The sequence below is a fragment of the Argiope bruennichi genome, chromosome 6, assembly GCF_947563725.1.
Source record: "Argiope bruennichi chromosome 6, qqArgBrue1.1, whole genome shotgun sequence".
NCBI classification, from domain to species: Eukaryota; Metazoa; Arthropoda; class Arachnida; order Araneae; family Araneidae; genus Argiope; species Argiope bruennichi.
Window position 1 is genome coordinate 18,710,206 of NC_079156.1, and position 144,179 is coordinate 18,854,384.

Here is a 144,179-nt window from a genome sequence, read left to right on the forward strand (position 1 = left end):
AAATATTTCTATATTTTATCGGAATTTTAAGAGTCAAGTTCGCGCACATGCGCAGAATCTATTAATATTCTTAGCATTATGCTTTTAAAACCAGATTTACACAATAATTAAAACTTATTGCCGAGTCGTAATGAGAATCTTTGACCCTTCAGAAGCTCTCGAGGCGCGAGTCTTGGTGGCTAGATCGGCAGGGCGTGTCATTGTATTTTGCTGGTCTTCTGTTCGAATCTCAAAATCGACAAATAATTTATAATTTTTCTTTTTTTTTAAATAAATTTTATCTTTATTTCTCCATTATTCATAGCGTTACTATGAATCATTCCAAATCATATATTTCAAAACAATATTATAAATTTAAAATATTTCTATATTTTATCGGAATTTTAAGAGTCAAGTTCCCGCACATGCGCAGAATCTATTAATATACTTAGCATTGTGCTTTTAAAACCAGATTTACACAATACTTAAAACTTATTGCCGAGTCGTAATGAGAATCTTTGACCCTTCAGAAGCTCTCGAGGTGCGAGTCTTGGTGGCTAGATCGGCAGGGTGTGTCATTATATTTTGCTGGTGTTCTGTTCGAATCTCGAGATCGACAAATAATTTATATATTTTCTTTTTTTAAAATAAATTTTATCTTTATTTCTCCATTATTCATAGAGTTACTATGAATCATTCCAAATCATATATTTCAAAACAATATTATAAATTTAAAATATTTCTATATTTTATGGGAATTTTAAGAGTCAAGTTCGCGCACATGCGCAGAATCTATTAATATTCTTAGCATTATGCTTTTAAAACCAGATTTACACAATACTTAAAACTTATTGCCGAGTCGTAATAAGAGTCTTTGACCATTCAGAAGCTCTCGAGGTACGAGTCTTGGTGGCTAGATCGGCAGGGTGTGTCTTTGTATTTTGCTGGTCTTCTGTTCGAATCTCAAAATCGACAAATAATTTATAATTTTTCTTTTTTTTTAAATAAATTTTATCTTTATTTCTCCATTATTCATAGCGTTACTATGAATCATTCCAAATCATATATTTCAAAACAATATTATAAATTTAAAATATTTCTATATTTTATCGGAATTTTAAGAGTCAAGTTCCCGCACATGCGCAGAATCTATTAATATTCTTAGCATTATGCTTTTAAAACCAGATTTACACAATACTTAAAACTTATTGCCGAGTCGTAATAAGAGTCTTTGACCATTCAGAAGCTCTCGAGGTACGAGTCTTGGTGGCTAGATCGGCAGGGTGTGTCTTTGTATTTTGCTGGTCTTCTGTTCGAATCTCAAAATCGACAAATAATTTATAATTTTTTTTTTTTTTTAAATAAATTTTATCTTTATTTCTCCATTATTCATAGCGTTACTATGAATCATTCCAAATCATATATTTCAAAACAATATTATAAATTTAAAATATTTCTATATTTTATCGGAATTTTAAGAGTCAAGTTCCCGCACATGCGCAGAATCTATTAATATACTTAGCATTGTGCTTTTAAAACCAGATTTACACAATACTTAAAACTTATTGCCGAGTCGTAATGAGAATCTTTGACCCTTCAGAAGCTCTCGAGGTGCGAGTCTTGGTGGCTAGATCGGCAGGGTGTGTCATTATATTTTGCTGGTCTTCTGTTCGAATCTCGAGATCAACAAATAATTTATATATTTTCTTTTTTTAAAAAAAATTTTATCTTTATTTTTCCATTATTCATAGAGTTACTATGAATCATTCCAAATCATATATTTCAAAACAATATTATAAATTTAAAATATTTCTATATTTTATGGGAATTTTAAGAGTCAAGTTCGCGCACATGCGCAGAATCTATTAATATTCTTAGCATTATGCTTTTAAAACCAGATTTACACAATACTTAAAACTTATTGCCGAGTCGTAATAAGAGTCTTTGACCATTCAGAAGCTCTCGAGGTACGAGTCTTGGTGGCTAGATCGGCAGGGTGTGTCTTTGTATTTTGCTGGTCTTCTGTTCGAATCTCAAAATCGACAAATAATTTATAATTTTTCTTTTTTTTTAAATAAATTTTATCTTTATTTCTCCATTATTCATAGCGTTACTATGAATCATTCCAAATCATATATTTCAAAACAATATTATAAATTTAAAATATTTCTATATTTTATGGAATTTTAAGAGTCAAGTTCCCGCACATGCGCAGAATCTATTAATATACTTAGCATTGTGCTTTTAAAACCAGATTTACACAATACTTAAAACTTATTGCCGAGTCGTAATGAGAATCTTTGACCCTTCAGAAGCTCTCGAGGTGCGAGTCTTGGTGGCTAGATCGGCAGGGTGTGTCATTATATTTTGCTGGTGTTCTGTTCGAATCTCGAGATCGACAAATAATTTATATATTTTCTTTTTTTAAAATAAATTTTATCTTTATTTCTCCATTATTCATAGAGTTACTATGAATCATTCCAAATCATATATTTCAAAACAATATTATAAATTTAAAATATTTCTATATTTTATCGGAATTTTAAGAGTCAAGTTCGCGCACATGCGCAGAATCTATTAATATTCTTAGCATTATGCTTTTAAAACCAGATTTACACAATACTTAAAACTTATTGCCGAGTCGTAATGAGAATCTTTGACCCTTCAGAAGCTCTCGAGGCGCGAGTCTTGGTGGCTAGATCGGCAGGGCGTGTCATTGTATTTTGCTGGTCTTCTGTTCGAATCTCGAGATCGACAAATAATTTATATATTTTCTTTTTTTAAAATAAATTTTATCTTTATTTCTCCATTATTCATAGAGTTACTATGAATCATTCCAAATCATATATTTCAAAACAATATTATAAATTTAAAATATTTCTATATTTTATCTTAATTTTAAGAGTCAAGTTCCCGCACATGCGCAGAATCTATTAATATAATTAGCATTGTGCTTTTAAAACCAGATTTACACAATACTTAAAACTTATTGCCGAGTCGTAATGAGAATCTTTGACCCTTCAGAAGCTCTCGAGGTGCGAGTCTTGGTGGCTAGATCGGCAGGGTGTGTCATTATATTTTGCTGGTGTTCTGTTCGAATCTCGAGATCGACAAATAATTTATATATTTTCTTTTTTTAAAATAAATTTTATCTTTATTTCTCCATTATTCATAGAGTTACTATGAATCATTCCAAATCATATATTTCAAAACAATATTATAAATTTAAAATATTTCTATATTTTATCGGAATTTTAAGAGTCAAGTTCGCGCACATGCGCAGAATCTATTAATATTCTTAGCATTATGCTTTTAAAACCAGATTTACACAATACTTAAAACTTATTGCCGAGTCGTAATGAGAATCTTTGACCCTTCAGAAGCTCTCGAGGCGCGAGTCTTGGTGGCTAGATCGGCAGGGCGTGTCATTGTATTTTGCTGGTCTTCTGTTCGAATCTCGAGATCGACAAATAATTTATATATTTTCTTTTTTTAAAATAAATTTTATCTTTATTTCTCCATTATTCATAGAGTTACTATGAATCATTCCAAATCATATATTTCAAAACAATATTATAAATTTAAAATATTTCTATATTTTATCGGAATTTTAAGAGTCAAGTTCGCGCACATGCGCAGAATCTATTAATATACTTGGCATTGTGCTTTTAAAACCAGATTTACACAATACTTAAAACTTATTGCCGAGTCGTAATAAGAGTCTTTGACCATTCAGAAGCTCTCGAGGTACGAGTCTTGGTGGCTAGATCGGCAGGGTGTGTCTTTGTATTTTGCTGGTCTTCTGTTCGAATCTCAAAATCGACAAATAATTTATAATTTTTCTTTTTTTTTTAAATAAATTTTATCTTTATTTTTCCATTATTCATAGCGTTACTATGAATCATTCCAAATCATATATTTCAAAACAATATTATAAATTTAAAATATTTCTATATTTTATCGGAATTTTAAGAGTCAAGTTCCCGCACATGCGCAGAATCTATTAATATTCTTAGCATTATGCTTTTAAAACCAGATTTACACAATACTTAAAACTTATTGCCGAGTCGTAATAAGAGTCTTTGACCATTCAGAAGCTCTCGAGGTACGAGTCTTGGTGGCTAGATCGGCAGGGTGTGTCTTTGTATTTTGCTGGTCTTCTGTTCGAATCTCAAAATCGACAAATAATTTATAATTTTTCTTTTTTTTTTTAAATTAAATTTTATCTTTATTTCTCCATTATTCATAGCGTTACTATGAATCATTCCAAATCATATATTTCAAAACAATATTATAAATTTAAAATATTTCTATATTTTATCGGAATTTTAAGAGTCAAGTTCCCGCACATGCGCAGAATCTATTAATATACTTAGCATTGTGCTTTTAAAACCAGATTTACACAATACTTAAAACTTATTGCCGAGTCGTAATAAGAGTCTTTGACCATTCAGAAGCTCTCGAGGCGCGAGTCTTGGTGGCTAGATCGGCAGGGCGTGTCATTGTATTTTGCTGGTCTTCTGTTCGAATCTCGAGATCGACAAATAATTTATATATTTTCTTTTTTTAAAATAAATTTTATCTTTATTTCTCCATTATTCATAGAGTTACTATGAATCATTCCAAATCATATATTTCAAAACAATATTATAAATTTAAAATATTTCTATATTTTATCGGAATTTTAAGAGTCAAGTTCGCGCACATGCGCAGAATCTATTAATATACTTAGCATTGTGCTTTTAAAACCAGATTTACACAATACTTAAAACTTATTGCCGAGTCGTAATAAGAGTCTTTGACCATTCAGAAGCTCTCGAGGTACGAGTCTTGGTGGCTAGATCGGCAGGGTGTGTCTTTGTATTTTGCTGGTCTTCTGTTCGAATCTCAAAATCGACAAATAATTTATAATTTTTGTTTTTTTTTTAAATAAATTTTATCTTTATTTCTCCATTATTCATAGCGTTACTATGAATCATTCCAAATCATATATTTCAAAACAATATTATAAATTTAAAATATTTCTATATTTTATCTTAATTTTAAGAGTCAAGTTCCCGCACATGCGCAGAATCTATTAATATAATTAGCATTGTGCTTTTAAAACCAGATTTACACAATACTTAAAACTTATTGCCGAGTCGTAATGAGAATCTTTGACCCTTCAGAAGCTCTCGAGGTGCGAGTCTTGGTGGCTAGATCGGCAGGGTGTGTCATTATATTTTGCTGGTCTTCTGTTCGAATCTCGAGATCGACAAATAATTTATATATTTTCTTTTTTTAAAATAAATTTTATCTTTATTTCTCCATTATTCATAGAGTTACTATGAATCATTCCAAATCATATATTTCAAAACAATATTATAAATTTAAAATATTTCTATATTTTATGGGAATTTTAAGAGTCAAGTTCGCGCACATGCGCAGAATCTATTAATATTCTTAGCATTATGCTTTTAAAACCAGATTTACACAATACTTAAAACTTATTGCCGAGTCGTAATAAGAGTCTTTGACCATTCAGAAGCTCTCGAGGTACGAGTCTTGGTGGCTAGATCGGCAAGGTGTGTCTTTGTATTTTGCTGGTCTTCTGTTCGAATCTCAAAATCGACAAATAATTTATAATTTTTCTTTTTTTTTTAAATAAATTTTATCTTTATTTCTCCATTATTCATAGCGTTACTATGAATCTTTCCAAATCATATATTTCAAAACAATATTATAAATTTAAAATATTTCTATATTTTATCGGAATTTTAAGAGTCAAGTTCCTGCACATGCGCAGAATCTATTAATATACTTAGCATTGTGCTTTTAAAACCAGATTTACACAATACTTAAAACTTATTGCCGAGTCGTAATGAGAATCTTTGACCCTTCAGAAGCTCTCGAGGTGCGAGTCTTGGTGGCTAGATCGGCAGGGTGTGTCATTATATTTTGCTGGTGTTCTGTTCGAATCTCGAGATCGACAAATAATTTATATATTTTCTTTTTTTAAAATAAATTTTATCTTTATTTCTCCATTATTCATAGAGTTACTATGAATCATTCCAAATCATATATTTCAAAACAATATTATAAATTTAAAATATTTCTATATTTTATCGGAATTTTAAGAGTCAAGTTCGCGCACATGCGCAGAATCTATTAATATTCTTAGCATTATGCTTTTAAAACCAGATTTACACAATACTTAAAACTTATTGCCGAGTCGTAATGAGAATCTTTGACCCTTCAGAAGCTCTCGAGGCGCGAGTCTTGGTGGCTAGATCGGCAGGGCGTGTCATTGTATTTTGCTGGTCTTCTGTTCGAATCTCGAGATCGACAAATAATTTATATATTTTCTTTTTTTAATATAAATTTTATCTTTATTTCTCCATTATTCATAGAGTTACTATGAATCATTCCAAATCATATATTTCAAAACAATATTATAAATTTAAAATATTTCTATATTTTATCGGAATTTTAAGAGTCAAGTTCGCGCACATGCGCAGAATCTATTAATATACTTAGCATTGTGCTTTTAAAACCAGATTTACACAATACTTAAAACTTATTGCCGAGTCGTAATAAGAGTCTTTGACCATTCAGAAGCTCTCGATGTGCGAGTCTTGGTGGCTACATCTACAGGGTGTGACATTGTATTTTGCTGGTCTTCTGTTCGAATCTCGAGATCGAGACAAATAATTTATAATTTTTCTTTTTTTTAAATAAATTTTATCTATATTTCTCCATTATTCATAGCATTACTATGAATCATTCCAATTCCTATATTTCAAAACAATATTATAAATTTAAAATATTTCTATATTTTATCGGAATTTTAAGCGTCAAGTTCCCGCACATGCGCAGAATCTATTAATATTCTTAGCATTATGCTTTTAAAACCAGATTTACACAATACTTAAAACGTATTGCCGAGTCGTAATAAGAGTCTTTGACCATTCAGAAGCTCTCGAGGTACGAGTCTTGGTGGCTAGATCGGCAGGGTGTGTCTTTGTATTTTGCTGGTCTTCTGTTCGAATCTCAAAATCGACAAATAATTTATAATTTTTCTTTTTTTTTTTAAATAAATTTTATCTTTATTTCTCCATTATTCATAGCGTTACTATGAATCATTCCAAATCATATATTTCAAAACAATATTATAAATTTAAAATATTTCTATATTTAATCGGAATTTTAAGAGTCAAGTTCGCGCACATGCGCAGAATCTATTAATATTCTTAGCATTGTGCTTTTAAAACCAGATTTACACAATACTTAAAACTTATTGCCGAGTCGTAATGAGAATCTTTGACCCTTCAGAAGCTCTCGAGGTGCGAGTCTTGGTTGCTAGATCGGCAGGGCGTGTCATTGTATTTTGCTGGTCTTCTGTTCGAATCTCGAGATCGACAAATAATTTATATATTTTCTTTTTTTAAAATAAATTTTATCTTTATTTCTCCATTATTCATAGAGTTACTATGAATCATTCCAAATCATATATTTCAAAACAATATTATAAATTTAAAATATTTCTATATTTTATCGGAATTTTAAGAGTCAAGTTCGCGCACATGCGCAGAATCTATTAATATTCTTAGCATTATGCTTTTAAAACCAGATTTACACAATACTTAAAACTTATTGCCGAGTCGTAATGAGAATCTTTGACCCTTCAGAAGCTCTCGAGGCGCGAGTCTTGGTGGCTAGATCGGCAGGGCGTGTCATTGTATTTTGCTGGTCTTCTGTTCGAATCTCGAGATCGACAAATAATTTATATATTTTCTTTTTTTAAAATAAATTTTATCTTTATTTCTCCATTATTCATAGAGTTACTATGAATCATTCCAAATCATATATTTCAAAACAATATTATAAATTTAAAATATTTCTATATTTTATCGGAATTTTAAGAGTCAAGTTCGCGCACATGCGCAGAATCTATTAATATTCTTAGCATTGTGCTTTTAAAACCAGATTTACACAATACTTAAAACTTATTGCCGGGTCGTGATGAGAATCTTTGACCCTTCAGAAGCTCTCGATGTGCGAGTCTTGGTGGCTACATCTACAGGGTGTGACATTGTATTTTGCTGGTCTTCTGTTCGAATCTCGAGATCGAGACAAATAATTTATAATTTTTCTTTTTTTTAAATAAATTTTATCTATATTTCTCCATTATTCATAGCATTACTATGAATCATTCCAATTCATATATTTCAAAACAATATTATAAATTTAAAATATTTCTATATTTTATCGGAATTTAAAGAGTTAAGTTCCCGCACATGCGCAGAATCTATTAATATACTTAGCATTGTGCTTTTAAAACCAGATTTACACAATACTTAAAACTTATTGCCGAGTCGTAATGAGAATCTTTGACCCTTCAGAAGCTCTCGAGGTGCGAGTCTTGGTGGCTAGATCGGCAGGGTGTGTCATTATATTTTGCTGGTGTTCTGTTCGAATCTCGAGATCGACAAATAATTTATATATTTTCTTTTTTTAAAATAAATTTTATCTTTATTTCTCCATTATTCATAGAGTTACTATGAATCATTCCAAATCATATATTTCAAAACAATATTATAAATTTAAAATATTTCTATATTTTATCGGAATTTTAAGAGTCAAGTTCGCGCACATGCGCAGAATCTATTAATATTCTTAGCATTATGCTTTTAAAACCAGATTTACACAATACTTAAAACTTATTGCCGAGTCGTAATGAGAATCTTTGACCCTTCAGAAGCTCTCGAGGTACGAGTCTTGGTGGCTAGATCGGCAGGGTGTGTCTTAGTATTTTGCTGGTCTTCTGTTCGAATCTCAAAATCGACAAATAATTTATAATTTTTCTTTTTTTTTAAATAAATTTTATCTTTATTTCTCAATTATTCATAGCGTTACTATGAATCATTCCAAATCATATATTTCAAAACAATATTATAAATTTAAAATATTTCTATATTTTATCGGAATTTTAAGAGTCAAGTTCGCGCACATGCGCAGAATCTATTAATATACTTAGCATTGTGCTTTTAAAACCAGATTTACACAATACTTAAAACTTATTGCCGAGTCGTAATAAGAGTCTTTGACCATTCAGAAGCTCTCGATGTGCGAGTCTTGGTGGCTAGATCGGCAGGGCGTGTCATTGTATTTTGCTGGTCTTCTGTTCGAATCTCGAGATCGAAAAATAATTTATATATTTTCTTTTTTTAAAATAAATTTTATCTTTATTTCTCCATTATTCATAGAGTTACTATGAATCATTCCAAATCATATATTTCAAAACAATATTATAAATTTAAAATATTTCTATATTTTATCGGAATTTTAAGAGTCAAGTTCGCGCACATGCGCAGAATCTATTAATATACTTAGCATTGTGCTTTTAAAACCAGATTTACACAATACTTAAAACTTATTGCCGAGTCGTAATAAGAGTCTTTGACCCTTCAGAAGCTCTCGATGTGCGAGTCTTGGTGGCTACATCTACAGGGTGTGACATTGTATTTTGCTGGTCTTCTGTTCGAATCTCGAGATCGAGACAAATAATTTATAATTTTTCTTTTTTTTAAATAAATTTTATCTATATTTCTCCATTATTCATAGCATTACTATGAATCATTCCAATTCCTATATTTCAAAACAATATTATAAATTTAAAATATTTCTATATTTTATCGGAATTTTAAGCGTCAAGTTCCCGCACATGCGCAGAATCTATTAATATTCTTAGCATTATGCTTTTAAAACCAGATTTACACAATACTTAAAACGTATTGCCGAGTCGTAATAAGAGTCTTTGACCATTCAGAAGCTCTCGAGGTACGAGTCTTGGTGGCTAGATCGGCAGGGTGTGTCTTTGTATTTTGCTGGTCTTCTGTTCGAATCTCAAAATCGACAAATAATTTATAATTTTTCTTTTTTTTTTAAATAAATTTTATCTTTATTTCTCCATTATTCATAGCGTTACTATGAATCATTCCAAATCATATATTTCAAAACAATATTATAAATTTAAAATATTTCTATATTTTATCGGAATTTTAAGAGTCAAGTTCGCGCACATGCGCAGAATCTATTAATATTCTTACCATTGTGCTTTTAAAACCAGATTTACACAATACTTAAAACTTATTGCCGAGTCGTAATGAGAATCTTTGACCCTTCAGAAGCTCTCGAGGCGCGAGTCTTGGTGGCTAGATCGGCAGGGCGTGTCATTGTATTTTGCTGGTCTTCTGTTCGAATCTCGAGATCGACAAATAATTTATATATTTTCTTTTTTTTAAATAAATTTTATCTTTATTTCTCCATTATTCATAGAGTTACTATGAATCATTCCAAATCATATATTTCAAAACAATATTATAAATTTAAAATATTTCTATATTTTATCGGAATTTTAAGAGTCAAGTTCGCGCACATGCGCAGAATCTATTAATATTCTTAGCATTGTGCTTTTAAAACCAGATTTACACAATACTTAAAACTTATTGCCGTGTCGTGATGAGAATCTTTGACCCTTCAGAAGCTCTCGAGGTGCGAGTCTTGGTGGCTAGATCGGCAGGGTGTGTCATTATATTTTGCTGGTGTTCTGTTCGAATCTCGAGATCGACAAATAATTTATATATTTTCTTTTTTTAAAATAAATTTTATCTTTATTTCTCCATTATTCATAGAGTTACTATGAATCATTCCAAATCATATATTTCAAAACAATATTATAAATTTAAAATATTTCTATATTTTATCGGAATTTTAAGAGTCAAGTTCGCGCACATGCGCAGAATCTATTAATATTCTTAGCATTATGCTTTTAAAACCAGATTTACACAATACTTAAAACTTATTGCCGAGTCGTAATGAGAATCTTTGACCCTTCAGAAGCTCTCGAGGTACGAGTCTTGGTGGCTAGATCGGCAGGGTGTGTCTTAGTATTTTGCTGGTCTTCTGTTCGAATCTCAAAATCGACAAATAATTTATAATTTTTCTTTTTTTTTAAATAAATTTTATCTTTATTTCTCAATTATTCATAGCGTTACTATGAATCATTCCAAATCATATATTTCAAAACAATATTATAAATTTAAAATATTTCTATATTTTATCGGAATTTTAAGAGTCAAGTTCGCGCACATGCGCAGAATCTATTAATATTCTTAGCATTGTGCTTTTAAAACCAGATTTACACAATACTTAAAACTTATTGCCGTGTCGTGATGAGAATCTTTGACCCTTCAGAAGCTCTCGAGGTGCGAGTCTTGGTGGCTAGATCGGCAGGGTGTGTCATTATATTTTGCTGGTGTTCTGTTCGAATCTCGAGATCGACAAATAATTTATATATTTTCTTTTTTTAAAATAAATTTTATCTTTATTTCTCCATTATTCATAGAGTTACTATGAATCATTCCAAATCATATATTTCAAAACAATATTATAAATTTAAAATATTTCTATATTTTATCGGAATTTTAAGAGTCAAGTTCGCGCACATGCGCAGAATCTATTAATATTCTTAGCATTATGCTTTTAAAACCAGATTTACACAATACTTAAAACTTATTGCCGAGTCGTAATGAGAATCTTTGACCCTTCAGAAGCTCTCGAGGTACGAGTCTTGGTGGCTAGATCGGCAGGGTGTGTCTTAGTATTTTGCTGGTCTTCTGTTCGAATCTCAAAATCGACAAATAATTTATAATTTTTCTTTTTTTTTAAATAAATTTTATCTTTATTTCTCAATTATTCATAGCGTTACTATGAATCATTCCAAATCATATATTTCAAAACAATATTATAAATTTAAAATATTTCTATATTTTATCGGAATTTTAAGAGTCAAGTTCGCGCACATGCGCAGAATCTATTAATATACTTAGCATTGTGCTTTTAAAACCAGATTTACACAATACTTAAAACTTATTGCCGAGTCGTAATAAGAGTCTTTGACCATTCAGAAGCTCTCGATGTGCGAGTCTTGGTGGCTAGATCGGCAGGGCGTGTCATTGTATTTTGCTGGTCTTCTGTTCGAATCTCGAGATCGACAAATAATTTATATATTTTCTTTTTTTAAAATAAATTTTATCTTTATTTCTCCATTATTCATAGAGTTACTATGAATCATTCCAAATCATATATTTCAAAACAATATTATAAATTTAAAATATTTCTATATTTTATCGGAATTTTAAGAGTCAAGTTCGCGCACATGCGCAGAATCTATTAATATACTTAGCATTGTGCTTTTAAAACCAGATTTACACAATACTTAAAACTTATTGCCGAGTCGTAATAAGAGTCTTTGACCCTTCAGAAGCTCTCGATGTGCGAGTCTTGGTGGCTACATCTACAGGGTGTGACATTGTATTTTGCTGGTCTTCTGTTCGAATCTCGAGATCGAGACAAATAATTTATAATTTTTCTTTTTTTTAAATAAATTTTATCTATATTTCTCCATTATTCATAGCATTACTATGAATCATTCCAATTCCTATATTTCAAAACAATATTATAAATTTAAAATATTTCTATATTTTATCGGAATTTTAAGCGTCAAGTTCCCGCACATGCGCAGAATCTATTAATATTCTTAGCATTATGCTTTTAAAACCAGATTTACACAATACTTAAAACGTATTGCCGAGTCGTAATAAGAGTCTTTGACCATTCAGAAGCTCTCGAGGTACGAGTCTTGGTGGCTAGATCGGCAGGGTGTGTCTTTGTATTTTGCTGGTCTTCTGTTCGAATCTCAAAATCGACAAATAATTTATAATTTTTCTTTTTTTTTTAAATAAATTTTATCTTTATTTCTCCATTATTCATAGCGTTACTATGAATCATTCCAAATCATATATTTCAAAACAATATTATAAATTTAAAATATTTCTATATTTTATCGGAATTTTAAGAGTCAAGTTCGCGCACATGCGCAGAATCTATTAATATTCTTACCATTGTGCTTTTAAAACCAGATTTACACAATACTTAAAACTTATTGCCGAGTCGTAATGAGAATCTTTGACCCTTCAGAAGCTCTCGAGGTGCGAGTCTTGGTGGCTAGATCGGCAGGGCGTGTCATTGTATTTTGCTGGTCTTCTGTTCGAATCTCGAGATCGACAAATAATTTATATATTTTCTTTTTTTAAAATAAATTTTATCTTTATTTCTCCATTATTCATAGAGTTACTATGAATCATTCCAAATCATATATTTCAAAACAATATTATAAATTTAAAATATTTCTATATTTTATCGGAATTTTAAGAGTCAAGTTCGCGCACATGCGCAGAATCTATTAATATTCTTAGCATTATGCTTTTAAAACCAGATTTACACAATACTTAAAACTTATTGCCGAGTCGTAATGAGAATCTTTGACCCTTCAGAAGCTCTCGAGGCGCGAGTCTTGGTGGCTAGATCGGCAGGGCGTGTCATTGTATTTTGCTGGTCTTCTGTTCGAATCTCGAGATCGACAAATAATTTATATATTTTCTTTTTTTTAAATAAATTTTATCTTTATTTCTCCATTATTCATAGAGTTACTATGAATCATTCCAAATCATATATTTCAAAACAATATTATAAATTTAAAATATTTCTATATTTTATCGGAATTTTAAGAGTCAAGTTCGCGCACATGCGCAGAATCTATTAATATTCTTAGCATTGTGCTTTTAAAACCAGATTTACACAATACTTAAAACTTATTGCCGTGTCGTGATGAGAATCTTTGACCCTTCAGAAGCTCTCGATGAGCGAGTCTTGGTGGCTACATCTACAGGGTGTGACATTGTATTTTGCTGGTCTTCTGTTCGAATCTCGAGATCGAGACAAATAATTTATAATTTTTCTTTTTTTTAAATAAATTTTATCTATATTTCTCCATTATTCATAGCATTACTATGAATCATTCCAATTCATATATTTCAAAACAATATTATAAATTTAAAATATTTCTATATTTTATCGGAATTTAAAGAGTCAAGTTCCCGCACATGCGCAGAATCTATTAATATACTTAGCATTGTGCTTTTAAAACCAGATTTACACAATACTTAAAACTTATTGCCGAGTCGTAATGAGAATCTTTGACCCTTCAGAAGCTCTCGAGGTGCGAGTCTTGGTGGCTAGATCGGCAGGGTGTGTCATTATATTTTGCTGGTGTTCTGTTCGAATCTCGAGATCGACAAATAATTTATATATTTTCTTTTTTTAAAATAAATTTTATCTTTATTTCTCCATTATTCATAGAGTTACTATGAATCATTCCAAATCATATATTTCAAAACAATATTATAAATTTAAAATATTTCTATATTTTATGGGAATTTTAAGAGTCAAGTTCGCGCACATGCGCAGAATCTATTAATATTCTTAGCATTATGCTTTTAAAACCAGATTTACACAATACTTAAAACTTATTGCCGAGTCGTAATGAGAATCTTTGACCCTTCAGAAGCTCTCGAGGCGCGAGTCTTGGTGGCTAGATCGGCAGGGCGTGTCATTGTATTTTGCTGGTCTTCTGTTCGAATCTCGAGATCGACAAATAATTTATATATTTTCTTTTTTTAAAATAAATTTTATCTTTATTTCTCCATTATTCATAGAGTTACTATGAATCATTCCAAATCATATATTTCAAAACAATATTATAAATTTAAAATATTTCTATATTTTATCGGAATTTTAAGAGTCAAGTTCGCGCACATGCGCAGAATCTATTAATATTCTTAGCATTGTGCTTTTAAAACCAGATTTACACAATACTTAAAACTTATTGCCGGGTCGTGATGAGAATCTTTGACCCTTCAGAAGCTCTCGATGAGCGAGTCTTGGTGGCTACATCTACAGGGTGTGACATTGTATTTTGCTGGTCTTCTGTTCGAATCTCGAGATCGAGACAAATAATTTATAATTTTTCTTTTTTTTAAATAAATTTTATCTATATTTCTCCATTATTCATAGCATTACTATGAATCATTCCAATTCATATATTTCAAAACAATATTATAAATTTAAAATATTTCTATATTTTATCGGAATTTAAAGAGTCAAGTTCCCGCACATGCGCAGAATCTATTAATATACTTAGCATTGTGCTTTTAAAACCAGATTTACACAATACTTAAAACTTATTGCCGAGTCGTAATGAGAATCTTTGACCCTTCAGAAGCTCTCGAGGTGCGAGTCTTGGTGGCTAGATCGGCAGGGTGTGTCATTATATTTTGCTGGTGTTCTGTTCGAATCTCGAGATCGACAAATAATTTATATATTTTCTTTTTTTAAAATAAATTTTATCTTTATTTCTCCATTATTCATAGAGTTACTATGAATCATTCCAAATCATATATTTCAAAACAATATTATAAATTTAAAATATTTCTATATTTTATGGGAATTTTAAGAGTCAAGTTCGCGCACATGCGCAGAATCTATTAATATTCTTAGCATTATGCTTTTAAAACCAGATTTACACAATACTTAAAACTTATTGCCGAGTCGTAATGAGAATCTTTGACCCTTCAGAAGCTCTCGAGGCGCGAGTCTTGGTGGCTAGATCGGCAGGGCGTGTCATTGTATTTTGCTGGTCTTCTGTTCGAATCTCGAGATCGACAAATAATTTATATATTTTCTTTTTTTAAAATAAATTTTATCTTTATTTCTCCATTATTCATAGAGTTACTATGAATCATTCCAAATCATATATTTCAAAACAATATTATAAATTTAAAATATTTCTATATTTTATCGGAATTTTAAGAGTCAAGTTCGCGCACATGCGCAGAATCTATTAATATTCTTAGCATTGTGCTTTTAAAACCAGATTTACACAATACTTAAAACTTATTGCCGGGTCGTGATGAGAATCTTTGACCCTTCAGAAGCTCTCGATGTGCGAGTCTTGGTGGCTACATCTACAGGGTGTGACATTGTATTTTGCTGGTCTTCTGTTCGAATCTCGAGATCGAGACAAATAATTTATAATTTTTCTTTTTTTTAAATAAATTTTATCTATATTTCTCCATTATTCATAGCATTACTATGAATCATTCCAATTCATATATTTCAAAACAATATTATAAATTTAAAATATTTCTATATTTTATCGGAATTTAAAGAGTCAAGTTCCCGCACATGCGCAGAATCTATTAATATACTTAGCATTGTGCTTTTAAAACCAGATTTACACAATACTTAAAACTTATTGCCGAGTCGTAATGAGAATCTTTGACCCTTCAGAAGCTCTCGAGGTGCGAGTCTTGGTGGCTAGATCGGCAGGGTGTGTCATTATATTTTGCTGGTGTTCTGTTCGAATCTCGAGATCGACAAATAATTTATATATTTTCTTTTTTTAAAATAAATTTTATCTTTATTTCTCCATTATTCATAGAGTTACTATGAATCATTCCAAATCATATATTTCAAAACAATATTATAAATTTAAAATATTTCTATATTTTATGGGAATTTTAAGAGTCAAGTTCGCGCACATGCGCAGAATCTATTAATATTCTTAGCATTATGCTTTTAAAACCAGATTTACACAATACTTAAAACTTATTGCTGAGTCGTAATGAGAATCTTTGACCTTTCAGAAGCTCTCGAGGCGCGAGTCTTGGTGGCTAGATCGGCAGGGCGTGTCATTGTATTTTGCTGGTCTTCTGTTCGAATCTCGAGATCGACAAATAATTTATATATTTTCTTTTTTTAAAATAAATTTTATCTTTATTTCTCCATTATTCATAGCGTTACTATGAATCATTCCAAATCATATATTTCAAAACAATATTATAAATTTAAAATATTTCTATATTTTATCGGAATTTTAAGAGTCAAGTTCCCGCACATGCGCAGAATCTATTAATATACTTAGCATTGTGCTTTTAAAACCAGATTTACACAATACTTAAAACTTATTGCCGAGTCGTAATGAGAATCTTTGACCCTTCAGAAGCTCTCGAGGTGCGAGTCTTGGTGGCTAGATCGGCAGGGCGTGTCATTGTATTTTGCTGGTCTTCTGTTCGAATCTCGAGATCGACAAATAATTTATATATTTTCTTTTTTTAAAATAAATTTTATCTTTATTTCTCCATTATTCATAGAGTTACTATGAATCATTCCAAATCATATATTTCAAAACAATATTATAAATTTAAAATATTTCTATATTTTATCGGAATTTTAAGAGTCAAGTTCGCGCACATGCGCAGAATCTATTAATATTCTTAGCATTGTGCTTTTAAAACCAGATTTACACAATACTTAAAACTTATTGCCGGGTCGTGATGAGAATCTTTGACCCTTCAGAAGCTCTCGATGTGCGAGTCTTGGTGGCTACATCTACAGGGTGTGACATTGTATTTTGCTGGTCTTCTGTTCGAATCTCGAGATCGAGACAAATAATTTATAATTTTTCTTTTTTTTAAATAAATTTTATCTATATTTCTCCATTATTCATAGCATTACTATGAATCATTCCAATTCATATATTTCAAAACAATATTATAAATTTAAAATATTTCTATATTTTATCGGAATTTAAAGAGTCAAGTTCCCGCACATGCGCAGAATCTATTAATATACTTAGCATTATGCTTTTAAAACCAGATTTACACAATACTTAAAACTTATTGCCGAGTCGTAATGAGAATCTTTGACCCTTCAGAAGCTCTCGAGGTACGAGTCTTGGTGGCTTGGATCGGCAGGGTGTGTCTTTGTATTTTGCTGGTCTTCTGTTCGAATCTCAAAATCGACAAATAATTTATAATTTTTCTTTTTTTTTTAAATAAATTTTATCTTTATTTCTCAATTATTCATAGCGTTACTATGAATCATTCCAAATCATATATTTCAAAACAATATTATAAATTTAAAATATTTCTATATTTTATCGGAATTTTAAGAGTCAAGTTCCCGCACATGCGCAGAATCTATTAATATACTTAGCATTGTGCTTTTAAAACCAGATTTACACAATACTTAAAACTTATTGCCGAGTCGTAATGAGAATCTTTGACCCTTCAGAAGCTCTCGAGGTGCGAGTCTTGGTGGCTAGATCGGCAGGGTGTGTCATTATATTTTGCTGGTCTTCTGTTCGAATCTCGAGATCGAGACAAATAATTTATAATTTTTCTTTTTTTTAAATAAATTTTATCTATATTTCTCCATTATTCATAGCATTACTATGAATCATTCCAATTCCTATATTTCAAAACAATATTATAAATTTAAAATATTTCTATATTTTATCGGAATTTTAAGAGTCAAGTTCCCGCACATGCGCAGAATCTATTAATATTCTTAGCATTATGCTTTTAAAACCAGATTTACACAATACTTAAAACGTATTGCCGAGTCGTAATAAGAGTCTTTGACCATTCAGAAGCTCTCGAGGTACGAGTCTTGGTGGCTAGATCGGCAGGGTGTGTCTTTGTATTTTGCTGGTCTTCTGTTCGAATCTCAAAATCGACAAATAATTTATAATTTTTCTTTTTTTTTTTAAATAAATTTTATCTTTATTTCTCCATTATTCATAGCGTTACTATGAATCATTCCAAATCATATATTTCAAAACAATATTATAAATTTAAAATATTTCTATATTTTATCGGAATTTTAAGAGTCAAGTTCCCGCACATGCGCAGAATCTATTAATATACTTAGCATTGTGCTTTTAAAACCAGATTTACACAATACTTAAAACTTATTGCCGAGTCGTAATAAGAGTCTTTGACCATTCAGAAGCTCTCGAGGTACGAGTCTTGGTGGCTAGATCGGCAGGGTGTGTCTTTGTATTTTGCTGGTCTTCTGTTCGAATCTCAAAATCGACAAATAATTTATAATTTTTCTTTTTTTTTTAAATAAATTTTATCTTTATTTCTCAATTATTCATAGCGTTACTATGAATCATTCCAAATCATATATTTCAAAACAATATTATAAATTTAAAATATTTCTATATTTTATCGGAATTTTAAGAGTCAAGTTCCCGCACATGCGCAGAATCTATTAATATACTTAGCATTGTGCTTTTAAAACCAGATTTACACAATACTTAAAACTTATTGCCGAGTCGTAATGAGAATCTTTGACCCTTCAGAAGCTCTCGAGGTGCGAGTCTTGGTGGCTAGATCGGCAGGGTGTGTCATTATATTTTGCTGGTCTTCTGTTCGAATCTCGAGATCGAGACAAATAATTTATAATTTTTCTTTTTTTTAAATAAATTTTATCTATATTTCTCCATTATTCATAGCATTACTATGAATCATTCCAATTCCTATATTTCAAAACAATATTATAAATTTAAAATATTTCTATATTTTATCGGAATTTTAAGAGTCAAGTTCCCGCACATGCGCAGAATCTATTAATATTCTTAGCATTATGCTTTTAAAACCAGATTTACACAATACTTAAAACGTATTGCCGAGTCGTAATAAGAGTCTTTGACCATTCAGAAGCTCTCGAGGTACGAGTCTTGGTGGCTAGATCGGCAGGGTGTGTCTTTGTATTTTGCTGGTCTTCTGTTCGAATCTCAAAATCGACAAATAATTTATAATTTTTCTTTTTTTTTTTAAATAAATTTTATCTTTATTTCTCCATTATTCATAGCGTTACTATGAATCATTCCAAATCATATATTTCAAAACAATATTATAAATTTAAAATATTTCTATATTTTATCGGAATTTTAAGAGTCAAGTTCCCGCACATGCGCAGAATCTATTAATATACTTAGCATTGTGCTTTTAAAACCAGATTTACACAATACTTAAAACTTATTGCCGAGTCGTAATAAGAGTCTTTGACCATTCAGAAGCTCTCGAGGTACGAGTCTTGGTGGCTAGATCGGCAGGGTGTGTCTTTGTATTTTGCTGGTCTTCTGTTCGAATCTCAAAATCGACAAATAATTTATATATTTTCTTTTTTTAAAATAAATTTTATCTTTATTTCTCCATTATTCATAGAGTTACTATGAATCATTCCAAATCATATATTTCAAAACAATATTATAAATTTAAAATATTTCTATATTTTATCGGAATTTTAAGAGTCAAGTTCGCGCACATGCGCAGAATCTATTAATATTCTTAGCATTGTGCTTTTTACCCTCTCGATTCCAGCGGGGCGGTTTGGGGCGGTTTGAGAATTTACCCTATAATATCCACGTGGGGCGGTTTGGGGCAGCTGCTAGCCGTTTTAGGGGAGATGGGTATTAAAAGAGGCTGCTCTACTGAACACTCCAGGAGGTCCTCGTTATCTTCGACAATCGCGGCTTTTTCACTGTAGTTTCCCCTGTGCCTTAGGGCGGTAGGGGTTGAGGAGAGATTCAGTAAATAGGTTGTTGGCGTACATTTTGTATTTTGAAAGGGTTTTAGTTTCTATTTTCGCGTGTTGTTAGCTCAAAATTGGAAAGATTTTATGGCCATTTATAAAAGAAATTTTCCACTGAAGCTCTCTGGTAACGATGAATGATATATAAGGATACCGACACGTTGTTTATTTTTCGGACAAGCATCAGAAGCCCTTTTCAGTAGTAAGACTATTGTAATGATATAAAGACAAACCATTGCATTGACACTGCGGCCTATTCACATAGCAGTTTTCTCACAAAATGGGTAGCGACAAAATGGGTAACAGTTGTTACTATGGAAGGAAGTCGTTTTATACTCCAAGCATCTTATTCTTTCACCAAAGGACTGTCGGAAATTCTGAGGCTGTGTACAAACTACCGCTTTTAAAATAAAATTAAAAGACAAAAAAAAAAAAAAAAAAAAAAAAGATTGAGAGTATTTTTTATCGCCCTCTTCAAAGAGTTATATAAATACTGAGTTCCTTTTTAGAATGCCATTCTGAAAATTTCTCTTCAGTTGTGAATTGCTACTCTTTATTTTATGTACTGTGAATCGGGTGTTTGGATTATCAGAGTAATTTTTCTATTGAAACGCTTATTATTTCTTCATTATGAGTAAAAGAAATCGTGAACACACTGAAGAAGAAATTAAAGCAATTTTACTTGATTCTGATGAAAGTGACAGTGATCTATCAGATGATGGTTGGTCAAAAAATGATACTTTAGCTGATCTCTCGTTTATTCTAAGCAAAGAAGCAGGAGATGAAACTAACGTCGGTCAGATGAACGAGAGAGAGAGAGATGAGGAGTCAAAAAATGTTATATAATGTACATATTATCAAAAATTTGCAAATTATTCCCTAGTGTGTAAATTTGGGGAAATTTAACATGAAGCTTTCGTTTAAAAAATTTATCTTGTTTTAACAATACTATAGAAAACTTCACATAACATTTTAAAATCAGAAATTCAGCTTGAAAAATTCAACATGACAGTTCATACTAAAAAAGTAATATTTATGATTAATGTAATTTTAAATGTGTTAAATCTTCATATTTAGTTTATGAAGAATGTAATGTTTTAGTAAAATGTTCAGGCTGAAAACTGAAGGAATGTATTTTCGAAATATATTTCGCTGAGTAATTTTTCCCCCGAATTTTATTTCATAAATGTTTGTATTTCATTATTAAATGAAGTTTTAAAAATATGTTAACTCATCTATCGAAACAATTCGATAGATGAGATATATAAGGTTTGACGTAATATATTCCTTTGATTAGAAAAAAATTTTAATAGTTATATTTTAAAAGATTAGTAAAAATGAGTGGCAAAATAAAGATATTTTTGGAATTTATATTTACCCTACATTCTTTTTTGATTATTTAATGTAAAAGCAAGAATTCGTAAGGTTTTAGGGAAAAAAAATGTGAAAACTTCTTTAAAAATTTAATTAAAGTTCTAAAACTTTTCTCTTAGTATCACTATCGTAAATGCAAAATAATATTTTATATTTAAAAATTCAATAAAGATAATCGTTTATACTGAAAAAAAAAAAGGCTAAAGACAATAAAAAAAATCTTAGCTGAGTGTTGAAAGAACATATTATTCTCTAAACATCTTTCAAAAAGAGCAATAACATTTTTTTTTATCCAACGAATGTTTTTATTTTGGTATTAAATGAAGATTTAATACATTATCTTGTTAATCACTGAAAAGCATTCACATCTATACTATGTTAAAAAATGAATTAATTGCATTGATATTGCTATGTAAAAAAATTTTACATGGTAATATATGACATATTATTTAATTTTGGCAACAAAAAAAGGTAAAAGCCTATTGAGAATTAAATGAAACATAAAAATGTTTTTGAAATTGCTAGTAAAGCAAGTTTTTATTTAAATAGTTTGTAAGCCTAACATAAAACTTACAAAAAAAGAAACCTATTTTCTAAATTATAGAATAAATTTCAAATTTTTTGTAAAAAAAAAAATACCCCACAAAGATGATGAGCGAAACACTTCACACTAAAAAATATAAATACATTAGAATAAAACTCTTAAGCTGAGGGAAAATGAATCTCGATGTCGATAACCGCAAGGCAATTATTCAAGGTAGAGCGTCGACAGTTTTATTACTTCAGAGTGCGGGTGGGTAACTGCCCCTCAGCTAGGAAGAGTCCATGTCTTTCAGAGACACGCTGAAAAAGTCTGGATGTTAAAGGGAGTGCCACTTGAAAAGTGCTTGGATGTTAAAGAGTTAAAACCAGATTTACACAGTACTTAAAACTTATTGCCGAGTCGTAATGAGAATCTTTGACCCTTCAGAAGCTCTCGAGGTACGAGTCTTGGTGGCTAGATCGGCAGGGTGTGTCATTGTATTTTGCTGGTGTTCTGTTCGAATCTCGAGATCGACAAATAATTTATAATTTTTCTTTTTTTTAAATAAATTTTATCTTTATTTCTCCATTATTCATAGCGTTACTATGAATCATTCCAAATCATATATTTCAAAACAATATTATAAATTTAAAATATTTCTATATTTTATCGGAATTTTAAGAGTCAAGTTCCCGCACATGCGCAGAATCTATTAATATACTTAGCATTGTGCTTTTAAAACCAGATTTACACAATACTTAAAACTTATTGCCGAGTCGTAATGAGAATCTTTGACCCTTCAGAAGCTCTCGAGGTGCGAGTCTTGGTGGCTAGATCGGCAGGGCGTGTCATTGTATTTTGCTGGTCTTCTGTTCGAATCTCGAGATCGAGACAAATAATTTATAATTTTTCTTTTTTTTAAATAAATTTTATCTATATTTCTCCATTATTCATAGCATTACTATGAATCATTCCAATTCATATATTTCAAAACAATATTATAAATTTAAAATATTTCTATATTTTATCGGAATTTTAAGAGTCAAGTTCCCGCACATGCGCAGAATCTATTAATATACTTAGCATTGTTCTTTTAAAACCAGATTTACACAATACTTAAAACTTATTGCCGAGTCGTAATGAGAATCTTTGACCCTTCAGAAGCTCTCGAGGTGCGAGTCTTGGTGGCTAGATCGGCAGGGTGTGTCATTGTATTTTGCTGGTGTTCTGTTCGAATCTCGAGATCGAGAAATAATTTATAATTTTTCTTTCTTTTAAATAAATTTTATCTTTATTTCTCCATTATTCATAGCGTTACTATGAATCATTCCAAATCATATGTTTCAAAACAATATTATAAATTTAAAATATTTCTATATTTTATCGGAATTTTAAGAGTCAAGTTCCCGCACATGCGCAGAATCTATTAATATACTTAGCATTGTGCTTTTAAAACCAGATTTACACAATACTTAAAACTTATTGCCGAGTCGTAATGAGAATCTTTGACCCTTCAGAAGCTCTCGAGGTGCGAGTCTTGGTGGCTAGATCGGCAGGGCGTGTCATTGTATTTTGCTGGTCTTCTGTTCGAATCTCGAGATCGACAAATAATTTATATATTTTCTTTTTTTAAAATAAATTTTATCTTTATTTCTCCATTATTCATAGAGTTACTATGAATCATTCCAAATCATATATTTCAAAACAATATTATAAATTTAAAATATTTCTATATTTTATCGGAATTTTAAGAGTCAAGTTCGCGCACATGCGCAAAATCTATTAATATTCTTAGCATTGTGCTTTTAAAACCAGATTTACACAATACTTAAAACTTATTGCCGGGTCGTGATGAGAATCTTTGACCCTTCAGAAGCTCTCGATGTGCGAGTCTTGGTGGCTACATCTACAGGGTGTGACATTGTATTTTGCTGGTCTTCTGTTCGAATCTCGAGATCGAGACAAATAATTTATAATTTTTCTTTTTTTTAAATAAATTTTATCTATATTTCTCCATTATTCATAGCATTACTATGAATCATTCCAATTCCTATATTTCAAAACAATATTATAAATTTAAAATATTTCTATATTTTATCGGAATTTTAAGAGTCAAGTTCGCGCACATGCGCAGAATCTATTAATATTCTTAGCATTATGCTTTTAAAACCAGATTTACACAATACTTAAAACTTATTGCCGAGTCGTAATGAGAATCTTTGACCCTTCAGAAGCTCTCGAGGCGCGAGTCTTGGTGGCTAGATCGGCAGGGCGTGTCATTGTATTTTGCTGGTCTTCTGTTCGAATCTCAAAATCGACAAATAATTTATATATTTTCTTTTTTTAAAATAAATTTTATCTTTATTTCTCCATTATTCATAGAGTTACTATGAATCATTCCAAATCATATATTTCAAAACAATATTATAAATTTGAAATATTTCTATATTTTATCGCAATTTTAAGAGTCAAGTTCGCGCACATGCGCAGAATCTATAAATATTCTTAGCATTATGCTTTTAAAACCAGATTTACACAATACTTAAAACTTATTGCCGAGTCGTAATGAGAATCTTTGACCCTTCAGAAGCTCTCGAGGTACGAGTCTTGGTGGCTAGATCGGCAGGGTGTGTCATTGTATTTTGCTGGTGTTCTGTTCGAATCTCGAGATCGAGAAATAATTTATAATTTTTCTTTCTTTTAAATAAATTTTATCTTTATTTCTCCATTATTCATAGCGTTACTATGAATCATTCCAAATCATATGTTTCAAAACAATATTATAAATTTAAAATATTTCTATATTTTATCGGAATTTTAAGAGTCAAGTTCCCGCACATGCGCAGAATCTATTAATATACTTAGCATTGTGCTTTTAAAACCAGATTTACACAATACTTAAAACTTATTGCCGAGTCGTAATGAGAATCTTTGACCCTTCAGAAGCTCTCGAGGTGCGAGTCTTGGTGGCTAGATCGGCAGGGCGTGTCATTGTATTTTGCTGGTCTTCTGTTCGAATCTCGAGATCGACAAATAATTTATATATTTTCTTTTTTTAAAATAAATTTTATCTTTATTTCTCCATTATTCATAGCATTACTATGAATCATTCCAATTCCTATATTTCAAAACAATATTATAAATTTAAAATATTTCTATATTTTATCGGAATTTTAAGAGTCAAGTTCCCGCACATGCGCAGAATCTATTAATATACTTAGCATTGTGCTTTTAAAACCAGATTTACACAATACTTAAAACTTATTGCCGAGTCGTAATGAGAATCTTTGACCCTTCAGAAGCTCTCGAGGTGCGAGTCTTGGTGGCTAGATCGGCAGGGCGTGTCATTGTATTTTGCTGGTCTTCTGTTCGAATCTCGAGATCGACAAATAATTTATATATTTTCTTTTTTTAAAATAAATTTTATCTTTATTTCTCCATTATTCATAGAGTTACTATGAATCATTCCAAATCATATATTTCAAAACAATATTATAAATTTAAAATATTTCTATATTTTATCGGAATTTTAAGAGTCAAGTTCGCGCACATGCGCAGAATCTATTAATATTCTTAGCATTGTGCTTTTAAAACCAGATTTACACAATACTTAAAACTTATTGCCGGGTCGTGATGAGAATCTTTGACCCTTCAGAAGCTCTCGATGTGCGAGTCTTGGTGGCTACATCTACAGGGTGTGACATTGTATTTTGCTGGTCTTCTGTTCGAATCTCGAGATCGAGACAAATAATTTATAATTTTTCTTTTTTTTAAATAAATTTTATCTATATTTCTCCATTATTCATAGCATTACTATGAATCATTCCAATTCCTATATTTCAAAACAATATTATAAATTTAAAATATTTCTATATTTTATCGCAATTTTAAGAGTCAAGTTCGCGCACATGCGCAGAATCTATAAATATTCTTAGCATTATGCTTTTAAAACCAGATTTACACAATACTTAAAACTTATTGCCGAGTCGTAATGAGAATCTTTGACCCTTCAGAAGCTCTCGAGGTACGAGTCTTGGTGGCTAGATCGGCAGGGTGTGTCATTGTATTTTGCTGGTGTTCTGTTCGAATCTCGAGATCGAGAAATAATTTATAATTTTTCTTTCTTTTAAATAAATTTTATCTTTATTTCTCCATTATTCATAGCGTTACTATGAATCATTCCAAATCATATGTTTCAAAACAATATTATAAATTTAAAATATTTCTATATTTTATCGGAATTTTAAGAGTCAAGTTCCCGCACATGCGCAGAATCTATTAATATACTTAGCATTGTGCTTTTAAAACCAGATTTACACAATACTTAAAACTTATTGCCGAGTCGTAATGAGAATCTTTGACCCTTCAGAAGCTCTCGAGGTGCGAGTCTTGGTGGCTAGATCGGCAGGGCGTGTCATTGTATTTTGCTGGTCTTCTGTTCGAATCTCGAGATCGACAAATAATTTATATATTTTCTTTTTTTAAAATAAATTTTATCTTTATTTCTCCATTATTCATAGAGTTACTATGAATCATTCCAAATCATATATTTCAAAACAATATTATAAATTTAAAATATTTCTATATTTTATCGGAATTTTAAGAGTCAAGTTCGCGCACATGCGCAAAATCTATTAATATTCTTAGCATTGTGCTTTTAAAACCAGATTTACACAATACTTAAAACTTATTGCCGGGTCGTGATGAGAATCTTTGACCCTTCAGAAGCTCTCGATGTGCGAGTCTTGGTGGCTACATCTACAGGGTGTGACATTGTATTTTGCTGGTCTTCTGTTCGAATCTCGAGATCGAGACAAATAATTTATAATTTTTCTTTTTTTTAAATAAATTTTATCTATATTTCTCCATTATTCATAGCATTACTATGAATCATTCCAATTCCTATATTTCAAAACAATATTATAAATTTAAAATATTTCTATATTTTATCGGAATTTTAAGAGTCAAGTTCGCGCACATGCGCAGAATCTATTAATATTCTTAGCATTATGCTTTTAAAACCAGATTTACACAATACTTAAAACTTATTGCCGAGTCGTAATGAGAATCTTTGACCCTTCAGAAGCTCTCGAGGCGCGAGTCTTGGTGGCTAGATCGGCAGGGCGTGTCATTGTATTTTGCTGGTCTTCTGTTCGAATCTCGAGATCGACAAATAATTTATATATTTTCTTTTTTTAAAATAAATTTTATCTTTATTTCTCCATTATTCATAGAGTTACTATGAATCATTCCAAATCATATATTTCAAAACAATATTATAAATTTGAAATATTTCTATATTTTATCGCAATTTTAAGAGTCAAGTTCGCGCACATGCGCAGAATCTATAAATATTCTTAGCATTATGCTTTTAAAACCAGATTTACACAATACTTAAAACTTATTGCCGAGTCGTAATGAGAATCTTTGACCCTTCAGAAGCTCTCGAGGTACGAGTCTTGGTGGCTAGATCGGCAGGGTGTGTCATTGTATTTTGCTGGTGTTCTGTTCGAATCTCGAGATCGAGAAATAATTTATAATTTTTCTTTCTTTTAAATAAATTTTATCTTTATTTCTCCATTATTCATAGCGTTACTATGAATCATTCCAAATCATATGTTTCAAAACAATATTATAAATTTAAATTATTTCTATATTTTATCGGAATTTTAAGAGTCAAGTTCCCGCACATGCGCAGAATCTATTAATATACTTAGCATTGTGCTTTTAAAACCAGATTTACACAATACTTAAAACTTATTGCCGAGTCGTAATGAGAATCTTTGACCCTTCAGAAGCTCTCGAGGTGCGAGTCTTGGTGGCTAGATCGGCAGGGCGTGTCATTGTATTTTGCTGGTCTTCTGTTCGAATCTCGAGATCGACAAATAATTTATATATTTTCTTTTTTTAAAATAAATTTTATCTTTATTTCTCCATTATTCATAGAGTTACTATGAATCATTCCAAATCATATATTTCAAAACAATATTATAAATTTAAAATATTTCTATATTTTATCGGAATTTTAAGAGTCAAGTTCGCGCACATGCGCAAAATCTATTAATATTCTTAGCATTGTGCTTTTAAAACCAGATTTACACAATACTTAAAACTTATTGCCGGGTCGTGATGAGAATCTTTGACCCTTCAGAAGCTCTCGATGTGCGAGTCTTGGTGGCTACATCTACAGGGTGTGACATTGTATTTTGCTGGTCTTCTGTTCGAATCTCGAGATCGAGACAAATAATTTATAATTTTTCTTTTTTTTAAATAAATTTTATCTATATTTCTCCATTATTCATAGCATTACTATGAATCATTCCAATTCCTATATTTCAAAACAATATTATAAATTTAAAATATTTCTATATTTTATCGGAATTTTAAGAGTCAAGTTCCCGCACATGCGCAGAATCTATTAATATACTTAGCATTGTGCTTTTAAAACCAGATTTACACAATACTTAAAACTTATTGCCGAGTCGTAATGAGAATCTTTGACCCTTCAGAAGCTCTCGGGGTGCGAGTCTTGGTGGCTAGATCGGCAGGGCGTGTCATTGTATTTTGCTGGTCTTCTGTTCGAATCTCGAGATCGACAAATAATTTATATATTTTCTTTTTTTAAAATAAATTTTATCTTTATTTCTCCATTATTCATAGAGTTACTATGAATCATTCCAAATCATATATTTCAAAACAATATTATAAATTTAAAATATTTCTATATTTTATCGGAATTTTAAGAGTCAAGTTCGCGCACATGCGCAGAATCTATTAATATACTTAGCATTGTACTTTTAAAACCAGATTTACACAATACTTAAAACTTATTGCCGAGTCGTAATGAGAATCTTTGACCCTTCAGAAGCTCTCGAGGTGCGAGTCTTGGTGGCTAGATCGGCAGGGCGTGTTATTGTATTTTGCTGGTCTTCTGTTCGAATCTCGAGATCGACAAATAATTTATATATTTTCTTTTTTTAAAATAAATTTTATCTTTATTTCTCCTTTTATTCATAGAGTTACTATGAATCATTCCAAATCATATATTTCAAAACAATATTATAAATTTAAAATATTTCTATATTTTATCGGAATTTTAAGAGTCAAGTTCGCGCACATGCGCAGAATCTATTAATATTCTTAGCATTGTGCTTTTAAAACCAGATTTCCACAATACTTAAAACTTATTGCCGGGTCGTGATGAGAATCTTTGACCCTTCAGAAGCTCTCGATGTGCGAGTCTTGGTGGCTACATCTACAGGGTGTGACATTGTATTTTGCTGGTCTTCTGTTCGAATCTCGAGATCGAGACAAATAATTTATAATTTTTCTTTTTTTTAAATAAATTTTATCTATATTTCTCCATTATTCATAGCATTACTATGAATCATTCCAATTCATATATTTCAAAACAATATTATAAATTTAAAATATTTCTATATTTTATCGGAATTTTAAGAGTCAAGTTCCCGCACATGCGCAGAATCTATTAATATACTTAGCATTGTGCTTTTAAAACCAGATTTACACAATACTTAAAACTTATTTCCGAGTCGTAATGAGAATCTTTGACCCTTCAGAAGCTCTCGAGGTGCGAGTCTTGGTGGCTAGATCGGCAGGGCGTGTCATTGTATTTTGCTGGTCTTCTGTTCGAATCTCGAGATCGACAAATAATTTATATATTTTCTTTTTTTAAAATAAATTTTATCTTTATTTCTCCATTATTCATAGCGTTACTATGAATCATTCCAAATCATATATTTCAAAACAATATTATAAATTTAAAATATTTCTATATTTTATCGGAATTTTAAGAGTCAAGTTCGCGCACATGCGCAGAATCTATTAATATTCTTAGCATTGTGCTTTTAAAACCAGATTTACACAATACTTAAAACTTATTGCCGGGTCGTGATGAGAATCTTTGACCCTTCAGAAGCTCTCGATGTGCGAGTCTTGGTGGCTACATCTACAGGGTGTGACATTGTATTTTGCTGGTCTTCTGTTCGAATCTCGAGATCGAGACAAATAATTTATAATTTTTCTTTTTTTTAAATAAATTTTATCTATATTTCTCCATTATTCATAGCATTACTACGAATCATTCCAATTCATATATTTCAAAACAATATTATAAATTTAAAATATTTCTATATTTTATCGGAATTTTAAGAGTCAAGTTCCCGCACATGCGCAGAATCTATTAATATACTTAGCATTGTGCTTTTAAAACCAGATTTACACAATACTTAAAACTTATTGCCGAGTCGTAATGAGAATCTTTGACCCTTCAGAAGCTCTCGAGGTGCGAGTCTTGGTGGCTAGATCGGCAGGGTGTGTCATTATATTTTGCTGGTGTTCTGTTCGAATCTCGAGATCGACAAATAATTTATAATTTTTCTTTTTTTTAAATAAATTTTATCTTTATTTCTCCATTATTCATAGCGTTACTATGAATCATTCCAAATCATATATTTCAAAACAATATTATAAATTTAAAATATTTCTATATTTTATCGGAATTTTAAGAGTCAAGTTCCCGCACATGCGCAGAATCTATTAATATACTTAGCATTGTACTTTTAAAACCAGATTTACACAATACTTAAAACTTATTGCCGAGTCGTAATGAGAATCTTTGACCCTTCAGAAGCTCTCGAGGTGCGAGTCTTGGTGGCAAGATCGGCAGGGCGTGTCATTGTATTTTGCTGGTCTTCTGTTCGAATCTCGAGATCGACAAATATTTTATATAATTTCTTTTTTTAAAATAAATTTTATCTTTATTTCTCCATTATTCATAGAGTTACTATGAATCATTCCAAATCATATATTTCAAAACAATATTATAAATTTAAAATATTTCTATATTTTATCGGAATTTTAAGAGTCAAGTTCGCGCACATGCGCAGAATCTATTAATATTCTTAGCATTGTGCTTTTAAAACCAGATTTACACAATACTTAAAACTTATTGCCGGGTCGTGATGAGAATCTTTGACCCTTCAGAAGCTCTCGATGTGCGAGTCTTGGTGGCTACATCTACAGGGTGTGACATTGTATTTTGCTGGTCTTCTGTTCGAATCTCGAGATCGAGACAAATAATTTATAATTTTTCTTTTTTTTAAATAAATTTTATCTATATTTCTCCATTATTCATAGCATTACTATGAATCATTCCAATTCATATATTTCAAAACAATATTATAAATTTAAAATATTTCTATATTTTATCGGAATTTTAAGAGTCAAGTTCCCGCACATGCGCAGAATCTATTAATATACTTAGCATTGTGCTTTTAAAACCAGATTTACACAATACTTAAAACTTATTGCCGAGTCGTAATGAGAATCTTTGACCCTTCAGAAGCTCTCGAGGTGCGAGTCTTGGTGGCTAGATCGGCAGGGCGTGTCATTGTATTTTGCTGGTCTTCTGTTCGAATCTCGAGATCGACAAATAATTTATATATTTTCTTTTTTTAAAATAAATTTTATCTTTATTTCTCCATTATTCATAGAGTTACTATGAATCATTCCAAATCATATATTTCAAAACAATATTATAAATTTAAAATATTTCTATATTTTATCGGAATTTTAAGAGTCAAGTTCGCGCACATGCGCAGAATCTATTAATATTCTTAGCATTGTGCTTTTAAAACCAGATTTACACTATACTTAAAACTTATTGCCGGGTCATGATGAGAATCTTTGACCCTTCAGAAGCTCTCGAGGTGCGAGTCTTGGTGGCTAGATCGGCAGGGTGTGACATTATATTTTGCTGGTGTTCTGTTCGAATCTCGAGATCGACAAATAATTTATATATTTTCTTTTTTTAAAATAAATTTTATCTTTATTTCTCCATTATTCATAGAGTTACTATGAATCATTCCAAATCATATATTTCAAAACAATATTATAAATTTAAAATATTTCTATATTTTATCGGAATTTTAAGAGTCAAGTTCCCGCACATGCGCAGAATCTATTAATATACTTAGCATTGTGCTTTTAAAACCAGATTTACACAATACTTAAAACTTATTGCCGAGTCGTAATGAGAATCTTTGACCCTTCAGAAGCTCTCGAGGTGCGAGTCTTGGTGGCTAGATCGGCAGGGCGTGTCATTGTATTTTGCTGGTCTTCTGTTCGAATCTCGAGATCGACAAATAATTTATATATTTTCTTTTTTTAAAATAAATTTTATCTTTATTTCTCCATTATTCATAGAGTTACTATGAATCATTCCAAATCATATATTTCAAAACAATATTATAAATTTAAAATATTTCTATATTTTATCGGAATTTTAAGAGTCAAGTTCGCGCACATGCGCAGAATCTATTAATATTCTTAGCATTGTGCTTTTAAAACCAGATTTACACAATACTTAAAACTTATTGCCGGGTCGTGATGAGAATCTTTGACCCTTCAGAAGCTCTCGATGTGCGAGTCTTGGTGGCTACATCTACAGGGTGTGACATTGTATTTTGCTGGTCTTCTGTTCGAATCTCGAGATCGAGACAAATAATTTATAATTTTTCTTTTTTTTAAATAAATTTTATCTATATTTCTCCATTATTCATAGCATTACTATGAATCATTCCAATTCATATATTTCAAAACAATATTATAAATTTAAAATATTTCTATATTTTATCGGAATTTTAAGAGTCAAGTTCCCGCACATGCGCAGAATCTATTAATATACTTAGCATTGTGCTTTTAAAACCAGATTTACACAATACTTAAAACTTATTGCCGAGTCGTAATGAGAATCTTTGACCCTTCAGAAGCTCTCGAGGTGCGAGTCTTGGTGGCTAGATCGGCAGGGTGTGTCATTATATTTTGCTGGTGTTCTGTTCGAATCTCGAGATCGACAAATAATTTATATATTTTCTTTTTTTAAAATAAATTTTATCTTTATTTCTCCATTATTCATAGAGTTACTATGAATCATTCCAAATCATATATTTCAAAACAATATTATAAATTTAAAATATTTCTATATTTTATCGGAATTTTAAGAGTCAAGTTCGCGCACATGCGCAGAATCTATTAATATTCTTAGCATTGTGCTTTTAAAACCAGATTTACACAATACTTAAAACTTATTGCCGGGTCGTCATGAGAATCTTTGACCCTTCAGAAGCTCTCGATGTGCGAGTCTTGGTGGCTACATCTACAGGGTGTGACATTGTATTTTGCTGGTCTTCTGTTCGAATCTCGAGATCGACAAATAATTTATATATTTTCTTTTTTTAAAATAAATTTTATCTTTATTTCTCCATTATTCATAGAGTTACTATGAATCATTCCAAATCATATGTTTCAAAACAATATTATAAATTTAAAATATTTCTATATTTTATCGGAATTTTAAGAGTCAAGTTCGCGCACATGCGCAGAATCTATTAATATTCTTAGCATTATGCTTTTAAAACCAGATTTACACAATACTTAAAACTTATTGCCGAGTCGTAATAAGAGTCTTTGACCATTCAGAAGCTCTCGAGGTACGAGTCTTGGTGGCTAGATCGGCAGGGTGTGTCTTTGTATTTTGCTGGTCTTCTGTTCGAATCTCAAAATAGACTAATAATTTATAATTTTTCTTTTTTTTTTAAATAAATTTTATCTTTATTTCTCCATTATTCATAGCGTTACTATGAATCATTCCAAATCATATATTTCAAAACAATATTATAAATTTAAAATATTTCTATATTTTATCGGAATTTTAAGAGTCAAGTTCCCGCACATGCGCAGAATCTATTAATATACTTAGCATTGTGCTTTTAAAACCAGATTTACACAATACTTAAAACTTATTGCCGAGTCGTAATGAGAATCTTTGACCCTTCAGAAGCTCTCGAGGTGCGAGTCTTGGTGGCTAGATCGGCAGGGCGTGTCATTGTATTTTGCTGGTCTTCTGTTCGAATCTCGAGATCGACAAATAATTTATATATTTTCTTTTTTTAAAATAAATTTTATCTTTATTTCTCCATTATTCATAGAGTTATTATGAATCATTCCAAATCATATATTTCAAAACAATATTATAAATTTAAAATATTTCTATATTTTATCGGAATTTTAAGAGTCAAGTCCGCGCTCATGCGCAGAATCTATTAATATTTTTAGCATTGTGCTTTTAAAACCAGATTTACACAATACTTAAAACTTATTGCCGGGTCGTCATGAGAATCTTTGACCCTTCAGAAGCTCTCGATGTGCGAGTCTTGGTGGCTACATCTACAGGGTGTGACATTGTATTTTGCTGGTCTTCTGTTCGAATCTCGAGATCGAGACAAATAATTTATAATTTTTCTTTTTTTTAAATAAATTTTATCTATATTTCTCCATTATTCATAGCATTACTATGAATCATTCCAATTCATATATTTCAAAACAATATTATAAATTTAAAATATTTCTATATTTTATCGGAATTTTAAGAGTCAAGTTCCCGCACATGCGCAGAATCTATTAATATACTTAGCATTGTGCTTTTAAAACCAGATTTACACAATACTTAAAACTTATTGCCGAGTCGTAATGAGAATCTTTGACCCTTCAGAAGCTCTCGAGGTGCGAGTCTTGGTGGCTAGATCGGCAGGGTGTGTCATTATATTTTGCTGGTGTTCTGTTCGAATCTCGAGATCGACAAATAATTTATATATTTTCTTTTTTTAAAATAAATTTTATCTTTATTTCTCCATTATTCATAGAGTTACTATGAATCATTCCAAATCATATATTTCAAAACAATATTATAAATTTAAAATATTTCTATATTTTATCGGAATTTTAAGAGTCAAGTTCGCGCACATGCGCAGAATCTATTAATATACTTAGCATTGTGCTTTTAAAACCAGATTTACACAATACTTAAAACTTATTGCCGGGTCGTGATGAGAATCTTTGACCCTTCAGAAGCTCTCGATGTGCGAGTCTTGGTGGCTACATCTACAGGGTGTGACATTGTATTTTGCTGGTCTTCTGTTCGAATCTCGAGATCGAGACAAATAATTTATAATTTTTCTTTTTTTTAAATAAATTTTATCTATATTTCTCCATTATTCATAGCATTACTATGAATCATTCCAATTCATATATTTCAAAACAATATTATAAATTTAAAATATTTCTATATTTTATCGGAATTTTAAGAGTCAAGTTCCCGCACATGCGCAGAATCTATTAATATACTTAGCATTGTGCTTTTAAAACCAGATTTACACAATACTTAAAACTTATTGCCGAGTCGTAATGAGAATCTTTGACCCTTCAGAAGCTCTCGAGGTGCAAGTCTTGGTGGCTAGATCGGCAGGGTGTGTCATTATATTTTGCTGGTGTTCTGTTCGAATCTCGAGATCGACAAATAATTTATATATTTTCTTTTTTTAAAATAAATTTTATCTTTATTTCTCCATTATTCATAGAGTTACTATGAATCATTCCAAATCATATATTTCAAAACAATATTATAAATTTAAAATATTTCTATATTTTATCGGAATTTTAAGAGTCAAGTTCGCGCACATGCGCAGAATCTATTAATATTCTTAGCATTGTGCTTTTAAAACCAGATTTACACAATACTTAAAACTTATTGCCGGGTCGTGATGAGAATCTTTGACCCTTCAGAAGCTCTCGAGGTGCGAGTCTTGGTGGCTAGATCGGCAGGGCGTGTCATTGTATTTTGCTGGTCTTCTGTTCGAATCTCGAGATCGACAAATAATTTATATATTTTCTTTTTTTAAAATAAATTTTATCTTTATTTCTCCATTATTCATAGAGTTATTATGAATCATTCCAAATCATATATTTCAAAACAATATTATAAATTTAAAATATTTCTATATTTTATCGGAATTTTAAGAGTCAAGTCCGCGCTCATGCGCAGAATCTATTAATATTTTTAGCATTGTGCTTTTAAAACCAGATTTACACAATACTTAAAACTTATTGCCGGGTCGTCATGAGAATCTTTGACCCTTCAGAAGCTCTCGATGTGCGAGTCTTGGTGGCTACATCTACAGGGTGTGACATTGTATTTTGCTGGTCTTCTGTTCGAATCTCGAGATCGAGACAAATAATTTATAATTTTTCTTTTTTTTAAATAAATTTTATCTATATTTCTCCATTATTCATAGCATTACTATGAATCATTCCAATTCATATATTTCAAAACAATATTATAAATTTAAAATATTTCTATATTTTATCGGAATTTTAAGAGTCAAGTTCCCGCACATGCGCAGAATCTATTAATATACTTAGCATTGTGCTTTTAAAACCAGATTTACACAATACTTAAAACTTATTGCCGAGTCGTAATGAGAATCTTTGACCCTTCAGAAGCTCTCGAGGTGCGAGTCTTGGTGGCTAGATCGGCAGGGTGTGTCATTATATTTTGCTGGTGTTCTGTTCGAATCTCGAGATCGACAAATAATTTATATATTTTCTTTTTTTAAAATAAATTTTATCTTTATTTCTCCATTATTCATAGAGTTACTATGAATCATTCCAAATCATATATTTCAAAACAATATTATAAATTTAAAATATTTCTATATTTTATCGGAATTTTAAGAGTCAAGTTCGCGCACATGCGCAGAATCTATTAATATACTTAGCATTGTGCTTTTAAAACCAGATTTACACAATACTTAAAACTTATTGCCGAGTCGTAATGAGAATCTTTGACCCTTCAGAAGCTCTCGAGGTGCGAGTCTTGGTGGCTAGATCGGCAGGGCGTGTCATTGTATTTTGCTGGTCTTCTGTTCGAATCTCGAGATCGACAAATAATTTATATATTTTCTTTTTTTAAAATAAATTTTATCTTTATTTCTCCATTATTCATAGAGTTACTATGAATCATTCCAAATCATATATTTCAAAACAATATTATAAATTTAAAATATTTCTATATTTTATCGGAATTTTAAGAGTCAAGTTCGCGCACATGCGCAGAATCTATTAATATTCTTAGCATTGTGCTTTTAAAACCAGATTTACACAATACTTAAAACTTATTGCCGAGTCGTAATGAGAATCTTTGACCCTTCAGAAGCTCTCGAGGTGCAAGTCTTGGTGGCTAGATCGGCAGGGTGTGTCATTATATTTTGCTGGTGTTCTGTTCGAATCTCGAGATCGACAAATAATTTATATATTTTCTTTTTTTAAAATAAATTTTATCTTTATTTCTCCATTATTCATAGAGTTACTATGAATCATTCCAAATCATATATTTCAAAACAATATTATAAATTTAAAATATTTCTATATTTTATCGGAATTTTAAGAGTCAAGTTCGCGCACATGCGCAGAATCTATTAATATTCTTAGCATTGTGCTTTTAAAACCAGATTTACACAATACTTAAAACTTATTGCCGGGTCGTGATGAGAATCTTTGACCCTTCAGAAGCTCTCGAGGTGCGAGTCTTGGTGGCTAGATCGGCAGGGCGTGTCATTGTATTTTGCTGGTCTTCTGTTCGAATCTCGAGATCGACAAATAATTTATATATTTTCTTTTTTTAAAATAAATTTTATCTTTATTTCTCCATTATTCATAGAGTTACTATGAATCATTCCAAATCATATATTTCAAAACAATATTATAAATTTAAAATATTTCTATATTTTATCGGAATTTTAAGAGTCAAGTTCGCGCACATGCGCAGAATCTATTAATATTCTTAGCATTGTGCTTTTAAAACCAGATTTACACAATACTTAAAACTTATTGCCGAGTCGTAATGAGAATCTTTGACCCTTCAGAAGCTCTCGAGGTGCGAGTCTTGGTGGCTAGATCGGCAGGGTGTGTCATTATATTTTGCTGGTGTTCTGTTCGAATCTCGAGATCGACAAATAATTTATAATTTTTCTTTTTTTTAAATAAATTTTATCTTTATTTCTCCATTATTCATAGCGTTACTATGAATCATTCCAAATCATATATTTCAAAACAATATTATAAATTTAAAATATTTCTATATTTTATCGGAATTTTAAGAGTCAAGTTCCCGCACATGCGCAGAATCTATTAATATACTTAGCATTGTGCTTTTAAAACCAGATTTACACAATACTTAAAACTTATTGCCGAGTCGTAATGAGAATCTTTGACCCTTCAGAAGCTCTCGAGGTGCGAGTCTTGGTGGCTAGATCGGCAGGGTGTGTCATTATATTTTGCTGGTGTTCTGTTCGAATCTCGAGATCGACAAATAATTTATATATTTTCTTTTTTTAAAATAAATTTTATCTTTATTTCTCCATTATTCATAGAGTTACTATGAATCATTCCAAATCATATATTTCAAAACAATATTATAAATTTAAAATATTTCTATATTTTATCGGAATTTTAAGAGTCAAGTTCGCGCACATGCGCAGAATCTATTAATATTCTTAGCATTGTGCTTTTAAAACCAGATTTACACAATACTTAAAACTTATTGCCGGGTCGTGATGAGAATCTTTGACCCTTCAGAAGCTCTCGAGGTGCGAGTCTTGGTGGCTAGATCGGCAGGGCGTGTCATTGTATTTTGCTGGTCTTCTGTTCGAATCTCGAGATCGACAAATAATTTATATATTTTCTTTTTTTAAAATAAATTTTATCTTTATTTCTCCATTATTCATAGAGTTATTATGAATCATTCCAAATCATATATTTCAAAACAATATTATAAATTTAAAATATTTCTATATTTTATCGGAATTTTAAGAGTCAAGTCCGCGCTCATGCGCAGAATCTATTAATATTTTTAGCATTGTGCTTTTAAAACCAGATTTACACAATACTTAAAACTTATTGCCGGGTCGTCATGAGAATCTTTGACCCTTCAGAAGCTCTCGATGTGCGAGTCTTGGTGGCTACATCTACAGGGTGTGACATTGTATTTTGCTGGTCTTCTGTTCGAATCTCGAGATCGAGACAAATAATTTATAATTTTTCTTTTTTTTAAATAAATTTTATCTATATTTCTCCATTATTCATAGCATTACTATGAATCATTCCAATTCATATATTTCAAAACAATATTATAAATTTAAAATATTTCTATATTTTATCGGAATTTTAAGAGTCAAGTTCCCGCACATGCGCAGAATCTATTAATATACTTAGCATTGTGCTTTTAAAACCAGATTTACACAATACTTAAAACTTATTGCCGAGTCGTAATGAGAATCTTTGACCCTTCAGAAGCTCTCGAGGTGCGAGTCTTGGTGGCTAGATCGGCAGGGTGTGTCATTATATTTTGCTGGTGTTCTGTTCGAATCTCGAGATCGACAAATAATTTATATATTTTCTTTTTTTAAAATAAATTTTATCTTTATTTCTCCATTATTCATAGAGTTACTATGAATCATTCCAAATCATATATTTCAAAACAATATTATAAATTTAAAATATTTCTATATTTTATCGGAATTTTAAGAGTCAAGTTCGCGCACATGCGCAGAATCTATTAATATACTTAGCATTGTGCTTTTAAAACCAGATTTACACAATACTTAAAACTTATTGCCGAGTCGTAATGAGAATCTTTGACCCTTCAGAAGCTCTCGAGGTGCGAGTCTTGGTGGCTAGATCGGCAGGGCGTGTCATTGTATTTTGCTGGTCTTCTGTTCGAATCTCGAGATCGACAAATAATTTATATATTTTCTTTTTTTAAAATAAATTTTATCTTTATTTCTCCATTATTCATAGAGTTATTATGAATCATTCCAAATCATATATTTCAAAACAATATTATAAATTTAAAATATTTCTATATTTTATCGGAATTTTAAGAGTCAAGTCCGCGCTCATGCGCAGAATCTATTAATATTTTTAGCATTGTGCTTTTAAAACCAGATTTACACAATACTTAAAACTTATTGCCGGGTCGTCATGAGAATCTTTGACCCTTCAGAAGCTCTCGATGTGCGAGTCTTGGTGGCTACATCTACAGGGTGTGACATTGTATTTTGCTGGTCTTCTGTTCGAATCTCGAGATCGAGACAAATAATTTATAATTTTTCTTTTTTTTAAATAAATTTTATCTATATTTCTCCATTATTCATAGCATTACTATGAATCATTCCAATTCATATATTTCAAAACAATATTATAAATTTAAAATATTTCTATATTTTATCGGAATTTTAAGAGTCAAGTTCCCGCACATGCGCAGAATCTATTAATATACTTAGCATTGTGCTTTTAAAACCAGATTTACACAATACTTAAAACTTATTGCCGAGTCGTAATGAGAATCTTTGACCCTTCAGAAGCTCTCGAGGTGCGAGTCTTGGTGGCTAGATCGGCAGGGTGTGTCATTATATTTTGCTGGTGTTCTGTTCGAATCTCGAGATCGACAAATAATTTATATATTTTCTTTTTTTAAAATAAATTTTATCTTTATTTCTCCATTATTCATAGAGTTACTATGAATCATTCCAAATCATATATTTCAAAACAATATTATAAATTTAAAATATTTCTATATTTTATCGGAATTTTAAGAGTCAAGTTCGCGCACATGCGCAGAATCTATTAATATACTTAGCATTGTGCTTTTAAAACCAGATTTACACAATACTTAAAACTTATTGCCGAGTCGTAATGAGAATCTTTGACCCTTCAGAAGCTCTCGAGGTGCGAGTCTTGGTGGCTAGATCGGCAGGGCGTGTCATTGTATTTTGCTGGTCTTCTGTTCGAATCTCGAGATCGACAAATAATTTATATATTTTCTTTTTTTAAAATAAATTTTATCTTTATTTCTCCATTATTCATAGAGTTACTATGAATCATTCCAAATCATATATTTCAAAACAATATTATAAATTTAAAATATTTCTATATTTTATCGGAATTTTAAGAGTCAAGTTCGCGCACATGCGCAGAATCTATTAATATTCTTAGCATTGTGCTTTTAAAACCAGATTTACACAATACTTAAAACTTATTGCCGAGTCGTAATGAGAATCTTTGACCCTTCAGAAGCTCTCGAGGTGCAAGTCTTGGTGGCTAGATCGGCAGGGTGTGTCATTATATTTTGCTGGTGTTCTGTTCGAATCTCGAGATCGACAAATAATTTATATATTTTCTTTTTTTAAAATAAATTTTATCTTTATTTCTCCATTATTCATAGAGTTACTATGAATCATTCCAAATCATATATTTCAAAACAATATTATAAATTTAAAATATTTCTATATTTTATCGGAATTTTAAGAGTCAAGTTCGCGCACATGCGCAGAATCTATTAATATTCTTAGCATTGTGCTTTTAAAACCAGATTTACACAATACTTAAAACTTATTGCCGGGTCGTGATGAGAATCTTTGACCCTTCAGAAGCTCTCGAGGTGCGAGTCTTGGTGGCTAGATCGGCAGGGCGTGTCATTGTATTTTGCTGGTCTTCTGTTCGAATCTCGAGATCGACAAATAATTTATATATTTTCTTTTTTTAAAATAAATTTTATCTTTATTTCTCCATTATTCATAGAGTTACTATGAATCATTCCAAATCATATATTTCAAAACAATATTATAAATTTAAAATATTTCTATATTTTATCGGAATTTTAAGAGTCAAGTTCGCGCACATGCGCAGAATCTATTAATATTCTTAGCATTGTGCTTTTAAAACCAGATTTACACAATACTTAAAACTTATTGCCGAGTCGTAATGAGAATCTTTGACCCTTCAGAAGCTCTCGAGGTGCGAGTCTTGGTGGCTAGATCGGCAGGGTGTGTCATTATATTTTGCTGGTGTTCTGTTCGAATCTCGAGATCGACAAATAATTTATAATTTTTCTTTTTTTTAAATAAATTTTATCTTTATTTCTCCATTATTCATAGCGTTACTATGAATCATTCCAAATCATATATTTCAAAACAATATTATAAATTTAAAATATTTCTATATTTTATCGGAATTTTAAGAGTCAAGTTCCCGCACATGCGCAGAATCTATTAATATACTTAGCATTGTGCTTTTAAAACCAGATTTACACAATACTTAAAACTTATTGCCGAGTCGTAATGAGAATCTTTGACCCTTCAGAAGCTCTCGAGGTGCGAGTCTTGGTGGCTAGATCGGCAGGGTGTGTCATTATATTTTGCTGGTGTTCTGTTCGAATCTCGAGATCGACAAATAATTTATATATTTTCTTTTTTTAAAATAAATTTTATCTTTATTTCTCCATTATTCATAGAGTTACTATGAATCATTCCAAATCATATATTTCAAAACAATATTATAAATTTAAAATATTTCTATATTTTATCGGAATTTTAAGAGTCAAGTTCGCGCACATGCGCAGAATCTATTAATATACTTAGCATTGTGCTTTTAAAACCAGATTTACACAATACTTAAAACTTATTGCCGAGTCGTAATGAGAATCTTTGACCCTTCAGAAGCTCTCGAGGTGCGAGTCTTGGTGGCTAGATCGGCAGGGCGTGTCATTGTATTTTGCTGGTCTTCTGTTCGAATCTCGAGATCGACAAATAATTTATATATTTTCTTTTTTTAAAATAAATTTTATCTTTATTTCTCCATTATTCATAGAGTTACTATGAATCATTCCAAATCATATATTTCAAAACAATATTATAAATTTAAAATATTTCTATATTTTATCGGAATTTTAAGAGTCAAGTTCGCGCACATGCGCAGAATCTATTAATATTCTTAGCATTGTGCTTTTAAAACCAGATTTACACAATACTTAAAACTTATTGCCGAGTCGTAATGAGAATCTTTGACCCTTCAGAAGCTCTCGAGGTGCAAGTCTTGGTGGCTAGATCGGCAGGGTGTGTCATTATATTTTGCTGGTGTTCTGTTCGAATCTCGAGATCGACAAATAATTTATATATTTTCTTTTTTTAAAATAAATTTTATCTTTATTTCTCCATTATTCATAGAGTTACTATGAATCATTCCAAATCATATATTTCAAAACAATATTATAAATTTAAAATATTTCTATATTTTATCGGAATTTTAAGAGTCAAGTTCGCGCACATGCGCAGAATCTATTAATATTCTTAGCATTGTGCTTTTAAAACCAGATTTACACAATACTTAAAACTTATTGCCGGGTCGTGATGAGAATCTTTGACCCTTCAGAAGCTCTCGAGGTGCGAGTCTTGGTGGCTAGATCGGCAGGGCGTGTCATTGTATTTTGCTGGTCTTCTGTTCGAATCTCGAGATCGACAAATAATTTATATATTTTCTTTTTTTAAAATAAATTTTATCTTTATTTCTCCATTATTCATAGAGTTACTATGAATCATTCCAAATCATATATTTCAAAACAATATTATAAATTTAAAATATTTCTATATTTTATCGGAATTTTAAGAGTCAAGTTCGCGCACATGCGCAGAATCTATTAATATTCTTAGCATTGTGCTTTTAAAACCAGATTTACACAATACTTAAAACTTATTGCCGAGTCGTAATGAGAATCTTTGACCCTTCAGAAGCTCTCGAGGTGCGAGTCTTGGTGGCTAGATCGGCAGGGTGTGTCATTATATTTTGCTGGTGTTCTGTTCGAATCTCGAGATCGACAAATAATTTATAATTTTTCTTTTTTTTAAATAAATTTTATCTTTATTTCTCCATTATTCATAGCGTTACTATGAATCATTCCAAATCATATATTTCAAAACAATATTATAAATTTAAAATATTTCTATATTTTATCGGAATTTTAAGAGACAAGTTCCCGCACATGCGCAGAATCTATTAATATACTTAGCATTGTGCTTTTAAAACCAGATTTACACAATACTTAAAACTTATTGCCGAGTCGTAATAACAGTCTTTGACCATTCAGAAGCTCTCGAGGTACGAGTCTTGGTGGCTAGAGCGGCAGGGTGTATCTTTATATTTTGCTGGTCTTCTGTTCGAATCTCAAAATCGACAAATAATTTATAATTTTTCTTTTTTTTTAAATAAATTTTATCTTTATTTCTCCATTATTCATAGCGTTACTATGAATCATTCCAAATCATATATTTCAAAACAATATTATAAATTTAAAATATTTCTATATTTTATCGGAATTTTAAGAGTCAAGTTCCCGCACATGCGCAGAATCTATTAATATACTTAGCATTGTGCTTTTAAAACCAGATTTACACAATACTTAAAACTTATTGCCGAGTCGTAATGAGAATCTTTGACCCTTCAGAAGCTCTCGAGGTGCGAGTCTTGGTGGCTAGATCGGCAGGGTGTGTCATTATATTTTGCTGGTGTTCTGTTCGAATCTCGAGATCGACAAATAATTTATATATTTTCTTTTTTTAAAATAAATTTTATCTTTATTTCTCCATTATTCATAGAGTTACTATGAATCATTCCAAATCATATATTTCAAAACAATATTATAAATTTAAAATATTTCTATATTTTATCGGAATTTTAAGAGTCAAGTTCGCGCACATGCGCAGAATCTATTAATATACTTAGCATTGTGCTTTTAAAACCAGATTTACACAATACTTAAAACTTATTGCCGAGTCGTAATGAGAATCTTTGACCCTTCAGAAGCTCTCGAGGTGCGAGTCTTGGTGGCTAGATCGGCAGGGCGTGTCATTGTATTTTGCTGGTCTTCTGTTCGAATCTCGAGATCGACAAATAATTTATATATTTTCTTTTTTTAAAATAAATTTTATCTTTATTTCTCCATTATTCATAGAGTTACTATGAATCATTCCAAATCATATATTTCAAAACAATATTATAAATTTAAAATATTTCTATATTTTATCGGAATTTTAAGAGTCAAGTTCGCGCACATGCGCAGAATCTATTAATATTCTTAGCATTGTGCTTTTAAAACCAGATTTACACAATACTTAAAACTTATTGCCGAGTCGTAATGAGAATCTTTGACCCTTCAGAAGCTCTCGAGGTGCAAGTCTTGGTGGCTAGATCGGCAGGGTGTGTCATTATATTTTGCTGGTGTTCTGTTCGAATCTCGAGATCGACAAATAATTTATATATTTTCTTTTTTTAAAATAAATTTTATCTTTATTTCTCCATTATTCATAGAGTTACTATGAATCATTCCAAATCATATATTTCAAAACAATATTATAAATTTAAAATATTTCTATATTTTATCGGAATTTTAAGAGTCAAGTTCGCGCACATGCGCAGAATCTATTAATATTCTTAGCATTGTGCTTTTAAAACCAGATTTACACAATACTTAAAACTTATTGCCGGGTCGTGATGAGAATCTTTGACCCTTCAGAAGCTCTCGAGGTGCGAGTCTTGGTGGCTAGATCGGCAGGGCGTGTCATTGTATTTTGCTGGTCTTCTGTTCGAATCTCGAGATCGACAAATAATTTATATATTTTCTTTTTTTAAAATAAATTTTATCTTTATTTCTCCATTATTCATAGAGTTACTATGAATCATTCCAAATCATATATTTCAAAACAATATTATAAATTTAAAATATTTCTATATTTTATCGGAATTTTAAGAGTCAAGTTCGCGCACATGCGCAGAATCTATTAATATTCTTAGCATTGTGCTTTTAAAACCAGATTTACACAATACTTAAAACTTATTGCCGAGTCGTAATGAGAATCTTTGACCCTTCAGAAGCTCTCGAGGTGCGAGTCTTGGTGGCTAGATCGGCAGGGTGTGTCATTATATTTTGCTGGTGTTCTGTTCGAATCTCGAGATCGACAAATAATTTATAATTTTTCTTTTTTTTAAATAAATTTTATCTTTATTTCTCCATTATTCATAGCGTTACTATGAATCATTCCAAATCATATATTTCAAAACAATATTATAAATTTAAAATATTTCTATATTTTATCGGAATTTTAAGAGTCAAGTTCCCGCACATGCGCAGAATCTATTAATATACTTAGCATTGTGCTTTTAAAACCAGATTTACACAATACTTAAAACTTATTGCCGAGTCGTAATAACAGTCTTTGACCATTCAGAAGCTCTCGAGGTACGAGTCTTGGTGGCTAGAGCGGCAGGGTGTATCTTTATATTTTGCTGGTCTTCTGTTCGAATCTCAAAATCGACAAATAATTTATAATTTTTCTTTTTTTTTAAATAAATTTTATCTTTATTTCTCCATTATTCATAGCGTTACTATGAATCATTCCAAATCATATATTTCAAAACAATATTATAAATTTAAAATATTTCTATACTTTATCGGAATTTTAAGAGTCAAGTTCCCGCACATGCGCAGAATCTATTAATATACTTAGCATTGTGCTTTTAAAACCAGATTTACACAATACTTAAAACTTATTGCCGAGTCGTAATGAGAATCTTTGACCCTTCAGAAGCTCTCGAGGTGCGAGTCTTGGTGGCTAGATCGGCAGGGTGTGTCATTATATTCTGCTGGTGTTCTGTTCGAATCTCGAGATCGACAAATAATTTATATATTTTCTTTTTTTAAAATAAATTTTATCTTTATTTCTTCATTATTCATAGAGTTACTATGAATCATTCCAAATCATATATTTCAAAACAATATTATAAATTTAAAATATTTCTATATTTTATCGGAATTTTAAGAGTCAAGTTCGCGCACATGCGCAGAATCTATTAATATTCTTAGCATTATGCTTTTAAAACCAGATTTACACAATACTTAAAACTTATTGCCGAGTCGTAATGAGAATCTTTGACCCTTCAGAAGCTCTCGAGGCGCGAGTCTTGGTGGCTAGATCGGCAGGGCGTGTCATTGTATTTTGCTGGTCTTCTGTTCGAATCTCGAGATCGACAAATAATTTATATATTTTCTTTTTTTAAAATAAATTTTATCTTTATTTCTCCATTATTCATAGAGTTACTATGAATCATTCCAAATCATATATTTCAAAACAATATTATAAATTTAAAATATTTCTATATTTTATCGGAATTTTAAGAGTCAAGTTCGCGCACATGCGCAGAATCTATTAATATACTTAGCATTGTGCTTTTAAAACCAGATTTACACAATACTTAAAACTTATTGCCGAGTCGTAATGAGAATCTTTGACCCTTCAGAAGCTCTCGAGGTGCGAGTCTTGGTGGCTAGATCGGCAGGTTGTGTCATTATATTTTGCTGGTCTTCTGTTCGAATCTCGAGATCGACAAATAATTTATATATTTTCTTTTTTTAAAATAAATTTTATCTTTATTTCTCCATTATTCATAGAGTTACTATGAATCATTCCAAATCATATATTTCAAAACAATATTATAAATTTAAAATATTTCTATATTTTATCGGAATTTTAAGAGTCAAGTTCGCGCACATGCGCAGAATCTATTAATATTCTTAGCATTATGCTTTTAAAACCAGATTTACACAATACTTAAAACTTATTGCCGAGTCGTAATAAGAGTCTTTGACCATTCAGAAGCTCTCGAGGTACGAGTCTTGGTGGCTAGATCGGCAGGGTGTGTCTTTGTATTTTGCTGGTCTTCTGTTCGAATCTCAAAATCGACAAATAATTTATAATTTTTCTTTTTTTTTAAATAAATTTTATCTTTATTTCTTCATTATTCATAGCGTTACTATGAATCATTCCAAATCATATATTTCAAAACAATATTATAAATTTAAAATATTTCTATATTTTATCGGAATTTTAAGAGTCAAGTTCCCGCACATGCGCAGAATCTATTAATATACTTAGCATTGTGCTTTTAAAACCAGATTTACACAATACTTAAAACTTATTGCCGAGTCGTAATGAGAATCTTTGACCCTTCAGAAGCTCTCGAGGTGCGAGTCTTGGTGGCTAGATCGGCAGGGTGTGTCATTATATTTTGCTGGTGTTCTGTTCGAATCTCGAGATCGACAAATAATTTATATATTTTCTTTTTTTAAAATAAATTTTATCTTTATTTCTCCATTATTCATAGAGTTACTATGAATCATTCCAAATCATATATTTCAAAACAATATTATAAATTTAAAATATTTCTATATTTTATCGGAATTTTAAGAGTCAAGTTCGCGCACATGCGCAGAATCTATTAATATTCTTAGAATTATGCTTTTAAAACCAGATTTACACAATACTTAAAACTTATTGCCGAGTCGTAATGAGAATCTTTGACCCTTCAGAAGCTCTCGAGGCGCGAGTCTTGGTGGCTAGATCGGCAGGGCGTGTCATTGTATTTTGCTGGTCTTCTGTTCGAATCTCGAGATCGACAAATAATTTATATATTTTCTTTTTTTAAAATAAATTTTATCTTTATTTCTCCATTATTCATAGAGTTACTATGAATCATTCCAAATCATATATTTCAAAACAATATTATAAATTTAAAATATTTCTATATTTTATCGGAATTTTAAGAGTCAAGTTCGCGCACATGCGCAGAATCTATTAATATTCTTAGCATTATGCTTTTAAAACCAGATTTACACAATACTTAAAACTTATTGCCGAGTCGTAATAAGAGTCTTTGACCATTCAGAAGCTCTCGAGGTACGAGTCTTGGTGGCTAGATCGCCAGGGTGTGTCTTTGTATTTTGCTGGTCTTCTGTTCGAATCTCAAAATCGACAAATAATTTATAATTTTTCTTTTTTTTTAAAATAAATTTTATCTTTATTTCTCCATTATTCATAGCGTTACTATGAATCATTCCAAATCATATATTTCAAAACAATATTATAAATTTAAAATATTTCTATATTTTATCGGAATTTTAAGAGTCAAGTTCCCGCACATGCGCAGAATCTATTAATATACTTAGCATTGTGCTTTTAAAACCAGATTTACACAATACTTAAAACTTATTGCCGAGTCGTAATGAGAATCTTTGACCCTTCAGAAGCTCTCGAGGTGCGAGTCTTGGTGGCTAGATCGGCAGGGTGTGTCATTGTATTTTGCTGGTGTTCTGTTCGAATCTCGAGATCGACAAATAATTTATAATTTTTCTTTTTTTTAAATAAATTTTATCTTTATTTCTCCATTATTCATAGCGTTACTATGAATCATTCCAAATCATATATTTCAAAACAATATTATAAATTTAAAATATTTCTATATTTTATCGGAATTTTAAGAGTCAAGTTCGCGCACATGCGCAGAATCTATTAATATTCTTAGCATTATGCTTTTAAAACCAGATTTACACAATACTTAAAACTTATTGCCGAGTCGTAATGAGAATCTTTGACCCTTCAGAAGCTCTCGAGGCGCGAGTCTTGGTGGCTAGATCGGCAGGGCGTGTCATTGTATTTTGCTGGTCTTCTGTTCGAATCTCGAGATCGACAAATAATTTATATATTTTCTTTTTTTAAAATAAATTTTATCTTTATTTCTCCATTATTCATAGAGTTACTATGAATCATTCCAAATCATATATTTCAAAACAATATTATAAATTTAAAATATTTCTATATTTTATCGGAATTTTAAGAGTCAAGTTCGCGCACATGCGCAGAATCTATTAATATTCTTAGCATTATGCTTTTAAAACCAGATTTACACAATACTTAAAACTTATTGCCGAGTCGTAATAAGAGTCTTTGACCATTCAGAAGCTCTCGAGGTACGAGTCTTGGTGGCTAGATCGCCAGGGTGTGTCTTTGTATTTTGCTGGTCTTCTGTTCGAATCTCAAAATCGACAAATAATTTATAATTTTTCTTTTTTTTTTAAATAAATTTTATCTTTATTTCTCCATTATTCATAGCGTTACTATGAATCATTCCAAATCATATATTTCAAAACAATATTATAAATTTAAAATATTTCTATATTTTATCGGAATTTTAAGAGTCAAGTTCCCGCACATGCGCAGAATCTATTAATATACTTAGCATTGTGCTTTTAAAACCAGATTTACACAATACTTAAAACTTATTGCCGAGTCGTAATGAGAATCTTTGACCCTTCAGAAGCTCTCGAGGTGCGAGTCTTGGTGGCTAGATCGGCAGGGTGTGTCATTGTATTTTGCTGGTGTTCTGTTCGAATCTCGAGATCGACAAATAATTTATAATTTTTCTTTTTTTTAAATAAATTTTATCTTTATTTCTCCATTATTCATAGCGTTACTATGAATCATTCCAAATCATATATTTCAAAACAATATTATAAATTTAAAATATTTCTATATTTTATCGGAATTTTAAGAGTCAAGTTCGCGCACATGCGCAGAATCTATTAATATTCTTAGCATTATGCTTTTAAAACCAGATTTACACAATACTTAAAACTTATTGCCGAGTCGTAATGAGAATCTTTGACCCTTCAGAAGCTCTCGAGGCGCGAGTCTTGGTGGCTAGATCGGCAGGGCGTGTCATTGTATTTTGCTGGTCTTCTGTTCGAATCTCGAGATCGACAAATAATTTATATATTTTCTTTTTTTAAAATAAATTTTATCTTTATTTCTCCATTATTCATAGAGTTACTATGAATCATTCCAAATCATATATTTCAAAACAATATTATAAATTTAAAATATTTCTATATTTTATCGGAATTTTAAGAGTCAAGTTCGCGCACATGCGCAGAATCTATTAATATTCTTAGCATTATGCTTTTAAAACCAGATTTACACAATACTTAAAACTTATTGCCGAGTCGTAATAAGAGTCTTTGACCATTCAGAAGCTCTCGAGGTACGAGTCTTGGTGGCTAGATCGGCAGGGTGTGTCTTTGTATTTTGCTGGTCTTCTGTTCGAATCTCAAAATCGACAAATAATTTATAATTTTTCTTTTTTTTTAAATAAATTTTATCTTTATTTCTCCATTATTCATAGCGTTACTATGAATCATTCCAAATCATATATTTCAAAACAATATTATAAATTTAAAATATTTCTATATTTTATCGGAATTTTAAGAGTCAAGTTCCCGCACATGCGCAGAATCTATTAATATACTTAGCATTGTGCTTTTAAAACCAGATTTACACAATACTTAAAACTTATTGCCGAGTCGTAATGAGAATCTTTGACCCTTCAGAAGCTCTCGAGGTGCGAGTCTTGGTGGCTAGATCGGCAGGTTGTGTCATTATATTTTGCTGGTCTTCTGTTCGAATCTCGAGATCGACAAATAATTTATATATTTTCTTTTTTTAAAATAAATTTTATCTTTATTTCTCCATTATTCATAGAGTTACTATGAATCATTCCAAATCATATATTTCAAAACAATATTATAAATTTAAAATATTTCTATATTTTATCGGAATTTTAAGAGTCAAGTTCGCGCACATGCGCAGAATCTATTAATATTCTTAGCATTATGCTTTTAAAACCAGATTTACACAATACTTAAAACTTATTGCCGAGTCGTAATAAGAGTCTTTGACCATTCAGAAGCTCTCGAGGTACGAGTCTTGGTGGCTAGATCGGCAGGGTGTGTCTTTGTATTTTGCTGGTCTTCTGTTCGAATCTCAAAATCGACAAATAATTTATAATTTTTCTTTTTTTTTAAATAAATTTTATCTTTATTTCTTCATTATTCATAGCGTTACTATGAATCATTCCAAATCATATATTTCAAAACAATATTATAAATTTAAAATATTTCTATATTTTATCGGAATTTTAAGAGTCAAGTTCGCGCACATGCGCAGAATCTATTAATATTCTTAGCATTATGCTTTTAAAACCAGATTTACACAATACTTAAAACTTATTGCCGAGTCGTAATGAGAATCTTTGACCCTTCAGAAGCTCTCGAGGCGCGAGTCTTGGTGGCTAGATCGGCAGGGCGTGTCATTGTATTTTGCTGGTCTTCTGTTCGAATCTCGAGATCGACAAATAATTTATATATTTTCTTTTTTTAAAATAAATTTTATCTTTATTTCTCCATTATTCATAGAGTTACTATGAATCATTCCAAATCATATATTTCAAAACAATATTATAAATTTAAAATATTTCTATATTTTATCGGAATTTTAAGAGTCAAGTTCGCGCACATGCGCAGAATCTATTAATATTCTTAGCATTATGCTTTTAAAACCAGATTTACACAATACTTAAAACTTATTGCCGAGTCGTAATAAGAGTCTTTGACCATTCAGAAGCTCTCGAGGTACGAGTCTTGGTGGCTAGATCGCCAGGGTGTGTCTTTGTATTTTGCTGGTCTTCTGTTCGAATCTCAAAATCGACAAATAATTTATAATTTTTCTTTTTTTTTTAAATAAATTTTATCTTTATTTCTCCATTATTCATAGCGTTACTATGAATCATTCCAAATCATATATTTCAAAACAATATTATAAATTTAAAATATTTCTATATTTTATCGGAATTTTAAGAGTCAAGTTCCCGCACATGCGCAGAATCTATTAATATACTTAGCATTGTGCTTTTAAAACCAGATTTACACAATACTTAAAACTTATTGCCGAGTCGTAATGAGAATCTTTGACCCTTCAGAAGCTCTCGAGGTGCGAGTCTTGGTGGCTAGATCGGCAGGGTGTGTCATTGTATTTTGCTGGTCTTCTGTTCGAATCTCGAGATCGACAAATAATTTATATATTTTCTTTTTTTAAAATAAATTTTATCTTTATTTCTCCATTATTCATAGAGTTACTATGAATCATTCCAAATCATATATTTCAAAACAATATTATAAATTTAAAATATTTCTATATTTTATCGGAATTTTAAGAGTCAAGTTCGCGCACATGCGCAGAATCTATTAATATTCTTAGCATTATGCTTTTAAAACCAGATTTACACAATACTTAAAACTTATTGCCGAGTCGTAATAAGAGTCTTTGACCATTCAGAAGCTCTCGAGGTACGAGTCTTGGTGGCTAGATCGGCAGGGTGTGTCTTTGTATTTTGCTGGTCTTCTGTTCGAATCTCAAAATCGACAAATAATTTATAATTTTTCTTTTTTTTTAAATAAATTTTATCTTTATTTCTTCATTATTCATAGCGTTACTATGAATCATTCCAAATCATATATTTCAAAACAATATTATAAATTTAAAATATTTCTATATTTTATCGGAATTTTAAGAGTCAAGTTCGCGCACATGCGCAGAATCTATTAATATTCTTAGCATTATGCTTTTAAAACCAGATTTACACAATACTTAAAACTTATTGCCGAGTCGTAATGAGAATCTTTGACCCTTCAGAAGCTCTCGAGGCGCGAGTCTTGGTGGCTAGATCGGCAGGGCGTGTCATTGTATTTTGCTGGTCTTCTGTTCGAATCTCGAGATCGACAAATAATTTATATATTTTCTTTTTTTAAAATAAATTTTATCTTTATTTCTCCATTATTCATAGAGTTACTATGAATCATTCCAAATCATATATTTCAAAACAATATTATAAATTTAAAATATTTCTATATTTTATCGGAATTTTAAGAGTCAAGTTCGCGCACATGCGCAGAATCTATTAATATTCTTAGCATTATGCTTTTAAAACCAGATTTACACAATACTTAAAACTTATTGCCGAGTCGTAATAAGAGTCTTTGACCATTCAGAAGCTCTCGAGGTACGAGTCTTGGTGGCTAGATCGCCAGGGTGTGTCTTTGTATTTTGCTGGTCTTCTGTTCGAATCTCAAAATCGACAAATAATTTATAATTTTTCTTTTTTTTTTAAATAAATTTTATCTTTATTTCTCCATTATTCATAGCGTTACTATGAATCATTCCAAATCATATATTTCAAAACAATATTATAAATTTAAAATATTTCTATATTTTATCGGAATTTTAAGAGTCAAGTTCCCGCACATGCGCAGAATCTATTAATATACTTAGCATTGTGCTTTTAAAACCAGATTTACACAATACTTAAAACTTATTGCCGAGTCGTAATGAGAATCTTTGACCCTTCAGAAGCTCTCGAGGTGCGAGTCTTGGTGGCTAGATCGGCAGGGTGTGTCATTGTATTTTGCTGGTGTTCTGTTCGAATCTCGAGATCGACAAATAATTTATAATTTTTCTTTTTTTTAAATAAATTTTATCTTTATTTCTCCATTATTCATAGCGTTACTATGAATCATTCCAAATCATATATTTCAAAACAATATTATAAATTTAAAATATTTCTATATTTTATCGGAATTTTAAGAGTCAAGTTCGCGCACATGCGCAGAATCTATTAATATTCTTAGCATTATGCTTTTAAAACCAGATTTACACAATACTTAAAACTTATTGCCGAGTCGTAATGAGAATCTTTGACCCTTCAGAAGCTCTCGAGGCGCGAGTCTTGGTGGCTAGATCGGCAGGGCGTGTCATTGTATTTTGCTGGTCTTCTGTTCGAATCTCGAGATCGACAAATAATTTATATATTTTCTTTTTTTAAAATAAATTTTATCTTTATTTCTCCATTATTCATAGAGTTACTATGAATCATTCCAAATCATATATTTCAAAACAATATTATAAATTTAAAATATTTCTATATTTTATCGGAATTTTAAGAGTCAAGTTCGCGCACATGCGCAGAATCTATTAATATTCTTAGCATTATGCTTTTAAAACCAGATTTACACAATACTTAAAACTTATTGCCGAGTCGTAATAAGAGTCTTTGACCATTCAGAAGCTCTCGAGGTACGAGTCTTGGTGGCTAGATCGGCAGGGTGTGTCTTTGTATTTTGCTGGTCTTCTGTTCGAATCTCAAAATCGACAAATAATTTATAATTTTTCTTTTTTTTTAAATAAATTTTATCTTTATTTCTCCATTATTCATAGCGTTACTATGAATCATTCCAAATCATATATTTCAAAACAATATTATAAATTTAAAATATTTCTATATTTTATCGGAATTTTAAGAGTCAAGTTCCCGCACATGCGCAGAATCTATTAATATACTTAGCATTGTGCTTTTAAAAACCAGATTTACACAATACTTAAAACTTATTGCCGAGTCGTAATGAGAATCTTTGACCCTTCAGAAGCTCTCGAGGTGCGAGTCTTGGTGGCTAGATCGGCAGGTTGTGTCATTATATTTTGCTGGTCTTCTGTTCGAATCTCGAGATCGACAAATAATTTATATATTTTCTTTTTTTAAAATAAATTTTATCTTTATTTCTCCATTATTCATAGAGTTACTATGAATCATTCCAAAATCATATATTTCAAAACAATATTATAAATTTAAAATATTTCTATATTTTATCGGAATTTTAAGAGTCAAGTTCGCGCACATGCGCAGAATCTATTAATATTCTTAGCATTATGCTTTTAAAACCAGATTTACACAATACTTAAAACTTATTGCCGAGTCGTAATAAGAGTCTTTGACCATTCAGAAGCTCTCGAGGTACGAGTCTTGGTGGCTAGATCGGCAGGGTGTGTCTTTGTATTTTGCTGGTCTTCTGTTCGAATCTCAAAATCGACAAATAATTTATAATTTTTCTTTTTTTTTAAATAAATTTTATCTTTATTTCTTCATTATTCATAGCGTTACTATGAATCATTCCAAATCATATATTTCAAAACAATATTATAAATTTAAAATATTTCTATATTTTATCGGAATTTTAAGAGTCAAGTTCCCGCACATGCGCAGAATCTATTAATATACTTAGCATTGTGCTTTTAAAACCAGATTTACACAATACTTAAAACTTATTGCCGAGTCGTAATGAGAATCTTTGACCCTTCAGAAGCTCTCGAGGTGCGAGTCTTGGTGGCTAGATCGGCAGGGTGTGTCATTATATTTTGCTGGTGTTCTGTTCGAATCTCGAGATCGACAAATAATTTATATATTTTCTTTTTTTAAAATAAATTTTATCTTTATTTCTCCATTATTCATAGAGTTACTATGAATCATTCCAAATCATATATTTCAAAACAATATTATAAATTTAAAATATTTCTATATTTTATCGTTTTAAGAGTCAAGTTCGCGCACATGCGCAGAATCTATTAATATTCTTAGAATTATGCTTTTAAAACCAGATTTACACAATACTTAAAACTTATTGCCGAGTCGTAATGAGAATCTTTTACCCTTCAGAAGCTCTCGAGGTGCGAGTCTTGGTGGCTAGATCGGCAGGTTGTGTCATTATATTTTGCTGGTCTTCTGTTCGAATCTCGAGATCGACAAATAATTTATATATTTTCTTTTTTTAAAATAAATTTTATCTTTATTTCTCCATTATTCATAGAGTTACTATGAATCATTCCAAATCATATATTTCAAAACAATATTATAAATTTAAAATATTTCTATATTTTATCGGAATTTTAAGAGTCGAGTTCGCGCACATGCGCAGAATCTATTAATATTCTTAGCATTATGCTTTTAAAACCAGATTTACACAATACTTAAAACTTATTGCCGAGTCGTAATAAGAGTCTTTGACCATTCAGAAGCTCTCGAGGTACGAGTCTTGGTGGCTAGATCGGCAGGGTGTGTCTTTGTATTTTGCTGGTCTTCTGTTCGAATCTCAAAATCGACAAATAATTTATAATTTTTCTTTTTTTTTAAATAAATTTTATCTTTATTTCTCCATTATTCATAGCGTTACTATGAATCATTCCAATTCATATATTTCAAAACAATACTATAAATTTAAAATATTTCTATATTTTATCGGAATTTTAAGAGTCAAGTTCCCGCACATGCGCAGAATCTATTAATATACTTAGCATTGTGCTTTTAAAACCAGATTTACACAATACTTAAAACTTATTGCCGAGTCGTAATGAGAATCTTTGACCCTTCAGAAGCTCTCGAGGTGCGAGTCTTGGTGGCTAGATCGGCAGGGTGTGTCATTATATTTTGCTGGTGTTCTGTCGAATCTCGAGATCGACAAATAATTTATATATTTTCTTTTTTTAAAATAAATTTTATCTTTATTTCTCCATTATTCATAGAGTTACTATGAATCATTCCAAATCATATATTTCAAAACAATATTATAAATTTAAAATATTTCTATATTTTATCGGAATTTTAAGAGTCAAGTTCGCGCACATGCGCAGAATCTATTAATATTCTTAGCATTATGCTTTTAAAACCAGATTTACACAATACTTAAAACTTATTGCCGAGTCGTAATAAGAGTCTTTGACCATTCAGAAGCTCTCGAGGTACGAGTCTTGGTGGCTAGATCGGCAGGGTGTTTCTTTGTATTTTGCTGGTCTTCTGTTCGAATCTCAAAATCGACAAATAATTTATAATTTTTCTTTTTTTTTAAATAAATTTTATCTTTATTTCTCCATTATTCATAGCGTTACTATGAATCATTCCAAATCATATATTTCAAAACAATATTATAAATTTAAAATATTTCTATATTTTATCGGAATTTTAAGAGTCAAGTTCCCGCACATGCGCAGAATCTATTAATATACTTAGCATTGTGCTTTTAAAACCAGATTTACACAATACTTAAAACTTATTGCCGAGTCGTAATGAGAATCTTTGACCCTTCAGAAGCTCTCGAGGTGCGAGTCTTGGTGGCTAGATCGGCAGGGTGTGTCATTATATTTTGCTGGTGTTTTGTTCGAATCTCGAGATCGACAAATAATTTATATATTTTCTTTTTTTAAAATAAATTTTATCTTTATTTCTCCATTATTCATAGAGTTACTATGAATCATTCCAAATCATATATTTCAAAACAATATTATAAATTTAAAATATTTCTATATTTTATCGGAATTTTAAGAGTCAAGTTCGCGCACATGCGCAGAATCTATTAATATTCTTAGCATTATGCTTTTAAAACCAGATTTACACAATACTTAAAACTTATTGCCGAGTCGTAATGAGAATCTTTGACCCTTCAGAAGCTCTCGAGGCGCGAGTCTTGGTGGCTAGATCGGCAGGGCGTGTCATTGTATTTTGCTGGTCTTCTGTTCGAATCTCGAGATCGACAAATAATTTATATATTTTCTTTTTTTAAAATAAATTTTATCTTTATTTCTCCATTATTCATAGAGTTACTATGAATCATTCCAAATCGTATATTTCAAAACAATATTATAAATTTAAAATATTTCTATATTTTATCGGAATTTTAAGAGTCAAGTTCGCGCACATGCGCAGAATCTATTAATATTCTTAGGATTATGCTTTTAAAACCAGATTTACACAATACTTATAACTTATTGCCGAGTCGTAATAAGAGTCTTTGACCATTCAGAAGCTCTCGAGGTACGAGTCTTGGTGGCTAGATCGGCAGGGTGTGTCTTTGTATTTTGCTGGTCTTCTGTTCGAATCTCAAAATCGACAAATAATTTATAATTTTTCTTTTTTTTTAAATAAATTTTATCTTTATTTCTCCATTATTCATAGAGTTACTATGAATCATTCCAAATCATATATTTCAAAACAATATTATAAATTTAAAATATTTCTATATTTTATCGGAATTTTAAGAGTCAAGTTCGCGCACATGCGCAGAATCTATTAATATTTTTAGCATTGTGCTTTTAAAACCAGATTTACACAATACTTAAAACTTATTGCCGGGTCGTCATGAGAATCTTTGACCCTTCAGAAGCTCTCGAGGTGCGAGTCTTGGTGGCTAGATCGGCAGGGTGTGTCATTATATTTTGCTGGTCTTCTGTTCGAATCTCGAGATCGACAAATAATTTATATATTTTCTTTTTTTAAAATAAATTTTATCTTTATTTCTCAATTATTCATAGAGTTACTATGAATCATTCCAAATCATATATTTCAAAACAATATTATAAATTTAAAATATTTCTATATTTTATCGGAATTTTAAGAGTTAAGTTCGCGCACATGCGCAGAATCTATTAATATTCTTAGCATTATGCTTTTAAAACCAGATTTACACAATACTTAAAACTTATTGCCGAGTCGTAATAAGAGTCTTTGACCATTCAGAAGCTCTCGAGGTACGAGTCTTGGTGGCTAGATCGGCAGGGTGTGTCTGTGTATTTTGCTGGTCTTCTGTTCGAATTTCAAAATCGACAAATAATTTATAATTTTTCTTTTTTTTTAAATAAATTTTATCTTTATTTCTCCATTATTCATAGCGTTACTATGAATCATTCCAAATCATATATTTCAAAACAATATTATAAATTTAAAATATTTCTATATTTTATCGGAATTTTAAGAGTCAAGTTCCCGCACATGCGCAGAATCTATTAATATACTTAGCATTGTGCTTTTAAAACCATATTTACACAATACTTAAAACTTATTGCCGAGTCGTAATGAGAATCTTTGACCCTTCAGAAGCTCTCGAGGTGCGAGTCTTGGTGGCTAGATCGGCAGGGCGTGTCATTGTATTTTGCTGGTCTTCTGTTCGAATCTCGAGATCGACAAATAATTTATATATTTTCTTTTTTTAAAATAAATTTTATCTTTATTTCTCCATTATTCATAGAGTTACTATGAATCATTCCAAATCATATATTTCAAAACAATATTATAAATTTAAAATATTTCTATATTTTATCGGAATTTTAAGAGTCAAGTTCGCGCACATGCGCAGAATCTATTATTATTTTTAGCATTGTGCTTTTAAAACCAGATTTACACAATACTTAAAACTTATTGCCGGGTCGTCATGAGAATCTTTGACCCTTCAGAAGCTCTCGATGTGCGAGTCTTGGTGGCTACATCTACAGGGTGTGACATTGTATTTTGCTGGTCTTCTGTTCGAATCTCGAGATCGAGACAAATAATTTATAATTTTTCTTTTTTTTAAATAAATTTTATCTTTATTTCTCCATTATTCATAGCGTTACTATGAATCATTCCAAATCATATATTTCAAAACAATATTATAAATTTAAAATATTTCTATATTTTATCGGAATTTTAAGAGTCAAGTTCCCGCACATGCGCAGAATCTATTAATATACTTAGCATTGTGCTTTTAAAACCAGATTTACACAATACTTAAAACTTATTGCCGAGTCGTAATGAGAATCTTTGACCCTTCAGAAGCTCTCGAGGTGCGAGTCTTGGTAGCTAGATCGGCAGGGTGTGTCATTATATTTTGCTGGTCTTCTGTTCGAATCTCGAGATCGACAAATAATTTATATATTTTCTTTTTTTAAAATAAATTTTATCTTTATTTCTCAATTATTCATAGAGTTACTATGAATCATTCCAAATCATATATTTCAAAACAATATTATAAATTTAAAATATTTCTATATTTTATCGGAATTTTAAGAGTTAAGTTCGCGCACATGCGCAGAATCTATTAATATTCTTAGCATTATGCTTTTAAAACCAGATTTACACAATACTTAAAACTTATTGCCGAGTCGTAATAAGAGTCTTTGACCATTCAGAAGCTCTCGAGGTACGAGTCTTGGTGGCTAGATCGGCAGGGTGTGTCTGTGTATTTTGCTGGTCTTCTGTTCAAATTTCAAAATCGACAAATAATTTATAATTTTTCTTTTTTTTTAAATAAATTTTATCTTTATTTCTCCATTATTCATAGCGTTACTATGAATCATTCCAAATCATATATTTCAAAACAATATTATAAATTTAAAATATTTCTATATTTTATCGGAATTTTAAGAGTCAAGTTCCCGCACATGCGCACAATCTATTAATATACTTAGCATTGTGCTTTTAAAACCAGATTTACACAATACTTAAAACTTATTGCCGAGTCGTAATGAGAATCTTTGACCCTTCAGAAGCTCTCGAGGTGCGAGTCTTGGTGGCTAGATCGGCAGGGCGTGTTATTGTATTTTGCTGGTCTTCTGTTCGAATCTCGAGATCGACAAATAATTTATATATTTTCTTTTTTTAAAATAAATTTTATCTTTATTTCTCCATTATTCATAGAGTTACTATGAATCATTCCAAATCATATATTTCAAAACAATATTATAAATTTAAAATATTTCTATATTTTATCGGAATTTTAAGAGTCAAGTTCGCGCACATGCGCAGAATCTATTAATATTTTTAGCATTGTGCTTTTAAAACCAGATTTACACAATACTTAAAACTTATTGCCGGGTCGTAATGAGAATCTTTGACCCTTCAGAAGCTCTCGATGTGCGAGTCTTGGTGGCTACATCTACAGGGTGTGACATTGTATTTTGCTGGTCTTCTGTTCGAATCTCGAGATCGAGACAAATAATTTATAATTTTTCTTTTTTTTAAATAAATTTTATCTTTATTTCTCCATTATTCATAGCGTTACTATGAATCATTCCAAATCATATATTTCAAAACAATATTATAAATTTAAAATATTTCTATATTTTATCGGAATTTTAAGAGTCAAGTTCCCGCACATGCGCAGAATCTATTAATATACTTAGCATTGTGCTTTTAAAACCAGATTTACACAATACTTAAAACTTATTGCCGAGTCGTAATGAGAATCTTTGACCCTTCAGAAGCTCTCGAGGTGCGAGTCTTGGTGGCTAGATCGGCAGGGTGTGTCATTATATTTTGCTGGTCTTCTGTTCGAATCTCGAGATCGACAAATAAGTTATATATTTTCTTTTTTTAAAATAAATTTTATCTTTATTTCTCCATTATTCATAGAGTTACTATGAATCATTCCAAATCATATATTTCAAAACAATATTATAAATTTAAAATATTTCTATATTTTATCGGAATTTTAAGAGTTAAGTTCGCGCACATGCGCAGAATCTATTAATATTCTTAGCATTATGCTTTTAAAACCAGATTTACACAATACTTAAAACTTATTGCCGAGTCGTAATAAGAGTCTTTGACCCTTCAGAAGCTCTCGAGGTACGAGTCTTGGTGGCTAGATCGGCAGGGTGTGTCTTTGTATTTTGCTGGTCTTCTGTTCGAATCTCAAAATCGACAAATAATTTATAATTTTTCTTTTTTTTTTAAATAAATTTTATCTTTATTTCTCCATTATTCATAGCGTTACTATGAATCATTCCAAATCATATATTTCAAAACAATATTATAAATTTAAAATATTTCTATATTTTATCGGAATTTTAAGAGTCAAGTTCCCGCACATGCGTAGAATCTATTAATATACTTAGCATTATGCCAGACCAGATTACACAATACTTAAAACTTATTGCCGAGTCGTAATGAGAATCTTTGACCCTTCAGAAGCTCTCGAGGTGCGAGTCTTGGTGGCTAGATCGGCAGGGCGTGTCATTGTATTTTGCTGGTCTTCTGTTCGAATCTCGAGATCGACAAATAATTTATATATTTTCTTTTTTTAAAATAAATTTTATCTTTATTTCTCCATTATTCATAGAGTTACTATGAATCATTCCAAATCATATATTTCAAAACAATATTATAAATTTAAAATATTTCTATATTTTATCGGAATTTTAAGAGTCAAGTTCGCGCACATGCGCAGAATCTATTAATATTCTTAGCATTGTGCTTTTAAAACCAGATTTACACAATACTTAAAACTTATTGCCGAGTCGTCATGAGAATCTTTGACCCTTCAGAAGCTCTCGATGTGCGAGTCTTGGTGGCTACATCTACAGGGTGTGACATTGTATTTTGCTGGTCTTCTGTTCGAATCTCGAGATCGACAAATAATTTATATATTTTCTTTTTTTAAAATAAATTTTATCTTTATTTCTCCATTATTCATAGAATTACTATGAATCATTCCAAATCATATATTTCAAAACAATATTATAAATTTAAAATATTTCTATATTTTATCGGAATTTTAAGAGTCAAGTTCGCGCACATGCGCAGAATCTATTAATATTCTTAGCATTATGCTTTTAAAACCAGATTTACACAATACTTAAAACTTATTGCCGAGTCGTAATGAGAATCTTTGACCCTTCAGAAGCTCTCGAGGTGCGAGTCTTGGTGGCTACATCTACAGGGTGTGACATTGTATTTTGCTGGTCTTCTGTTCGAATCTCGAGATCGAGACAAATAATTTATAATTTTTCTTTTTTTTAAATAAATTTTATCTATATTTCATCATTATTCATAGAGTTACTATGAATCATTCCAAATCATATATTTCAAAACAATATTATAAATTTAAAATATTTCTATATTTCATCGGAATTTTAAGAGTCAAATTCCCGCACATGCGCAGAATCTATTAATATACTTAGCATTGTGCTTTTAAAACCAGATTTACACAATACTTAAAACTTATTGCCGAGTCGTAATGAGAATCTTTGACCCTTCAGAAGCTCTCGAGGTGCGAGTCTTGGTGGCTAGATTGGCAGGGTGTGTCATTATATTTTGCTGGTGTTCTGTTCGAATCTCGAGATCGACAAATAATTTATATATTTTCTTTTTTAAAATAAATTTTATCTTTATTTCTCCATTATTCATAGAGTTACTATGAATCATTCCAAATCATATATTTCAAAACAATATTATAAATTTAAAATATTTCTATATTTTATCGGAATTTTAAGAGTCAAGTTCGCGCACATGCGCAGAATCTATTAATATTCTTAGCATTGTGCTTTTAAAACCAGATTTACACAATACTTAAAACTTATTGCCGAGTCGTAATGAGAATCTTTGACCCTTCAGAAGCTCTCGAGGCGCGAGTCTTGGTGGCTAGATCGGCAGGGCGTGTCATTGTATTTTGCTGGTCTTCTGTTCGAATCTCGAGATCGACAAATAATTTATATATTTTCTTTTTTTAAAATAAATTTTATCTTTATTTCTCCATTATTCATAGAGTTACTATGAATCATTCCAAATCATATATTTCAAAACAATATTATAAATTTAAAATATTTCTATATTTTATCGGAATTTTAAGAGTCAAGTTCGCGCACATGCGCAGAATCTATTAATATTCTTAGCATTATGCTTTTAAAACCAGATTTACACAATACTTAAAACTTATTGCCGAGTCGTAATAAGAGTCTTTGACCATTCAGAAGCTCTCGAGGTACGAGTCTTGGTGGCTAGATCGGCAGGGTGTGTCTTTGTATTTTGCTGGTCTTCTGTTCGAATCTCAAAATCGAAAAATAATTTATAATTTTTCTTTTTTTTTTAAATAAATTTTATCTTTATTTCTCCATTATTCATAGAGTTACTATGAATCATTCCAAATCATATATTTCAAAACAATATTATAAATTTAAAATATTTCTATATTTTATCGGAATTTTAAGAGTAAAGTTCGCGCACATGCGCAGAATCTATTAATATTCTTAGCATTGTGCTTTTAAAACCAGATTTACACAATACTTAAAACTTATTGCAGAGTCGTCATGAGAATCTTTGACCCTTCAGAAGCTCTCGATGTGCGAGTCTTGGTGGCTACATCTACAGGGTGTGACATTGTATTTTGCTGGTCTTCTGTTCGAATCTCGAGATCGACAAATAATTTTATATTTTCTTTTTTTAAAATAAATTTTATCTTTATTTCTCCATTATTCATAGAATTACTATGAATCATTCCAAATCATATATTTCAAAACAATATTATAAATTTAAAATATTTCTATATTTTATCGGAATTTTAAGAGTCAAGTTCGCGCACATGCGCAGAATCTATTAATATACTTAGCATTGTGCTTTTAAAACCAGATTTACACAATACTTAAAACTTATTGCCGAGTCGTAATGAGAATCTTTGACCCTTCAGAAGCTCTCGAGGCGCGAGTCTTGGTGGCTAGATCGGCAGGGCGTGTCATTGTATTTTGCTGGTCTTCTGTTCGAATCTCGAGATCGACAAATAATTTATATATTTTCTTTTTTTTAAATAAATTTTATCTTTATTTCTCCATTATTCATAGAGTTACTATGAATCATTCCAAATCATATATTTCAAAACAATATTATAAATTTAAAATATTTCTATATTTTATCGGAATTTTAAGAGTCAAGTTCGCGCACATGCGCAGAATCTATTAATATTCTTAGCATTATGCTTTTAAAACCAGATTTACACAATACTTAAAACTTATTGCCGAGTCGTAATAAGAGTCTTTGACCATTCAGAAGCTCTCGAGGTACGAGTCTTGGTGGCTAGATCGGCAGGGTGTGTCTTTGTATTTTGCTGGTCTTCTGTTCGAATCTCAAAATCGAAAAATAATTTATAATTTTTCTTTTTTTTTTAAATAAATTTTATCTTTATTTCTCCATTATTCATAGAGTTACTATGAATCATTCCAAATCATATATTTCAAAACAATATTATAAATTTAAAATATTTCTATATTTTATCGGAATTTTAAGAGTAAAGTTCGCGCACATGCGCAGAATCTATTAATATTCTTAGCATTGTGCTTTTAAAACCAGATTTACACAATACTTAAAACTTATTGCCGAGTCGTCATGAGAATCTTTGACCCTTCAGAAGCTCTCGATGTGCGAGTCTTGGTGGCTACATCTACAGGGTGTGACATTGTATTTTGCTGGTCTTCTGTTCGAATCTCGAGATCGACAAATAATTTTATATTTTCTTTTTTTAAAATAAATTTTATCTTTATTTCTCCATTATTCATAGAATTACTATGAATCATTCCAAATCATATATTTCAAAACAATATTATAAATTTAAAATATTTCTATATTTTATCGGAATTTTAAGAGTCAAGTTCGCGCACATGCGCAGAATCTATTAATATACTTAGCATTGTGCTTTTAAAACCAGATTTACACAATACTTAAAACTTATTGCCGAGTCGTAATGAGAATCTTTGACCCTTCAGAAGCTCTCGAGGTGCGAGTCTTGGTGGCTACATCTACAGGGTGTGACATTGTATTTTGCTGGTCTTCTGTTCGAATCTCGAGATCGAGACAAATAATTTATAATTTTTCTTTTTTTTAAATAAATTTTATCTATATTTCATCATTATTCATAGAGTTACTATGAATCATTCCAAATCATATATTTCAAAACAATATTATAAATTTAAAATATTTCTATATTTCATCGGAATTTTAAGAGTCAAATTCCCGCACATGCGCAGAATCTATTAATATACTTAGCATTGTGCTTTTAAAACCAGATTTACACAATACTTAAAACTTATTGCCGAGTCGTAATGAGAATCTTTGACCCTTCAGAAGCTCTCGAGGTGCGAGTCTTGGTGGCTAGATTGGCAGGGTGTGTCATTATATTTTGCTGGTGTTCTGTTCGAATCTCGAGATCGACAAATAATTTATATATTTTCTTTTTTCAAAATAAATTTTATCTTTATTTCTCCATTATTCATAGAGTTACTATGAATCATTCCAAATCATATATTTCAAAACAATATTATAAATTTAAAATATTTCTATATTTTATCGGAATTTTAAGAGTCAAGTTCGCGCACATGCGCAGAATCTATTAATATTCTTAGCATTATGCTTTTAAAACCAGATTTACACAATACTTAAAACTTATTGCCGAGTCGTAATAAGAGTCTTTGACCATTCAGAAGCTCTCGAGGTACGAGTCTTGGTGGCTAGATCGGCAGGGTGTGTCTTTGTATTTTGCTGGTCTTCTGTTCGAATCTCAAAATCGAAAAATAATTTATAATTTTTCTTTTTTTTTTAAATAAATTTTATCTTTATTTTTCCATTATTCATAGCGTTACTATGAATCATTCCAAATCATATATTTCAAAACAATATTATAAATTTAAAATATTTCTATATTTTATCGGAATTTTAAGAGTCAAGTTCGCGCACATGCGCAGAATCTATTAATATACTTAGCATTGTGCTTTTAAAACCAGATTTACACAATACTTAAAACTTATTGCCGGGTCGTCATGAGAATCTTTGACCCTTCAGAAGCTCTCGATGTGCGAGTCTTGGTGGCTACATCTACAGGGTGTGACATTGTATTTTGCTGGTCTTCTGTTCGAATCTCGAGATCGAGACAAATAATTTATAATTTTTCTTTTTTTTAAATAAATTTTATCTATATTTCTCCATTATTCATAGCATTACTATGAATCATTCCAATTCATATATTTCAAAACAATATTATAAATTTAAAATATTTCTATATTTTATCGGAATTTTAAGAGTCAAGTTCCCGCACATGCGCAGAATCTATTAATATACTTAGCATTGTGCTTTTAAAACCAGATTTACACAATACTTAAAACTTATTGCCGAGTCGTAATGAGAATCTTTGACCCTTCAGAAGCTCTCGAGGTGCGAGTCTTGGTGGCTACATCTACAGGGTGTGACATTGTATTTTGCTGGTCTTCTGTTCGAATCTCGAGATCGACAAATAATTTATATATTTTCTTTTTTTTAAATAAATTTTATCTTTATTTCTCCATTATTCATAGAATTACTATGAATCATTCCAAATCATATATTTCAAAACAATATTATAAATTTAAAATATTTCTATATTTTATCGGAATTTTAAGAGTCAAGTTCGCGCACATGCGCAGAATCTATTAATATTCTTAGCATTATGCTTTTAAAACCAGATTTACACAATACTTAAAACTTATTGCCGAGTCGTAATGAGAATCTTTGACCCTTCAGAAGCTCTCGAGGCGCGAGTCTTGGTGGCTAGATCGGCAGGGCGTGTCATTGTATTTTGCTGGTCTTCTGTTCGAATCTCGAGATCGACAAATAATTTATATATTTTCTTTTTTTAAAATAAATTTTATCTTTATTTCTCCATTATTCATAGAGTTACTATGAATCATTCCAAATCATATATTTCAAAACAATATTATAAATTTAAAATATTTCTATAATTTATCGGAATTTTAAGAGTAAAGTTCGCGCACATGCGCAGAATCTATTAATATTCTTAGCAGTGTGCTTTTAAAACCAGATTTACACAATACTTAAAACTTATTGCCGAGTCGTAATGAGAATCTTTGACCCTTCAGAAGCTCTCGAGGCGCGAGTCTTGGTGGCTAGATCGGCAGGGCGTGTCATTGTATTTTGCTGGTCTTCTGTTCGAATCTCGAGATCGACAAATAATTTATATATTTTCTTTTTTTAAAATAAATTTTATCTTTATTTCTCCATTATTCATAGAGTTACTATGAATCATTCCAAATCATATATTTCAAAACAATATTATAAATTTAAAATATTTCTATATTTTATCGGAATTTTAAGAGTAAAGTTCGCGCACATGCGCAGAATCTATTAATATTCTTAGCATTGTGCTTTTAAAACCAGATTTACACAATACTTAAAACTTATTGCCGAGTCGTAATGAGAATCTTTGACCCTTCAGAAGCTCTCGAGGCGCGAGTCTTGGTGGCTAGATCGGCAGGGCGTGTCATTGTATTTTGCTGGTCTTCTGTTCGAATCTCGAGATCGAGACAAATAATTTATAATTTTTCTTTTTTTTAAATAAATTTTATCTTTATTTCTCCATTATTCATAGAGTTACTATGAATCATTCCAAATCATATATTTCAAAACAATATTATAAATTTAAAATATTTCTATATTTTATCGGAATTTTAAGAGTCAAGTTCGCGCACATGCGCAGAATCTACTAATATTCTTAGCATTGTGCTTTTCAAACCAGATTTACACAATACTTAAAACTTATTGCCGAGTCGTAATGAGAATCTTTGACCCTTCAGAAGCTCTCGATGTACGAGTCTTGGTGGCTAGATCGGCAGGGTGTGTCATTGTATTTTGCTGGTCTTCTGTTCGAATCTCGAGATCGACAAATAATTTATAATTTTTCTTTTTTTTAAATAAATTTTATCTTTATTTCTCTATTATTTATTGAGTTACTATGAATCATTCCAAATCATATGTTTCAAAACAATATTATAAATTTAAAATATTTCTATATTTTATCTGAATTTTAAGAGTCAAGTTCCCGCACATGCGCAGAATCTATTAATATACTTAGCATTGTGCTTTTAAAACCAGATTTACACAATACTTAAAACTTATTGCCGAGTCGTAATGAGAATCTTTGACCCTTCAGAAGCTCTCGAGGTGCGAGTCTTGGTGGCTAGATCGGCAGGGCGTGTCATTGTATTTTGCTGGTCTTCTGTTCGAATCTCGAGATCGACAAATAATTTATATATTTTCTTTTTTTAAAATAAATTTTATCTTTATTTCTCCATTATTCATAGAGTTACTATGAATCATTCCAAATCATATATTTCAAAACAATATTATAAATTTAAAATATTTCTATATTTTATCGGAATTTTAAGAGTCAAGTTCGCGCACATGCGCAGAATCTATTAATATTCTTAGCATTGTGCTTTTAAAACCAGATTTACACAATACTTAAAACTTATTGCCGAGTCGTAATGAGAATCTTTGACCCTTCAGAAGCTCTCGAGGTACGAGTCTTGGTGGCTAGATCGGCAGGGTATATCATTGTATTTTGCTGGTCTTCTGTTCGAATCTCGAGATCGACAAATAATTTATAATTTTTCTTTTTTTTAAATAAATTTTATCTATATTTCTCCATTATTCATAGCGTTACAATGAATCATTCCAAATCATATATTTCAAAACAATATTATAAATTTAAAATATTTCTATATTTTATCGGAATTTTAATAGTCAAGTACCCGCACATGCGCAGAATCTATTAATATTCTTAGCATTGTGCTTTTAAAACCAGATTTACACAATACTTAAAACTTACTGCCGAGTCGTAATAAGAGTCTTTGACCATTCAGAAACTCTCGAGGTACGAGTCTTGGTGGCTAGATCGGCAGGGTGTGTCATTGTATTTTAATGGTCTTCTGTTCGATTCTCGTGATCGACAAATAATTTATAATTTTTCTTTTTTTTTAAATAAATTTTATCTTTATTTCTCCATTTTTCATAGCGTTACTATGAATCATTCCAAATCATATATTTCAAAACAATATTATAAATTTAATATATTTCTATATTTTATCGGAATTTTAAGAGTCAAGTTCCCGCACATGCGCAGAATCTATTAATTATCTTAGCATTGTGCTTTTAAAACCAGATTTACATAATACTTAATACTTATTGCCGAGTCGTAATGAGAATCTTTGACCCTTCAGAAGCTCTCGAGGTGCGAGTCTTGGTGGCTAGATCGGCAGGGTGTGTCTTTGTATTTTGCTGGTCTTCTGTTCGAATCTCAAAATCGACAAATAATTTATAATTTTTCTTTTTTTTTAAATAAATTTTATCTTTATTTCCCCATTATTCATAGAGTTACTATGAATCCTTCCAAATAATATATTTCAAAACAATATTATAAATTTAAAATATTTCTATATTTTATCGGAATTTTAAGAGTCAAATTCTCGCACAAGCGCAGAATCTACTAATATTCTTAGCATTATGCTTTTAAAACCAGATTTACACAATACTTAAAACTTACTGCCGAGTCGTAATAAGAGTCTTTGACCATTCAGAAACTCTCGAGGTACGAGTCTTGGTGGCTAGATCGGCAGGGTGTGTCATTGTAGTTTGCTGGTCTTCTGTTCGAATCTCGAGATCGACAAATAATTTATAATTTTTCTTTTTTTTAAATAAATTTTATCTTTATTTCTCCATTATTCCTAGAGTTACTATGAATCATTCCAAATCATATATTTCAAAACAATATTATAAATTTAAAATATTTCTATATTTTATCGGAATTTTAAGAGTCAAGTTCGCGCACATGCGCAGAATCTACTAATATTCTTAGCATTGTGCTTTTCAAACCAGATTTACACAATACTTAAAACTTATTGCCGAGTCGTAATGAGAATCTTTGACCCTTCAGAAGCTCTCGAGGTACGAGTCTTGGTGGCTAGATCTGCAGGGTGTGTCATTGTATTTTGCTGGTCTTCTGTTCGAATCTCGAGATCGACAAATAATTTATAATTTTTCTTTTTTTTAAATATATTTTATCTATATTTCTCCATTATTCATAGCGTTACTATGAAACATTCCAAATCATATATTTCAAAACAATATTATAAATTTAAAATATTTCTTTATATTATCGGAATTTTAAGAGTCAAGTTCGCGCACATGCGCAGAATCTACTAATATTCTTAGCATTGTGCTTTTAAAACCAGATTTACACAATACTTAAAACTTATTGCCGAGTCGTAATGAGAATCTTTGACCCTTCAGAAACTCTCGAGGTACGAGTCTTGGTGGCTAGATCGGCAGGGTGTGTCATTGTAGTTTGCTGGTCTTCTGTTCGAATCTCGAGATCGACAAATAATTTATAATTTTTCTTTTTTTTAAATAAATTTTATCTTTATTTCTCCATTATTCCTAGAGTTACTATGAATCATTCCAAATCATATATTTCAAAACAATATTATAAATTTAAAATATTTCTATATTTTATCGGAATTTTAAGAGTCAAGTTCGCGCACATGCGCAGAATCTACTAATATTCTTAGCATTGTGCTTTTCAAACCAGATTTACACAATACTTAAAACTTATTGCCGAGTCGTAATGAAAATCTTTGACCCTTCAGAAGCTCTCGATGTACGAGTCTTGGTGGCTAGATCGGCAGGGTGTGTCATTGTATTTTGCTGGTCTTCTGTTCGAATCTCGAGATCGACAAATAATTTATAATTTTTCTTTTTTTTAAATAAATTTTATCTTTATTTCTCTATTATTTATTGAGTTACTATGAATCATTCCAAATCATATATTTCAAAACAATATTATAAATTTAAAATATTTCTATATTTTATCTGAATTTTAAGAGTCAAGTTCCCGCACATGCGCAGAATCTATTAATATACTTAGCATTGTGCTTTTAAAACCAGATTTACACAATACTTAAAACTTATTGCCGAGTCGTAATGAGAATCTTTGACCCTTCAGAAGCTCTCGAGGTGCGAGTCTTGGTGGCTAGATCGGCAGGGCGTGTCATTGTATTTTGCTGGTCTTCTGTTCGAATCTCGAGATCGACAAATAATTTATATATTTTCTTTTTTTAAAATAAATTTTATCTTTATTTCTCCATTATTCATAGATTTACTATGAATCATTCCAAATCATATATTTCAAAACAAAATTATAAATTTAAAATATTTCTATATTTTATCGGAATTTTAAGAGTCAAGTTCGCGCACATGCGCAGAATCTATTAATATTCTTAGCATTGTGATTTTAAAACCAGATTTACACAATTCTTAAAACTTATTGCCGAGTCGTAATAAGAATTTTGACCATTCAGAAGCTCTCGAGGTACGAGTCTTGGTCGCTAGATCGGCAGGGTGTGTCATTGTATTTTGCTGTCTTCTGTTCGAATCTCGAGATCGACAAATAATTTATAATTTTTCTTTTTTTTAAATAAATTTTATCTTTATTTCTCCATTATTCATAGAGTTACTATGAATCATTCCAAATCATATATTTCAAAACAATATTATAAATTTAAAATATTTCTATATTTTATCGGAATTTTAATAGTCAAGTACCCGCACATGCGCAGAATCTATTAATATTCTTAGCATTGTGCTTTTAAAACCAGATTTACACAATACTTAAAACTTACTGCCGAGTCGTAATAAGAGTCTTTGACCATTCAGAAACTCTCGAGGTACGAGTCTTGGTGGCTAGATCGGCAGGGTGTGTCATTGTAGTTTGCTGGTCTTCTGTTCGAATCTCGAGATCGACAAATAATTTCTAATTTTTCTTTTTTTTAAATAAATTTTATCTTTATTTCTCCATTATTCCTAGAGTTACTATGAATCATTCCAAATCATATATTTCAAAACAATATTATAAATTTAAAATATTTCTATATTTTATCGGAATTTTAAGAGTCAAAATCCCGCACATGCGCAGAATCTATTAATATTCTTAGAATTGTGCTTTTAAAACCAGATTTACACAATAAAAACTTATTGCCGAGTCGTAATGAGAATCTTTGACCCTTCAGAAGCTCTCGAGGTACGAGTCTTGGTGGCTAGATCTGCAGGGTGTGTCATTGTATTTTGCTGGTCTTCTGTTCGAATCTCGAGATCGACAAATAATTTATAATTTTTCTTTTTTTTAAATATATTTTATCTATATTTCTCCATTATTCATAGCGTTACTATGAAACATTCCAAATCATATATTTCAAAACAATATTATAAATTTAAAATATTTCTTTATATTATCGGAATTTTAAGAGTCAAGTTCGCGCACATGCGCAGAATCTACTAATATTCTTAGCATTGTGCTTTTAAAACCAGATTTACACAATACTTAAAACTTATTGCCGAGTCGTAATGAGAATCTTTGACCCTTCAGAAGCTCTCGAGGTACGAGTCTTGGTGGCTAGATCGGCAGGGTGTGTCATTGTATTTTGCTGTCTTCTGTTCGAATCTCGAGATCGACAAATAATTTATAATTTTTCTTTTTTTTAAATAAATTTTATCTTTATTTCTCTATTATTTATAGAGTTACTATAAATCATTCCAAATCATATATTTCAAAACAATATTATAAATTTAAAATATTTCTATATTTTATCGGAATTTTAAGAGTCAAGTTCCCGCACATGCGCAGAATCTATTAATATACTTAGCATTGTGCTTTTAAAACCAGATTTACACAATACTTAAAACTTATTGCCGAGTCGTAATGAGAATCTTTGACCCTTCAGAAGCTCTCGAGGTGCGAGTCTTGGTGGCTAGATCGGCAGGGTGTGTCATTATATTTTGCTGGTCTTCTGTTCGAATCTCGAGATCGACAAATAATTTATATATTTTCTTTTTTTAAAATAAATTTTATCTTTATTTCTCCATTATTCATAGAGTTACTATGAATCATTCCAAATCATATATTTCAAAACAATATTATAAATTTAATATATTTCTATATTTTATCGGAATTTTAAAAGTCAAGTTCCCGCACATGCGCAGAATCTATTAATTATCTTAGCATTGTGCTTTTAAAACCAGATTTACATAACACTTAATACTTATTGCCGAGTCGTAATGAGAATTTTTGACCCTTCAGAAGCTCTCGAGGTACGAGTCTTGGTGTCTAGATCGGCAGGGTGTGTCTTTGTATTTTGCTGGTCTTCTGTTCGAATCTCAAAATCGACAAATAATTTATAATTTTTCTTTTTTTTTAAATAAATTTTATCTTTATTTCCCCATTATTCATAGAGTTACTATGAATCCTTCCAAATAATATATTTCAAAACAATATTATAAATTTAAAATATTTCTATATTTTATCGGAATTTTAAGAGTCAAATTCTCGCACAAGCGCAGAATCTACTAATATTCTTAGCATTATGCTTTTAAAACCAGATTTACACAATACTTAAAACTTACTGCCGAGTCGTAATAAGAGTCTTTGACCATTCAGAAACTCTCGAGGTACGAGTCTTGGTGGCTAGATCGGCAGGGTGTGTCATTGTAGTTTGCTGGTCATCTGTTCGAATCTCGAGATCGACAAATAATTTCTAATTTTTCTTTTTTTTAAATAAATTTTATCTTTATTTCTCCATTATTCCTAGAGTTACTATGAATCATTCCAAATCATATATTTCAAAACAATATTATAAATTTAAAATATTTCTATATTTTATCGGAATTTTAAGAGTCAAAATCCCGCACATGCGCAGAATCTATTAATATTCTTAGAATTGTGCTTTTAAAACCAGATTTACACAATAAAAACTTATTGCCGAGTCGTAATGAGAATCTTTGACCCTTCAGAAGCTCTCGAGGTACGAGTCTTGGTGGCTAGATCTGCAGGGTGTGTCATTGTATTTTGCTGGTCTTCTGTTCGAATCTCGAGATCGACAAATAATTTATAATTTTTCTTTTTTTTAAATATATTTTATCTATATTTCTCCATTATTCATAGCGTTACTATGAAACATTCCAAATCATATATTTCAAAACAATATTATAAATTTAAAATATTTCTTTATATTATCGGAATTTTAAGAGTCAAGTTCGCGCACATGCGCAGAATCTACTAATATTCTTAGCATTGTGCTTTTAAAACCAGATTTACACAATACTTAAAACTTATTGCCGAGTCGTAATGAGAATCTTTGACCCTTCAGAAGCTCTCGAGGTACGAGTCTTGGTGGCTAGATCGGCAGGGTGTGTCATTGTATTTTGCTGTCTTCTGTTCGAATCTCGAGATCGACAAATAATTTATAATTTTTCTTTTTTTTAAATAAATTTTATCTTTATTTCTCTATTATTTATAGAGTTACTATAAATCATTCCAAATCATATATTTCAAAACAATATTATAAATTTAAAATATTTCTATATTTTATCGGAATTTTAAGAGTCAAGTTCCCGCACATGCGCAGAATCTATTAATATACTTAGCATTGTGCTTTTAAAACCAGATTTACACAATACTTAAAACTTATTGCCGAGTCGTAATGAGAATCTTTGACCCTTCAGAAGCTCTCGAGGTGCGAGTCTTGGTGGCTAGATCGGCAGGGTGTGTCATTATATTTTGCTGGTCTTCTGTTCGAATCTCGAGATCGACAAATAATTTATATATTTTCTTTTTTTAAAATAAATTTTATCTTTATTTCTCCATTATTCATAGAGTTACTATGAATCATTCCAAATCATATATTTCAAAACAATATTATAAATTTAATATATTTCTATATTTTATCGGAATTTTAAAAGTCAAGTTCCCGCACATGCGCAGAATCTATTAATTATCTTAGCATTGTGCTTTTAAAACCAGATTTACATAACACTTAATACTTATTGCCGAGTCGTAATGAGAATTTTTGACCCTTCAGAAGCTCTCGAGGTACGAGTCTTGGTGTCTAGATCGGCAGGGTGTGTCTTTGTATTTTGCTGGTCTTCTGTTCGAATCTCAAAATCGACAAATAATTTATAATTTTTCTTTTTTTTAAAATAAATTTTATCTTTATTTCTCCATTATTCATAGCGTTACTATGAATCATTCCAAATCATATATTTCAAAACAATATTATAAATTTAAAATATTTCTATATTTTACCGGAATTTTAAGAGTCAAGTTCCCGCACATGCGCAGAATCTATTAATATTCTTAGCATTGTGCTTTTAAAACCAGATTTACACAATACTTAAAACTTATTGCCGAGTCGTAATGAGAATCTTTGACCCTTCAGAAGCTCTCGAGGTACGAGTCTTGGTGGCTAGATCGGCAGGGTGTGTCATTGTATTTTGCTGGTCTTCTGTTCGAATTTCGAGATCGACAAATAATTTATAATTTTTCTTTTTTTTAAATAAATTTTATCTATATTTCTCCATTATTCATAGCGTTACAATGAATCATTCCAAATCATATATTTCAAAACAATATTATAAATTTAAAATATTTCTATATTTTATCGGAATTTTAAGAGTCCAGTACCCGCACATGCGCAGAATCTATTAATATTCTTAGCATTGTGCTTTTAAAACCAGATTTACACAATACTTAAAACTTATTGCCGAGTCGTAATAAGAGTCTTTGACCATTCAGAAACTCTCGAGGTACGAGTCTTGGTGGCTAGATTGGCAGGGTGTGTCATTGTATTTTGCTGGTCTTCTGTTCGAATCTCGAGATCGACAAATAATTTATAATTTTTCTTTTTTTTTAAATAAATTTTATCTTTATTTCTCCATTATTCATAGCATTACTATGAATCATTCCAATTCCTATATTTCAAAACAATATTATAAATTTAAAATATTTCTATATTTTATCGGAATTTTAAGAGTCAAGTTCCCGCACATGCGCAGAATCTACTAATATTCTTAGCATTATGCTTTTAAAACCAGATTTACACAATACTTAAAACTTATTGCCGAGTCGTAATAAGAGTTTTTGACCATTCAGAAGCTCTCGAGGTACGAGTCTTGGTGGCTAGATCGGCAGGGTGTGTCATTGTAGTTTGCTGGTCTTCTGTTTGAATCTCGAGATCGACAAATAATCTATAATTTTTCTTTTTTTTAAATAAATTTTATCTTTATTTCTCCATTATTCCTAGAGTTACTATGAATCATTCCAAATCATATATTTCAAAACAATATTATAAATTTAAAATATTTCTATATTTTATCGGAATTTTAAGAGTCAAGTTCCCGCACATGCGCAGAATCTATTAATATTCTCAGAATTGTGCTTTTAAAACCAGATTTACACAATAAAAATTTATTGCCGAGTCGTAATGAGAATCTTTGACCCTTCAGAAGCTCTCGAGGTACGAGTCTTGGTGGCTAGATCTGCAGGGTGTGTCATTGTATTTTGCTGGTCTTCTGTTCGAATCTCCAGATCGACAAATAATTTATAATTTTTCATTTTTTTTAATATATTTTATCTATATTTCTCCATTATTCATAGCGTTACTATGAATCATTCCAAATCATATATTTCAAAACAATATTATAAATTTAAAATGTTTCTATATTTTACCGGAATTTTAAGAGTCAAGTTCGCGCACATGCGCAGAATCTATTAATATTCTTAGCATTGTGCTTTTAGAACCAGATTTACACAATACTTAAAACTTATTGAGGAGTCGTAATGAGAATCTTTGACCCTTCAGAAGCTCTCGAGGTACGAGTCTTGGTGGCTAGATCTGCATGGTGTGTCATTGTATTTTGCTGGTCTTCTGTTCGAATCTCGAGATCGAGAAATAATTTATAATTTTTCTTTTTTTTTAAATAAATTTTATATTTATTTCTCCATTATTCATAGAGTTACTATGAATCATTCCAAATCATATACGAGGGCAATTCAGAAACTAACCTCCGATTGGTCACAGTGCGGGTAGTGGGGGGAGTAGCGCGCCATCTGTGCATTCACACGCTCAGCAGGTCAGTCGGCATCAAGCCGTAGTCGAGTGAACATCGTACCTGCGCTAGTTTAGTTTTTGTGGCAGTTTGAAATGTGTGCTGCAATAGAAAATCCCACCAAATGTGAAGTGAGTGCTGTTATAAGGTTTTTTACAGCCAAAGGATACTCTGTAGCAGCTATTCATCGTGAGCTTTGTGCCGTGTACGGACCAAAAGTTATGAGTGAAGGAGTTGTCCGTGAATGGGTACGTTTATTTAAAAGTGGACGAGAAAACGTTCATGATGAAGAGAGGAGTGGTAGACCATCCTTGGTGACTGACGAACTCGTTCAGACAGTTGATGCAAAAGTTCGTGAAAATCGACGTTTCACAATGGCGGAGTTGTCTACTGATTTTCCACAGATTTCTAAGACTCTTTTGTACGAGATAGTGACAGCAAGATTGGGTTACCGTAAGTTCTGTGCACGATGGGTGCCCAAAATTCTTACCGACCACCACAAAAGTCAAAGAATGGCCTCTGCATTAGACTTTCTGTCACGTTATGAGGACGAAGGAGAACCATTGTTAAACAGAATCGTGACCGGTGACGAAACCTGGATTAAGTACGTGAACCCTGAGACAAAAGAACAATCAAAGATGTAGGCACATTCAGATTCGCCTACCAAACCAAAAAAAGCCCGGCAAGATTTTTCTGCCAGAAAACTGATGGCAACGGTGTTTTGGGATGCCAAAGGGGTGTTGTTGGTTGAATTCATGTAACGTGGGACGACCATTAATCAAGGCGTGTACTGTGAAACACTAAAAACATTACGACGGGCTATACAGAACAAACGCCGTGGTATGCTGACTTCCGGTATCGTTTTTTTGCACGATAACGCCCGTCCTCACTCTGCTCGCAGAACAACAGCCCTTCTTGAGTCCTTCAAGTGGGACGTTTTCAACCATCCACCTTACAGCCCAGATCTGGCGCCAAGCGATTATCACCTCTTCATGCGTATGAAGAAATGGCTCGGGTCCCAGCGGTTTGATGACGACGAAGAGCTCAAAGATGCGGTCACAGGCTGGCTCAAGGCACAAGCGGGTGATTTTTATGCAGAAGGAATTTCAAAGCTTGTGAAGAGATACGATAAGTGCCTCAATCGTTATGGAGACTATGTCGAAAAATAGTGCAAAGATGTAGTTGTAAGATGTATATATTAAAATATTTTTACTTAACTTGGTGTATTTTTTTCAATCAACCGGAGGTTAGTTTCTGAATTGCCATCGTATTTCAAAACAATATTATAAATTTAAAATATTTCTATATTTTATCGGAATTTTAAAAGTCAAGTTCCCGCACATGCGCAGAATCTATTAATATTCTTAGAATTGTGCTTTTAAAACCAGATTTACACAATAAAAACTTATTGCAGAGTCGTAATGAGAATCTTTGACCCTTCAGAAGCTCTCGAGGTACGAGTCTTGGTGGCTAGATCTGCAGGGTGTGTCTTTGTATTTTGCTGGTCTTCTGTTCGAATCTCAAAATCGACAAATAATTTATAATTTTTCTTTTTTTTTTAAATAAATTTATCTTTATTTCCCCATTATTCATAGAGTTACTATGAATCCTTCCAAATAATATATTTCAAAACAATATTATAAATTTAAAATATTTCTATATTTTATCGGAATTTTAAGAGTCAAATTCTCGCACATGCGCAGAATCTACTAATATTCTTAGCATTATGCTTTTAAAACCAGATTTACACAATACTTAAAACTTATTGCCGAGTCGTAATAAGAGTTTTTGACCATTCAGAAGCTCTCGAGGTACGAGTCTTGGTGGCTAGATCGGCAGGGTGTGTCATTGTAGTTTGCTGGTCTTCTGTTCGAATCTCGAGATCGACAAATAATTTATAATTTTTCTTTTTTTTAAATAAATTTTATCTTTATTTCTCCATTATTCATAGAGTTACTATCAATCATTCCAAATCATATATTTCAAAACAATATTATAAATTTAATATATTTCTATATTTTATCGGAATTTTAAGAGTGAAGTTCCCGCACATGCGCAGAATCTATTAATATTCTTAGCAGTGTGCTTTTAAAACAAGATTTACACAATACTTAAAACTTATTGCCGAGTCGTAATGAGAATCTTTGACCCTTCAGAAGCTCTCGAGGTACGAGTCTTGGTGGCTAGATCTGCAGGGTGTGTCATTGTATTTTGCTGGTCTTCTGTTCGAATCTCGAGATCGACAAATAATTTCTAATTTTTCTTTTTTTTAAATATATTTTATCTATATGTCTCCATTATTCATAGCATTACTATGAATCATTCCAAATCATATATTTCAAAACAATATTATAAATTTAAAATATTTCTTTATATTATCGGAATTTTAAGAGTCAAGTTCGCGCACATGCGCAGAATCTACTAATATTCTTAGCATTGTGCTATTCAAACCAGATTTACACAATACTTAAAACTTATTGCCGAGTCGTAATGAGAATCTTTGACCCTTCAGAAGCTCTCGAGGTACGAGTCTTGGTGGCTAGATCGGCAGGGTGTGTCATTGTATTTTGCTGTCTTCTGTTCGAATCTCGAGATCGACAAATAATTTATAATTTTTCTTTTTTTTAAATAAATTTTATCTTTATTTCTCTATTATTTATAGAGTTACTATGAATCATTCCAAATCATATATTTCAAAACAATATTATAAATTTAAAATATTTCTATATTTTATCGGAATTTTAAGAGTCAAGTTCCCGCACATGCGCAGAATCTATTAATATACTTAGCATTGTGCTTTTAAAACCAGATTTACACAATACTTAAAACTTATTGCCGAGTCGTAATGAGAATCTTTGACCCTTCAGAAGCTCTCGAGGTGCGAGTCTTGGTGGCTAGTTCGGCAGGGTGTGTCATTATATTTTGCTGGTCTTCTGTTCGAATCTCGAGATCGACAAATAATTTATATATTTTCTTTTTTTAAAATAAATTTTATCTATATTTTTCCATTATTCATAGCGTTACAATGAATCATTCCAAATCATATATTTCAAAACAATATTATAAATTTAAAATATTTCTATATTTTATCGGAATTTTAAGAGTCAAGTTCCCGCACATGCGCAGAATCTATTAATATTCTTAGAATTGTGCTTTTAAAACCAGATTTACACAATAAAAACTTATTGCCGAGTCGTAATGAGAATCTTTGACCCTTCAGAAGCTCTCGAGGTACGAGTCTTGGTGGCTAGATCTGCAGGGTGTGTCATTGTATTTTGCTGGTCTTCTGTTCGAATCTCGAGATCGACAAATAATTTATAATTTTTCTTTTTTTTTAATATATTTTATCTATATTTCTCCATTATTCATAGCGTTACTATGAATCATTCCAAATCATATATTTCAAAACAATATTATAAATTTAAAATGTTTCTATATTTTACCGGAATTTTAAGAGTCAAGTTCGCGCACATGCGCAGAATCTATTAATTATCTTAGCATTGTGCTTTTAAAACCAGATTTACACAATACTTAAAACTTATTGAGGAGTCGTAATGAGAATCTTTGACCCTTCAGAAGCTCTCGAGGTACGAGTTTTGGTGGCTAGATCTGCATTGTGTGTCATTGTATTTTGCTGGTCTTCTGTTCGAATCTCGAGATCGAGAAATAATTTATAATTTTTCTTTTTTTTTTTAAATAAATTTTATATTTATTTCTCCATTATTCATAGAGTTACTATGAATCATTCCAAATCATATACGAGGGCAATTCAGAAACTAACCTCCGATTGGTCACAGTGCGGGTAGTGGGGGGAGTAGCGCGCCATCTGTGCATTCACACGCTCAGCAGGTCAGTCGGCATCAAGCCGTAGTCGAGTGAACATCGTACCTGCGCTAGTTTAGTTTTTGTGGCAGTTTGAAATGTGTGCTGCAATAGAAAATCCCGCCAAATGTGAAGTGAGTGCTGTTATAAGGTTTTTTACAGCCAAAGGATACTCTGCAGCAGCTATTCATCGTGAGCTTTGTGCCGTGTACGGACCAAAAGTTATGAGTGAAGGAGTTGTCCGTGAATGGGTACGTTTATTTAAAAGTGGACGAGAAAACGTTCATGATGAAGAGAGGAGTGGTAGACCATCCTTGGTGACTGACGAACTCGTTCAGACAGTTGATGCAAAAGTTCGTGAAAATCGACGTTTCACAATGGCGGAGTTGTCTACTGATTTTCCACAGATTTCTAAGACTCTTTTGTACGAGATAGTGACAGCAAGATTGGGTTACCGTAAGTTCTGTGCACGATGGGTGCCCAAAATTCTTACCGACCACCACAAAAGTCAAAGAATGGCCTCTGCATTAGACTTTCTGTCACGTTATGAGGACGAAGGAGAACCATTGTTAAACAGAATCGTGACCGGTGACGAAACCTGGATTAAGTACGTGAACCCTGAGACAAAAGAACAATCAAAGATGTGGGCACATTCAGATTCGCCTACCAAACCAAAAAAAGCCCGGCAAGATTTTTCTGCCAGAAAACTGATGGCAACGGTGTTTTGGGATGCCAAAGGGGTGTTGTTGGTTGAATTCATATAACGTGGGACGACCATTAATCAAGGCGTGTACTGTGAAACACTAAAAACATTACGACGGGCTATACAGAACAAACGCCGTGGTATGCTGACTTCCGGTATCGTTTTTTTGCACGATAACGCCCGTCCTCACTCTGCTCGCAGAACAACAGCCCTTCTTGAGTCCTTCAAGTGGGACGTTTTCAACCATCCACCTTACAGCCCAGATCTGGCGCCAAGCGATTATCACCTCTTCATGCGTATGAAGAAATGGCTCGGGTCCCAGCGGTTTGATGACGACGAAGAGCTCAAAGATGCGGTCACAGGCTGGCTCAAGGCACAAGCGGGTGATTTTTATGCAGAAGGAATTTCAAAGCTTGTGAAGAGATACGATAAGTGCCTCAATCGTTATGGAGACTATGTCGAAAAATAGTGCAAAGATGTAGTTGTAAGATGTATATATTAAAATATTTTTACTTAACTTGGTGTATTTTTTTCAATCAACCGGAGGTTAGTTTCTGAATTGCCATCGTATTTCAAAACAATATTATAAATTTAAAATATTTCTATATTTTATCGGAATTTTAAGAGTCAAGTTCCCGCACATGCGCAGAATCTATTAATATTCTTAGCATTGTGCTTTTAAAACCAGATTTACACAATACTTAAAACTTATTGACGAGTCGTAATATGAATCTTTGACCCTTCAGATGCTCTCGAGGTACGAGTCTTGGTGGCTAGATCAGCAGGGTGTGTCTTTGAATTTTGCTGGTCTTCTGTTCGAATCTCGAGATCGACAACTAATTTATAATTTTTTTTAAATAAATTTTATCTTTATTTCTCTATTATTCATAGAGTTACTATGAATCATTCCAAATCATATATTTCAAAACAATATTATAAATTTAAAATATTTCTATATTTTACCGGAATTTTAAGAGTCAAGTTCGCGCACATGCGCAGAATCTATTAATATTCTTATCATTGTGCATTTAAAACCAGATTTACACAATACTTAAAACTTATTGCCGAGTCGGAATGAGAATCTTTGACCCTTCAGAAGCTCTCGAGGTACGAGTCTTGGTGTTTAGATCGGCAGGGTGTGTCATTGTATTTTGCTGGTCTTGTGTTCGAATCTCGAGATCGACAAATAATTTATAATTTTTCTTCTTTTTAAATAAATTTTATCTATATTTCTCCATTATTCATAGCGTTACAATGAATCATTCCAAATCATATATTTCAAAACAATATTATAAATTTAAAATATTTCTATATTTTATTGGAATTTTAAGAGTCAAGTTCCCGCACATGCGCAGAACATATTAATATTCTTAAGAGTGTGCTTTTAAAACCAGATTTACACAATACATAAAACTTATTGCCGAGTCGTAATGAGAATCTTTGACCCTTCAGCAGCTCTCGAGGAACGAGTCAAGGTATCTAGATCGGCAGGGTGTGTCATTTTATTTTGCTGGTCTTCTGTTCGAATCTCGAGATCGACAAATAATTTATAATTTTTCTTTTTTTTTTAAATAAATTTTATCTTTATTTCCCCATTATTCATAGAGTTACTATGAATCCTTCCAAATAATATATTTCAAAACAATATTATAAATTTAAAATATTTCTATATTTTATCGGAATTTTAAGAGTCAAATTCTCGCACATGCGCAGAATCTACTAATATTCTTAGCATTATGCTTTTAAAACCAGATTTACACAATACTTAAAACTTATTGCCGAGTCGTAATAAGAGTTTTTGACCATTCAGAAGCTCTCGAGGTACGAGTCTTGGTGGCTAGATCGGCAGTGTGTGTCATTGTAATTTGCTGGTCTTCTGTTCGAATCTCGAGATCGACAATTAATTTATAATTTTTCTTTTTTTTTAATAAATTTTATCTTTATTTCTCCATTATTCCTAGAGTTACTATGAATCATTCCAAATCATATATTTCAAAACAATATTATAAATTTAATATATTTCTATATTTTATCGGAATTTTAAGAGTCAAGTTCGCGCACATGCGCAGAATCTACTAATATTCTTAGCATTGTGCTTTTCAAACCAGATTTACACAATACTTAAAACTTATTGCCGAGTCGTAATGAGAATCTTTGACCCTTCAGAAGCTCTCGATGAACGAGTCTTGGTGGCTAGATCGGCAGGGTGTGTCATTGTATTTTGCTGTCTTCTGTTCGAATCTCGAGATCGACCAATAATTTATAATTTTTCTTTTTTTTTTTTAAATAAATTTTATCTTTATTTCCCCATTATTCATAGAGTTACTATGAATCCTTCCAAATAATATATTTCAAAACAATATTATAAATTTAAAATATTTCTATATTTTATCGGAATTTTAAGAGTCAAATTCTCGCACATGCGCAGAATCTACTAATATTCTTAGCATTATGCTTTTAAAACCAGATTTACACAATACTTAAAACTTATTGCCGAGTCGTAATAAGAGTTTTTGACCATTCAGAAGCTCTCGAGGTACGAGTCTTGGTGGCTAGATCGGCAGGGTGTGTCATTGTAGTTTGCTGGTCTTCTGTTCGAATCTCGAGATCGACAAATAATTTATAATTTTTCTTTTTTTTTAATAAATTTTATCTTTATTTCTCCATTATTGCTAGAGTTACTATGAATCATTCCAAATCATATATTTCAAAACAATATTATAAATTTAATATATTTCTATATTTTATCGGAATTTTAAGAGTCAAGTTCCCGCACATGCGCAGAATCTATTAATATACTTAGCATTGTGCTTTTAAAACCAGATTTACACAATACTTAAAACTTATTGCCGAGTCGTAATAAGAGTCTTTGACCATTCAGAAACTCTCGAGGTACGAGTCTTGGTGGCTAGATCGGCAGGGTGTGTCATTGTATTTTGCTGGTCTTCTGTTCGAATCTCGAAATCGACAAATAATTTATAATTTTTCTTTTTTTTAAATAAATTTTATCTTTATTTCTCCATAATTCATAGCGTTACTATGAATCATTCCAAATCATATATTTCAAAACAATATTATAAATTTAAAATATTTCTATATTTTACCGGAATTTTAAGAGTCAAGTTCGCGCACATGCGCAGAATCTATTAATATTCTTAGCATTTTGCTTTTAAAACCAGATTTACACAATACTTAAAACTTATTGCCGAGTCGTAATAAGAGTCTTTGACCATTCAGAAACTCTCGAGGTACGAGTCTTGGTGGTTAGATCGGCATGGTGTGTCATTGTATTTTGCTGGTCTTCTGTTCGAATCTCGAAATCGACAAATAATTTATAATTTTTCTTTTTTTTAAATAAATTTTATCTTTATTTCTCCATAATTCATAGCGTTACTATGAATCATTCCAAATCATATATTTCAAAACAATATTATAAATTTAATATATTTCTATATTTTATCGGAATTTTAAGAGTCAATTTCGCGCACATGCGCAGAATCTACTAATATTCTTAGCATTGTGCTTTTCAAACCAGATTTACACAATACTTTAAACTTATTGCCGAGTCGTAATGAGAATCTTTGACCCTTCAGAAGCTCTCGATGAACGAGTCTTGGTGGCTAGATCGGCAGGGTGTGTCATTGTATTTTGCTGTCTTCTGTTCGAATCTCGAGATCGCCAAATAATTTCTAATTTTTCTTTTTTTTAAATAAATTTTATCTTTATTTCTCCATTATTCATAGAGTTACTATGAATCATTCCAAATCATATATTTCAAAACAATATTATAAATTTAAAATATTTCTATATTTTATCGGAATTTTAAGAGTCAAGTTCCCGCACATGCGCAGAATCTATTAATATTCTTAGCATTGTGCATTTAAAACCAGATTTACACAATACTTAATACTTATTGCCGAGTCGTAATAAGAGTCTTTGACCATTTAGAAACTCTCGAGGTACGAGTCTTGGTGGCTAGATCGGCAGGGTGAGTCATTGTATTTTGCTGGTCTTCTGTTCAAATCTCGAGATCGATAAATAATTTATAATTTTTCTTTTTTTTAAATAAATTTTATCTTTATTTCTCCATTATTCATAGAGTTACTATGAATCATTCCAAATCATATATTTCAAAACAATATTATAAATTTAATATATTTCTATATTTTATCGGAATTTTAAGAGTCAAGTTCCCGCACATGCGCAGAATCTATTAATTATCTTAGCATGGTGCTTTTAAAACCAGATTTACATAATACTTAAAACTTATTGCCGAGTCGTAATGAGAATCTTTGACCCTTCAGAAGCTCTCGAGGCACGAGTCTTGGTGGCTAGATCGGCAGGGTGTGTCATTGTATTTTGCTGGTCTTCTATTCGAATCTCGAGATCGACAAATAATTTATAATTTTTTTTTTAAATAAGTTTTATCTTTATTTCTCCATTATTCATAGAGTTACTATGAATCATTCGAAATCATATATTTCAAAACAATATTATAAACTTAAAATATTTCTATATTTTGTCGGAATTTTAAGAGTCAATTTCCCGCGCATGCGCAGAATCTATTAATATTCTTAGCATTGTGCTTTTAAAACCAGATTTACACAATACTTAATACTTATTGACGAGTCGTAATGAGAACCTTTGACCCTTCAGAAGCTCTCGAGGTACGAGTGTTGGTGGCTAGATCGGCACGGTGTGTCGTTGTATTTTGCTGTTCTTCTGTTCGAATCTCGATATAGACAAATAATTTATAATTTTTCTTTTTTTAAATAAATTTTATCTTTATTTCTCCATTATTCATAGAGTTACTATGAATCATTCCAAATCATATATTTCAAAACATTATTATAAATTTAAAATATTTCTATATTTTATCGGAATTTTAAGAGTCAAATTCCCACACATGCGCAGAATCTATTAATTATCTTAGCATTGTGCTTTTAAAACCAGATTTACACAATACTTAAAACTTATTGCCGAGTCGTAATGAGAATCTTTGACCCTTCAGAAGCTCTCGAGGCACGAGTCTTGGTGGCTAGATCGGCAGGGTGTGTCATTGTATTTTGCTGGTCTTCTATTCGAATCTCGAGATCGACAAATAATTTATAATTTTTCTTTTTTTTAAATAAGTTTTATCTTTATTTCTCCATTATTCATAGAGTTACTATGAATCATTCCAAATCATATACGAGGGCAATTCAGGAACTAACCTCCGATTGGTCACAGTGCGGGTAGTGGGGGGAGTAGCGCGCCATCTGTGCATTCACACGCTCAGCAGGTCAGTCGGCATCAAGCCGTAGTCGAGTGAACATCGTACCTGCGCTAGTTTAGTTTTTGTGGCAGTTTGAAATGTGTACTGCCATAGAAAATCCCGCCAAATGTGAAGTGCGTGCTGTTATAAGGTTTTTTACAGCCAAAGGATACTCTGCAGCAGCTATTCATCGTGAGCTTTGTGCCGTGTACGGACCAAAAGTTATGAGTGAAGGAGTTGTCCGTGAATGGGTACGTTTATTTAAAAGTGGACGAGAAAACGTTCATGATGAAGAGAGGAGTGGTAGACCATCCTTGGTGACTGACGAACTCGTTCAGACAGTTGATGCAAAAGTTCGTGAAAATCGACGTTTCACAATGGCGGAGTTGTCTACTGATTTTCCACAGATTTCTAAGACTCTTTTGTACGAGATAGTGACAGCAAGATTGGGTTACCGTAAGTTCTGTGCACGATGGGTGCCCAAAATTCTTACCGACCACCACAAAAGTCAAAGAATGGCCTCTGCATTAGACTTTCTGTCACGTTATGAGGACGAAGGAGAACCATTGTTAAACAGAATCGTGACCGGTGACGAAACCTGGATTAAGTACGTGAACCCTGAGACAAAAGAACAATCAAAGATGTGGGCACATTCAGATTCGCCTACCAAACCAAAAAAAGCCCGGCAAGATTTTTCTGCCAGAAAACTGATGGCAACGGTGTTTTGGGATGCCAAAGGGGTGTTGTTGGTTGAATTCATGTAACGTGGGACGACCATTAATCAAGGCGTGTACTGTGAAACACTAAAAACATTACGACGGGCTATACAGAACAAACGCCGTGGTATGCTGACTTCCGGTATCGTTTTTTTGCACGATAACGCCCGTCCTCACTCTGCTCGCAGAACAACAGCCCTTCTTGAGTCCTTCAAGTGGGACGTTTTCAACCATCCACCTTACAGCCCAGATCTGGCGCCAAGCGATTATCACCTCTTCATGCGTATGAAGAAATGGCTCGGGTCCCAGCGGTTTGATGACGACGAAGAGCTCAAAGATGCGGTCACAGGCTGGCTCAAGGCACAAGCGGGTGATTTTTATGCAGAAGGAATTTCAAAGCTTGTGAAGAGATACGATAAGTGCCTCAATCGTTATGGAGACTATGTCGAAAAATAGTGCAAAGATGTAGTTGTAAGATGTATATATTAAAATATTTTTACTTAACTTGGTGTATTTTTTTCAATCAACCGGAGGTTAGTTTCTGAATTGCCATCGTATTTCAAAACAATATTATAAATTTAAAATATTTCTATATTTTATCGGAATTTTAAGAGTCAAGTTCGCGCACATGCGCAGAATCTATTAATATTCTTAGCATTGTGCTTTTAAAACCAGATTTACACAATACTTAAAACTTATTGAGGAGTCGTAATGAGAATCTTTGACCCTTCAGAAGCTCTCGATGTACGAGTCTTGGTGGCTTGATCGGCAGGGTGTGTCATTGTATTTTGCTGGTCTTCTGTTCGAATCTCGAGATCGACAAATAATTTATAATTTTTCTTTTTTTTAAATAAATTTTATCTTTATTTCTCCATTATTCATAGAGTTACTATGAATAATTCCTAATCATATATTTCAAAACAATATTATAAATTTAAAATATTTCTATATTTTATCGGAATTTTAAGAGTCAAGTTCCCGCACATGCGCAGAATCTATTAATATTCTTAGCATTGTGCATTTAAAACCAGATTTACACAATACTTAATACTTATTGCCGAGTCGTAATAAGAGTCTTTGACCATTTAGAAACTCTCGAGGTACGAGTCTTGGTGGCTAGATCGGCAGGATGAGTCATTGTATTTTGCTGGTCTTCTGTTCGAATCTCGAGATCGACAAATAATTTATAATTTTTCTTTTTTTTAAATAAATTTTATCTTTATTTCTCCATTATTCATAGAGTTACTATGAATCATTCCAAATCATATATTTCAAAACAATATTATAAATTTAATATATTTCTATATTTTATCGGAATTTTAAGAGTCAAGTTCCCGCACATGCGCAGAATCTATTAATTATCTTAGCATTGTGCTTTTAAAACCAGATTTACACAATACTTAAAACTTATTGCCGAGTCGTAATGAGAATCTTTGACCCTTCAGAAGCTCTCGAGGCACGAGTCTTGGTGGCTAGATCGGCAGGGTGTGTCATTGTATTTTGCTGGTCTTCTATTCGAATCTCGAGATCGACAAATAATTTATAATTTTTTTTTTAAATAAGTTTTATCTTTATTTCTCCATTATTCATAGAGTTACTATGAATCATTCCAAATCATATATTTCAAAACAATATTATAAACTTAAAATATTTCTATATTTTATCGGAATTTTAAGAGTCAAATTCTCGCACATGCGCAGAATCTACTAATATTCTTAGCATTATGCTTTTAAAACCAGATTTACACAATACTTAAAACTTATTGCCGAGTCGTAATAAGAGTTTTTGACCATTCAGAAGCTGTTGAGGTACGAGAATTGGTGGCTAGATCGGCAGGGTGTGTCATTGTAGTTTGCTGGTCTTCTGTTCGAATCTCGAGATCGAAAATAATTTATAATTTTTCTTTTTTTAAAATAAATTTTATCTTTATTTCTCCATTATTCCTAGAGTTACTATGAATCATTCCAAATCATATATTTCAAAACAATATTATAAATTTAAAATATTTCTATATTTTATCGGAATTTTAAGAGTCAAGTTCGCGCACATGCGCAGAATCTATTAATATTCTTAGCATTGTGCTTTTAAAACCAGATTTACACAATACTTAAAACTTATTGAGGAGTCGTAATGAGAATCTTTGACCCTTCAGAAGCTCTCGATGTACGAGTCTTGTTGGCTTGATCGGCAGGGTGTGTCATTGTATTTTGCTGGTCTTCTGTTCGAATCTCGAGATCGACAAATAATTTATAATTTTTCTTTTTTTTAAATAAATTTTATCTTTATTTCTCCATTATTCATAGAGTTACTATGAATCATTCCAAATCATATATTTCAAAACAATATTATAAATTTTAAATATTTCTATATTTTATCGGAATTTTAAGAGTCAAGTTCCCGCACATGCGCAGAATCTATTAATATTCTTAGCATTGTGCATTTAAAACCAGATTTACACAATACTTAATACTTATTGCCGAGTCGTAATAAGAGTCTTTGACCATTTAGAAACTCTCGAGGTACGAGTCTTGGTGGCTAGATCGGCAGGGTGAGTCATTGTATTTTGCTGGTCTTCTGTTCGAATCTCGAGATCGACAAATAATTTATAATTTTTCTTTTTTTTAAATAAATTTTATCTTTATTTCTCCATTATTCATAGAGTTACTATGAATCATTCCAAATCATATATTTCAAAACAATATTATAAATTTAATATATTTCTATATTTTATCGGAATTTTAAGAGTCAAGTTCCCGCACATGCGCAGAATCTATTAATTATCTTAGCATTGTGCTTTTAAAACCAGATTAACACAATACTTAAAACTTATTGCCGAGTCGTAATGAGAATCTTTGACCCTTCAGAAGCTCTCGAGGCACGAGTCTTGGTGGCTAGATCGGCAGGGTGTGTCATTGTATTTTGCTGGTCTTCTATTCGAATCTCGAGATCGACAAATAATTTATAATGTTTTTTTTAAATAAGTTTTATCTTTATTTCTCCATTATTCATAGAGTTACTATGAATCATTCCAAATCATATATTTCAAAACAATATTATAAACTTAAAATATTTCTATATTTTATCGGAATTTTAAGAGTCAAGTTCCCGCACATGCGCAGAATCTATTAATATTCTTAGCATTGTGCTTTTAAAACCAGATTTACACAATACTTAATACTTATTGCCGAGTCGTAATGAGAATCTTTGACCCTTCAGAAGCTCTCGAGGTTACGAGTCTTGGTGGCTAGATCGGCCGGGTGTGTCATTGTATTTTGCTGGTCTTCTGTTCGAATCTCGAGATCGACAAATAATTTATAATTTTTTTTTTTTTTAAATAAGTTTTATCTTTATTTCTCCATTATTCATAGAGTTACTATGAATCATTCCAAATCATATATTTCAAAACAATAATATAAATTTAAAATATTTCTATATTTTATCGGAATTTTAAGAGTCAAGTTCCCGCATATGCGCAGAATCTATTAATATTCTTAGCATTGTGCTTTAAAAACTAGATTTACACAATACTTAATACTTATTGCCGAGTCGTAATGAGAATCTTTGACCCTTCAGAAGATTTCGAGGTACGAGTCTTTTTGGCTAGATCGGCACGGTGTGTCATTGTATTTTGCTGTTCTTCTGTTCGAATCTCGATATCGACAAATAATTTATAATTTTTTTTAAAATAAATTTTATATTTATTTCTCCATTATTCATAGAGTTACTATGAATCATTCCAAATCATATATTTCAAAACAATATTATAAATTTAATATATTTCTATATTTTATCGGAATTTTAAGAGTCAAGTTCCCGCACATGCGCAGAATCTATTAATTATCTTAGCATTGTGCTTTTAAAACCAGATTTACACAATACTTAAAACTTATTGCCGAGTCGTAATGAGAATCTTTGACCCTTCAGAAGCTCTCGAGGCACGAGTCTTGGTGGCTAGATCGGCAGGGTGTGTCATTGTATTTTGCTGGTCTTCTATTCGAATCTCGAGATCGACAAATAATTTATAATTTTTCTTTTTTTTAAATAAGTTTTATCTTTATTTCTCCATTATTCATAGAGTTACTATGAATCATTCCAAATCATATACGAGGGCAATTTAGGAACTAACCTCCGATTGGTCACAGTGCGGGTAGTGGGGGGAGTAGCGCGCCATCTGTGCATTCACACGCTCAGCAGGTCAGTCGGCATCAAGCCGTAGTCGAGTGAACATCGTACCTGCGCTAGTTTAGTTTTTGTGGCAGTTTGAAATGTGTACTGCCATAGAAAATCCCGCCAAATGTGAAGTGCGTGCTGTTATAAGGTTTTTTACAGCCAAAGGATACTCTGCAGCAGCTATTCATCGTGAGCTTTGTGCCGTGTACGGACCAAAAGTTATGAGTGAAGGAGTTGTCCGTGAATGGGTACGTTTATTTAAAAGTGGACGAGAAAACGTTCATGATGAAGAGAGGAGTGGTAGACCATCCTTGGTGACTGACGAACTCGTTCAGACAGTTGATGCAAAAGTTCGTGAAAATCGACGTTTCACAATGGCGGAGTTGTCTACTGATTTTCCACAGATTTCTAAGACTCTTTTGTACGAGATAGTGACAGCAAGATTGGGTTACCGTAAGTTCTGTGCACGATGGGTGCCCAAAATTCTTACCGACCACCACAAAAGTCAAAGAATGGCCTCTGCATTAGACTTTCTGTCACGTTATGAGGACGAAGGAGAACCATTGTTAAACAGAATCGTGACCGGTGACGAAACCTGGATTAAGTACGTGAACCCTGAGACAAAAGAACAATCAAAGATGTGGGCACATTCAGATTCGCCTACCAAACCAAAAAAAGCCCGGCAAGATTTTTCTGCCAGAAAACTGATGGCAACGGTGTTTTGGGATGCCAAAGGGGTGTTGTTGGTTGAATTCATGTAACGTGGGACGACCATTAATCAAGGCGTGTACTGTGAAACACTAAAAACATTACGACGGGCTATACAGAACAAACGCCGTGGTATGCTGACTTCCGGTATCGTTTTTTTGCACGATAACGCCCGTCCTCACTCTGCTCGCAGAACAACAGCCCTTCTTGAGTCCTTCAAGTGGGACGTTTTCAACCATCCACCTTACAGCCCAGATCTGGCGCCAAGCGATTATCACCTCTTCATGCGTATGAAGAAATGGCTCGGGTCCCAGCGGTTTGATGACGACGAAGAGCTCAAAGATGCGGTCACAGGCTGGCTCAAGGCACAAGCGGGTGATTTTTATGCAGAAGGAATTTCAAAGCTTGTGAAGAGATACGATAAGTGCCTCAATCGTTATGGAGACTATGTCGAAAAATAGTGCAAAGATGTAGTTGTAAGATGTATATATTAAAATATTTTTACTTAACTTGGTGTATTTTTTTCAATCAACCGGAGGTTAGTTTCTGAATTGCCATCGTATTTCAAAACAATATTATAAATTTAAAATATTTCTATATTTTATCGGAATTTTAAGAGTCAAGTTCGCGCACATGCGCAGAATCTATTAATATTCTTAGCATTGTGCTTTTAAAACCAGATTTACACAATACTTAAAACTTATTGAGGAGTCGTAATGAGAATCTTTGACCCTTCAGAAGCTCTCGATGTACGAGTCTTGGTGGCTTGATCGGCAGGGTGTGTCATTGTATTTTGCTGGTCTTCTGTTCGAATCTCGAGATCGACAAATAATTTATAATTTTTCTTTTTTTTAAATAAATTTTATCTTTATTTCTCCATTATTCATAGAGTTACTATGAATAATTCCTAATCATATATTTCAAAACAATATTATAAATTTAAAATATTTCTATATTTTATCGGAATTTTAAGAGTCAAGTTCCCGCACATGCGCAGATTCTATTAATATTCTTAGCATTGTGCATTTAAAACCAGATTTACACAATACTTAATACTTATTGCCGAGTCGTAATAAGAGTCTTTGACCATTTAGAAACTCTCGAGGTACGAGTCTTGGTGGCTAGATCGGCAGGATGAGTCATTGTATTTTGCTGGTCTTCTGTTCGAATCTCGAGATCGACAAATAATTTATAATTTTTCTTTTTTTTAAATAAATTTTATCTTTATTTCTCCATTATTCATAGAGTTACTATGAATCATTCCAAATCATATATTTCAAAACAATATTATAAATTTAATATATTTCTATATTTTATCGGAATTTTAAGAGTCAAGTTCCCGCACATGCGCAGAATCTATTAATTATCTTAGCATTGTGCTTTTAAAACCAGATTTACACAATACTTAAAACTTATTGCCGAGTCGTAATGAGAATCTTTGACCCTTCAGAAGCTCTCGAGGCACGAGTCTTGGTGGCTAGATCGGCAGGGTGTGTCATTGTATTTTGCTGGTCTTCTATTCGAATCTCGAGATCGACAAATAATTTATAATTTTTTTTTTAAATAAGTTTTATCTTTATTTCTTCATTATTCATAGAGTTACTATGAATCATTCCAAATCATATATTTCAAAACAATATTATAAACTTAAAATATTTCTATATTTTATCGGAATTTTAAGAGTCAAATTCTCGCACATGCGCAGAATCTACTAATATTCTTAGCATTATGCTTTTAAAACCAGATTTACACAATACTTAAAACTTATTGCCGAGTCGTAATAAGAGTTTTTGACCATTCAGAAGCTGTTGAGGTACGAGAATTGGTGGCTAGATCGGCAGGGTGTGTCATTGTAGTTTGCTGGTCTTCTGTTCGAATCTCGAGATCGAAAATAATTTATAATTTTTCTTTTTTTAAAATAAATTTTATCTTTATTTCTCCATTATTCCTAGAGTTACTATGAATCATTCCAAATCATATATTTCAAAACAATATTATAAATTTAAAATATTTCTATATTTTATCGGAATTTTAAGAGTCAAGTTCGCGCACATGCGCAGAATCTATTAATATTCTTAGCATTGTGCTTTTAAAACCAGATTTACACAATACTTAAAACTTATTGAGGAGTCGTAATGAGAATCTTTGACCCTTCAGAAGCTCTCGATGTACGAGTCTTGTTGGCTTGATCGGCAGGGTGTGTCATTGTATTTTGCTGGTCTTCTGTTCGAATCTCGAGATCGACAAATAATTTATAATTTTTCTTTTTTTTAAATAAATTTTATCTTTATTTCTCCATTATTCATAGAGTTACTATGAATCATTCCAAATCATATATTTCAAAACAATATTATAAATTTTAAATATTTCTATATTTTATCGGAATTTTAAGAGTCAAGTTCCCGCACATGCGCAGAATCTATTAATATTCTTAGCATTGTGCATTTAAAACCAGATTTACACAATACTTAATACTTATTGCCGAGTCGTAATAAGAGTCTTTGACCATTTAGAAACTCTCGAGGTACGAGTCTTGGTGGCTAGATCGGCAGGGTGAGTCATTGTATTTTGCTGGTCTTCTGTTCGAATCTCGAGATCGACAAATAATTTATAATTTTTCTTTTTTTTAAATAAATTTTATCTTTATTTCTCCATTATTCATAGAGTTACTATGAATCATTCCAAATCATATATTTCAAAACAATATTATAAATTTAATATATTTCTATATTTTATCGGAATTTTAAGAGTCAAGTTCCCGCACATGCGCAGAATCTATTAATTATCTTAGCATTGTGCTTTTAAAACCAGATTAACACAATACTTAAAACTTATTGCCGAGTCGTAATGAGAATCTTTGACCCTTCAGAAGCTCTCGAGGCACGAGTCTTGGTGGCTAGATCGGCAGGGTGTGTCATTGTATTTTGCTGGTCTTCTATTCGAATCTCGAGATCGACAAATAATTTATAATGTTTTTTTTAAATAAGTTTTATCTTTATTTCTCTATTATTCATAGAGTTACTATGAATCATTCCAAATCATATATTTCAAAACAATATTATAAACTTAAAATATTTCTATATTTTATCGGAATTTTAAGAGTCAAGTTCCCGCACATGCGCAGAATCTATTAATATTCTTAGCATTGTGCTTTTAAAACCAGATTTACAAAATACTTAATACTTATTGCCGAGTCGTAATGAGAATCTTTGACCCTTCAGAAGCTCTCGAGGTTACGAGTCTTGGTGGCTAGATCGGCCGGGTGTGTCATTGTATTTTGCTGGTCTTCTGTTCGAATCTCGAGATCGACAAATAATTTATAATTTTTTTTTTTTAAATAAGTTTTATCTTTATTTCTCCATTATTCATAGAGTTACTATGAATCATTCCAAATCATATATTTCAAAACAATAATATAAATTTAAAATATTTCTATATTTTATCGGAATTTTAAGAGTCAAGTTCCCGCACATGCGCAGAATCTATTAATATTCTTAGCATTTTGCTTTAAAAACTAGATTTACACAATACTTAATACTTATTGCCGAGTCGTAATGAGAATCTTTGACCCTTCAGAAGATTTCGAGGTACGAGTCTTTTTGGCTAGATCGGCACGGTGTGTCATTGTATTTTGCTGTTCTTCTGTTCGAATCTCGATATCGACAAATAATTTATAATTTTTTTTAAAATAAATTTTATATTTATTTCTCCATTATTCATAGAGTTACTATGAATCATTCCAAATCATATATTTCAAAACAATATTATAAATTTAATATATTTCTATATTTTATCGGAATTTTAAGAGTCAAGTTCCCGCACATGCGCAGAATCTATTAATTATCTTAGCATTGTGCTTTTAAAACCAGATTTACACAATACTTAAAACTTATTGCCGAGTCGTAATGAGAATCTTTGACCCTTCAGAAGCTCTCGAGGCACGAGTCTTGGTGGCTAGATCGGCAGGGTGTGTCATTGTATTTTGCTGGTCTTCTATTCGAATCTCGAGATCGACAAATAATTTATAATTTTTCTTTTTTTTAAATAAGTTTTATCTTTATTTCTCCATTATTCATAGAGTTACTATGAATCATTCCAAATCATATACGAGGGCAATTTAGGAACTAACCTCCGATTGGTCACAGTGCGGGTAGTGGGGGGAGTAGCGCGCCATCTGTGCATTCACACGCTCAGCAGGTCAGTCGGCATCAAGCCGTAGTCGAGTGAACATCGTACCTGCGCTAGTTTAGTTTTTGTGGCAGTTTGAAATGTGTACTGCCATAGAAAATCCCGCCAAATGTGAAGTGCGTGCTGTTATAAGGTTTTTTACAGCCAAAGGATACTCTGCAGCAGCTATTCATCGTGAGCTTTGTGCCGTGTACGGACCAAAAGTTATGAGTGAAGGAGTTGTCCGTGAATGGGTACGTTTATTTAAAAGTGGACGAGAAAACGTTCATGATGAAGAGAGGAGTGGTAGACCATCCTTGGTGACTGACGAACTCGTTCAGACAGTTGATGCAAAAGTTCGTGAAAATCGACGTTTCACAATGGCGGAGTTGTCTACTGATTTTCCACAGATTTCTAAGACTCTTTTGTACGAGATAGTGACAGCAAGATTGGGTTACCGTAAGTTCTGTGCACGATGGGTGCCCAAAATTCTTACCGACCACCACAAAAGTCAAAGAATGGCCTCTGCATTAGACTTTCTGTCACGTTATGAGGACGAAGGAGAACCATTGTTAAACAGAATCGTGACCGGTGACGAAACCTGGATTAAGTACGTGAACCCTGAGACAAAAGAACAATCAAAGATGTGGGCACATTCAGATTCGCCTACCAAACCAAAAAAAGCCCGGCAAGATTTTTCTGCCAGAAAACTGATGGCAACGGTGTTTTGGGATGCCAAAGGGGTGTTGTTGGTTGAATTCATGTAACGTGGGACGACCATTAATCAAGGCGTGTACTGTGAAACACTAAAAACATTACGACGGGCTATACAGAACAAACGCCGTGGTATGCTGACTTCCGGTATCGTTTTTTTGCACGATAACGCCCGTCCTCACTCTGCTCGCAGAACAACAGCCCTTCTTGAGTCCTTCAAGTGGGACGTTTTCAACCATCCACCTTACAGCCCAGATCTGGCGCCAAGCGATTATCACCTCTTCATGCGTATGAAGAAATGGCTCGGGTCCCAGCGGTTTGATGACGACGAAGAGCTCAAAGATGCGGTCACAGGCTGGCTCAAGGCACAAGCGGGTGATTTTTATGCAGAAGGAATTTCAAAGCTTGTGAAGAGATACGATAAGTGCCTCAATCGTTATGGAGACTATGTCGAAAAATAGTGCAAAGATGTAGTTGTAAGATGTATATATTAAAATATTTTTACTTAACTTGGTGTATTTTTTTCAATCAACCGGAGGTTAGTTTCTGAATTGCCATCGTATTTCAAAACAATATTATAAATTTTAAATATTTCTATATTTTATCGGAATTTTAAGAGTCAAGTTCCCGCACATGCGCAGAATCTATTAATATTCTTAGCATTGTGCTTTTAAAACCAGATTTACACAATACTTAATACTTATTGCCGAGTCGTAATAAGAGTCTTTGACCATTTAGAAACTCTCGAGGTACGAGTCTTGGTGGCTAGATCGGCAGGGTGAGTCATTGTATTTTGCTGGTCTTCTGTTCGAATCTCGAGATCGAAAATAATTTATAATTTTTCTTTTTTTTAAATAAATTTTATCTTTATTTCTCCATTATTCATAGAGTTACTATGAATCATTCCAAATCATATATTTCAAAACAATATTATAAATTTAATATATTTCTATATTTTATCGGAATTTTAAGAGTCAAGTTCCCGCACATGCGCAGAATCTATTAATTATCTTAGCATTGTGCTTTTAAAACCAGATTTACACAATACTTAAAACTTATTGCCGAGTCGTAATGAGAATCTTTGACCCTTCAGAAGCTCTCGAGGCACGAGTCTTGGTGGCTAGATCGGCAGGGTGTGTCATTGTATTTTGCTGGTCTTCTATTCGAATCTCGAGATCGACAAATAATTTATAATGTTTTTTTAAATAAGTTTTATCTTTATTTCTCCATTATTCATAGAGTTACTATGAATCATTCCAAATCATATATTTCAAAACAATATTATAAACTTAAAATATTTCTATATTTTATCGGAATTTTAAGAGTCAAGTTCCCGCACATGCGCAGAATCTATTAATATTCTTAGCATTGTGCTTTTAAAACCAGATTTACACAATACTTAATACTTATTGCCGAGTCGTAATGAGAATCTTTGACCCTTCAGAAGCTCTCGAGGTTACGAGTCTTGGTGGCTAGATCGGCCGGGTGTGTCATTGTATTTTGCTGGTCTTCTGTTCGAATCTCGAGATCGACAAATAATTTATAATTTTTTTTTTTTAAATAAGTTTTATCTTTATTTCTCCATTATTCATAGAGTTACTATGAATCATTCCAAATCATATATTTCAAAACAATAATATAAATTTAAAATATTTCTATATTTTATCGGAATTTTAAGAGTCAAGTTCCCGCACATGCGCAGAATCTATTAATATTCTTAGCATTGTGCTTTAAAAACTAGATTTACACAATACTTAATACTTATTGCCGAGTCGTAATGAGAATCTTTGACCCTTCAGAAGATTTCGAGGTACGAGTCTTTTTGGCTAGATCGGCACGGTGTGTCATTGTATTTTGCTGTTCTTCTGTTCGAATCTCGATATCGACAAATAATTTATACTTTTTTTTAAAATAAATTTTATATTTATTTCTCCATTATTCATAGAGTTACTATGAATCATTCCAAATCATATATTTCAAAACAATATTATAAATTTAATATATTTCTATATTTTATCGGAATTTTAAGAGTCAAGTTCCCGCACATGCGCAGAATCTATTAATTATCTTAGCATTGTGCTTTTAAAACCAGATTTACACAATACTTAAAACTTATTGCCGAGTCGTAATGAGAATCTTTGACCCTTCAGAAGCTCTCGAGGCACGAGTCTTGGTGGCTAGATCGGCAGGGTGTGTCATTGTATTTTGCTGGTCTTCTATTCGAATCTCGAGATCGACAAATAATTTATAATTTTTCTTTTTTTTAAATAAGTTTTATCTTTATTTCTCCATTATTCATAGAGTTACTATGAATCATTCCAAATCATATACGAGGGCAATTCAGGAACTAACCTCCGATTGGTCACAGTGCGGGTAGTGGGGGGAGTAGCGCGCCATCTGTGCATTCACACGCTCAGCAGGTCAGTCGGCATCAAGCCGTAGTCGAGTGAACATCGTACCTGCGCTAGTTTAGTTTTTGTGGCAGTTTGAAATGTGTACTGCCATAGAAAATCCCGCCAAATGTGAAGTGCGTGCTGTTATAAGGTTTTTTACAGCCAAAGGATACTCTGCAGCAGCTATTCATCGTGAGCTTTGTGCCGTGTACGGACCAAAAGTTATGAGTGAAGGAGTTGTCCGTGAATGGGTACGTTTATTTAAAAGTGGACGAGAAAACGTTCATGATGAAGAGAGGAGTGGTAGACCATCCTTGGTGACTGACGAACTCGTTCAGACAGTTGATGCAAAAGTTCGTGAAAATCGACGTTTCACAATGGCGGAGTTGTCTACTGATTTTCCACAGATTTCTAAGACTCTTTTGTACGAGATAGTGACAGCAAGATTGGGTTACCGTAAGTTCTGTGCACGATGGGTGCCCAAAATTCTTACCGACCACCACAAAAGTCAAAGAATGGCCTCTGCATTAGACTTTCTGTCACGTTATGAGGACGAAGGAGAACCATTGTTAAACAGAATCGTGACCGGTGACGAAACCTGGATTAAGTACGTGAACCCTGAGACAAAAGAACAATCAAAGATGTGGGCACATTCAGATTCGCCTACCAAACCAAAAAAAGCCCGGCAAGATTTTTCTGCCAGAAAACTGATGGCAACGGTGTTTTGGGATGCCAAAGGGGTGTTGTTGGTTGAATTCATGTAACGTGGGACGACCATTAATCAAGGCGTGTACTGTGAAACACTAAAAACATTACGACGGGCTATACAGAACAAACGCCGTGGTATGCTGACTTCCGGTATCGTTTTTTTGCACGATAACGCCCGTCCTCACTCTGCTCGCAGAACAACAGCCCTTCTTGAGTCCTTCAAGTGGGACGTTTTCAACCATCCACCTTACAGCCCAGATCTGGCGCCAAGCGATTATCACCTCTTCATGCGTATGAAGAAATGGCTCGGGTCCCAGCGGTTTGATGACGACGAAGAGCTCAAAGATGCGGTCACAGGCTGGCTCAAGGCACAAGCGGGTGATTTTTATGCAGAAGGAATTTCAAAGCTTGTGAAGAGATACGATAAGTGCCTCAATCGTTATGGAGACTATGTCGAAAAATAGTGCAAAGATGTAGTTGTAAGATGTATATATTAAAATAATTTTACTTAACTTGGTGTATTTTTTTCAATCAACCGGAGGTTAGTTTCTGAATTGCCATCGTATTTCAAAACAATATTATAAATTTAAAATATTTCTATATTTTATCGGAATTTTAAGAGTCAAGTTCCCGCACATGCGCAGAATCTATTAATATTCTTAGCATTGTGCTTTTAAAACCAGATTTACACAATACTTAAAACTTATTGACGAGTCGTAATAAGAATCTTTGACCCTTGAGAAGCTCTCGAGGTACGAGTCTTGGTGGCTAGATCGGCAGGGTGTGTCTTTGAATTTTGCTGGTCTTCTGTTCGAATCTCGAGATCGACAAATAATTTATAATTTTTTTTAAATAAATTTTATCTTTATTTCTCTATTATTCATAGAGTTACTATGAATCATTCCAAATCATATATTTCAAAACAATATTATAAATTTAAAATATTTCTATGTTTTATCGGAATTTTAAGAGTCAATATCCCGCACATGCGCAGAACATATTAATATTCTTAAGAGTGTGCTTTTAAAACCAGATTTACACAATACTTAATACTTCTTGCCGAGTCGTAATAAGAGTCTTTGACCATTTAGAAACTCTGGCGGTACGAGTCTTGGTGGCTAGATCGGCAGGGTGTGTCATTGTATTTTGCTGGTCTTCTGTTCGAATCTCGAGATCGACAAATAATTTATAATTTTTCTTTTTTTTAAATAAATTTTATCTTTATTTCTCCATTATTCATAGAGTTACTATGAATCATTCCAAATCATATATTTCAAAACAATATTATAAATTTAATATATTTCTATATTTTATCGGAATTTTAAGAGTCAAATTCTCGCACATGCGCAGAATCTACTAATATTCTTAGCATTATGCTTTTAAAACCAGATTTACACAATACTTAAAACTTATTGCCGAGTCGTAATAAGAGTTTTTGACCATTCATAAGCTGTTGAGGTACGAGAATTGGTGGCTAGATCGGCAGGGTGTGTCATTGTAGTTTGCTGGTCTTCTGTTCGAATCTCGAGATCGACAAATAATTTATAATTTTTCTTTTTTTTAAATAAATTTTATCTTTATTTCTCCATTATTCCTAAAGTTACTATGAATCATTCCAAATCATATATTTCAAAACAATATTATAAATTTAAAATATTTCTATATTTTATCGGAATTTTAAGAATCAAGTTCGCGCACATGCGCAGAATCTATTAATATTCTTAGCATTGTGCTTTTAAAACCAGATTTACACAATACTTAAAACTTATTGAGGAGTCGTAATGAGAATCTTTGACCCTTCAGAAGCTCTCGATGTACGAGTCTTGGTGGCTTGATCGGCAGGGTGTGTCATTGTATTTTGCTGGTCTTCTGTTCGAATCTCGAGATCGACTAATAATTTATAATTTTTCTTTTTTTTAAATAAATTTTATCTTTATTTCTCCATTATTCATAGAGTTACTATGAATAATTCCTAATCATATATTTCAAAACAATATTATAAATTTAAAATATTTCTATATTTTATCGGAATTTTAAGAGTCAAGTTCCCGCACATGCGCAGAATCTATTAATATTCTTAGCATTGTGCATTTAAAACCAGATTTACACAATACTTAATACTTATTGCCGAGTCGTAATAAGAGTCTTTGACCATTTAGAAATTCTCGAGGTACGAGTCTTGGTGGCTAGATCGGCAGGGTGAGTCATTGTATTTTGCTGGTCTTCTGTTCGAATCTCGAGATCGACAAATAATTTATAATTTTTCTTTTTTTTAAATAAATTTTATCTTTATTTCTCCATTATTCATAGAGTTACTATGAATCATTCCAAATCATATATTTCAAAACAATATTATAAATTTAATATATTTCTATATTTTATCGGAATTTTAAGAGTCAAGTTCCCGCACATGCGCAGAATCTATTAATTATCTTAGCATTGTGCTTTTAAAACCAGATTTACACAATACTTAAAACTTATTGCCGAGTCGTAATGAGAATCTTTGACCCTTCAGAAGCTCTCGAGGCACGAGTCTTGGTAGCTAGATCGGCAGGGTGTGTCATTGTATTTTGCTGGTCTTCTATTCGAATCTCGAGATCGACAAATAATTTATAATTTTTTTTTAAAATAAGTTTTATCTTTATTTCTCCATTATTCATAGAGTTACTATGAATCATTCCAAATCATATATTTCAAAACAATATTATAAACTTAAAATATTTCTATATTTTATCGGAATTTTAAGAGTCAAATTCTCGCACATGCGCAGAATCTACTAATATTCTTAGCATTATGCTTTTAAAACCAGATTTACACAATACTTAAAACTTATTGCCGAGTCGTAATAAGAGTTTTTGACCATTCAGAAGCTGTTGAGGTACGAGAATTGGTGGCTAGATCGGCAGGGTGTGTCATTGTAGTTTGCTGGTCTTCTGTTCGAATCTCGAGATCGAAAATAATTTATAATTTTTCTTTTTTTAAAATAAATTTTATCTTTATTTCTCCATTATTCCTAGAGTTACTATGAATCATTCCAAATCATATATTTCAAAACAATATTATAAATTTAAAATATTTCTATATTTTATCGGAATTTTAAGAGTCAAGTTCGCGCACATGCGCAGAATCTATTAATATTCTTAGCATTGTGCTTTTAAAACCAGTTTTACACAATACTTAAAACTTATTGAGGAGTCGTAATGAGAATCTTTGACCCTTCAGAAGCTCTCGATGTACGAGTCTTGTTGGCTTGATCGGCAGGGTGTGTCATTGTATTTTGCTGGTCTTCTGTTCGAATCTCGATATCGACAAATAATTTATAATTTTTCTTTTTTTTAAATAAATTTTATCTTTATTTCTCCATTATTCATAGAGTTACTATGAATCATTCCAAATCATATATTTCAAAACAATATTATAAATTTTAAATATTTCTATATTTTATCGGAATTTTAAGAGTCAAGTTCCCGCACATGCGCAGAATCTATTAATATTCTTAGCATTGTGCATTTAAAACCAGATTTACACAATACTTAATACTTATTGCCGAGTCGTAATAAGAGTCTTTGACCATTTAGAAACTCTCGAGGTACGAGTCTTGGTGGCTAGATCGGCAGGGTGAGTCATTGTATTTTGCTGGTCTTCTGTTCGAATCTCGATATCGACAAATAATTTATAATTTTTCTTTTTTTTAAATAAATTTTATCTTTATTTCTCCATTATTCATAGAGTTACTATGAATCATTCCAAATCATATATTTCAAAACAATATTATAAATTTTAAATATTTCTATATTTTATCGGAATTTTAAGAGTCAAGTTCCCGCACATGCGCAGAATCTATTAATATTCTTAGCATTGTGCATTTAAAACCAGATTTACACAATACTTAATACTTATTGCCGAGTCGTAATAAGAGTCTTTGACCATTTAGAAACTCTCGAGGTACGAGTCTTGGTGGCTAGATCGGCAGGGTGAGTCATTGTATTTTGCTGGTCTTCTGTTCGAATCTCGAGATCGACAAATAATTTATAATTTTTCTTTTTTTTAAATAAATTTTATCTTTATTTCTCCATTATTCATAGAGTTACTATGAATCATTCCAAATCATATATTTCAAAACAATATTATAAATTTAATATATTTCTATATTTTATCGGAATTTTAAGAGTCAAGTTCCCGCACATGCACAGAATCTATTAATTATCTTAGCATTGTGCTTTTAAAACCAGATTTACACATTACTTAAAACTTATTGCCGAGTCGTAATGAGAATCTTTGACCCTTCAGAAGCTCTCGAGGCACGAGTCTTGGTGGCTAGATCGGCAGGGTGTGTCATTGTATTTTGCTGGTCTTCTATTCGAATCTCGAGATCGACAAATAATTTATAATGTTTTTTTAAATAAGTTTTATCTTTATTTCTCCATTATTCATAGAGTTACTATGAATCATTCCAAATCATATATTTCAAAACAATATTATAAACTTAAAATATTTCTATATTTTATCGGAATTTTAAGAGTCAAGTTCCCGCACATGCGCAGAATCTATTAATATTCTTAGCATTGTGCTTTTAAAACCAGATTTACACAATACTTAATACTTATTGCCGAGTCGTAATGAGAATCTTTGACCCTTCAGAAGCTCTCGAGGTTACGAGTCTTGGTGGCTAGATCGGCCGGGTGTGTCATTGTATTTTGCTGGTCTTCTGTTCGAATCTCGAGATCGACAAATAATTTATAATTTTTTTTTTTTTTTAAATAAGTTTTATCTTTATTTCTCCATTATTCATAGAGTTACTATGAATCATTCCAAATCATATATTTCAAAACAATAATATAAATTTAAAATATTTCTATATTTTATCGGAATTTTAAGAGTCAAGTTCCCGCACATGCGCAGAATCTATTAATATTCTTAGCATTGTGCTTTAAAAACTAGATTTACACAATACTTAATACTTATTGCCGAGTCGTAATGAGAATCTTTGACCCTTCAGAAGATTTCGAGGTACGAGTCTTTTTGGCTAGATCGGCACGGTGTGTCATTGTATTTTGCTGTTCTTCTGTTCGAATCTCGATATCGACAAATAATTTATAATTTTTTTTAAAATAAATTTTATATTTATTTCTCCATTATTCATAGAGTTACTATGAATCATTCCAAATCATATATTTCAAAACAATATTATAAATTTAAAATATTTCTATATTTTATCGGAATTTTAAGAGTCAAGATCCCGCACATGCGCAGAATCTTTTAATATTCTTAGCAGTGTGCTTTTAATACCAGATTTACACAATACTTAGAACTTATTGCCGATTCGTAATGAGAATCTTTGACCCTTCAGCAGCTCTCGATTTACGAGTCTTGGTGGCTAGATCGGCAGGGTGTGTCATTGTGTTTTGCTGGTCTTCTGTTCGAATCTCGAGATCGACAAATAATTTATAATTTTTCTTTTTTTTAAATAAGTTTTATCTTTATTTCTAAATTATTCATAGAGTTACTATGAATCATTCCAAATCATATATTTCAAAACAATATTATAAATTTAAAATATTTCTATATTTTATCGGAATTTTAAGAGTCAAGTTCCCGCACATGCGCAGAATCTATTAATATTCTTAGCATTGTGCTTTAAAAACTAGATTTACACAATACTTAATACTTATTGCCGAGTCGTAATGAGAATCTTTGACCCTTCAGAAGATTTCGAGGTACGAGTCTTTTTGGCTAGATCGGCACGGTGTGTCATTGTATTTTGCTGTTCTTCTGTTCGAATCTCGATATCGACAAATAATTTATAATTTTTTTTTAAATAAATTTTATATTTATTTCTCCATTATTCATAGAGTTACTATGAATCATTCCAAATCATATATTTCAAAACAATATTATAAATTTAAAATATTTCTATATTTTATCGGAATTTTAAGAGTCAAGATCCCGCACATGCGCAGAATCTATTAATATTCTTAGCAGTGTGCTTTTAATACCAGATTTACACAATACTTAGAACTTATTGCCGAGTCGTAATGAGAATCTTTGACCCTTCAGCAGCTCTCGAGGTACGAGTCTTGGTGGCTAGATCGGCAGGGTGTGTCATTGTGTTTTGCTGGTCTTCTGTTCGAATCTCGAGATAGACAAATAATTTATAATTTTTCTTTTTTTTAAATAAGTTTTATCTTTATTTCTAAATTATTCATAGAGTTACTATGAATCATTCCAAATCATATATTTCAAAACAATATTATAAATTTAAAATATTTCTATATTTTATCGGAATTTTAAGAGTCAAGTTCCCGCACATGCGCAGAATCTATTAATATTCTTAGCATTGTGCATTTAAAACCAGATTTACACAATACTTAATACTTATTGCCGAGTCGTAATAAGAGTCTTTGACCATTTAGAAACTCTCGAGGTACGAGTCTTGGTGGCTAGATCGGCAGGGTGTGTCATTGTATTTTGCTTGTCTTCTGTTCGAATCTCGAGATCGACAAATAATTTATAATTTTTCTTTTTTTTAAATAAATTTTATCTTTATTTCTCCATTATTCATAGAGTTACTATGAATCATTCCAAATCATATATTTCAAAACAATATTATAAATTTAATATATTTCTATATTTTATCGGAATTTTAAGATTCAAGTTCCCGCACATGCGCAGAATCTATTAATTATCTTAGCATTGTGCTTTTAAAACCAGATTTACACAATACTTAAAACTTATTGCCGAGTCGTAATGAGAATCCTTGACCCTTCAGAAGCTCTCGAGGTACGAGTTTTGGTGGCTAGATCGGCCGGGTGTGTCATTGTATTTTGCTTGTCTTCTGTTCGAATCTCGAGATCGACAAATAATTTGTAATTTTTCTTTTTTTTAAATAAGTTTTATCTTTATTTCTCCATTATTCATAGAGTTACTATTAATCATTCCAAATCATATATTTCAAAACAATATTATAAATTTAAAATATTTCTATATTTTATCGGAATTTTAAGAGTCAAGTTCCCGCACATGCGCAGAAAATATTAATATTCTTAGCATTGTGCTTTTAAAACCAGATTTACACAATACTTAATACTTATTGACGAGTCGTAATGAGAATCTTTGACCCTTCAGAAGCTTTCGAGGTACGAGTGTTGGTGGCTAGATCGGCACGGTGTGTCATTGTATTTTGCTGTTCTTTTGTTCGAATCTCGATATAGACAAATAATTTATAATTTTTCTTTTTTTAAATAAATTTTATCTTTATTTCTCCATTATTCATAGAGTTACTATGAATCATTCGAAATCATATATTTCAAAACAATATTATAAATTTAAAATATTTCTATATTTTATCGGAATTTTAAGATTCAAATTCCCGCACATGCGCAGAATCTATTAATTATCTTAGCATTGTGCTTTTAAAACCAGATTTACACAATACTTAATACTTATTGCCGAGTCGTAATGAGAATCTTTGACCCTTCAGAAGATTTCGAGGTACGAGTCTTTTTGGCTAGATCGGCACGGTGTGTCATTGTATTTTGCTGTTCTTCTGTTCGAATCTCGATATCGACAAATAATTTATAATTTTTTTTAAATAAATTTTATATTTATTTCTCCATTATTCATAGAGTTACTATGAATCATTCCAAATCATATATTTCAAAACAATATTATAAATTTAAAATATTTCTATATTTTATCGGAATTTTAAGAGTCAAGATCCCGCACATGCGCAGAATCTATTAATATTCTTAGCAGTGTGCTTTTAATACCAGATTTACACAATACTTAGAACTTATTGCCGAGTCGTAATGAGAATCTTTGACCCTTCAGCAGCTCTCGAGGTACGAGTCTTGGTGGCTAGATCGGCAGGGTGTGTCATTGTATTTTGCTTGTCTTCTGTTCGAATCTCGAGATCGACAAATAATTTATAATTTTTCTTTTTTTTAAATAAATTTTATCTTTATTTCTCCATTATTCATAGAGTTACTATGAATCATTCCAAATCATATATTTCAAAACAATATTATAAATTTAATATATTTCTATATTTTATCGGAATTTTAAGATTCAAGTTCCCGCACATGCGCAGAATCTATTAATTATCTTAGCATTGTGCTTTTAAAACCAGATTTACACAATACTTAAAACTTATTGCCGAGTCGTAATGAGAATTCTTGACCCTTCAGAAGCTCTCGAGGTACGAGTCTTGGTGGCTAGATCGGCCGGGTGTGTCATTGTATTTTGCTTGTCTTCTGTTCGAATCTCGAGATCGACAAATAATTTGTAATTTTTCTTTTTTTTAAATAAGTTTTATCTTTATTTCTCCATTATTCATAGAGTTACTATGAATCATTCCAAATCATATATTTCAAAACAATATTATAAATTTAATATATTTCTATATTTTATCGGAATTTTAAAAGTCAAGTTCCCGCACATGCGCAGAATCTATTAATTATCTTAGCATTGTGCTTTTAAAACCAGATTTACATAACACTTAATACTTATTGCCGAGTCGTAATGAGAATTTTTGACCCTTCAGAAGCTCTCGAGGTACGAGTCTTGGTGTCTAGATCGGCAGGGTGTGTCTTTGTATTTTGCTGGTCTTCTGTTCGAATCTCAAAATCGACAAATAATTTATAATTTTTCTTTTTTTTAAAATAAATTTTATCTTTATTTCTCCATTATTCATAGCGTTACTATGAATCATTCCAAATCATATATTTCAAAACAATATTATAAATTTAAAATATTTCTATATTTTACCGGAATTTTAAGAGTCAAGTTCCCGCACATGCGCAGAATCTATTAATATTCTTAGCATTGTGCTTTTAAAACCAGATTTACACAATACTTAAAACTTATTGCCGAGTCGTAATGAGAATCTTTGACCCTTCAGAAGCTCTCGAGGTACGAGTCTTGGTGGCTAGATCGGCAGGGTGTGTCATTGTATTTTGCTGGTCTTCTGTTCGAATTTCGAGATCGACAAATAATTTATAATTTTTCTTTTTTTTAAATAAATTTTATCTATATTTCTCCATTATTCATAGCGTTACAATGAATCATTCCAAATCATATATTTCAAAACAATATTATAAATTTAAAATATTTCTATATTTTATCGGAATTTTAAGAGTCCAGTACCCGCACATGCGCAGAATCTATTAATATTCTTAGCATTGTGCTTTTAAAACCAGATTTACACAATACTTAAAACTTATTGCCGAGTCGTAATAAGAGTCTTTGACCATTCAGAAACTCTCGAGGTACGAGTCTTGGTGGCTAGATTGGCAGGGTGTGTCATTGTATTTTGCTGGTCTTCTGTTCGAATCTCGAGATCGACAAATAATTTATAATTTTTCTTTTTTTTTAAATAAATTTTATCTTTATTTCTCCATTATTCATAGCATTACTATGAATCATTCCAATTCCTATATTTCAAAACAATATTATAAATTTAAAATATTTCTATATTTTATCGGAATTTTAAGAGTCAAGTTCCCGCACATGCGCAGAATCTACTAATATTCTTAGCATTATGCTTTTAAAACCAGATTTACACAATACTTAAAACTTATTGCCGAGTCGTAATAAGAGTTTTTGACCATTCAGAAGCTCTCGAGGTACGAGTCTTGGTGGCTAGATCGGCAGGGTGTGTCATTGTAGTTTGCTGGTCTTCTGTTTGAATCTCGAGATCGACAAATAATCTATAATTTTTCTTTTTTTTTAAATAAATTTTATCTTTATTTCTCCATTATTCCTAGAGTTACTATGAATCATTCCAAATCATATATTTCAAAACAATATTATAAATTTAAAATATTTCTATATTTTATCGGAATTTTAAGAGTCAAGTTCCCGCACATGCGCAGAATCTATTAATATTCTCAGAATTGTGCTTTTAAAACCAGATTTACACAATAAAAATTTATTGCCGAGTCGTAATGAGAATCTTTGACCCTTCAGAAGCTCTCGAGGTACGAGTCTTGGTGGCTAGATCTGCAGGGTGTGTCATTGTATTTTGCTGGTCTTCTGTTCGAATCTCCAGATCGACAAATAATTTATAATTTTTCATTTTTTTTAATATATTTTATCTATATTTCTCCATTATTCATAGCGTTACTATGAATCATTCCAAATCATATATTTCAAAACAATATTATAAATTTAAAATGTTTCTATATTTTACCGGAATTTTAAGAGTCAAGTTCGCGCACATGCGCAGAATCTATTAATATTCTTAGCATTGTGCTTTTAGAACCAGATTTACACAATACTTAAAACTTATTGAGGAGTCGTAATGAGAATCTTTGACCCTTCAGAAGCTCTCGAGGTACGAGTCTTGGTGGCTAGATCTGCATGGTGTGTCATTGTATTTTGCTGGTCTTCTGTTCGAATCTCGAGATCGAGAAATAATTTATAATTTTTCTTTTTTTTTAAATAAATTTTATATTTATTTCTCCATTATTCATAGAGTTACTATGAATCATTCCAAATCATATACGAGGGCAATTCAGAAACTAACCTCCGATTGGTCACAGTGCGGGTAGTGGGGGGAGTAGCGCGCCATCTGTGCATTCACACGCTCAGCAGGTCAGTCGGCATCAAGCCGTAGTCGAGTGAACATCGTACCTGCGCTAGTTTAGTTTTTGTGGCAGTTTGAAATGTGTGCTGCAATAGAAAATCCCGCCAAATGTGAAGTGAGTGCTGTTATAAGGTTTTTTACAGCCAAAGGATACTCTGCAGCAGCTATTCATCGTGAGCTTTGTGCCGTGTACGGACCAAAAGTTATGAGTGAAGGAGTTGTCCGTGAATGGGTACGTTTATTTAAAAGTGGACGAGAAAACGTTCATGATGAAGAGAGGAGTGGTAGACCATCCTTGGTGACTGACGAACTCGTTCAGACAGTTGATGCAAAAGTTCGTGAAAATCGACGTTTCACAATGGCGGAGTTGTCTACTGATTTTCCACAGATTTCTAAGACTCTTTTGTACGAGATAGTGACAGCAAGATTGGGTTACCGTAAGTTCTGTGCACGATGGGTGCCCAAAATTCTTACCGACCACCACAAAAGTCAAAGAATGGCCTCTGCATTAGACTTTCTGTCACGTTATGAGGACGAAGGAGAACCATTGTTAAACAGAATCGTGACCGGTGACGAAACCTGGATTAAGTACGTGAACCCTGAGACAAAAGAACAATCAAAGATGTGGGCACATTCAGATTCGCCTACCAAACCAAAAAAAGCCCGGCAAGATTTTTCTGCCAGAAAACTGATGGCAACGGTGTTTTGGGATGCCAAAGGGGTGTTGTTGGTTGAATTCATATAACGTGGGACGACCATTAATCAAGGCGTGTACTGTGAAACACTAAAAACATTACGACGGGCTATACAGAACAAACGCCGTGGTATGCTGACTTCCGGTATCGTTTTTTTGCACGATAACGCCCGTCCTCACTCTGCTCGCAGAACAACAGCCCTTCTTGAGTCCTTCAAGTGGGACGTTTTCAACCATCCACCTTACAGCCCAGATCTGGCGCCAAGCGATTATCACCTCTTCATGCGTATGAAGAAATGGCTCGGGTCCCAGCGGTTTGATGACGACGAAGAGCTCAAAGATGCGGTCACAGGCTGGCTCAAGGCACAAGCGGGTGATTTTTATGCAGAAGGAATTTCAAAGCTTGTGAAGAGATACGATAAGTGCCTCAATCGTTATGGAGACTATGTCGAAAAATAGTGCAAAGATGTAGTTGTAAGATGTATATATTAAAATATTTTTACTTAACTTGGTGTATTTTTTTCAATCAACCGGAGGTTAGTTTCTGAATTGCCATCGTATTTCAAAACAATATTATAAATTTAAAATATTTCTATATTTTATCGGAATTTTAAAAGTCAAGTTCCCGCACATGCGCAGAATCTATTAATATTCTTAGAATTGTGCTTTTAAAACCAGATTTACACAATAAAAACTTATTGCAGAGTCGTAATGAGAATCTTTGACCCTTCAGAAGCTCTCGAGGTACGAGTCTTGGTGGCTAGATCTGCAGGGTGTGTCTTTGTATTTTGCTGGTCTTCTGTTCGAATCTCAAAATCGACAAATAATTTATAATTTTTCTTTTTTTTTAAATAAATTTATCTTTATTTCCCCATTATTCATAGAGTTACTATGAATCCTTCCAAATAATATATTTCAAAACAATATTATAAATTTAAAATATTTCTATATTTTATCGGAATTTTAAGAGTCAAATTCTCGCACATGCGCAGAATCTACTAATATTCTTAGCATTATGCTTTTAAAACCAGATTTACACAATACTTAAAACTTATTGCCGAGTCGTAATAAGAGTTTTTGACCATTCAGAAGCTCTCGAGGTACGAGTCTTGGTGGCTAGATCGGCAGGGTGTGTCATTGTAGTTTGCTGGTCTTCTGTTCGAATCTCGAGATCGACAAATAATTTATAATTTTTCTTTTTTTTAAATAAATTTTATCTTTATTTCTCCATTATTCATAGAGTTACTATCAATCATTCCAAATCATATATTTCAAAACAATATTATAAATTTAATATATTTCTATATTTTATCGGAATTTTAAGAGTGAAGTTCCCGCACATGCGCAGAATCTATTAATATTCTTAGCAGTGTGCTTTTAAAACAAGATTTACACAATACTTAAAACTTATTGCCGAGTCGTAATGAGAATCTTTGACCCTTCAGAAGCTCTCGAGGTACGAGTCTTGGTGGCTAGATCTGCAGGGTGTGTCATTGTATTTTGCTGGTCTTCTGTTCGAATCTCGAGATCGACAAATAATTTCTAATTTTTCTTTTTTTTAAATATATTTTATCTATATGTCTCCATTATTCATAGCGTTACTATGAATCATTCCAAATCATATATTTCAAAACAATATTATAAATTTAAAATATTTCTTTATATTATCGGAATTTTAAGAGTCAAGTTCGCGCACATGCGCAGAATCTACTAATATTCTTAGCATTGTGCTATTCAAACCAGATTTACACAATACTTAAAACTTATTGCCGAGTCGTAATGAGAATCTTTGACCCTTCAGAAGCTCTCGAGGTACGAGTCTTGGTGGCTAGATCGGCAGGGTGTGTCATTGTATTTTGCTGTCTTCTGTTCGAATCTCGAGATCGACAAATAATTTATAATTTTTCTTTTTTTTAAATAAATTTTATCTTTATTTCTCTATTATTTATAGAGTTACTATGAATCATTCCAAATCATATATTTCAAAACAATATTATAAATTTAAAATATTTCTATATTTTATCGGAATTTTAAGAGTCAAGTTCCCGCACATGCGCAGAATCTATTAATATACTTAGCATTGTGCTTTTAAAACCAGATTTACACAATACTTAAAACTTATTGCCGAGTCGTAATGAGAATCTTTGACCCTTCAGAAGCTCTCGAGGTGCGAGTCTTGGTGGCTAGTTCGGCAGGGTGTGTCATTATATTTTGCTGGTCTTCTGTTCGAATCTCGAGATCGACAAATAATTTATATATTTTCTTTTTTTAAAATAAATTTTATCTATATTTTTCCATTATTCATAGCGTTACAATGAATCATTCCAAATCATATATTTCAATAAATATTATAAATTTAAAATATTTCTATATTTTATCGGAATTTTAAGAGTCAAGTTCCCGCACATGCGCAGAATCTATTAATATTCTTAGAATTGTGCTTTTAAAACCAGATTTACACAATACTTAAAACTTATTGCCGAGTCGGAATGAGAATCTTTGACCCTTCAGAAGCTCTCGAGGTACGAGTCTTGGTGTTTAGATCGGCAGGGTGTGTCATTGTATTTTGCTGGTCTTGTGTTCGAATCTCGAGATCGACAAATAATTTATAATTTTTCTTCTTTTTAAATAAATTTTATCTATATTTCTCCATTATTCATAGCGTTACAATGAATCATTCCAAATCATATATTTCAAAACAATATTATAAATTTAAAATATTTCCATATTTTATTGGAATTTTAAGAGTCAAGTTCCCGCACATGCGCAGAATCTATTAATCTTCTTAGCATTTTGCTTTTAAAACCAGATTTACACAATACTTAAAACTTATTGCCGAGTCGTAATAAGAGTCTTTGACCATTCAGAAACTCTCGAGGTACGAGTCTTGGTGGTTAGATCGGCATGGTGTGTCATTGTATTTTGCTGGTCTTCTGTTCGAATCTCGAAATCGACAAATAATTTATAATTTTTCTTTTTTTTAAATAAATTTTATCTTTATTTCTCCATAATTCATAGCGTTACTATGAATCATTCCAAATCATATATTTCAAAACAATATTATAAATTTAATATATTTCTATATTTTATCGGAATTTTAAGAGTCAATTTCGCGCACATGCGCAGAATCTACTAATATTCTTAGCATTGTGCTTTTCAAACCAGATTTACACAATACTTTAAACTTATTGCCGAGTCGTAATGAGAATCTTTGACCCTTCAGAAGCTCTCGATGAACGAGTCTTGGTGGCTAGATCGGCAGGGTGTGTCATTGTATTTTGCTGTCTTCTGTTCGAATCTCGAGATCGCCAAATAATTTCTAATTTTTCTTTTTTTTAAATAAATTTTATCTTTATTTCTCCATTATTCATAGAGTTACTATGAATCATTCCAAATCATATATTTCAAAACAATATTATAAATTTAAAATATTTCTATATTTTATCGGAATTTTAAGAGTCAAGTTCCCGCACATGCGCAGAATCTATTAATATTCTTAGCATTGTGCATTTAAAACCAGATTTACACAATACTTAATACTTATTGCCGAGTCGTAATAAGAGTCTTTGACCATTTAGAAACTCTCGAGGTACGAGTCTTGGTGGCTAGATCGGCAGGGTGAGTCATTGTATTTTGCTGGTCTTCTGTTCAAATCTCGAGATCGATAAATAATTTATAATTTTTCTTTTTTTTAAATAAATTTTATCTTTATTTCTCCATTATTCATAGAGTTACTATGAATCATTCCAAATCATATATTTCAAAACAATATTATAAATTTAATATATTTCTATATTTTATCGGAATTTTAAGAGTCAAGTTCCCGCACATGCGCAGAATCTATTAATTATCTTAGCATGGTGCTTTTAAAACCAGATTTACATAATACTTAAAACTTATTGCCGAGTCGTAATGAGAATCTTTGACCCTTCAGAAGCTCTCGAGGCACGAGTCTTGGTGGCTAGATCGGCAGGGTGTGTCATTGTATTTTGCTGGTCTTCTATTCGAATCTCGAGATCGACAAATAATTTATAATTTTTTTTTTAAATAAGTTTTATCTTTATTTCTCCATTATTCATAGAGTTACTATGAATCATTCGAAATCATATATTTCAAAACAATATTATAAACTTAAAATATTTCTATATTTTGTCGGAATTTTAAGAGTCAATTTCCCGCGCATGCGCAGAATCTATTAATATTCTTAGCATTGTGCTTTTAAAACCAGATTTACACAATACTTAATACTTATTGACGAGTCGTAATGAGAACCTTTGACCCTTCAGAAGCTCTCGAGGTACGAGTGTTGGTGGCTAGATCGGCACGGTGTGTCGTTGTATTTTGCTGTTCTTCTGTTCGAATCTCGATATAGACAAATAATTTATAATTTTTCTTTTTTTAAATAAATTTTATCTTTATTTCTCCATTATTCATAGAGTTACTATGAATCATTCCAAATCATATATTTCAAAACATTATTATAAATTTAAAATATTTCTATATTTTATCGGAATTTTAAGAGTCAAATTCCCACACATGCGCAGAATCTATTAATTATCTTAGCATTGTGCTTTTAAAACCAGATTTACACAATACTTAAAACTTATTGCCGAGTCGTAATGAGAATCTTTGACCCTTCAGAAGCTCTCGAGGCACGAGTCTTGGTGGCTAGATCGGCAGGGTGTGTCATTGTATTTTGCTGGTCTTCTATTCGAATCTCGAGATCGACAAATAATTTATAATTTTTCTTTTTTTTAAATAAGTTTTATCTTTATTTCTCCATTATTCATAGAGTTACTATGAATCATTCCAAATCATATACGAGGGCAATTCAGGAACTAACCTCCGATTGGTCACAGTGCGGGTAGTGGGGGGAGTAGCGCGCCATCTGTGCATTCACACGCTCAGCAGGTCAGTCGGCATCAAGCCGTAGTCGAGTGAACATCGTACCTGCGCTAGTTTAGTTTTTGTGGCAGTTTGAAATGTGTACTGCCATAGAAAATCCCGCCAAATGTGAAGTGCGTGCTGTTATAAGGTTTTTTACAGCCAAAGGATACTCTGCAGCAGCTATTCATCGTGAGCTTTGTGCCGTGTACGGACCAAAAGTTATGAGTGAAGGAGTTGTCCGTGAATGGGTACGTTTATTTAAAAGTGGACGAGAAAACGTTCATGATGAAGAGAGGAGTGGTAGACCATCCTTGGTGACTGACGAACTCGTTCAGACAGTTGATGCAAAAGTTCGTGAAAATCGACGTTTCACAATGGCGGAGTTGTCTACTGATTTTCCACAGATTTCTAAGACTCTTTTGTACGAGATAGTGACAGCAAGATTGGGTTACCGTAAGTTCTGTGCACGATGGGTGCCCAAAATTCTTACCGACCACCACAAAAGTCAAAGAATGGCCTCTGCATTAGACTTTCTGTCACGTTATGAGGACGAAGGAGAACCATTGTTAAACAGAATCGTGACCGGTGACGAAACCTGGATTAAGTACGTGAACCCTGAGACAAAAGAACAATCAAAGATGTGGGCACATTCAGATTCGCGTACCAAACCAAAAAAAGCCCGGCAAGATTTTTCTGCCAGAAAACTGATGGCAACGGTGTTTTGGGATGCCAAAGGGGTGTTGTTGGTTGAATTCATGTAACGTGGGACGACCATTAATCAAGGCGTGTACTGTGAAACACTAAAAACATTACGACGGGCTATACAGAACAAACGCCGTGGTCTGCTGACTTCCGGTATCGTTTTTTTGCACGATAACACCCGTCCTCACTCTGCTCGCAGAACAACAGCCCTTCTTGAGTCCTTCAAGTGGGACGTTTTCAACCATCCACCTTACAGCCCAGATCTGGCGCCAAGCGATTATCACCTCTTCATGCGTATGAAGAAATGGCTCGGGTCCCAGCGGTTTGATGACGACGAAGAGCTCAAAGATGCGGTCACAGGCTGGCTCAAGGCACAAGCGGGTGATTTTTATGCAGAAGGAATTTCAAAGCTTGTGAAGAGATACGATAAGTGCCTCAATCGTTATGGAGACTATGTCGAAAAATAGTGCAAAGATGTAGTTGTAAGATGTATATATTAAAATATTTTTACTTAACTTGGTGTATTTTTTTCAATCAACCGGAGGTTAGTTTCTGAATTGCCATCGTATTTCAAAACAATATTATAAATTTAAAATATTTCTATATTTTATCGGAATTTTAAGAGTCAAGTTCGCGCACATGCGCAGAATCTATTAATATTCTTAGCATTGTGCTTTTAAAACCAGATTTACACAATACTTAAAACTTATTGAGGAGTCGTAATGAGAATCTTTGACCCTTCAGAAGCTCTCGATGTACGAGTCTTGGTGGCTTGATCGGCAGGGTGTGTCATTGTATTTTGCTGGTCTTCTGTTCGAATCTCGAGATCGACAAATAATTTATAATTTTTCTTTTTTTTAAATAAATTTTATCTTTATTTCTCCATTATTCATAGAGTTACTATGAATAATTCCTAATCATATATTTCAAAACAATATTATAAATTTAAAATATTTCTATATTTTATCGGAATTTTAAGAGTCAAGTTCCCGCACATGCGCAGAATCTATTAATATTCTTAGCATTGTGCATTTAAAACCAGATTTACACAATACTTAATACTTATTGCCGAGTCGTAATAAGAGTCTTTGACCATTTAGAAACTCTCGAGGTACGAGTCTTGGTGGCTAGATCGGCAGGATGAGTCATTGTATTTTGCTGGTCTTCTGTTCGAATCTCGAGATCGACAAATAATTTATAATTTTTCTTTTTTTTAAATAAATTTTATCTTTATTTCTCCATTATTCATAGAGTTACTATGAATCATTCCAAATCATATATTTCAAAACAATATTATAAATTTAATATATTTCTATATTTTATCGGAATTTTAAGAGTCAAGTTCCCGCACATGCGCAGAATCTATTAATTATCTTAGCATTGTGCTTTTAAAACCAGATTTACACAATACTTAAAACTTATTGCCGAGTCGTAATGAGAATCTTTGACCCTTCAGAAGCTCTCGAGGCACGAGTCTTGGTGGCTAGATCGGCAGGGTGTGTCATTGTATTTTGCTGGTCTTCTATTCGAATCTCGAGATCGACAAATAATTTATAATTTTTTTTTTAAATAAGTTTTATCTTCATTTCTCCATTATTCATAGAGTTACTATGAATCATTCCAAATCATATATTTCAAAACAATATTATAAACTTAAAATATTTCTATATTTTATCGGAATTTTAAGAGTCAAATTCTCGCACATGCGCAGAATCTACTAATATTCTTAGCATTATGCTTTTAAAACCAGATTTACACAATACTTAAAACTTATTGCCGAGTCGTAATAAGAGTTTTTGACCATTCAGAAGCTGTTGAGGTACGAGAATTGGTGGCTAGATCGGCAGGGTGTGTCATTGTAGTTTGCTGGTCTTCTGTTCGAATCTCGAGATCGAAAATAATTTATAATTTTTCTTTTTTTAAAATAAATTTTATCTTTATTTCTCCATTATTCCTAGAGTTACTATGAATCATTCCAAATCATATATTTCAAAACAATATTATAAATTTAAAATATTTCTATATTTTATCGGAATTTTAAGAGTCAAGTTCGCGCACATGCGCAGAATCTATTAATATTCTTAGCATTGTGCTTTTAAAACCAGATTTACACAATACTTAAAACTTATTGAGGAGTCGTAATGAGAATCTTTGACCCTTCAGAAGCTCTCGATGTACGAGTCTTGTTGGCTTGATCGGCAGGGTGTGTCATTGTATTTTGCTGGTCTTCTGTTCGAATCTCGAGATCGACAAATAATTTATAATTTTTCTTTTTTTTAAATAAATTTTATCTTTATTTCTCCATTATTCATAGAGTTACTATGAATCATTCCAAATCATATATTTCAAAACAATATTATAAATTTTAAATATTTCTATATTTTATCGGAATTTTAAGAGTCAAGTTCCCGCACATGCGCAGAATCTATTAATATTCTTAGCATTGTGCATTTAAAACCAGATTTACACAATACTTAATACTTATTGCCGAGTCGTAATAAGAGTCTTTGACCATTTAGAAACTCTCGAGGTACGAGTCTTGGTGGCTAGATCGGCAGGGTGAGTCATTGTATTTTGCTGGTCTTCTGTTCGAATCTCGAGATCGACAAATAATTTATAATTTTTCTTTTTTTTAAATAAATTTTATCTTTATTTCTCCATTATTCATAGAGTTACTATGAATCATTCCAAATCATATATTTCAAAACAATATTATAAATTTAATATATTTCTATATTTTATCGGAATTTTAAGAGTCAAGTTCCCGCACATGCGCAGAATCTATTAATTATCTTAGCATTGTGCTTTTAAAACCAGATTAACACAATACTTAAAACTTATTGCCGAGTCGTAATGAGAATCTTTGACCCTTCAGAAGCTCTCGAGGCACGAGTCTTGGTGGCTAGATCGGCAGGGTGTGTCATTGTATTTTGCTGGTCTTCTATTCGAATCTCGAGATCGACAAATAATTTATAATGTTTTTTTTAAATAAGTTTTATCTTTATTTCTCCATTATTCATAGAGTTACTATGAATCATTCCAAATCATATATTTCAAAACAATATTATAAACTTAAAATATTTCTATATTTTATCGGAATTTTAAGAGTCAAGTTCCCGCACATGCGCAGAATCTATTAATATTCTTAGCATTGTGCTTTTAAAACCAGATTTACACAATACTTAATACTTATTGCCGAGTCGTAATGAGAATCTTTGACCCTTCAGAAGCTCTCGAGGTTACGAGTCTTGGTGGCTAGATCGGCCGGGTGTGTCATTGTATTTTGCTGGTCTTCTGTTCGAATCTCGAGATCGACAAATAATTTATAATTTTTTTTTTTTTTAAATAAGTTTTATCTTTATTTCTCCATTATTCATAGAGTTACTATGAATCATTCCAAATCATATATTTCAAAACAATAATATAAATTTAAAATATTTCTATATTTTATCGGAATTTTAAGAGTCAAGTTCCCGCACATGCGCAGAATCTATTAATATTCTTAGCATTGTGCTTTAAAAACTAGATTTACACAATACTTAATACTTATTGCCGAGTCGTAATGAGAATCTTTGACCCTTCAGAAGATTTCGAGGTACGAGTCTTTTTGGCTAGATCGGCACGGTGTGTCATTGTATTTTGCTGTTCTTCTGTTCGAATCTCGATATCGACAAATAATTTATAATTTTTTTTAAAATAAATTTTATATTTATTTCTCCATTATTCATAGAGTTACTATGAATCATTCCAAATCATATATTTCAAAACAATATTATAAATTTAATATATTTCTATATTTTATCGGAATTTTAAGAGTCAAGTTCCCGCACATGCGCAGAATCTATTAATTATCTTAGCATTGTGCTTTTAAAACCAGATTTACACAATACTTAAAACTTATTGCCGAGTCGTAATGAGAATCTTTGACCCTTCAGAAGCTCTCGAGGCACGAGTCTTGGTGGCTAGATCGGCAGGGTGTGTCATTGTATTTTGCTGGTCTTCTATTCGAATCTCGAGATCGACAAATAATTTATAATTTTTCTTTTTTTTTAAATAAGTTTTATCTTTATTTCTCCATTATTCATAGAGTTACTATGAATCATTCCAAATCATATACGAGGGCAATTTAGGAACTAACCTCCGATTGGTCACAGTGCGGGTAGTGGGGGGAGTAGCGCGCCATCTGTGCATTCACACGCTCAGCAGGTCAGTCGGCATCAAGCCGTAGTCGAGTGAACATCGTACCTGCGCTAGTTTAGTTTTTGTGGCAGTTTGAAATGTGTACTGCCATAGAAAATCCCGCCAAATGTGAAGTGCGTGCTGTTATAAGGTTTTTTACAGCCAAAGGATACTCTGCAGCAGCTATTCATCGTGAGCTTTGTGCCGTGTACGGACCAAAAGTTATGAGTGAAGGAGTTGTCCGTGAATGGGTACGTTTATTTAAAAGTGGACGAGAAAACGTTCATGATGAAGAGAGGAGTGGTAGACCATCCTTGGTGACTGACGAACTCGTTCAGACAGTTGATGCAAAAGTTCGTGAAAATCGACGTTTCACAATGGCGGAGTTGTCTACTGATTTTCCACAGATTTCTAAGACTCTTTTGTACGAGATAGTGACAGCAAGATTGGGTTACCGTAAGTTCTGTGCACGATGGGTGCCCAAAATTCTTACCGACCACCACAAAAGTCAAAGAATGGCCTCTGCATTAGACTTTCTGTCACGTTATGAGGACGAAGGAGAACCATTGTTAAACAGAATCGTGACCGGTGACGAAACCTGGATTAAGTACGTGAACCCTGAGACAAAAGAACAATCAAAGATGTGGGCACATTCAGATTCGCCTACCAAACCAAAAAAAGCCCGGCAAGATTTTTCTGCCAGAAAACTGATGGCAACGGTGTTTTGGGATGCCAAAGGGGTGTTGTTGGTTGAATTCATGTAACGTGGGACGACCATTAATCAAGGCGTGTACTGTGAAACACTAAAAACATTACGACGGGCTATACAGAACAAACGCCGTGGTATGCTGACTTCCGGTATCGTTTTTTTGCACGATAACGCCCGTCCTCACTCTGCTCGCAGAACAACAGCCCTTCTTGAGTCCTTCAAGTGGGACGTTTTCAACCATCCACCTTACAGCCCAGATCTGGCGCCAAGCGATTATCACCTCTTCATGCGTATGAAGAAATGGCTCGGGTCCCAGCGGTTTGATGACGACGAAGAGCTCAAAGATGCGGTCACAGGCTGGCTCAAGGCACAAGCGGGTGATTTTTATGCAGAAGGAATTTCAAAGCTTGTGAAGAGATACGATAAGTGCCTCAATCGTTATGGAGACTATGTCGAAAAATAGTGCAAAGATGTAGTTGTAAGATGTATATATTAAAATATTTTTACTTAACTTGGTGTATTTTTTTCAATCAACCGGAGGTTAGTTTCTGAATTGCCATCGTATTTCAAAACAATATTATAAATTTAAAATATTTCTATATTTTATCGGAATTTTAAGAGTCAAGTTCGCGCACATGCGCAGAATCTATTAATATTCTTAGCATTGTGCTTTTAAAACCAGATTTACACAATACTTAAAACTTATTGAGGAGTCGTAATGAGAATCTTTGACCCTTCAGAAGCTCTCGATGTACGAGTCTTGGTGGCTTGATCGGCAGGGTGTGTCATTGTATTTTGCTGGTCTTCTGTTCGAATCTCGAGATCGACAAATAATTTATAATTTTTCTTTTTTTTAAATAAATTTTATCTTTATTTCTCCATTATTCATAGAATTACTATGAATAATTCCTAATCATATATTTCAAAACAATATTATAAATTTAAAATATTTCTATATTTTATCGGAATTTTAAGAGTCAAGTTCCCGCACATGCGCAGAATCTATTAATATTCTTAGCATTGTGCATTTAAAACCAGATTTACACAATACTTAATACTTATTGCCGAGTCGTAATAAGAGTCTTTGACCATTTAGAAACTCTCGAGGTACGAGTCTTGGTGGCTAGATCGGCAGGATGAGTCATTGTATTTTGCTGGTCTTCTGTTCGAATCTCGAGATCGACAAATAATTTATAATTTTTCTTTTTTTTAAATAAATTTTATCTTTATTTCTCCATTATTCATAGAGTTACTATGAATCATTCCAAATCATATATTTCAAAACAATATTATAAATTTAATATATTTCTATATTTTATCGGAATTTTAAGAGTCAAGTTCCCGCACATGCGCAGAATCTATTAATTATCTTAGCATTGTGCTTTTAAAACCAGATTTACACAATACTTAAAACTTATTGCCGAGTCGTAATGAGAATCTTTGACCCTTCAGAAGCTCTCGAGGCACGAGTCTTGGTGGCTAGATCGGCAGGGTGTGTCATTGTATTTTGCTGGTCTTCTATTCGAATCTCGAGATCGACAAATAATTTATAATTTTTTTTTTAAATAAGTTTTATCTTTATTTCTCCATTATTCATAGAGTTACTATGAATCATTCCAAATCATATATTTCAAAACAATATTATAAACTTAAAATATTTCTATATTTTATCGGAATTTTAAGAGTCAAATTCTCGCACATGCGCAGAATCTACTAATATTCTTAGCATTATGCTTTTAAAACCAGATTTACACAATACTTAAAACTTATTGCCGAGTCGTAATAAGAGTTTTTGACCATTCAGAAGCTGTTGAGGTACGAGAATTGGTGGCTAGATCGGCAGGGTGTGTCATTGTAGTTTGCTGGTCTTCTGTTCGAATCTCGAGATCGAAAATAATTTATAATTTTTCTTTTTTTAAAATAAATTTTATCTTTATTTCTCCATTATTCCTAGAGTTACTATGAATCATTCCAAATCATATATTTCAAAACAATATTATAAATTTAAAATATTTCTATATTTTATCGGAATTTTAAGAGTCAAGTTCGCGCACATGCGCAGAATCTATTAATATTCTTAGCATTGTGCTTTTAAAACCAGATTTACACAATACTTAAAACTTATTGAGGAGTCGTAATGAGAATCTTTGACCCTTCAGAAGCTCTCGATGTACGAGTCTTGTTGGCTTGATCGGCAGGGTGTGTCATTGTATTTTGCTGGTCTTCTGTTCGAATCTCGAGATCGACAAATAATTTATAATTTTTCTTTTTTTTAAATAAATTTTATCTTTATTTCTCCATTATTCATAGAGTTACTATGAATCATTCCAAATCATATATTTCAAAACAATATTATAAATTTTAAATATTTCTATATTTTATCGGAATTTTAAGAGTCAAGTTCCCGCACATGCGCAGAATCTATTAATATTCTTAGCATTGTGCATTTAAAACCAGATTTACACAATACTTAATACTTATTGCCGAGTCGTAATAAGAGTCTTTGACCATTTAGAAACTCTCGAGGTACGAGTCTTGGTGGCTAGATCGGCAGGGTGAGTCATTGTATTTTGCTGGTCTTCTGTTCGAATCTCGAGATCGACAAATAATTTATAATTTTTCTTTTTTTTAAATAAATTTTATCTTTATTTCTCCATTATTCATAGAGTTACTATGAATCATTCCAAATCATATATTTCAAAACAATATTATAAATTTAATATATTTCTATATTTTATCGGAATTTTAAGAGTCAAGTTCCCGCACATGCGCAGAATCTATTAATTATCTTAGCATTGTGCTTTTAAAACCAGATTAACACAATACTTAAAACTTATTGCCGAGTCGTAATGAGAATCTTTGACCCTTCAGAAGCTCTCGAGGCACGAGTCTTGGTGGCTAGATCGGCAGGGTGTGTCATTGTATTTTGCTGGTCTTCTATTCGAATCTCGAGATCGACAAATAATTTATAATGTTTTTTTTAAATAAGTTTTATCTTTATTTCTCCATTATTCATAGAGTTACTATGAATCATTCCAAATCATATATTTCAAAACAATATTATAAACTTAAAATATTTCTATATTTTATCGGAATTTTAAGAGTCAAGTTCCCGCACATGCGCAGAATCTATTAATATTCTTAGCATTGTGCTTTTAAAACCAGATTTACACAATACTTAATACTTATTGCCGAGTCGTAATGAGAATCTTTGACCCTTCAGAAGCTCTCGAGGTTACGAGTCTTGGTGGCTAGATCGGCCGGGTGTGTCATTGTATTTTGCTGGTCTTCTGTTCGAATCTCGAGATCGACAAATAATTTATAATTTTTTTTTTTTTTTAAATAAGTTTTATCTTTATTTCTCCATTATTCATAGAGTTACTATGAATCATTCCAAATCATATATTTCAAAACAATAATTTAAATTTAAAATATTTCTATATTTTATCGGAATTTTAAGAGTCAAGTTCCCGCACATGCGCAGAATCTATTAATATTCTTAGCATTGTGCTTTAAAAACTAGATTTACACAATACTTAATACTTATTGCCGAGTCGTAATGAGAATCTTTGACCCTTCAGAAGATTTCGAGGTACGAGTCTTTTTGGCTAGATCGGCACGGTGTGTCATTGTATTTTGCTGTTCTTCTGTTCGAATCTCGATATCGACAAATAATTTATAATTTTTTTTAAAATAAATTTTATATTTATTTCTCCATTATTCATAGAGTTACTATGAATCATTCCAAATCATATATTTCAAAACAATATTATAAATTTAATATATTTCTATATTTTATCGGAATTTTAAGAGTCAAGTTCCCGCACATGCGCAGAATCTATTAATTATCTTAGCATTGTGCTTTTAAAACCAGATTTACACAATACTTAAAACTTATTGCCGAGTCGTAATGAGAATCTTTGACCCTTCAGAAGCTCTCGAGGCACGAGTCTTGGTGGCTAGATCGGCAGGGTGTGTCATTGTATTTTGCTGGTCTTCTATTCGAATCTCGAGATCGACAAATAATTTATAATTTTTCTTTTTTTTAAATAAGTTTTATCTTTATTTCTCCATTATTCATAGAGTTACTATGAATCATTCCAAATCATATACGAGGGCAATTTAGGAACTAACCTCCGATTGGTCACAGTGCGGGTAGTGGGGGGAGTAGCGCGCCATCTGTGCATTCACACGCTCAGCAGGTCAGTCGGCATCAAGCCGTAGTCGAGTGAACATCGTACCTGCGCTAGTTTAGTTTTTGTGGCAGTTTGAAATGTGTACTGCCATAGAAAATCCCGCCAAATGTGAAGTGCGTGCTGTTATAAGGTTTTTTACAGCCAAAGGATACTCTGCAGCAGCTATTCATCGTGAGCTTTGTGCCGTGTACGGACCAAAAGTTATGAGTGAAGGAGTTGTCCGTGAATGGGTACGTTTATTTAAAAGTGGACGAGAAAACGTTCATGATGAAGAGAGGAGTGGTAGACCATCCTTGGTGACTGACGAACTCGTTCAGACAGTTGATGCAAAAGTTCGTGAAAATCGACGTTTCACAATGGCGGAGTTGTCTACTGATTTTCCACAGATTTCTAAGACTCTTTTGTACGAGATAGTGACAGCAAGATTGGGTTACCGTAAGTTCTGTGCACGATGGGTGCCCAAAATTCTTACCGACCACCACAAAAGTCAAAGAATGGCCTCTGCATTAGACTTTCTGTCACGTTATGAGGACGAAGGAGAACCATTGTTAAACAGAATCGTGACCGGTGACGAAACCTGGATTAAGTACGTGAACCCTGAGACAAAAGAACAATCAAAGATGTGGGCACATTCAGATTCGCCTACCAAACCAAAAAAAGCCCGGCAAGATTTTTCTGCCAGAAAACTGATGGCAACGGTGTTTTGGGATGCCAAAGGGGTGTTGTTGGTTGAATTCATGTAACGTGGGACGACCATTAATCAAGGCGTGTACTGTGAAACACTAAAAACATTACGACGGGCTATACAGAACAAACGCCGTGGTATGCTGACTTCCGGTATCGTTTTTTTGCACGATAACGCCCGTCCTCACTCTGCTCGCAGAACAACAGCCCTTCTTGAGTCCTTCAAGTGGGACGTTTTCAACCATCCACCTTACAGCCCAGATCTGGCGCCAAGCGATTATCACCTCTTCATGCGTATGAAGAAATGGCTCGGGTCCCAGCGGTTTGATGACGACGAAGAGCTCAAAGATGCGGTCACAGGCTGGCTCAAGGCACAAGCGGGTGATTTTTATGCAGAAGGAATTTCAAAGCTTGTGAAGAGATACGATAAGTGCCTCAATCGTTATGGAGACTATGTCGAAAAATAGTGCAAAGATGTAGTTGTAAGATGTATATATTAAAATATTTTTACTTAACTTGGTGTATTTTTTTCAATCAACCGGAGGTTAGTTTCTGAATTGCCATCGTATTTCAAAACAATATTATAAATTTTAAATATTTCTATATTTTATCGGAATTTTAAGAGTCAAGTTCCCGCACATGCGCAGAATCTATTAATATTCTTAGCATTGTGCTTTTAAAACCAGATTTACACAATACTTAATACTTATTGCCGAGTCGTAATAAGAGTCTTTGACCATTTAGAAACTCTCGAGGTACGAGTCTTGGTGGCTAGATCGGCAGGGTGAGTCATTGTATTTTGCTGGTCTTCTGTTCGAATCTCGAGATCGACAAATAATTTATAATTTTTCTTTTTTTTAAATAAATTTTATCTTTATTTCTCCATTATTCATAGAGTTACTATGAATCATTCCAAATCATATATTTCAAAACAATATTATAAATTTAATATATTTCTATATTTTATCGGAATTTTAAGAGTCAAGTTCCCGCACATGCGCAGAATCTATTAATTATCTTAGCATTGTGCTTTTAAAACCAGATTTACACAATACTTAAAACTTATTGCCGAGTCGTAATGAGAATCTTTGACCCTTCAGAAGCTCTCGAGGCACGAGTCTTGGTGGCTAGATCGGCAGGGTGTGTCATTGTATTTTGCTGGTCTTCTATTCGAATCTCGAGATCGACAAATAATTTATAATGTTTTTTTAAATAAGTTTTATCTTTATTTCTCCATTATTCATAGAGTTACTATGAATCATTCCAAATCATATATTTCAAAACAATATTATAAACTTAAAATATTTCTATATTTTATCGGAATTTTAAGAGTCAAGTTCCCGCACATGCGCAGAATCTATTAATATTCTTAGCATTGTGCTTTTAAAACCAGATTTACACAATACTTAATACTTATTGCCGAGTCGTAATGAGAATCTTTGACCCTTCAGAAGCTCTCGAGGTTACGAGTCTTGGTGGCTAGATCGGCCGGGTGTGTCATTGTATTTTGCTGGTCTTCTGTTCGAATCTCGAGATCGACAAATAATTTATAATTTTTTTTTTTAAATAAGTTTTATCTTTATTTCTCCATTATTCATAGAGTTACTATGAATCATTCCAAATCATATATTTCAAAACAATAATATAAATTTAAAATATTTCTATATTTTATCGGAATTTTAAGAGTCAAGTTCCCGCACATGCGCAGAATCTATTAATATTCTTAGCATTGTGCTTTAAAAACTAGATTTACACAATACTTAATACTTATTGCCGAGTCGTAATGAGAATCTTTGACCCTTCAGAAGATTTCGAGGTACGAGTCTTTTTGGCTAGATCGGCACGGTGTGTCATTGTATTTTGCTGTTCTTCTGTTCGAATCTCGATATCGACAAATAATTTATACTTTTTTTTAAAATAAATTTTATATTTATTTCTCCATTATTCATAGAGTTACTATGAATCATTCCAAATCATATATTTCAAAACAATATTATAAATTTAATATATTTCTATATTTTATCGGAATTTTAAGAGTCAAGTTCCCGCACATGCGCAGAATCTATTAATTATCTTAGCATTGTGCTTTTAAAACCAGATTTACACAATACTTAAAACTTATTGCCGAGTCGTAATGAGAATCTTTGACCCTTCAGAAGCTCTCGAGGCACGAGTCTTGGTGGCTAGATCGGCAGGGTGTGTCATTGTATTTTGCTGGTCTTCTATTCGAATCTCGAGATCGACAAATAATTTATAATTTTTCTTTTTTTTAAATAAGTTTTATCTTTATTTCTCCATTATTCATAGAGTTACTATGAATCATTCCAAATCATATACGAGGGCAATTCAGGAACTAACCTCCGATTGGTCACAGTGCGGGTAGTGGGGGGAGTAGCGCGCCATCTGTGCATTCACACGCTCAGCAGGTCAGTCGGCATCAAGCCGTAGTCGAGTGAACATCGTACCTGCGCTAGTTTAGTTTTTGTGGCAGTTTGAAATGTGTACTGCCATAGAAAATCCCGCCAAATGTGAAGTGCGTGCTGTTATAAGGTTTTTTACAGCCAAAGGATACTCTGCAGCAGCTATTCATCGTGAGCTTTGTGCCGTGTACGGACCAAAAGTTATGAGTGAAGGAGTTGTCCGTGAATGGGTACGTTTATTTAAAAGTGGACGAGAAAACGTTCATGATGAAGAGAGGAGTGGTAGACCATCCTTGGTGACTGACGAACTCGTTCAGACAGTTGATGCAAAAGTTCGTGAAAATCGACGTTTCACAATGGCGGAGTTGTCTACTGATTTTCCACAGATTTCTAAGACTCTTTTGTACGAGATAGTGACAGCAAGATTGGGTTACCGTAAGTTCTGTGCACGATGGGTGCCCAAAATTCTTACCGACCACCACAAAAGTCAAAGAATGGCCTCTGCATTAGACTTTCTGTCACGTTATGAGGACGAAGGAGAACCATTGTTAAACAGAATCGTGACCGGTGACGAAACCTGGATTAAGTACGTGAACCCTGAGACAAAAGAACAATCAAAGATGTGGGCACATTCAGATTCGCCTACCAAACCAAAAAAAGCCCGGCAAGATTTTTCTGCCAGAAAACTGATGGCAACGGTGTTTTGGGATGCCAAAGGGGTGTTGTTGGTTGAATTCATGTAACGTGGGACGACCATTAATCAAGGCGTGTACTGTGAAACACTAAAAACATTACGACGGGCTATACAGAACAAACGCCGTGGTATGCTGACTTCCGGTATCGTTTTTTTGCACGATAACGCCCGTCCTCACTCTGCTCGCAGAACAACAGCCCTTCTTGAGTCCTTCAAGTGGGACGTTTTCAACCATCCACCTTACAGCCCAGATCTGGCGCCAAGCGATTATCACCTCTTCATGCGTATGAAGAAATGGCTCGGGTCCCAGCGGTTTGATGACGACGAAGAGCTCAAAGATGCGGTCACAGGCTGGCTCAAGGCACAAGCGGGTGATTTTTATGCAGAAGGAATTTCAAAGCTTGTGAAGAGATACGATAAGTGCCTCAATCGTTATGGAGACTATGTCGAAAAATAGTGCAAAGATGTAGTTGTAAGATGTATATATTAAAATAATTTTACTTAACTTGGTGTATTTTTTTCAATCAACCGGAGGTTAGTTTCTGAATTGCCATCGTATTTCAAAACAATATTATAAATTTAAAATATTTCTATATTTTATCGGAATTTTAAGAGTCAAGTTCCCGCACATGCGCAGAATCTATTAATATTCTTAGCATTGTGCTTTTAAAACCAGATTTACACAATACTTAAAACTTATTGACGAGTCGTAATAAGAATCTTTGACCCTTGAGAAGCTCTCGAGGTACGAGTCTTGGTGGCTAGATCGGCAGGGTGTGTCTTTGAATTTTGCTGGTCTTCTGTTCGAATCTCGAGATCGACAAATAATTTATAATTTTTTTTAAATAAATTTTATCTTTATTTCTCTATTATTCATAGAGTTACTATGAATCATTCCAAATCATATATTTCAAAACAATATTATAAATTTAAAATATTTCTATGTTTTATCGGAATTTTAAGAGTCAATATCCCGCACATGCGCAGAACATATTAATATTCTTAAGAGTGTGCTTTTAAAACCAGATTTACACAATACTTAATACTTCTTGCCGAGTCGTAATAAGAGTCTTTGACCATTTAGAAACTCTGGCGGTACGAGTCTTGGTGGCTAGATCGGCAGGGTGTGTCATTGTATTTTGCTGGTCTTCTGTTCGAATCTCGAGATCGACAAATAATTTATAATTTTTCTTTTTTTTAAATAAATTTTATCTTTATTTCTCCATTATTCATAGAGTTACTATGAATCATTCCAAATCATATATTTCAAAACAATATTATAAATTTAATATATTTCTATATTTTATCGGAATTTTAAGAGTCAAATTCTCGCACATGCGCAGAATCTACTAATATTCTTAGCATTATGCTTTTAAAACCAGATTTACACAATACTTAAAACTTATTGCCGAGTCGTAATAAGAGTTTTTGACCATTCAGAAGCTGTTGAGGTACGAGAATTGGTGGCTAGATCGGCAGGGTGTGTCATTGTAGTTTGCTGGTCTTCTGTTCGAATCTCGAGATCGACAAATAATTTATAATTTTTCTTTTTTTTAAATAAATTTTATCTTTATTTCTCCATTATTCCTAAAGTTACTATGAATCATTCCAAATCATATATTTCAAAACAATATTATAAATTTAAAATATTTCTATATTTTATCGGAATTTTAAGAGTCAAGTTCGCGCACATGCGCAGAATCTATTAATATTCTTAGCATTGTGCTTTTAAAACCAGATTTACACAATACTTAAAACTTATTGAGGAGTCGTAATGAGAATCTTTGACCCTTCAGAAGCTCTCGATGTACGAGTCTTGGTGGCTTGATCGGCAGGGTGTGTCATTGTATTTTGCTGGTCTTCTGTTCGAATCTCGAGATCGACAAATAATTTATAATTTTTCTTTTTTTTAAATAAATTTTATCTTTATTTCTCCATTATTCATAGAGTTACTATGAATAATTCCTAATCATATATTTCAAAACAATATTATAAATTTAAAATATTTCTATATTTTATCGGAATTTTAAGAGTCAAGTTCCCGCACATGCGCAGAATCTATTAATATTCTTAGCATTGTGCATTTAAAACCAGATTTACACAATACTTAATACTTATTGCCGAGTCGTAATAAGAGTCTTTGACCATTTAGAAACTCTCGAGGTACGAGTCTTGGTGGCTAGATCGGCAGGGTGAGTCATTGTATTTTGCTGGTCTTCTGTTCGAATCTCGAGATCGACAAATAATTTATAATTTTTCTTTTTTTTAAATAAATTTTATCTTTATTTCTCCATTATTCATAGAGTTACTATGAATCATTCCAAATCATATATTTCAAAACAATATTATAAATTTAATATATTTCTATATTTTATCGGAATTTTAAGAGTCAAGTTCCCGCACATGCGCAGAATCTATTAATTATCTTAGCATTGTGCTTTTAAAACCAGATTTACACAATACTTAAAACTTATTGCCGAGTCGTAATGAGAATCTTTGACCCTTCAGAAGCTCTCGAGGCACGAGTCTTGGTGGCTAGATCGGCAGGGTGTGTCATTGTATTTTGCTGGTCTTCTATTCGAATCTCGAGATCGACAAATAATTTATAATTTTTTTTTTAAAATAAGTTTTATCTTTATTTCTCCATTATTCATAGAGTTACTATGAATCATTCCAAATCATATATTTCAAAACAATATTATAAACTTAAAATATTTCTATATTTTATCGGAATTTTAAGAGTCAAATTCTCGCACATGCGCAGAATCTACTAATATTCTTAGCATTATGCTTTTAAAACCAGATTTACACAATACTTAAAACTTATTGCCGAGTCGTAATAAGAGTTTTTGACCATTCAGAAGCTGTTGAGGTACGAGAATTGGTGGCTAGATCGGCAGGGTGTGTCATTGTAGTTTGCTGGTCTTCTGTTCGAATCTCGAGATCGAAAATAATTTATAATTTTTCTTTTTTTAAAATAAATTTTATCTTTATTTCTCCATTATTCCTAGAGTTACTATGAATCATTCCAAATCATATATTTCAAAACAATATTATAAATTTAAAATATTTCTATATTTTATCGGAATTTTAAGAGTCAAGTTCGCGCACATGCGCAGAATCTATTAATATTCTTAGCATTGTGCTTTTAAAACCAGTTTTACACAATACTTAAAACTTATTGAGGAGTCGTAATGAGAATCTTTGACCCTTCAGAAGCTCTCGATGTACGAGTCTTGTTGGCTTGATCGGCAGGGTGTGTCATTGTATTTTGCTGGTCTTCTGTTCGAATCTCGATATCGACAAATAATTTATAATTTTTCTTTTTTTTAAATAAATTTTATCTTTATTTCTCCATTATTCATAGAGTTACTATGAATCATTCCAAATCATATATTTCAAAACAATATTATAAATTTTAAATATTTCTATATTTTATCGGAATTTTAAGAGTCAAGTTCCCGCACATGCGCAGAATCTATTAATATTCTTAGCATTGTGCATTTAAAACCAGATTTACACAATACTTAATACTTATTGCCGAGTCGTAATAAGAGTCTTTGACCATTTAGAAACTCTCGAGGTACGAGTCTTGGTGGCTAGATCGGCAGGGTGAGTCATTGTATTTTGCTGGTCTTCTGTTCGAATCTCGAGATCGACAAATAATTTATAATTTTTCTTTTTTTTAAATAAATTTTATCTTTATTTCTCCATTATTCATAGAGTTACTATGAATCATTCCAAATCATATATTTCAAAACAATATTATAAATTTAATATATTTCTATATTTTATCGGAATTTTAAGAGTCAAGTTCCCGCACATGCGCAGAATCTATTAATTATCTTAGCATTGTGCTTTTAAAACCAGATTTACACATTACTTAAAACTTATTGCCGAGTCGTAATGAGAATCTTTGACCCTTCAGAAGCTCTCGAGGCACGAGTCTTGGTGGCTAGATCGGCAGGGTGTGTCATTGTATTTTGCTGGTCTTCTATTCGAATCTCGAGATCGACAAATAATTTATAATGTTTTTTTAAATAAGTTTTATCTTTATTTCTCCATTATTCATAGAGTTACTATGAATCATTCCAAATCATATATTTCAAAACAATATTATAAACTTAAAATATTTCTATATTTTATCGGAATTTTAAGAGTCAAGTTCCCGCACATGCGCAGAATCTATTAATATTCTTAGCATTGTGCTTTTAAAACCAGATTTACACAATACTTAATACTTATTGCCGAGTCGTAATGAGAATCTTTGACCCTTCAGAAGCTCTCGAGGTTACGAGTCTTGGTGGCTAGATCGGCCGGGTGTGTCATTGTATTTTGCTGGTCTTCTGTTCGAATCTCGAGATCGACAAATAATTTATAATTTTTTTTTTTTTTTAAATAAGTTTTATCTTTATTTCTCCATTATTCATAGAGTTACTATGAATCATTCCAAATCATATATTTCAAAACAATAATATAAATTTAAAATATTTCTATATTTTATCGGAATTTTAAGAGTCAAGTTCCCGCACATGCGCAGAATCTATTAATATTCTTAGCATTGTGCTTTAAAAACTAGATTTACACAATACTTAATACTTATTGCCGAGTCGTAATGAGAATCTTTGACCCTTCAGAAGATTTCGAGGTACGAGTCTTTTTGGCTAGATCGGCACGGTGTGTCATTGTATTTTGCTGTTCTTCTGTTCGAATCTCGATATCGACAAATAATTTATAATTTTTTTTAAAATAAATTTTATATTTATTTCTCCATTATTCATAGAGTTACTATGAATCATTCCAAATCATATATTTCAAAACAATATTATAAATTTAAAATATTTCTATATTTTATCGGAATTTTAAGAGTCAAGATCCCGCACATGCGCAGAATCTTTTAATATTCTTAGCAGTGTGCTTTTAATACCAGATTTACACAATACTTAGAACTTATTGCCGATTCGTAATGAGAATCTTTGACCCTTCAGCAGCTCTCGATTTACGAGTCTTGGTGGCTAGATCGGCAGGGTGTGTCATTGTGTTTTGCTGGTCTTCTGTTCGAATCTCGAGATCGACAAATAATTTATAATTTTTCTTTTTTTTAAATAAGTTTTATCTTTATTTCTAAATTATTCATAGAGTTACTATGAATCATTCCAAATCATATATTTCAAAACAATATTATAAATTTAAAATATTTCTATATTTTATCGGAATTTTAAGAGTCAAGTTCCCGCACATGCGCAGAATCTATTAATATTCTTAGCATTGTGCTTTAAAAACTAGATTTACACAATACTTAATACTTATTGCCGAGTCGTAATGAGAATCTTTGACCCTTCAGAAGATTTCGAGGTACGAGTCTTTTTGGCTAGATCGGCACGGTGTGTCATTGTATTTTGCTGTTCTTCTGTTCGAATCTCGATATCGACAAATAATTTATAATTTTTTTTTAAATAAATTTTATATTTATTTCTCCATTATTCATAGAGTTACTATGAATCATTCCAAATCATATATTTCAAAACAATATTATAAATTTAAAATATTTCTATATTTTATCGGAATTTTAAGAGTCAAGATCCCGCACATGCGCAGAATCTATTAATATTCTTAGCAGTGTGCTTTTAATACCAGATTTACACAATACTTAGAACTTATTGCCGAGTCGTAATGAGAATCTTTGACCCTTCAGCAGCTCTCGAGGTACGAGTCTTGGTGGCTAGATCGGCAGGGTGTGTCATTGTGTTTTGCTGGTCTTCTGTTCGAATCTCGAGATAGACAAATAATTTATAATTTTTCTTTTTTTTAAATAAGTTTTATCTTTATTTCTAAATTATTCATAGAGTTACTATGAATCATTCCAAATCATATATTTCAAAACAATATTATAAATTTAAAATATTTCTATATTTTATCGGAATTTTAAGAGTCAAGTTCCCGCACATGCGCAGAATCTATTAATATTCTTAGCATTGTGCATTTAAAACCAGATTTACACAATACTTAATACTTATTGCCGAGTCGTAATAAGAGTCTTTGACCATTTAGAAACTCTCGAGGTACGAGTCTTGGTGGCTAGATCGGCAGGGTGTGTCATTGTATTTTGCTTGTCTTCTGTTCGAATCTCGAGATCGACAAATAATTTATAATTTTTCTTTTTTTTAAATAAATTTTATCTTTATTTCTCCATTATTCATAGAGTTACTATGAATCATTCCAAATCATATATTTCAAAACAATATTATAAATTTAATATATTTCTATATTTTATCGGAATTTTAAGATTCAAGTTCCCGCACATGCGCAGAATCTATTAATTATCTTAGCATTGTGCTTTTAAAACCAGATTTACACAATACTTAAAACTTATTGCCGAGTCGTAATGAGAATCCTTGACCCTTCAGAAGCTCTCGAGGTACGAGTTTTGGTGGCTAGATCGGCCGGGTGTGTCATTGTATTTTGCTTGTCTTCTGTTCGAATCTCGAGATCGACAAATAATTTGTAATTTTTCTTTTTTTTAAATAAGTTTTATCTTTATTTCTCCATTATTCATAGAGTTACTATTAATCATTCCAAATCATATATTTCAAAACAATATTATAAATTTAAAATATTTCTATATTTTATCGGAATTTTAAGAGTCAAGTTCCCGCACATGCGCAGAAAATATTAATATTCTTAGCATTGTGCTTTTAAAACCAGATTTACACAATACTTAATACTTATTGACGAGTCGTAATGAGAATCTTTGACCCTTCAGAAGCTTTCGAGGTACGAGTGTTGGTGGCTAGATCGGCACGGTGTGTCATTGTATTTTGCTGTTCTTTTGTTCGAATCTCGATATAGACAAATAATTTATAATTTTTCTTTTTTTAAATAAATTTTATCTTTATTTCTCCATTATTCATAGAGTTACTATGAATCATTCGAAATCATATATTTCAAAACAATATTATAAATTTAAAATATTTCTATATTTTATCGGAATTTTAAGATTCAAATTCCCGCACATGCGCAGAATCTATTAATTATCTTAGCATTGTGCTTTTAAAACCAGATTTACACAATACTTAATACTTATTGCCGAGTCGTAATGAGAATCTTTGACCCTTCAGAAGATTTCGAGGTACGAGTCTTTTTGGCTAGATCGGCACGGTGTGTCATTGTATTTTGCTGTTCTTCTGTTCGAATCTCGATATCGACAAATAATTTATAATTTTTTTTAAATAAATTTTATATTTATTTCTCCATTATTCATAGAGTTACTATGAATCATTCCAAATCATATATTTCAAAACAATATTATAAATTTAAAATATTTCTATATTTTATCGGAATTTTAAGAGTCAAGATCCCGCACATGCGCAGAATCTATTAATATTCTTAGCAGTGTGCTTTTAATACCAGATTTACACAATACTTAGAACTTATTGCCGAGTCGTAATGAGAATCTTTGACCCTTCAGCAGCTCTCGAGGTACGAGTCTTGGTGGCTAGATCGGCAGGGTGTGTCATTGTGTTTTGCTGGTCTTCTGTTCGAATCTCGAGATCGACAAATAATTTATAATTTTTCTTTTTTTTAAATAAGTTTTATCTTTATTTCTAAATTATTCATAGAGTTACTATGAATCATTCCAAATCATATATTTCAAAACAATATTATAAATTTAAAATATTTCTATATTTTATCGGAATTTTAAGAGTCAAGTTCCCGCACATGCGCAGAATCTATTAATATTCTTAGCATTGTGCATTTAAAACCAGATTTACACAATACTTAATACTTATTGCCGAGTCGTAATAAGAGTCTTTGACCATTTAGAAACTCTCGAGGTACCGTCTTGGTGGCTAGATCGGCAGGGTGTGTCATTGTATTTTGCTTGTCTTCTGTTCGAATCTCGAGATCGACAAATAATTTATAATTTTTCTTTTTTTTAAATAAATTTTATCTTTATTTCTCCATTATTCATAGAGTTACTATGAATCATTCCAAATCATATATTTCAAAACAATATTATAAATTTAATATATTTCTATAATTTATCGGAATTTTAAGATTCAAGTTCCCGCACATGCGCAGAATCTATTAATTATCTTAGCATTGTGCTTTTAAAACCAGATTTACACAATACTTAAAACTTATTGCCGAGTCGTAATGAGAATTCTTGACCCTTCAGAAGCTCTCGAGGTACGAGTCTTGGTGGCTAGATCGGCCGGGTGTGTCATTGTATTTTGCTTGTCTTCTGTTCGAATCTCGAGATCGACAAATAATTTGTAATTTTTCTTTTTTTTAAATAAGTTTTATCTTTATTTCTCCATTATTCATAGAGTTACTATTAATCATTCCAAATCATATATTTCAAAACAATATTATAAATTTAAAATATTTCTATATTTTATCGGAATTTTAAGAGTCAAGTTCCCGCACAGGCGCAGAAAATATTAATATTCTTAGCATTGTGCTTTTAAAACCAGATTTACACAATACTTAATACTTATTGACGAGTCGTAATGAGAATCTTTGACCCTTCAGAAGCTTTCGAGGTACGAGTGTTGGTGGCTAGATCGGCACGGTGTGTCATTGTATTTTGCTGTTCTTTTGTTCGAATCTCGATATAGACAAATAATTTATAATTTTTCTTTTTTTAAATAAATTTTATCTTTATTTCTCCATTATTCATAGAGTTACTATGAATCATTCGAAATCATATATTTCAAAATAATATTATAAATTTAAAATATTTCTATATTTTATCGGAATTTTAAGATTCAAATTCCCGCACATGCGCAGAATCTATTAATTATCTTAGCATTGTGCTTTTAAAACCACATTTACACAATACTTAAAACTTATTGCCGAGTCGTAATGAGAATCCTTGACCCTTCAGAAGCTCTCGAGGTACGACTCTTGGTGGCTAGATCGGCCGGGTGTGTCATTGTATTTTGCTTGTCTTCTGTTCGAATCTCGAGATCGACAAATAATTTGTAATTTTTCTTTTTTTTAAATAAGTTTTATCTTTATTTCTCCATTATTCATAGAGTTACTATTAATCATTCCAAATCATATATTTCAAAACAATATTATAAATTTAAAATATTTCTATATTTTATCGGAATTTTAAGAGTCAAGTTCCCGCACATGCGCAGAAAATATTAATATTCTTAGCATTGTGCTTTTAAAACCAGATTTACACAATACTTAATACTTATTGACGAGTCGTAATGAGAATCTTTGACCCTTCAGAAGCTTTCGAGGTACGAGTGTTGGTGGCTAGATCGGCACGGTGTGTCATTGTATTTTGCTGTTCTTTTGTTCGAATCTCGATATAGACAAATAATTTATAATTTTTCTTTTTTTAAATAAACTTTATCTTTATTTCTCCATTATTCATAGAGTTACTATGAATCATTCGAAATCATATATTTCAAAATAATATTATAAATTTAAAATATTTCTATATTTTATCGGAATTTTAAGATTCAAATTCCCGCACATGCGCAGAATCTATTAATTATCTTAGCATTGTGCTTTTAAAACCACATTTACACAATACTTAAAACTTATTGCCGAGTCGTAATGAGAATCTTTGACCCTTCAGAAGCACTCGAGGTACGAGTCTTGGTGGCTATATCGGCCGGGTGTGTCATTGTATTTTGCTGGTCTTCTGTTCGAATCTCGAGATCGACAAATAATTTATAATTTTTCTTTTTTTTAAATAAGTTTTATCTTCATTTCTCCATTATTCATAGAGTTACTATGAATCATTCCAAATCATATATTTCAAAACATTATTATAAATTTAAAATATTTCTATATTTTATCGGAATTTTAAGAGTCAAGTTCCCGCACATGCGAAGAATCTATTAATATTCTTAGCATTGTGCATTTAAAACCAGATTTACACAATACTTAATACTTATTGCCGAGTCGTAATAAGAGTCTTTGACCATTTAGAAACTCTCGAGGTACGAGTCTTGGTGGCTAGATCGGCAGGGTATGTCATTGTATTTTGCTTGTCTTCTGTTCGAATCTCGAGATCGACAAATAATTTATAATTTTTCTTTTTTTTAAATAAATTTTATCTTTATTTCTCCATTATTCATAGAGTTACTATGAATCATTCCAAATCATATATTTCAAAACAATATTATAAATTTAATATATTTCTATATTTTATCGGAATTTTAAGATTCAAGTTCCCGCACATGCGCAGAATCTATTAATTATCTTAGCATTGTGCTTTTAAAACCAGATTTACACAATACTTAAAACTTATTGCCGAGTCGTAATGAGAATCCTTGACCCTTCAGAAGCTCTCGAGGTACGACTCTTGGTGGCTAGATCGGCCGGGTGTGTCATTGTATTTTGCTTGTCTTCTGTTCGAATCTCGAGATCGACAAATAATTTGTAATTTTTCTTTTTTTTAAATAAGTTTTATCTTTATTTCTCCATTATTCATAGAGTTACTATTAATCATTCCAAATCATATATTTCAAAACAATATTATAAATTTAAAATATTTCTATATTTTATCGGAATTTTAAGAGTCAAGTTCCCGCACATGCGCAGAAAATATTAATATTCTTAGCATTGTGCTTTTAAAACCAGATTTACACAATACTTAATACTTATTGACGAGTCGTAATGAGAATCTTTGACCCTTCAGAAGCTTTCGAGGTACGAGTGTTGGTGGCTAGATCGGCACGGTGTGTCATTGTATTTTGCTGGTCTTCTGTTCGAATCTCGAGATCGACAAATAATTTATCATTTTTGTAAAATAAATTTATCTTTATTTCTCTATTATTCATAGAGTTACTATGAATCATTCCAATCATATATTTCAAAACAATATTATAAATTTAAAATATTTCTATATTTTATCGGAATTTTAAGAGTCAAGTTCCCGCACATGCGCAGAACATATTAATATTCTTAGCAGTGTGCTTTTAAAACCAGATTTACACAATACTTAAAACTTATTGCCGGTTCGTAATGAGAATCTTTGACCCTTCAGAAGCTCTCGAGGTACGAGTCTTGGTGGCTAGACCGGCAGGGTGTGTCATTGTATTTTGCTGGTCTTCTGTTCGAATCTCGAGATCGACAAATAATTTATAATTTTTCTTTTTTTAAAATAAATTTTATCTTTATTTCTCCATTATTCATAGACTTAAAATGAATCATTCCAAATCATATATTTCAAAACAATATTATAAATTTAAAATATTTCTATATTTTATCGGAATTTTAAGAGTCAAGTTCCCGCACATGCGCAGAATCTATTAATATTCTTAGCATTGTGCATTTAAAACCAGATTTACACAATACTTAATACTTATTGCCGAGTCGTAATAAGAGTCTTTGACCATTTAGAAACTCTCGAGGTACGAGTCTTGGTGGCTAGATCGGCAGGGTGAGTCATTGTATTTTGCTGGTCTTCTGTTCGAATCTCGAGATCGACAAATAATTTATAATTTTTCTTTTTTTTAAATAAATTTTATCTTTATTTCTCCATTATTCATAGAGTTACTATGAATCATTCCAAATCATATATTTCAAAACAATATTATAAATTTAATATATTTCTATATTTTATCGGAATTTTAAGAGTCAAGTTCCCGCACATGCGCAGAATCTATTAATTATCTTAGCATTGTGCTTTTAAAACCAGATTAACACAATACTTAAAACTTATTGCCGAGTCGTAATGAGAATCTTTGACCCTTCAGAAGCTCTCGAGGCACGAGTCTTGGTGGCTAGATCGGCAGGGTGTGTCATTGTATTTTGCTGGTCTTCTATTCGAATCTCGAGATCGACAAATAATTTATAATGTTTTTTTTAAATAAGTTTTATCTTTATTTCTCCATTATTCATAGAGTTACTATGAATCATTCCAAATCATATATTTCAAAACAATATTATAAACTTAAAATATTTCTATATTTTATCGGAATTTTAAGAGTCAAGTTCCCGCACATGCGCAGAATCTATTAATATTCTTAGCATTGTGCTTTTAAAACCAGATTTACACAATACTTAATACTTATTGCCGAGTCGTAATGAGAATCTTTGACCCTTCAGAAGCTCTCGAGGTTACGAGTCTTGGTGGCTAGATCGGCCGGGTGTGTCATTGTATTTTGCTGGTCTTCTGTTCGAATCTCGAGATCGACAAATAATTTATAATTTTTTTTTTTTTTAAATAAGTTTTATCTTTATTTCTCCATTATTCATAGAGTTACTATGAATCATTCCAAATCATATATTTCAAAACAATAATTTAAATTTAAAATATTTCTATATTTTATCGGAATTTTAAGAGTCAAGTTCCCGCACATGCGCAGAATCTATTAATATTCTTAGCATTGTGCTTTAAAAACTAGATTTACACAATACTTAATACTTATTGCCGAGTCGTAATGAGAATCTTTGACCCTTCAGAAGATTTCGAGGTACGAGTCTTTTTGGCTAGATCGGCACGGTGTGTCATTGTATTTTGCTGTTCTTCTGTTCGAATCTCGATATCGACAAATAATTTATAATTTTTTTTAAAATAAATTTTATATTTATTTCTCCATTATTCATAGAGTTACTATGAATCATTCCAAATCATATATTTCAAAACAATATTATAAATTTAATATATTTCTATATTTTATCGGAATTTTAAGAGTCAAGTTCCCGCACATGCGCAGAATCTATTAATTATCTTAGCATTGTGCTTTTAAAACCAGATTTACACAATACTTAAAACTTATTGCCGAGTCGTAATGAGAATCTTTGACCCTTCAGAAGCTCTCGAGGCACGAGTCTTGGTGGCTAGATCGGCAGGGTGTGTCATTGTATTTTGCTGGTCTTCTATTCGAATCTCGAGATCGACAAATAATTTATAATTTTTCTTTTTTTTAAATAAGTTTTATCTTTATTTCTCCATTATTCATAGAGTTACTATGAATCATTCCAAATCATATACGAGGGCAATTTAGGAACTAACCTCCGATTGGTCACAGTGCGGGTAGTGGGGGGAGTAGCGCGCCATCTGTGCATTCACACGCTCAGCAGGTCAGTCGGCATCAAGCCGTAGTCGAGTGAACATCGTACCTGCGCTAGTTTAGTTTTTGTGGCAGTTTGAAATGTGTACTGCCATAGAAAATCCCGCCAAATGTGAAGTGCGTGCTGTTATAAGGTTTTTTACAGCCAAAGGATACTCTGCAGCAGCTATTCATCGTGAGCTTTGTGCCGTGTACGGACCAAAAGTTATGAGTGAAGGAGTTGTCCGTGAATGGGTACGTTTATTTAAAAGT